General features: G+C 36.5%; 9 protein-coding genes across 11 annotated transcripts; 8 read left to right on the top strand and 1 right to left on the bottom strand.

Annotated features, from left to right (window-relative positions):
* The first annotated feature begins 785 nt into the window (after positions 1-785).
* On the top strand, positions 786-12,735 carry LOC124630514 (elongation of very long chain fatty acids protein-like). Its single transcript, XM_047164453.1, has 6 exons — positions 786-919; positions 9,097-9,281; positions 9,509-9,589; positions 10,827-10,989; positions 11,378-11,514; positions 11,896-12,735. The coding sequence occupies exons 1-6, from the start codon at positions 871-873 to the stop codon at positions 12,109-12,111; spliced, it is 831 nt and encodes a 276-aa protein (XP_047020409.1). The 5' UTR covers positions 786-870; the 3' UTR covers positions 12,112-12,735.
* Positions 12,736-17,140: 4,405 nt separating this feature from the next.
* LOC124630711 (elongation of very long chain fatty acids protein AAEL008004-like) lies at positions 17,141-24,603 on the top strand. Its single transcript, XM_047164691.1, has 8 exons — positions 17,141-17,223; positions 17,304-17,436; positions 17,863-18,053; positions 21,169-21,249; positions 21,543-21,705; positions 22,192-22,328; positions 22,868-23,194; positions 24,489-24,603. The coding sequence occupies exons 2-7, from the start codon at positions 17,376-17,378 to the stop codon at positions 23,117-23,119; spliced, it is 885 nt and encodes a 294-aa protein (XP_047020647.1). The 5' UTR covers positions 17,141-17,223; positions 17,304-17,375; the 3' UTR covers positions 23,120-23,194; positions 24,489-24,603.
* A 2,949-nt stretch (positions 24,604-27,552) lies between these two features.
* Positions 27,553-32,352, top strand: LOC124630459 (elongation of very long chain fatty acids protein AAEL008004-like). Its single transcript, XM_047164371.1, has 6 exons — positions 27,553-27,716; positions 28,062-28,252; positions 29,997-30,080; positions 30,858-31,020; positions 31,546-31,682; positions 32,068-32,352. The coding sequence occupies exons 1-6, from the start codon at positions 27,656-27,658 to the stop codon at positions 32,299-32,301; spliced, it is 870 nt and encodes a 289-aa protein (XP_047020327.1). The 5' UTR covers positions 27,553-27,655; the 3' UTR covers positions 32,302-32,352.
* Positions 32,353-40,557: 8,205 nt separating this feature from the next.
* Positions 40,558-49,187, top strand: LOC124630587 (elongation of very long chain fatty acids protein AAEL008004-like). The gene is made up of 6 exons (XM_047164549.1): positions 40,558-40,768; positions 41,802-41,992; positions 42,815-42,895; positions 46,849-47,011; positions 47,290-47,426; positions 48,378-49,187. The coding sequence occupies exons 1-6, from the start codon at positions 40,711-40,713 to the stop codon at positions 48,570-48,572; spliced, it is 825 nt and encodes a 274-aa protein (XP_047020505.1). The 5' UTR covers positions 40,558-40,710; the 3' UTR covers positions 48,573-49,187.
* A 9,243-nt stretch (positions 49,188-58,430) lies between these two features.
* Positions 58,431-64,384, top strand: LOC124630585 (elongation of very long chain fatty acids protein 7-like). The gene is made up of 6 exons (XM_047164548.1): positions 58,431-58,719; positions 58,981-59,171; positions 59,866-60,003; positions 62,348-62,453; positions 63,075-63,211; positions 63,928-64,384. Exons 1-6 carry the CDS (start codon positions 58,659-58,661, stop codon positions 64,273-64,275), a joined length of 981 nt encoding a protein of 326 aa, XP_047020504.1. The 5' UTR covers positions 58,431-58,658; the 3' UTR covers positions 64,276-64,384.
* Positions 64,385-72,077: 7,693 nt separating this feature from the next.
* Positions 72,078-99,631, top strand: LOC124630584 (elongation of very long chain fatty acids protein 7-like). 2 transcript variants are annotated; one of them, XM_047164546.1, is made up of 7 exons: positions 72,078-72,175; positions 93,135-93,203; positions 93,807-93,994; positions 96,465-96,542; positions 97,398-97,487; positions 97,813-98,022; positions 98,285-99,631. In XM_047164546.1, the coding sequence occupies exons 2-7, from the start codon at positions 93,149-93,151 to the stop codon at positions 98,720-98,722; spliced, it is 1,059 nt and encodes a 352-aa protein (XP_047020502.1). In that variant the 5' UTR covers positions 72,078-72,175; positions 93,135-93,148; the 3' UTR covers positions 98,723-99,631. The 2 variants fall into 2 exon arrangements, with proteins under 2 accessions (XP_047020502.1, XP_047020501.1); XM_047164545.1 differs by lacking the exon at positions 72,078-72,175 and having other exon boundaries at positions 93,065-93,203.
* A 2,148-nt stretch (positions 99,632-101,779) lies between these two features.
* LOC124630520 lies at positions 101,780-105,670 on the bottom strand. The gene is made up of 3 exons (XM_047164465.1): positions 105,154-105,670; positions 104,287-104,511; positions 101,780-103,864 (listed from the first exon to the last, which is right to left on the bottom strand). The coding sequence occupies exons 1-3, from the start codon at positions 105,268-105,270 to the stop codon at positions 101,804-101,806; spliced, it is 2,403 nt and encodes an 800-aa protein (XP_047020421.1). The 5' UTR covers positions 105,271-105,670; the 3' UTR covers positions 101,780-101,803.
* A 1,354-nt stretch (positions 105,671-107,024) lies between these two features.
* On the top strand, positions 107,025-128,655 carry LOC124630567 (elongation of very long chain fatty acids protein 7-like). Of its 2 annotated transcripts, none has more exons than XM_047164524.1 (5): positions 107,025-107,169; positions 126,245-126,435; positions 126,784-126,858; positions 127,528-127,824; positions 128,214-128,655. In XM_047164524.1, the coding sequence occupies exons 1-5, from the start codon at positions 107,091-107,093 to the stop codon at positions 128,547-128,549; spliced, it is 978 nt and encodes a 325-aa protein (XP_047020480.1). In that variant the 5' UTR covers positions 107,025-107,090; the 3' UTR covers positions 128,550-128,655. The 2 variants fall into 2 exon arrangements, with proteins under 2 accessions (XP_047020480.1, XP_047020481.1); XM_047164525.1 differs by lacking the exon at positions 107,025-107,169 and adding an exon at positions 124,987-125,114.
* Positions 118,162-121,872, top strand: LOC124630566. The gene is made up of 2 exons (XM_047164523.1): positions 118,162-118,750; positions 119,200-121,872. Exon 2 carries the CDS (start codon positions 119,209-119,211, stop codon positions 121,519-121,521), a length of 2,313 nt encoding a protein of 770 aa, XP_047020479.1. The 5' UTR covers positions 118,162-118,750; positions 119,200-119,208; the 3' UTR covers positions 121,522-121,872.
* Positions 128,656-143,093: the final 14,438 nt, after the last annotated feature.

Genomic DNA, 143,093 nt, shown 5'->3' with positions numbered 1-143,093 from the left:
ATTTTCTGGATTGAGACCTACTCCAAATCTAATATTGCCGTATACATGGTAGTCGAAGCATGGATCAAATCAAATAGATACTGTAAAAGCTTGCTAGACGAACTAACTCACTGATATAGTCATTTATTAGCAAGCAAGTTGAGAGAGTGGCAATGGGCTGGCCATATTGCTCGCAGAGCGGATGGCCGATGGGGTCGAAAAGTGCTGGAGTGGAGACCACGGACTAGCAAGCGCAGCGTAGGACGTCCACCGACAAGGTGGACAGACGATCTCATAAAGGTCGCCGGAAGACGCTGGATGCAGGTCGCCTCCAACAGGTATCTGTGGAGATCTAAGGGGGAGGCCTATGTTCAGCAGTGGACATCCTATGGCTGAGATGGTGATGATGATGATGATAAACTTGCTTGCTTATAAACCTAGAAGATTGGTCTTAACGATTTCATCTAATGGTCGTGATTAGATAATTATGTTTATAAAGTGCTTTTTAAATGACAAGTATTTTTTTTGTGTAAGTATTTATAAGTTTGGGAATCTGGTAAAAATAAGTCCAGATTTAGGCAAAACAAAACGAAATACCTATATTTTTAGACACTCAATACATAATGAAACATTAATGACGTTTTTCAATACATATTATGTAACTTATTAGCGCCTTACTTACACGCTTTAGCAAGTCATGGCAATATTTAATTAGATACAAAGAATCCATTTAATAAATTTTACTTGGTAATAAAATGATTGTACATTGTGCTGTTACTTTAGTTTTAGTATAGTAGTTAAACGTAAGGTTTGGTTCCCTAAAGACGGTCAATGAATAATTATTAATTAAATAGTGTGAAATTTTAAGTTTGAAGAAATTTTCTTTTCAATATGGCGGCCATAGTTGACGGTTTCAATTATGTTTTCTATGATTTGTGTGGTAAGTTATAACTTTATTATTATTAACAAAATAATGAGCTGATTTAGTGATAAGTGAAATAGTTCGAAGTGATGGTAATCAAATGTGATAGTGACTTTTTAAATAAAGTGATGCTTTTGGGCGGACAAGACTCAATATTAATTAAAAAAGCCTACAATTTATGTAGGAGTGGTCAGATTGAACCAATTAACTGCGACGATTAAGAAACCAAAACTATATCGATGTAGTCATATGGTGCTACCCACTCTACATTAAGTGTAAACTATGGGTTTAGCATATGAAATATAGCACGTTTTGAAAATAAAACATAATATGACAGCCCTCAGTAACTAAACATATTGAATGGACATAATTATAAACAATTATAAATTCGAGGTATTTTGTACTTTATGAAATAAGAAAGGATATGATCTTCAATGATTTGACTTCAGGCAGCAGATATGAAATATTTGCTTCATACTGATTTTTGAACCCATACAAACTATCGGCCGACTAAAAGCCGACTTCAATTTGGTCATTCCTTAGTTGTCCTACTCATGTCTTTTATTATTTTTAATTGATTAATGCACCTACCATATTATCTCTGCATCGCCCTAAGGTTGACTAGAGAGAATGCGTGTAGCATTAAGTCCGCCTGTGTGATTAATTTTGCATAAATCCCTTAAAGAAGGCACCTTTCCAGATTTATGGAAGATTGCACATATCATCCCCATACATAAATCTGGTACTTTGAATGACGTGACTAATTATAGACCAATATCTATTATATCACAGTTTGCGAAGATATTTGAGGGTCTCATTAATACTGCACTTTACTCCCACCTACGTCATGTGCTTAGTGATAGACAACATGGTTTCATGTCCAACCATTTCACTATGACTAATTTACTTATTTATACTTCTTTTATTGCCGACACTTTTGAGGCCAGGGGTCGTGTGGATGTTATTTATACAGATTTTGCAAAGGCATTTGATCGCGTAGATCATTCAATTCTTAGTTTAAAATTGGAACATGCTGGTATTCATGGTTCTTTGTTGCGATGGTTCGATAGCTATTTAGTTAATCGTTCTCAGCTTGTAGCATTAGCGGGTTATGACTCTGTACCATTTATTCCTAGTTCTGGTGTGCCTCAGGGTTCAAAACTGGGCCCCCTACTCTTTTTAGTATTTATAAATGACCTATTAGATAAAATGAAATGGTGTTTGAACAATAGAATGACGCTAAATGTTAACAAATGTCAGACAATAACGTTCACTAATAAGTCAAGTTATGATAAATTTGATTACCATATAGAGGGAACTATACTTAACAGAGTATCTGTCATACGTGACCTAGGAGTACTTTTCGATACTGCATTAACTTTCCGTCATCATATAGACAATCTAGTGACCAAGACTAAGAAGATGCTTGGATTTATTTCCGAATATTTTCCGAACCATTCCGTAAAAGCACCAGTATTATTTTACTTTTTAATGCACTAGTAAGAAGCTCACTGGAATACTGTTCCACAATCTGATCTCCATATTACTCTACTTATGCTGACAAGGTTGAATCTATTCAGGCTCGTTTTGTTAGGTATTTGTGTTCAAAGAAAGGCATTCAAAGATCTATTCCTGATTATGGTGACAGAATAAGACACTTTGGGTTGTTAAGCTTAAAAGAAAGGCGAATTCATTCTGATTTACTGACTCTTTACAAAATTATAAATGGCCTTCTTGATGCCCAGTTGATAGAAGGTTTAAAGTTCCGTTTTGACCGACGTAGTAAGTGACATCATCGAGTCTTTGAAATTCCTATATCTACTTTGAATACCACATTTAATAGCCCTCTTACACGTATGGCAAGATTATATAATGAGAGGACCATTGTGACAGATTATCCCATCGATATATTCTTTATGAAGTTCGCATCATACAAACGCTCCCTACTTAAATAGTGTGAATAGTGCCCATTCGTTATTACTTTAATGTGTATTTTAATTTTAATTTTATCAGCTTAGTTATTTTTGTGTAAGTCTCAAATGAGTTTCATGTTTATATAATGTCATGCACTCCTGTAATTTGTACAATTGCTTGTGCTTTCAATTGTTTGATTCTTGAGGTTTTTATATAACATTGGGTGATTGTATTGTTGGTGTGCTTATTTTTAATAAATAAATAAATAAATAAAGTTAAATAAATAAATAAAAGTTTGCTGTGTGCAGGAGCTCTCAAAGTTCTCAACATGGAATTCATACACATATTAGCTTTGCGATCCTTCATCACCATCATCCTCCGAGCCTTTTTCCCAATCATGTTGGGGTCGGCTTCTAGTCTAACCGGATTCAGCTGAGTACCAGTGCTTTACAAGAAGCGACTGCCTATCTGACCTCCGCAACCCAGTTACCCGGGCAACCCGATACCCCTTGGTTAGACTGGTGTTAGACTTACTGGCTTCTGACTACCCGTAACGACTGCCAAGGATGTTCAATGACAGCCGGGACCTACAGTTTAACGTGCCATCCGAAACACAGTCAATGGTGTCTAAGATATACTTAGAAAGTACATACAAACTTAGAAAAGTTGCATTGGTACTTGCCTGACCTTTGCGATCCTTCATAATGATGTATTTGTTGCTTTGGATTTCAGTGCTTTCTGAAAAATTGTTTTCTTTTGATTTTCATTCACATTTACTTCAGAAAGGTTGCGTAATTTCTTTTCTACTTTATAAACATGAAGACTGATTATTTATGGATACAGTTAATTAAATTCCCGAGCATTTTGACTTATAATGTGTAAAGTCACTCGATGACCGCGTGTAACTTGTTATTAGTTCAAAGTCATGGTACATGTTATTTTTTATTTAAGTTATCCCTAATATTGATATTTTTAAAGTCAGCGATTTCAATTCAAAGCTAAATAATTCTACTTAAATGGCTGAAAATCTTGAATGAATACATACAAAATCTTTTCTTGGGGCACACGCTTTACTTCAAACACCACATATCCCACCAAAATATTTTTCCGAACGAATAATTAGCTTGGCGCTACACGAGACCTCGAGGAAAATCTGTTCGCGCACAAAGGTGGCAATTTCTTGGATGTGGTGAATTTGTGACGGTTTTCCAAAGGGATTAAACCAGATGAAACATTTCTATAGCATACTAAGCGCGCAGTGCTGCATTGGTGATCTCAGCTGTCAATTTGTACATCCTTGTGGGGCGTTACAGGCCATCAGAAGCCAGTATAGTTTTGCCAAAGTATCTGAGTTGAAGAGGATTTCATGTAGCTATGTTCCATGTAAAAATTGGTACCTATTTAGCTGTATCCAGTTAGACTGGAGACCGACCCCAATGAAGTTGAAAAGCAATATTTATTTTGATGCGCTAATTACTTGTTTACACATTAAATAAAAAAACCGGCCAAGTGCGAGTCGGGCTCGCGCACCGAGGGTTCCGTACTAATCCTGTATAGATAAAAAGTGACTCTCGCGCAAACCGGTCAGTTTAGAACAATCATAATTATGGTAATTTCGTGAGAGTCAAAATAGTTAATATTTTTTATTTTATAATGTAAACAAAATAGTAGGCCAGTACCTTGTAAAAGTTCTTTTATTAAAGTTATTTATTTACAACATTAGAGATTAGATTAGAGAGAAGCTGCTGCCTTTACGTTTCTAGAGCCTTGACAAAAATGTAATCCTGTCCCTTTCTTTTTTTTATAAAGTCGGCTTTATTTTATTTTGTAAATAGTTCTCATTTAGTTTGTATATCTCAATACCCTCATTAACAGTCGTAATGGTCATAATGGTTTTTATCAAAATGAATTTAAAAAGCATTTTACAAACAAATCCAACTTCAAACATATAAAAAAGCAACAAGAAAACAAAAACAAGAAAGAAAGGAAGATGTTAAGTGCATCGGTCTAGAAGTCGGTGTCTAGATGATGCATCTACATTTATTTAACCACCGAGATCTAGACCGATGCATATAAACAGTTTTCTTGTTGTTTTTAGAACTTGTTATTTTTTTTTTTGTAAAAAGTCTTTATTTTTAACTTTTGTGAAAAGTTCTCGTCAATACGAATAATATAAGCCCAAACACGACGTAACTAAAACATACCGAGTTCTCTCGACTTTCTCACGTCTCCATCATCAGATAAGCTCTAAACCTTCACTGTTTGATAGTATCATCAGACATACATCTGAGAATCAAGTTTTAGCCCTATGCATGCCTACAATTTCTGATAGTTGCCCTCGATTTCTCAGGATTTCCATCATCGGATCCTGACCTGCTAACAATGGAAATAAACGGCGAGTACCTATACTCTTTCACCACAAAGAAATGATTTGTTTAGCTGTAAGTTCTCCATAGTGTACTAAATAAATAAATAAATAAATTCTCAAATCCGTCAAACTTGGTCGTTTAAATTCCCCATTGAAATGAGGAAAATATTTGATGTTTAAACCCGAATTTTCTCTAGATTCTCATGGTTCACATTGATGCGACTAATGCCATAGTAAATCAGAGCCTTATATCATTATATTGTGCTATACTTCGTTCGTGTCCGCCGTGGGTATGGTTTCCATACTAAGGTGCCCAATGACCTTTGAATAATTTAGAATTTTTCACAGTTTAGAGGCAATTAGATTTAAAAAGTGTTTGATATGAATTTCAACTTTAATATCTCTACGCGTTCATGTGAAAAATGGTAGGTAGTAAGTTTATAAATATTAAAAAAATATTTTATGTCATGTAAGCAAAAATAATATTTTATGTAACTTCAAATTTATCATTTTCGCAATTTTTCCTTTATCTGTACTATATAACGTTGCTTCGTGCCGAATTTCAAGATTCTGAGTTCACGGGAAGTACCTTGTAGGTTTTGATTCCCTAGCGTGTGACGGAAATTCGTCTAAGGTGTCGGTATAACGCATGGGAGGGGCACCGCCGGGTCCTCGTCGAGGCTTTGGGCGGCGGCGACCTCTCGCGTCCGGCCCTGGTTCAGGCCATGGTCCGGGGCGAGAGGGAATGGGATGCCGTCGCCTCCTTCTGCGAAGCGGTCATGCTCGAGAAGGAGGAGGCGGAACGCCAGAGAGTTCGCACCTCTCATCCCGGCCGCCGCGCTGGACCAGGTAGGCACCATGGGCGCCGGGTGTCGCGAGATGACTCCCGGCCACCGTAGGCGTGGGTCTGTGGGCGGTGAGTTCGGGTGGCTCATCGACCCTCTGTCTTTCTAGACGACAGACCCGTGTCGACGGCGCGCGTTGTTCCACGCGCTCCTCAAAGAGATGTCAGCAACCCCAGCGGGGCCCAGCAGGGCCAAGGCCTGCCGGGGCTGCGGGTTGTTCGAAAGAGATACCGCGGCCCTGGTACATAAAAGGCCCATGACGGAACACGACGGTTTTTAGTCAGTAAGAGTCTGACACTCCCTCTCCGCTGCTAACCCACAGCGGAAGGGGTCATTTGATGATTTTTGACGTCGTTAAAAAAAAAAAAAAAGGTATCGGTATAAACTGCTGTATCTTTTGATCGCGTTAACTTAGAAGTTTGATTATTTCACTGCTTAAAGGGACAATAAACCTAGGTATTTGGTATAAATTTCAATTTGATACCTTCATTCGTTCGTGAGAAATAAGGTAGTAAGTTTCATTTTATTAAAATATTTTTATTATATTACACTAGCTGGTGCCCGCGACTTCGTCTGCGCAGGTTTAGTATTTCGAACAATCATCATCAGCCTATCGCAGTCCACTGCTGGACATAGGCCTCTCCAAGTGCACGCCACTGAGATCTATTTTCGGCTTCTCGCATCCAGCTCCTGCCAGCCGTCTTGCGCAAGTCATCACTCCACCGTGCCTGAGGACGTCCTACACTACGTTTGCCGAGGCGTGGTCTCCACTCTAGAACTCGTTTACCCCAACGGTTATCGGTTCTTCGGCTAATATGGCCAGCCCACTGCCACTTCAGCTTGCTGATTCGGTAGGCTATGTCGATGACCTTGGTTCTCTGACGGATTACCTCATTTCTGATGCGATCCCTCAGAGAAACGCCGAGCATAGCTCTTTCCATAGCCCGCTGAGCGACTTTGAACTTGTGGACCAGCCGTACCGTCAGTGTCCACGTTTCGGCTCCGTAAGTCATGACAGGTAGGACGCACTGATTGAAGACTTTTGTCTTTAGGCACTGTGGGATCGACGATGTTAGGACTCGACGTAGCTTCCCAAATGCAGCCCAACCCAACTGAATTCTCCTATTCACCTCGTCCTCAAAGTTGTTTCTACCTAACTGCAATGTCTGCCCGAGGTATACATATTTCCGAACAACTTCGAGAACGGCACCGTGTATCGCAATCGGTTCCGGTAGAACATGTTCATTGAACATGACCTTGGTTTTGTCCAAGTTCATCCGTAGGCCGATGCGTAGAGAAGATTCAGCCAGGTCGTTCAGCATCTGTTGTAGGTCCTGCAGCGTTTCCGCCATGATGACGATATCGTCAGCAAATCTCAAGTGAGAGATGTGTTCGCCATTGATGTTGATGCCGCGTCCTTTCCAGTTCAGCGTCTTGAACATATCCTCCATTGCATTAGTGAACAGTTTCGGGGAAATAACATCCCCTTGTCTCACTCCTCGATGCAACGGTATGGGCCTTGTTTGCTGATTCTGTACTTGGACGGACATTGTAGCGGCTTCGTAAAGACATCTCATCACTTGGATGTATCGCCAATCTACTTGACAACGCTGCAGGGACTCCAGAACAGACCAGATTTCAACCGAGTCAAAGGCCTTCTCATAGTCCACAAATGCTAGACACAGGGGCTGATTATACTCTTCGGTCTTCTGTTGTGCATTTCGAACAATATGTTTACAAATTGTAGCCTATGTGTTATTCTGATGTATAAGCTATATTATTGTAAAGTTTCATTAAAATCCATTCAGTAGTTTTTGCGTGAAAGAGTAACAAACATCCATACATCCATACATACAAACTTTCGCGTTTATAATATTAGTAGGATATTAGTAGGATAACTAAAAAAATGTAATTTTCACAATTTTTATATGAATTGTGATTTGTGATTATATGAATGAGATAAATTTCAAGATTCTGAGTTTACGGGAAGTATCCTATCCGGGAAGTATTTGATTCCTTGCGAGTGTCGAAATTTTTTTGAAAATAGCGACATAATCGGCTGTATCTTTTGATTGGCATGGCTTAGAAGTTTGATATTTTCACAGCTTAAAGGGACAATAGACCTGAGAACTTCATTCAGCTTGATACGTCCACGCATTCTTGAGATAAAGGGTCTTGACAGACAGACAGACAGACAGACGGGCAACAAAGTGATCCTATAAGGGTTCCGTTTTTTCCTTTTGAGGTACGGAACCCTAAAAACATCATACATTAAAAGAAATCCTAATGTTACTATGTAAATATTCCTTCACGTAAACTGTAGCCTGTTTATTGGCATTCGATTGAAATAGCGTAAGGAATAAATAATCATATACAGTTCATATGCAGATTATATGCGTGTTAAGGTTAATAGTGGAAGGGATAGCGACATTAAATACTTTCTTCGAAGTTTATTTTAAAATAAAATATTGATTACAAAAAGGAAACATTTACATTGTTTGTTTGTATCTCAAAGGCTTCGAAACTACTGAACCTATTCGAAAAAATCTTCCAAAAGTGAAAAGTTACACTATCCCTTAATTTTATTACATAGACTATATTTTATCCAGATACAGAAAAAAGTTTCCCGGGGAAACTAAGGCAAAGCTATTCTTAATATTCTTATTCAAAAATACCCATTATTAGACATAAATTCTGCTCCGCACAGAATTACAAAAATATTATTGGGTCCAAGGGTTAGAAAATAAGATAAACAGTAGCTTTATATTTAGCCATATACATGGCTGAGATGAAATGATGTTGAGACTAGGAGCCGATCTTTCCTAACATAATTAGGAAAAGGCATAGTATATGGTATATGACGTCCACCAACAAGGTGACAGGCGACCTTGTAAAGTTCGCCGGAAGACGCTGGATGCAGGTCGGTCTCAACAGGTATCTGTGGAGATCAAAGGGGGAGGGCTATGTTCAGCAGTGGACGTCCTATGGCTGAGATGATGATGATGTTATATGGTGATGACGATATCTTATGGTGATGATACTAACAATACTTTTTTCTTTCTTTCCAGATACCAGGACACGCGACTGGTTTCCTTCACCAATTGTGTTGCTCACCATCTTCCCAACATATATATATTTCTCCAACACCTTGGGACCTGCGCTCATGAAAGACAGAAAACCCTTCAAATTGAAAAGAGTTATATTCTACTACAATATCTTCCAAGTTCTTATTAGCGCTTATATATTTTATGAGGTAAGCTTTTTGGTAGTTTGTTTAATAAATTTTGCTGTCAAAGATACCAAAAATACAGAATATTACATATTTTACATGATTAGCTGCACATAACAGTGTATTAGCTACATCTGGTTAGACTGAACGCCTATACGACCCCAACATAGTATGGAAAATGGCTTGGAAGAAGAAGATAATTAGTATAAATGCGAGAAGTCCTGCTAACATAAAAAAATATTTTCTTTCAGGGATTACTTTCCGGTTGGCTAAACGGATACGATTTGACTTGTCAACCTATTGATATGACTGAAAACCCTCTATCGACCAGAGTAAGTATAATGCTTAAGTTTCACTATCCATAATTTAACTCGTCTAAAACACAATTTCAAAATCATCTATCTATACTTATAATAAATCTGTAGAGAGGTCAATTCTGTACATTGAATATATTTCCAAAATAACTATTAGGGGGTGATTAGTTATCGATACTGATGCCAAAAATGCAATCAGTAAAATTTTTGTCTCTCTGTCTGTCTGTCTGTCTGTATGTTCGTTATGGAAACAAAAACTACTTGACGGATTTCAACGAAACTTGGTACAGTAATTCTTCATACTCCTGGGCAGGTTACAGGATACTTTTCATCACGCTACGATCAATAGGGGCAGAGCAGTGAAGGAAAATGTTGGGAAAACGGCAGAAGTTACTCCATTTTTTATGCTTCCGTCGCGTGTGCAGCCTTAATGGTTAAAGCTACACAGAAACCATGTATGACGGAAATATACTCCTTAAAATTATGTAAAAAATATACTATGACAGTATATGGCTATCTTTTATGGTTGGCTCAGAATAACACGTTTAACTCTCGATAGCTTAGACGTTCGGAGCTCTCTGATTACATTTGTCTACTATTACGAAGTCCTAATCTAACGCGGACGAAGTCGCTGGCAGAAGCTAGTTCATAAATAAAATAGTACTTTATGAACGTCAAAATTTACACTTCCTACATGAGGGTTGTTGCTGGGAAGAAGAAGAGGCACAATAAATTCCTTAATAATCTAGAGTTTGAAAAGGGACATGGGTTACTTTTTATCCCAGTTCCCGGATGCGAATTGAACATTAGGGAACAACTTGCAATATTGTCAAAACTTTGCAATATTGTTTTAAACGAATTCACAATCAAATATATACATTAATTGAAAAAAAAAAAACTTATAGACTTCTATATATACAACTTAAAACTAATACAGTGCATCAAAAAATTGCTCCTCATCGCTGTCACTGGGTAATGTACCCAAAAGGCTGGCAGCATTGCCACGTTGGATGGCAATGCTCAACCTCTGTGCGAAATAAAAGCCAGCTTTTGGATCCCGCGAAGTGTCAACAAGGCGCTGGGAAATATCCCTGGCAAGAAGGCGGGCGCTCGGACCCACAGTCAAATTCATCAATTATACCTTAAATACTCGTTACAACTAAATGTATAAATACAAAGGTGGATTTAAGATATTGGACTTCTTGAGTAACATCTCAATCATTTTTATTCTAATTTCTGATTCTAACTTTTACAGATGGCGAATGCAGTATGGTGGTACACCGTAGTCAAACTAATAGATATGCTTGATACAGTATTCTTCGTTTTGAGAAAGAAAGACAGACAAATCTCTTTCTTGCACGTTTTCCATCATTCTATGATGCCCATAGCGTCTTATATTGCTCTTAAATATTTCCCGAGTAAGTATTTTTTTTATTTAAGGGTAAAAGTTAAAAGGGTTCAAAGGTACTGATTAAGTAGCGCCTTAAAATTATTTTTGAGCAAAGATCTGAGTTCGTTGTTTGCTCCAAATATTTTACACATTGGCAACAAGTTTGCATTTTTCACATGTTTATTGTTTAAAACCATTTTATACTCTCTATATACTCAGAAGAATGGTTAAAAATGGTGTAAAAAAAGTTTTGGGTTGGTAAAAAACTGCCAACCGGATCATTGTTGTTATTTTTCGATTATTTTTTTTATACTATGCGAAAACTTACAAATATTAACTTAAAAATTCCAACTATACCAGGCCTAAAGTTTTGTCCAACCTTTCTCATCACTAATAAGTATATTAAAATGTTCTAGATGGTCATGCAACTCTTCTTGGAGTCATCAACAGTCTCGTCCACGTTGTGATGTACACTTACTATCTGATATCAGGTCTTGGACCTAAATACCAGAAGTACTTGTGGTGGAAGAAGCATCTCACTACTATGCAATTGGTAAGTGTAGAAAGTTATACTATGGACTATTCTGCAAGCTAACTATCGGCCAACAGTAGCATGAAAGTATAGTTTGAAAGTAATCGGGAACCCCATCCTATCAAAGATTCCATTTGACCAAAACTTTAGTAGTAGTCTTTGTTTACAAGCGAACAACTTTCTGAGACTAAACTCATATCCATCAAGTTACATCCAAATGGGCTTAGCTAAGTTTAACTGTCTTAAGAGAAATAAAATTGTCTCCAGATTGAATTTTTGTTAGCTAACGAATAGAGACTCCTTAAAGGTTGCTTTTAACCAAACTACATGTTACAAAGCTTGATTAAGAGATGACACTAATCCAAAGAACGATTTACAATAAAAAAATATTTCTTATTCTAGGTCCAGTTCGGCATAATCTTCATTCACAACTTGTCAGCCATTTACCAAAACTGTGGCTACCCAAGATGGATCTCCTGGCTTCTCTGCATCCACTCGCTCCAATTCTTATACATGTTTGGAAACTTCTACTACGTCAGCTATATCAAGCCAAGTCCAAAACCAGAGACCCAGAATGGTGGTGTCAACCATTCTGCAGGCAAGAGTAAACTGAACTGATCATTTCTGGCTGAACTGATCAGTGCTTCCAATGATGAAGAGGAGATTTTGAGGAAGCTTTGTACTAGTCGTAGCTGTTTGAAGATGGTATTTGGCTGCGTCTGTATTAGATTTATAGGTAGTAGCACAAAGTAAAGATGTACAGTTGTGAAGGTATATAGGTATAATGACATTTACACACGCATGTGCATCAACGAGCTTTTACCGGCGCTGTCAGAACTGAGTGTCGTGCATCGAGCACATGCGTTTGTGAGTGACATTGTTACGAACGTTAGTGCGTAGCTTCATAACAGTTTACAAGAGAATATATTTAAACTGTGGTAGTAATGTGCATTTAGAACAAATGAACTAGAGCTAGAAGTAACAAAGTATTTCTATGTAAATACATGCAGAGCATTGTTTTCTTAATTAAATTTTTAAAGAATTTAGGCTCGTTTGGTTTAAATGCATTCGTAATGATCGATTCAACTGGTGTGTCCATTCATTAGGAAAGCATATGAGACTTGCAAAATGTTTGATGGAATGCTCTGTCGTTAGTCCATTAGGTTCCTTTAGTTGGAAGTCATTTATGTTATTGTGATCCAAGTGTGGCATGATTGCTTCGTATATTTCAGGTTTAGTTATTAAAAACTAGAAAATAAAAAAATAATTACTTACTTGTCAACCTACGTAGGTGGTCCCGGTCATATTAGACTAAAATAAAAACGTGGGGCCCATTAACTATTGCTGTAGTACTTTCTTCTAGAGGTATAATAGGTGTGGATTGGATCGACTTACTATAATAATCGTAACTGGAGATTTTTACAATCAATAATCAGCCGTAGTGGCTTCACCAGCGAACGCCGAGCTCATGTAAAAAGTATAAAGATATGCTTTTCCATAGGTAGGAGGAGTTTCAGAGGGGCCCCACGTTTTTATTTTAGTCTAATATGACCGGGACCACCTACGTAGGTTGACAAGTAAGTAATTATTTTTTTATTTTCTAGTTTTCAGTGCACATAAAATAAAACCGTTTAACTTAAAAGTTTTTTTTACCGATTTTTTATTTTCTAGTTTTTAGTAGTGACCCCTCCCTGGGTCAGCAGCAGTAAGGGAGTGCCAGACTCTTACTGACTAAAAACAGTTATGTTTCGTCGTAGGCCTTGTATGTAAATACCAGGGGCCACGGTAACTCTTTCGAACAATCCCGCGGCCCAGGCAGGCCTTGGCCCTGTTGGGCCCCGCTGGGGTTGCTGACAGTATTCTGCTTGTGTAGCCCTTTCATTTGATACCCATATTGAGGGGGTTGTGGAAAAATATGTAATCCGCCATTTTGTGCCGGCGGCCATATTGGATTTACAATGTTATTGATATTACTATATTGTATTGTCATCGGAATTAAAGGTGTATACAAAATTTCAGATTAATCGGTTGAAAGGAAGAGGGTGAAAGGAGATTGGGCAAGAATGTATGAAGTTTGGTCCAAATGTCCACCACGAACGAGACCTATATAATTAAATAGTCCACTTAATTTAGAGTAACTTTTACTAAGAAAGTAAAAAAAAAACAATGCCAAAAAAAAGTTATAGCCAAAAATGTATTCTTAATTTTCGGTAGTTTTTGTATGTTGTCATTATTATTTTTTATTTTATTCCACTTCCATTTCCGCACTTTATCTAAAACTAAGATGAGTAAAAAATATAGGCTGTTTATGGCATATAAACAGCCCATATTTTTTTGCCCGATGGATGTACGAATCACTAACCTATTGAGGCGCCAGAAGTGCTTGAATACTCAGCGGTGCCTGGATCTAAGAAAGTTCGATGTAACTGGTGGTGTCTTCTCTCTAATAATGAACAATTCTATTTTGTTAGAAGTTACAGAAAGTGCGAAAATCACGAAAAGTAATTGAAAAAATCTATAAAATGTTTTATTTGATTTCGCTATAACTTTTTTCTGGCATTATATTTTTTTTTACTTCTATAACAAAAAATGTTCTATATTTAACGGGCTATCCAGCCATATAGGTCTCGTTCGTGGTGGACATTTGGACCGGAATCGCCCATTGTCCTTTGAATTACTAAATTTGACCCAAGAATAAATAATAAAACAAACGGGGTGAGCTAAATAAAACCGTTTAAAAATATGTATCCGATGCTAAAGGAAAGGTACATTCCTCAATCATTGTATCACGTATACTAATATTGTTAAATCCTTCCTTTGAGTTCTGTAAGGTCGTGAACGAACAGTAATTGTAGCTTTTAGTGTAGATTTATGAAATTATTAGTTAAGTAGGAACTTGCTATAACCCAATGTTATAATATTAAGTGTTACCAGATCTGCAACTAGTTTCAATTATTGTTTTAATAATGTATGTATGTATAATCAAAAACAAAAACGCTGCAAAGAAGAGAATAAATTATTTGGGTAATGTGTTGAATTTATTTTCTAATTTTATTCATAAAAAAAATATCCCTGACGGCACTTTAACCACATCACTACAATTTCATCATCGTCATCATTGTCTCAGTTATAGGCTGTCCACTGCTGAACATAGGCCTCCCCCTTAGATCTCCACAGATACCGGTTGGAAGCGACCTGCATCCAGCGTCTTCCGGCAACCTTTATAAGGTCGTCTGTCCATCTTGTTGGTGGACATCTTACGCTGCGCTTGCTAGTCCGTGGCTCTACTCTAGCACTTTTTCCACTACATATGGCAGATTAACTCCCTTATTCGTTACAACCATGTTAGTCATTTCATCGAAATGTGAGCTTGTAGCTAACACGCTGTTACCTTTTATTTTAAATCATAAAGGACATCTAGCAGATGTATCATCTGAAAGAATGCGAATATCAACAGCAGAGAAAGTTCTATTTCTTCAAGGTTTGAAGGCATGTCTTTGAAAATAGGTTGGGTTTTATGGATAGGTGACTATTGTCTTAATATACTACAGCCCGTCCAGTCTTTGCCTTTAGAGAGCTGGTGAAAATGTCATTACATTGGACTTGATTGGGAGTTCATAATGACTTGATGGGATTGAAAGTGCATGATCTCCTCCGAGAAGTGAACATGTTGTCTTGTGACCATACCTGGTGGTCAAAATATTTTTTGTAAAACAAAAATAGGTAATAACTAGATACCATATGAAGCAAAAGTTTCTATTTCAAGTTGGTCTTTGCAGGCTCTTATGAAAAGTCAGATACTACACGTAGTTGCATGGCTCGAAAAATTGAATCCCATGGAGAACAGCCGGCAAGAAACTCTATGAAAAAATTTAAAAACTATTTCTTTAACAAATGCTCGGTTATAATGATGAGGCAGAAGAGTAAGAATAAGATAGGATCTTTAAAATATTCATATTCACAAATGTACCCACCCGGAACCTATATGTTATGAGATAATATTTTCGTTGTTTTGATTTTTAAAAATCATTCATAGAGCCAAAAGTCAATTAGACGTAAAAGACAAACGAGCAATGAAAGATTTGCTTTTCAAGATTCTTAAACTCCAGAAATTAAGGAAACCGCAAAATGAGAAATGTGGGTTTGGATGTTTGTTACTTATTCATGCTTTAATTGCTGAACGTGTTTTACTGAATTAGGCTCCTTTTTCTCGCGGGTCAGACGCGGGTGAAACCATCGAAAAGCAGTGCAGAGCTCTTCGCGGGTGTAAGGTAGACAATATAATATAACACGGTTAAAAACAAGCATTTTGTTATGTATACCTTTAGTGTGTATTTTGTTATGTATGTATTTCAAGAGGTATGGTAAACGACACTTCATTATTAGAAATAACATTTATTTTCATAATTGAAATTCAAGGTTTACAAATAATTATGCAAAAGAATATTCATCGCGGATGAACTGCTTTCATGACTATCATAGTGCGATTGTTTTTATAGGTAGGAGAAAAATTATGAGAAATGATCCACCAAACCAAAATGAACCACAGCGGGAAAGCCGCTATGGTCGTAGCGATAAAATGTCAGACTCTAACACGCACCCATTTTCTCGGAGCCTTTTGTGTTCTAAGACTGCAGTAGCTCTTTCGAACAATACTGAATCTCGAGCTTTGATTCTAAGGACTTCACTTTGATTCAATACTCTTATATGTTAGATGGATATACCTTAGATGGGGCAGAAGGCATCCACACATCTTAAGACTTTAAGGAGCCGCTACAAATTACGCTAACATCTCTTTGATGCTCGCTTGGAACACACACGAACCCTAGTTGACCCAGACTTATTTTTGTTAGACTTACGGTGAGGGTTAGGGAACCTAAATAAGTTTAAGTATACATTATCATTCCTTAACCTAGCTACAGCTACAGTATTAGTATTCAAACTACAATTACTCACTAAACAGTTATAAAATTAAACTAACAAAATTACGGAATCGGACAATGACACTTAGTTAAAATTTAGATTAAGTTAAATATTAGGTTCTAATGGACATACTAACGATGAATCAGCAGTAAAAGCTATCAAAAATTATATCAGTAGAAAAAATTTCTAAAATACTTTTTATAGAATAATATATTGTCGAGACTGGTGGGCTCGGTCGAAAGATCGAGAAGTGTGGAAGCAAGATGGGGAGGCCTTTGCCCAGCAGTTGGACAGTATGGGCTAAAAATAATAATAATAATATATTTATTAAACCAACACTTAAAAGTAATGTTGAAATAGGTGAACCCAGTCCATCTTTGATGTCATTACGATATGTTTTTTTCCTAGATTCTAGAACAAAGTGCATTCAGTGTTCTAAAAACAATGACTAAACATATTGCTTAAAATCATTCCTGGGTTCAAAACCAGGACTCAAGCGCATGTATAAAAAACCAAGTCCGATACACACTGGGCCATCATTCTTTTAGTCTCCCCCAAGTAGAAAGAATTCATTTACCTATATAATTTTAATGTAAAGTCAATTATTTTAATTATCCCCATTAACAAATTAGATAAAGGTATTTAGTCATACCAGTTACTTAATATACAGTTATAATACAATTAACAGAACATAAATTGCAACCGCCAAAATAATTTGGATATTTTAAAATTTTGATTTGCACTGTCTGACTTTGGTGACCTTATCGGGAATATTTTTGCAAATCACTGTTGAGTTACCCTCTAACGGTACGCGGAAACGGTTTTTTTTTTCGTAACATTAGTATGTGGTAGAAATAAACTGATTTCATTTGTTTCTTTTTAATTAGTTGTGATTGCGCGGGCGCAGAAAGCAGAGGTGTAAGAAGACAGGCGTGGTCACGCTTCATTTGTTTTTCAAAATGGCGGGATTAATTGATAGTATAGTCGACAAATATAATTATGTGATCCATGATTTGGCTGGTGAGTTTGTTTGTTTACTTTTTATTATTAATATTATATGGAAAATTAAAATTTTAATATTCATAAATTTAATAGCGTTGCAAAAGTTTCGTGCCTATGTATTCGAATTGTTCATGTATTGGAATTCAAATTAAACTTTACTTAACTTTTTTAGTTTTGGTAGATCCTCAAAAGGACTTGAACATCTTATTTAAAGATAACATTCTTTTTTCTGAAAGTTTACTGATGAGCGAAGTTTTATGTTCAAGAATTTCGAAGTTTTCGCAACCAAACTTATTATTTTTTATTCATTTATATTTATTTGATTTTACTACTGGAATGTTTACTTGGGAAGTCTTATTTTACGTAATTATATTTGTTTATAATAAAAAAGGAACTTATCTTTTATTTTTTTAACTATAAAAAAGTATTTTTTGACTTTTTCAGATCCCAGAACGGCGGACTGGTGGGGTGTATCAAACCCCTTCGTAGTGCTATCAATTACATCTTCATACCTGTTCTTCTGCAAATACCTTGGGCCAAAGCTTATGGAAAACAGGCCACCTTTCGTCTTGAAGACGCCTCTGCTGCTGTATAATATCTTTCAAGTCCTGTTTAGCATATTTTTGGTATATGAGGTAAGGATTTTTTTGTTTATTCTTATCTAAGTAGTTTATTCACATCATAACTGTAAAAATTTCCATCATGACAACCTCGACGGTGCAATGGTCACCATGCCGGACTGCCGAACCTGAGGTCTCGGGTTCGATTCCCGGTTCGGTCGACATATGTGTGATGAGCATGCTTGTTGGCTGTGGTCTGGGTTGTGTTAGCACCCATAGCACAAGTTAATTAATAACTTACTTTACTTTACTTACCATGGGGCTAACCGACCGTGTGTGAAAAGTGCCCCGTCATTATTTATTATTTATTTATAACTCTATCGGGTCTATCTGTAAGACAGACTGAATGGACTTTCATGCCAATATATAAATTATGACCATTTAGGATCCCGGTTGCATCTGTCAGTCAAGTGGTTGCTATTTCGGTTTTAAGTAACTTTCACAAACAGCCAAGGAATAGAATGTTGGCCAGTTTTTTTTTATTGTTTTTCATTGATTTGCTTGCTTTGAGTTTTTACTGGGCAGAAGAAGTAAACAACAAATATTGACCCTTTATATCATACATAAACAGTATGGAAACCAACCTTCTGAATAACATAAGACATTCAAATATCTATGACGGAATAGATTTAGCACACGACTTGTTCCGCGATCCAACGAAACTACTACTGGCTCCTGGAAAGCCTCTCTTAGTCCCCGGCATCTGGTACCCTGGACCTCCCAGCTCAATGCAAATTACATTTCAATTAGTTTTAGTAACTTTTTACTAAGGTTATTTTGACTAAAGTAAAGATTCGTTTCTGCTCCAAACTTTGATTAAATACACTCGCATACAAACTAAAAACTGTATTCTTCACAGTCAGAGATCGGTTCAGCAGTTCAAGAGCTTATTGCATAAACACACAAACCCACATTTACGTCATTATCATAAATTCAAGTTATAGATAGTGTAAACTGATAAGATATCGATCAATGATCACGCTGCATCCATTGCCGTTGATAGATGGCGTCCGTTCGAGATCGCCTTACGATGGCACGTACGATAGATAGTGGAATTCCGAGAGATAAATTATTATGATTTGTTTGGAGACTGACGAATTTTCATCATCAGGCTTTCTTGGTACAGTGGTGTAGGAACAAACAGTTTAGTAAATCAAGCTACTCCCTTCTACTACTTTGGTCGCATCGGTACTAAGATTTGGCATCATATTTTGGGGAAATTGTAGCCTGAGAGAGCAGGTGTTCAAATCTCAGAAACGCTGTTTAAGGGCAATGTGTAATTTAAAAGTAACAGACAGCTGCGTACCTATGTTTAAGTCCCTAAAGATACTAACATTTCCATCATTATTTATCTTTGAAACTGCAGTTTTTGTAAAATCTAATATGCACCTATTTATTAAAGTATCTGATAACAGCACTAGGCCAATAAGGAAACAATATAAAAACAAGTTACATGTTATTAGATATGATACTGCCTTATTAAGGAAAAGTCTTTTATGTATGGGCCCAACAATATTTAACAAAATACCGGATAGGTTAAAAACAGAAACTATTGTACTGTTTAAAAAGAAATTGTTAGACTTATTAATTAATAAATGTTATTATTCAATTTGCGATTTTTTGACTGACAAGAACCTCAGCTAATTTGAAATAATAATGTATTCTTTAAATTTATAATAATTGTAAATGTAACAGTTAATTAATCTTGACATTAACTCTGTATCTGTTTTTTATTTTGACATATATTTTTTATTTTTTTTCATTTAATTTTATATTGACATTTTTAAACGCATGCAATCTGTAGACGAATGTATTAATACTATCATGATTATTGCCTAAATGTATGTTGATTACCTACTTAAACTGTTTGCATGCCTATTAAAGGTAGAAAATATAAGGAGCACTAAATCACTATGTAGAACAACTGTATCATGTACCTATTTTCTATGCAAATAAAGATCTATTCTATTCTATTCTATTCTCCAATCGGTACTTTTTTGTCAATCAACTTTGAACTTTATACTAAAGAGATTAAGTTGAAAATCGATTAATGTTTGACGGATTGTGGTAGTGTGATATGCTGGCGTCCGTGTCCATAGGTTAGAGAAGTCATAACTAGATGTAGATAAATTAATTACATACTGGGTTACCATTGGGCTATAGGGTTACCCGGGTACCTGGGTGGAAGAAGCCAGACAAGCGTCACTGTATACAAAATATTGCTACTCAGCTGCATCTGGTTGGACTGCAAGCCAACCGCAACATAGTTGGGAAAAAGCTAGGCAGATGAAAAATGAGATCATAAAGCTCAGAATCAGAAAATAAATTTTGTCGATTTGTATAAAATTTTGCCTTTTTGTTATATATTCAAATTCATTATTTTTTTGTAAATACATAATCTGAATATTCAAACTAATTCACTGTAAACATTCCAGTACAATCGGGAATATAACAGTATTACGTCTAATATAAATAAAAAAAAAGACAATGACTTACAATATTTAAAATGACACGTATTCTAGGTTCTTTTAGGGTCCAAAGTTTCACTTTTAATGTTGTTTTAATTAAACAAGTAATTCAGCAATTTTGAACTTGACCTTACCTATAGCCGTATCATTAATATGTATTAATGAATAAAATGGACAATAGATTATTGCGCTGGCGACCTCTAGACCAATGAGGCAGAAAAAGGTAGATCAGATAGAATTAAATTTATGAATGTATGGCCGTACCTACCAACTAAATCATTGATTCGGCTGAAAATGTGAACGGGCTGAAATCGCTTTGTGAGTTTTAGCATCTTTCACAAAGTAGCCCGGAGCATGGAAATTGGTGATAAATACACCCGTGCATCGGAGAGCACGTAAATGTCAGTCCTGCACCTGATCTCTCCACAGTCATGTCGGATTGCCGTCCCATGAGGCTATGAGAATGAAGGAATAATGAGTGCACCTGTGTCTACGCAAATGCTTGTGCCCTATAATATGCCCGCGCAACTGGCTGATCTCCTTATATGAGAATAGCCGCCGTGGCGAATAATCGGCTAGTAGGAAATCATCATAGGCTACAGCCTGAAACGCCTTTGGAGATTTCCCTCCGGTTATATTAATTATATTCTCTTTGTTTTCAGGGTAGCGTCATTATATTAGATGGGAAATATAGCGTAGCGTGTGAAGAGATTGATTACACTGTCAATCCCAGATCAATGAGGGTAAGTTTTATTTTTATTATTTTACTTTAAATCAATCTTACTCATAAGTATTAAAATCAGATAGGATACGAATAAAATGAATCTATTGCATTTTCCATGATGCTATCCCCATTAATTGCTTTTAGGTGTATTTTTTACAGAAATATAAAAAAAGCTCTAAACATAGTTTAAGATAATGTTGAAATTATATCTTTTAGGCCTACTTTTAGATAGATAGATACTTTTTGCCTAGATTCTAAATATCTTTTTTTTTTTTTTTCAAAAAGATTAATACAAAATATTTGTATTTCCAGCTGGCTGGTGCAATATGGTACTACTTCTTCGCGAAAATCACAGAACTTATGGACACAATATTCTTCGTACTAAGGAAGAAATACAACCAAGTGACATTCCTTCATGTCTACCATCACACCATTATGTCCTTGGTCGTATGGATGGGAGTCAAATATTTCCCAGGTAAAGTACACTTAATTAATAAAAGAAATGGTAATTAAGCACCTAAAAGTCTACGAAATTGCACTTAAATGTTAAACTTATGCATCCATTGTAGTCCATAATAACAAATGTCTAGCCTTTTCGCAACCATGTTGGGGTCGGCTTCCAGTCTAACCAAATGTACCAGCTGAGTACCAGTGTTTTACATTAAGCGACTGCCTGTCTGCCCTCCTCAGCCCAGTTACCTGTGTTATTCGATACCCTTTCATAAAACAGGTTGTCAAACTCTCTGACCTCTGAGTACCCATAACTACTACCAAAGTTGTCCAAACAACAGTCGGGATCCACCAATTTATCGTGCTCAAAAACAAAGGAACTAATCATCATCTGCTCAACCTTTTCCCAACTACATATGTTGGGGTCGGCATCCAGCCTAGTACCGGTGTTTTACAAGTAGTGACTTGGAGTAACTAAATATAATAAATATATGTTCGTTCTTCGTTCCAGGTGGTCACACAGCCATAATGGGTTACCTGAACTCCATAGTCCATGTTATCATGTACTCATACTACCTAATCTCAAGCCTTGGACCTGAGTACCAGAAGTATGTGTGGTGGAAGAAACATGTCACTATGATACAGTTGGTGAGTTGGATCTACTTTTTTGTTATTATCCCTTCCAGAAATTTGTCAAATTATTAGCATTGCCATTCAACGTGGCATTGCAGCCAGTCTTCTGGGCACGTTTCCGGAGGACAGTGATGCGGAGGAATACTTCGACGCCTAATCGATGTTCTTTTATATACATATGTTTTATGTTTTGTATATAGTATTTTATTTTTAGTTTTGTATAAAGATAAGTAGTTTAAGTTTGTATATATATATATAGTGTGTACATATTGAACACAAAATAAAAATATATAAAAGCCTTCCAGAATGACTGAGCAAGTTGAGATTTTCAATTTAGAGTTTTATAAGATAGATGTTCCAGATAGAAATTTTAATGGCATTTCAAGCTTTGATTTGCTTTATTAATAGTTTATTGGTCGTACTTTTAAATTACATTGTGCAGAATTATTTAGTTTTTTTTGTATATGTATTTTTTTAGGTTTGATTTATCACCTTTTTGTTTATAATCTCTATCGTGGCCTTGTAATCTGTATCATCCTAATTCTTCTTTCCAGATCCAATTCTCCATCATCTTCGTTCACAACGCTGCCGTCTTCTTCTACGAATGCAACTTCCCTAAAGTCCTCAACATTCTTTGCATCACAAACTCCGTGGCCTTCATGTACATGTTCGGTAACTTCTACATCCAAAGCTACAACAAGAACAAAAGGGACAAAAAGGAATTAGAAGCCAAGAAAGTCACGCCCATTTCGAGCAAAGTCAACCGAGAAAGTTCGAGAAGGAAAGTTGTTGAGAAATCACGATAACGACCGTTTTTTTTGTCGACTGCTAATAAATAATGCGCCCTACAATGTAGTGTAATTTGTTCCTAAGTTTTGATATACGTAAGGCTGCCTTTTAAGTTCTGTCGTTTGGTAACCTCCCGCGATTTTTAAAAATATATATATATGCTATTTGAATCTTTTTGAATTTAGAATTCGAAAACAAAAGAATGTTTTTAAATAGGTCGAATAGTTTTATTGTATCGTCCATTCAAAGGTGACAGGTCGGTTGCAAAAATGGAAATGTGTAAGGAAAATTTGAGTGCGATAATTTTCTACAACTTTAAAAGGGGATTGTCGCGACTTCAGTACTAGAAAGAGATTAATTCTGTATTTAGTGATGTAGCACCATTCCTTAGGACCGCAGAACGCTGATATTTAGAATTTCAACCTGGGCACTCTAGCTTCAGTGACAAGCCTCGTGAAGGTCGTCCAAAAACCGCCATGATGCAAGTTTATATCGAGGCTGTGCGGCAGCTAATCCTCGCAGACGGACATGTAGCATATGGTGAAATAGAGGCATCCGTGGGCATTTCAGGGACCACAGTCAAAAATATCCTACACGAAGAACTTGGCGTAAGATAGATGATCTCTCCATGGATACCACATTTTCTTAGCGACGACCAAGAAACAGCCCTAGTAAGTTGGTGACGTCAAACTCTGCAGCGATTCGACCGAGGAGAGTCAAAGCAGGTCTATGATATAGTTAGTGATAACAAGTCCTGGATATACGCTTATGATCCGGATTCTAAGCAGCAGTCAGCTGTCTAGGTCTTCCAAGACTAGCCAAAACCGACAAAAGTCGTACGCTCGAAAAGCACTTAAAAAAAAAATTGTTGTCTCGTTTTTGGCAAAGGGTGATCGTGTCGCACTATTGTACTAAAATATCGCGACATGGTTACCGCTGACTCGTATACCATTGTTTGTTTGCCAAAAGTCATCACCGAATTCAGAAAAAACTATCCAAGACTTCGAATGATACTGCACCATGACAATGCAAGTTCGCGCACCGCCCGCCAAACACCGATGTTTTTGAGTTCCCAAAATGTTGTAATATTGGATCATCCACCTTACAGCTGTAACTTAAGCACTAATGATTTTAATACATTAACCAAAATTAAGAAAATTCTTCGTGGACTACCTTTCAGCACACCTGAAGAAGCTGTTGACGTATACAAATCGGCCGTTTTGACTACCCCCACTTTGGAATGGACAAAATATTTAAAAACTGATTTGAATGCATGCAAAAGTGCATTAAATATCGCTAAGTATTCTTAAAAAAATAATAAACGGTAATAACCTATTGGATTATCTATACTTATTTCAAACGACACAACTTAAAAGGCAGCCCTCGTATATGATATCTTTTGTTTTTCAATGATGATAATATTGGACCTGTTTGTGAAAATGAAGTTATCTCTACGCAAAGAAAATTTTGTGGATTGAATAAATGAAACTTTTACTGTTTTTTTGTTATGTTTTACTTATTCTAATATACAAAGATTTGAAAATAACATCTTTTTTTTCATAGATGATACGTTACCTTTTTTTTTTCCGACGTCAAAAATCATCAAATGACCCCTCCCGCTGTGGGTTAGCAGCGGTGAGGGAGTGTCAGACTCTTACTGACTAAAAACCGTCGTGTTCCGTCATAGGCCTTTTATGTACCAGGGCCGCGGTATCTCTTTCGAACAACCCGCAGCCCCGGATGATACGTTACCTTACGCTTGAAACATCAGCCTTTTTATTGTAACACAGAGAACAAAATGAGGATCTCTGCTGATTTTCACAAGATGTTTTCTTTTACTTTTACTCAGTCATGGCTGTCCAAGCTTAAGCCAATAGGTCACCATCACCGTGATGTTTTATAACGATGTGCAATTTTCTGAGAATTACCGAAATACTGAGACTTTTGTCACTGATTTGAAGAAGCATATCATAATTTTCTTGTTTATGAACTTTGCATGAGAGACTAGTTACGATTTCCTTCTCTATGAAAATTGATAGAAACTATACTCTAGCCCTGAATTTTGAACTACTTTGAACAATAGTTTCTCTGATTTTTTTTATTACAATTAAAATTGAAGAAGGTATAAAGCCGTATTTTGCAGTAGCACACGCATCCTGGGGAAAATACTAAGGCATTCAAATACATAGCCTGATACATAAATCAATTAGGTACCTATTCAACAATAATTTTCAAACCCTGCCTAAGAGTTCGCGGTTATTTTACAAGGACATCGCGAAAAGGCTTGTCGACGCTTCGCGTGACCAGAGGGCTGGCTTATTCTTTGGACAAAGAATTAGCATTGCCATTCAACGTGGCAATGCAGCCAGTCTTCTGGGCACGTTTCCGGAGGACAGTGATGCGGAGGAATACTTTGACGCCTGATCGATGCCCTTTTATTATGTTAAGAATAAGTGTAAGGTAAGTAGTTTAAGTTTGTATATACAAGCTGTTGATTTGCATCCGTGCCATATTCAAGGAGGTAATTATGCTAATGATTCTCGACCCAAATCAATAAAAAAATTGGTACGTATTTTTTTTTCTTATTTTTTTTTTCGGAATTCCGTAAATGTCATCTAGCCTTATTTAAACTTGGCGCGTATGTTACTGGCGTTAAAACCGTGCTGCACCCTCACACAAACACAAACACAAAGCATACGCAACGATCACTCATAAATTTCATTCATAAAATTGGATTACTTCGGAAATACCACGACATTACAATGACAAAAAAAGCAGTACATATTAGTTATTTCCCGTCTACTGTAATTCCAATCGATTATTTACGTATTGTATGTCCTCCTCCTGAGCTACGGCACAAATGCAAATCAACACCTTGTATGTATAGTGTGTACATTGTATAAAATAAAAACTATACTGCCTAAGATAAGTGCATTAAAAAACAACTGACTAACTAACTTTGACGCTTTTAAAATCAGTAGACACCTTTATTCTTTTTCAGACCTTCGGACTTGCAAAATTGTTTGTTCTTTTAAATTACTTTGTAAATAATTATGCATGTACTGCGTGAATTTCACGAGGTTATCACGAAGTTATCACGTTTATTCAACTGTATTTTATTCTAAAACAAAATTAATAATTTATTAATTAAAGCTACAATCAAAATGCCACAATTAGCAACTCTGTATTTTGCGATGATACTAGCACAAAAGGCTTCGTTAAAATTATGCCTGATTTAATGGTAAGAATTATTTTTCAAGTCCAGATGACTTGAAAAATAGTTAGGTTCACCCAATAAGATTGGGGTCGGCTTCCCATCTAACTAGGTTCATTCGAGTAGAAGTACAGTGACTATCCATCTGACCTGCTGCACAACTCTGCAAAAGTTACTCCGGCCATGGTACACAAAGAGCTCCAAGAAGGAACAAGGTGGGCTTTAGTCAGTGTAAGTTCCGATGTAACCTGCGATTTTATCTATACTAATATTATAAAGCTGAAGAGTTTGTTTGTTTGTTTGACGCGCTAATCTCAGGAACTACTGGCCCGATTTGAAAATTTTTTTCAGTGTTAGATAGCCCATTTATCGAGAAGGCTATAGGCTACTTTTTTATTCCGGTACGGGAAGTAGTTCCCACGGATGCGGGTGAAACCGCTGGCAAAAGCTAGTACCTAAATTAGAAACTCTGAGTCCAGTGTTCTTTAATCCTATTTTGTTTACTGAAAAATCGGATCATCTACTCGCATTCACGTCACAATTAAAAGTTCCATTTTATTATGACGTTTATGTGATTTTCGGGTTCACTCAGTCCAAAACCCACAATGTTGAATCGGGCAAATTAAACACAAAATTGCATTCACGTATAGGTTCAAATAGGTCAGTTAATTAAATCAATTAGGGATGTATGCACTTTTATTTTTAGGTGTCAAAAAGGTAGGGTTTGTGTACCTACACATTATATTGATATGTATGAATGTTTCGTGATGGTTTGAATGGGTTACATAGCAAGGAGGGTTTATGTGAGGAAAAGTATGATGATCCGGGTCCATAGATCATTCGAGCGACTCTGCTCCTCTCCAGAAAAAATAATATAATTCAGATGTGGTCTTTAAGTATGAAACTTATAAAATACGCTTTACAAGGGCAGCATAAGTTAGTTATAATTATATAACTACATTTTAACTAGGATTCCATAGTTTTACATGTTTTCTTAAATTCTCTGCCCATAGTGTTTTCAGATAGATGTAAATGTGATACCATGGCCTGATAGACCAACAGATGAAGAATATAAAATATTACAATGTACGGAATACTCCGCAAATTATGTGAACGTAATAAATAAATACCTAATAATACAAATTAATTAATTTTAAGTAAATCACGTAACAAGGAATTAGAATAACAATTATACTTTTAAAATTTTACTTTTAATTTGGTTTTTGCGTCCTTTGTTCGGCGTATTTAGTTAAAGTAGGTGGTTAAACCTACTGTAGTGGATAGATTTTTTCTTTAAGTTTTATTTTTAATTTTAATCAAAGTTAAGGGGATCTTAACAATGAGGGAGATTGTGAATAGTGTTTTGGGTGCATATAATTATGTGTTCGATGAATTGGCAGGTAAGTGTTTACATAATCATATTCATCGTATTACTTAGAATTTCACGTAATTTTTTTATAGTATGGTAGCTACCTACTAATAAATTCTTCGAACATGATCATGATTACATTAGTGCATTTTAAACGAAAAATTGGCAAGATTAAGTTTTGAGATTTAGTTGTAAATTGCACTCTGTGGAAAACAGCTGAAATTACACAAAAATGGCATCACGGCTTATTTGAATAAACATTATTTACGTAACGCAGGTCATCTAATTTAATCACTATTTTGCTTCGTTATTCTTTTTAAAATATACTATTATTTATATTTCATTTGTTTTTTTTTTTTTTTATCTTTATCCTCAGATCCCAGAACAAAACATCTCCCATTAATAGCAAGTCCTATACCAGTTATCGTCACAGTGATTGCATACCTTAAGTTCTGCACGAACTATGGACCACGTTTCATGAAGGATCGAAAACCCTTTGAGCTGAAAACCCCGATAATGTTATACAATCTATTTCAAGTATTCTTGAGTATATATTTATTTCAGTCGGTCAGTATCTATTATTTGCTTTATGACTGCTAATATTACTATTAACCAGCTGCTCCCTGCAGTTTCACCCTCGTTCCGGGAATCCCGTACCCGGATAAAACGTTACAAGGCAATAGTTTCGCTTTCCAACAGTGAAATAATTTTTGAAAGTATAGATATACATGTTAGTAAGTATTTATGCTAGACACATCTTAGGTTCTCAGTCTATTAAAATAAAAAGAAGAGGTAGGTATATGAAGAAACTATAATGTCAATCATAAAATATCGCCAGTAAACCAGAATTACTTCATGACATTAGTGGAATACACAATGCAAACTAGGTGGTTATACTATATGCAAACAATATATAAAACGTCTAGTCACGTGTTTCTGTACTAGCAATACCGAAACTATAAGCCGTAGGTCATGGATCAAACGTGGCATTAATTTGAAACTAGCTGAACCCCGCGGTTTTACCCACATTGTGGAACCACTTCACGTTAACGTAGTTGTCTTCTCACAATTATATAATATGGACCTTCTCCCAAAATAAGACGATCATATATTATAAAAAGTTAAAAGTAGTCTCTCTGTCCTTTTTCAGGCTCTAGTTTATGTATGTACCTAAAAAATTTCATTTATTTTATTTTATTGGGAAGAGACAACAAACAGCTACATTGTAAATAGTGAACACAGGCATTATAAACTAAAATAGATGTAACAATGCAACCCACAACGTTATCCACAAATTAATAAAAATATATAGAGACATAAAAGTTAAGCTAAAGTTAGAAGACTAAAAAAAAAATACAAAGACAGACAAAAATACATACTCAAACAATACTGGGAATAAACTTTATTTAAATAGGTTTACTGATTTTGGCGTGAAAACGTGACAAGCAGACATACCTAATTAGTTTTGCATTTACATTTATTGTAATGTACCTTTGTATGTACTAAGTACTTTGGCTATTTTATATTTTGAAATCAATGCTGTGTGCATTTACACACGAACAATGATACCCCGGGATTCACATAGATTTATGCCTATAGGTACGTTAAATTCATTATTACCTACATTAACAACCAAAGAAATATTTATTTATTTATTAAAGGGTTTACCAACAGCTTCTGTGTAGATAAAGCTTAGAGTACAATTTTTGTTATTACTAGGACTAACACAGTCGCCAATTCTAGGTTAACCAACATAAAATAAATAATGATAAAATTTAAACTAGAAAATTATACAAAACAAAAAAACACTTCTTATTAAAATTAAAGTAAAACTAAAATTGTTGCAATAAATAAAACATAATCTTATGATAAACAAAAACAACTGTCTTAGAAATACTTACAACTTATAAAACTATTTTTTGTGAGAACATCATGAGATCAAAACTCACTCATGTTCGTATACAACCGAATTTCAGAATAGTTAACTTGAAATGCCTGCTGCTATATTTAAATTATTGACACGTATATTGACACGCTCGTGTAAATAAATATGTTCAATCATATATTTAGTAGGCGCTATTTATTTATCCCGCAATGTAAAAAAGAGTTTTTTGTTATTTAGCTCAGCTAAAGAAACAGGGATGTAGGTAGGGTCTCGTTAGCAAGCTGATCTCTTGATAAAAATTCTGAGTGCTACAGGCATTATATTTCAATCTGAACCTATGGTTTCTTTTTGGTAATATTTTTGTAAACCTTTGTAAAATATTTCATGACCTTGATATTATGCATGACCTTGATTTATGTGTTTCAGGGTATCTTCTTTCTACTTTCGAAGCACAGCAATTTAGTTTGTGAACCACTTGTGGAAACCGTTGAAATTCCTAGACGGACAACTGTAAGTATCATAATTTTACCTACATAATAATCATTGTTATCGACCCAGGTAAATACCGTAAAATAGTTATTCTTGCCTTAGTAAGCACATGAACCCTTGAATTTCTCCTTTGTATCTAACCGGACGTAGCTGAGTAACAGTGCTTTAAAAGAAGCGACTATTTTCATAATTCGGATAATACGGATTCCATAATTATTTACTTCCATCCTATGGAAAAATGTTCCAGAAAAGATGACCGTATATTTATAGATGTATATATGTTTTTGAAGACTTTTTAATATTTTTTTTTTAGGTGTTTATTTAATTACATCACTCGCGTTAATCAAATTTATATACATATTTACAACACAAAAAAAAAACTTTCCTAGTAGAACAAAAAAAAAATATATATATATATATACACTATATCTAAAAGGCGTCAAAAAATTCATCCCCATCGCTGTCAACTGGGAGCGTACCCAAGAGGCTGGCAGCATTACCTCGTTGGATGGCCATGCTGATCCTTTGTCCGAGGTAATAGCCAGCCTTTTGGTCACGAGAAGCGTCAACCAGCCGCCTAGACAGGTCTTTAAATAGGGTGTGCGCATTCGGACCCCACGACCCGAGGGTTTCAACCCCAAACGGTTCGAAAATATAGTTGCCGACAAGGCCACTATATTTCCGCCGCTTGAGGTTCTCCGCAGCCGCAGCGGCAGCAGCAGCACAGCACACTTTTTGAAGACTTATTTTGATGATTACTCCAATCTTATCATTAAGTGTAATATTTTAAATTTTCAGGCGGCAATTGCAACCTGGTGGTATTTCTTCGCCAAAATGACAGAACTTCTGGACACAGTATTCTTCGTGTTGAGAAAGAAAAGCAAGCAAATTTCGACACTACACTTGTATCACCATACCATGGTGGTAATCAGCTCTTGGGGAGCTACTAAATACTTTCCACGTAAGTTATAGTTTATGTGCTGCGGGTTGTTCGAAAGAGATACCGCGGCCCTGGTACATAAAAGGCCTATGACGGAACACGACGGTTTTTAGTCAGTAAGAGTCTGACACTCCCTCACCGCTGCTAACCCACAGCGGGAGGGGTCATTTGATGATTTTTGACGTCGGAAAAAAAAAAAAAGAAAAAAGTTATAGTTTATGTTACAGTATATTATTCAGATTATGAACTTGTTTTGATTAAGGATAGAAAACATGTAAGGGTCAAAAGGTTGCAGTATATCTACGTCGTACTGTCTACTAAAAGAATGAATATCAAAATACATGCTGATAGGAAAGATCCTTTGTCCCTACAACATAATATTTAGTTATTTAAAACAGCTAAATCGACGTTGACGCTAAGAAGATGCGCATGAAACTTAACAAGAAACTTTTGGCTATCGGGTCCTGAAATCATCCTGAAAAGGAATGCACTTTTCTTAAAACATACATAAATAAATAGTAATAATAATATTCTTTCTCATTGCAGTTGGGCCTCTAATTCTAGTCGGAACCTTGAACTCCTTCGTCCATATACTGATGTACACATACTACTTCCTCGCTGGATTGGGACCCCAGTACCAAAAGTATTTGTGGTGGAAGAAGCACGTCACTATTGTTCAGTTGGTAAGGTTTTATTTTTAACAGTATTTATTTTGAATTCTGAAATATACCAAGAAAGAGGACTTTAAGAAGCAGTTTTACCAAATAAAGCCATGGTTAAATTGTTGGTCTTTGGTTAAGGCTGCCATCAACTTTGCTATTGAGAAGGTATTATTTACTGGATTCCATAGTTTTTAATCATCTCAAATAACTGTACTTCTTTTTCAAGGCTAGAAATCTTGTGTCTACTTTGGTTGTCATCAATGAAAGTACTTTGCCATCAGAAGATAGTATGTCAGCTCGTTTATCCTCTGTAACATAAACTGCCTTTTTAGGGTCGTTATTAATAGATTCATAAGCGTATTTTGTATCGTTCTAGCTATTATAAATGTTTTCTTCTCTTTTACAGGTACAATTCCTTATAGTAATAGCGCACAATGTCATAGGACTCTGCCACACGTGCGAGTACCCTAAATTCGTCCACTACTTCCTAATATTCAACACAAGTTTGCTCTTCTATATGTTCAGTAAATTCTATTACAACTCTTATATAAAAGTACGCCCAAAGAAGACTGAAGAAACTAGTGTTAAGATCAAAGAAAATTATGCTAAGAAGGGTAAAAGACTTAGCTTTGGTCAGTAAAACCGAAAATATAATTTAAAAAACTGGATTAAATATAGTATGATAGAGTTATTGGCGTGTTTGTTGTTTTATTTGTTACTAGCTACGATTTTTTTGGGACTTTACCCACCACTAGCCGTTTTCCCATGGTTTACCCGCGTCAAGTGGGAACTACTGCCCGTAACGGGATGAAATATAGTCTATGTTACTCGGGAAGAATTTAGCTTTTCAGTTTCGGGAAGAGTTCGGCTTAGTAGTGAAATACTTTTTCAAAACGCTTCAGTGCCGATACGCAGGAAGCCTTCGAAAGAGTTACCGGTCTTGATACACAAATTTCTCTAGAATAAATATGACAGGTTCTAGCCAGTAAAAGGTCTAGCTATCAAAATATTGAAATAGTAAGGTAAGGCAACCAAAGTTCCAAAAATGTACAAGTTAATTATGAAAGAGATTTCACGGTCAGGATTAGGACATTATGCTAAATGCATCATTTTAATTGAATACATTTAGAAATACCAGTGAACTTGGATTGTTATTTGACAATAACCTAATTACAAGCTGATGCAATATTAATTGTAATTTACATTGAAATCTACTTCGACTTTGATCTGGGTTCAATCACCGGCTTACAATTTTTCGTTTCAATTTCTTTTATGAACATCTGTATAGTATTTTTCTATGTTTTGAAGAGTTTTCAGAATAACAGAATGCAGCCGAGTAACAGTCTGTTAAATGGAGTGACTGCCTATTTGACTTCCTCAACTCAATTACCTTAAGCTGTGTTTAGTTTAGCCATTAAAAACACAAAAATGCTAGTCTTATAAAATATGACTATATTTCCCAAAATAATATTTTTTAAAACAGATTACATATAATGTACTCTTACGTCAAAATCCGGATAAAACTTTCGCTGTTTGTTTTGACCTTGAAATCCAAAACCACAGTATTAAATGTGATTGTTCTAAATGTTTCAAGGTTTTCATGTATTCAGTTTTTGCTTAGCAAGCTTATACATAATATTAATCACGTGTCAATTTATTTGTTTGCTTTCTTATACATGTCTTGTATGCACTTTGCAAATCAATAATTACCTACTTGTATGTGCATTACAAACATTAAACAAATGTTATGTCAATGTTTTTGTTTAATAAATAAAAGTATCTATTTCCTTTTATTTACAACAATATTACACAGAGATTTAATTTTTATAAGATTATGGAGAGTTGTTGGTTTGCTTGATCTATCAGTCATTTTATTGCTCAAAAATTAAACAAATCAGAGAAATATCCAACTGTGGCTGAACGTCTGACTGTTAAGTAGAAAATGAACTACAGTACTCCGTCAATGTACAACATTGTTTTGATAGTTTATTTCTAGAGGAAAGCTATATGCTGCTTTGCTCTGTCCTCAAACCTTGCTTCACGATACATTAGAATCAGTAGAAACAGTAAAATTATGCTCTAAAACTCCTAACACTTCTAAAAATAGCAACCAGCTGGTACAGACTCTGAGTCATTAAAAGGCTGAAATGGAGCTACCAAGATATTAACGACTTATGGTACTTGGCTGTCACTTCAATTAAGTACCTACCAAAGAGAAGGTGAAGTACAGGCTTATAAGAGCTATCTATGAGTCACTTGGCGCTATGGCTGATAAAATTTATGATTATGAAGAAATGTGAAAAACTTTTTCTGGAGTAGTTCGATATGCCTACTTAAGTAAGTCTGACAACCAGTCTTAACTTAAGAGTATTGGGTTGCCCGGGTTAACTAGGTCAGAAGGGTAGTCGATCCTTTTACACTGGTCTGCAAAACTAGTGCACTTTAGGCAAATTCTTAATCCATATATGTTTAGTTTACTAATAATAACGAAGAGACTAATTTACTTAAAAATAATGGACATTATATAAAAGCTGCTATTTACTGAAAATAATACAATGTGCGTCAATTATTGAAAATCCGCTTAGTATACCTACGTTAGGAATTACATATGCATAAAAGCATATAACTTATTGCAATGAAGTACAAATACTACATTAATATACTATACTATATTAATCCTACTAATATTATAAACGCGAAAGTTTGTATGTATGGATGTTTGTTACTCTTTCACGCAAAAACTACTGAATGGATTTTAATGAAACTTTACAATAATATAGCTTATACATCAGAATAACACATAGGCTACAATTTGTAAACATATTGTTCGAAATACTAAACATGCGCAGACGAAGTCGCGGGCACCAGCTAGTATAATAATAAAGAGGAAACATATTGTTTGTTTGTTTGTAGCGAAGGCTTGTAAAGCTCCGAAGCTACTGAACAGATTTCAAAAATTCTTTCATTTTTGGAAAGCCACACTCTTCCCGAGCAACATAGGCTATGTAATCCCAGTACGTTCATTAGTTCCTACGGGACGCGGGAAAAATCGCGAGAATCGGCTAGTCTATCATAAAACAAGTCTGTCTGCGATAAATTCGAAAACTACTAAACGATTTATAAAGGTGTGGGCCACGCTATTATATACCTATACTTAAACACTACTACATTTTATATAATATAAAAATTGTATGGAACAGATACCTACACGTGCACAAAAGCGCGGGATAATTGCTGGATATGTACGTTCAAGATCGTAGATAATTTTCTCAATTGTCATTGTCTCATTTTAGTACATAAGCATCATTATTAAATGCTAAAAAACACACATTATAGATGACAAAGAAGATCTAAGATTTTTTTCAAATTACATTTTATTTATTGCTTAACTTCAGTTTTTTGCTAAGAATCCTATCTTGATAGCAATATTGCAGTATCATAATTTATAATATACCAAAACGTTTTTGAGTTATGATGAAAACAATATTTATGTCAAATGACATGTAAACCATAGTGCACTAGACATTACACGCGTGCACCCTCATCAATGGGATGGCAATTCGACATGACCTCTTAACTTGACATAACTCTCTGAGGCACGGGGGTGTATCCTGCATCACGACAGGGTGTGAGCTCTCACTAGCAAGCGTGAGAAATTACCACCATAATTAACGTTAGCGTTAGTCAATTATCTTAATCCGTGGGACCTATATCTAAACTATTAGTAAAATATATTTATTGGTTACATTACAAAAAAATTCTGCCTTGAAAAAAATATGAGTATTTAAAAAAAAAACTTTGTTTTTACGGCGGCTTCTTAAAACAACTTTTAGTAATAATAAAGTAACTAACTCTTTAATCACAATGCTTAAAACAATGCAAACTTCACACTATTGTTTATTTTTTTTAGCTAATACACTGTCGATACTTATTTGATAATATGCATAATTGCGTGGAAATCTATTATGCTGTACCTATCCATTTACGACTGTAAAACATAGGTAAATTAAAATAAAAAGTACATAATTACATAATAATTATTATACATTTTATGTACGCAGCATTTTATATACACGTAAAGTATATGTATAAATTGGCAGACCACCTGGAAATACCTACTACAATAAATAATATTTTAAAACTACCAATTTTCTAACAGACACCAAAAATATTAATTCCTTTTATTCTTACAATAGCTTCCGACCGCGACCCTTGCCAAAGAAACTACTTCCCGCGTATAGAAAATAGGTAATTTCCATGTAATATCTGTCTTTCCCCATATGTATTCCATATGGTGGTGGGGTCAAACTTCCTATTTTTGTCTTCTCCACTTCACTCTACCCATGACATTGCTCTCGGACACCTGGCAATCCTTCATATCTTTCGCCACTACCTACATCCACCATATTATATCCCAACTATGTTGGGGTCGGCTTCCAGTCTAACCGGATGCAGCTGAGTACCAGTGTGCCACAAGGAGCGACTGCCTATCTGACCTCCTCAACCCAGTTACCCGGGCAACCCAATACCCCTTGGTTAGACTGGTGTCCGACTCTGACTATCCATAACGACTGCCAAGGATTTTCAATGACAGCCGGGATCTACTATTTAACGTGCCTCTAGATCTTCGACCGGGAGTAGAAAATAGCTATTATGTCAAGTTTTTTTTCAAATATTTAGATGAAAGAGTAACAAACATACATACATTTCCAAAAACTTTCACGTTTATAAAGTAATAGGATTAACGTCATAAGTTACATTTAGAATTTCTAATTGTTTCATTAAATTCGGCTTTTACCTATTAGTCTACTTGGAATGACGTTATAGAATTATGATTATTTAAACACGTGTAAAAGGAAAAACAATGACCATTGTAAAACTAATAGAAATAGTGCGAAAAAAAGCTTACTTAATATTCGTTTTGGGGTGAAATTCAACAGGTCCAATAAAATCTTCATTTGGATTTTTTATTCTTCAACTTCAGAACAAGAAAAAATAGTGTTTACTCAAGTTTTTGATAAGATATGTATTCTTACTTGATATCTAGTAGATAGCTTAAAAAACTAATGAGATATACAAGATTAAAATTTTCATGCCACGGTGATGAAACATGCATGCACGGCAATGAAACATGTGTCCATGGCAATGAAAGAACTTTTCACGTCCTTTTTTTTTAGACAATCTTCTTCTTTCCTTTCTCTCCTCTTCCGATTGATTCATTAATCAATCCATTAATGTAATATGTATGTATGTATGTATATATTTTATGTTTATGTATTATTGTCCATATATTTGACGACCTCGATGGCGCAATGGTCACCATGCCGGACTGCCAAACCTGACGTCCCGGGTTCGATTCCCGGCTCGGTCGACATTTGTGTGATGAGCATGCTTGTCAGCCGTGGTCTGGGTGTTACAATATGTATTTATAAATATGTATATATGTAGTTTATCAGTTGTGTTAGCACCCATAACACAAGTTAATTAATAACTTACCATGGGGCTAACCGACCGTGTGTGAAAAGGTGTCCCGACATTATTGTCCCGACATTATATTCTATATATATATATTTTTTCTTTGCATGTAGATTATATTAAAAACTGCACCTACCACTGCTATTTCCCCACCACCCAAAGGTAGACTGGGAGAAAACGCCTAAGGCGTTAAGTCCGCCATTGTACTATTTGTGCAAAAAGTATTATAATTAAATAAATATTATGTTTATAATTAGACTGTAGTATATGTGAGTGAGTGAGTAAGTGAGTGTGTGTGCGTGTGTATGTGGAGGTGCGTTCGTGTGTGTGTTGTGTGAGTCCGTGTGCATGTGTGAGATGGTGTGTGTTTGAATGTCTATCGTGTGATGGAGTGTCAAATGACAGTGAGAGTGAAGTGGTGTGTGTGTAAGTTTATCATTTTGTGAGGTGAACGTGGAAATATCTTTTTGTAGTTGACTGTATTGTAAATTTTTTTTTTCTTAATCATGCCGTGGCGATGAAAACATAAGTCACGGTAATGAAACATGTGGCCACGGCAATGAAACGAAATTGTTTTACAAGGCATGGCAATGAAAATTTTTTCATTGCCGTGTATTTTTTTTTCATTGCCATAGCAAATTTTGACCACGGAAACCACGGAAATGAGAGCGCGGCGATGAATATCAAGGCAAAAATATTAAAAAACAAAAAATCTGTTAATAATTCACAGTAATTAACACGTCACAAATAAACATAAGATGAATGGCATTGTACTGAATGATCAATTAAGAGGACAAACTTATTCAAACAGAAGTTAGACCTATCCACGGCGATGAAAGAAAAATGTCCAGTAATAAAAAAAATGAATACTTACATTTATGGCGCGAAAACGCAGGCACACGTCATTCCACGTCAAACACTTGACGTCCACTAATATGCAACATTTAGTGCACAGAGGGAGGGGCGCAAACCGTTAGAAAAAGCAATATTTTCAAATATGTTTAAGACATGGCGATAAATGGTAGTTCTGGGACAAACTATATTTTCTTTACCATTTGTTGTATTGTTTAAATATTTGAACAAATGTATTCCGTAACAATACTTTAACTATTCACGAATCAAATAAAAGTATGTTTTAATATAAATAACTAATAATTTTGAAGTGTGGACAAACACGGCGATGAAAGATTTTGAGGTTTAATTTTTTTTTTTTGGATAACCAATTAATCCTATTAACAAAATATTTTGTGCTACACATAGATTACTATTTCACCTACTTAGAAAAAAATATTAGAATATTATAACAATAATTTTTAGTACCGATTTCATCGATGCCACGCAATTTTTGGTCCCGGGAAATTCACCCTTCGGTGATAGGACAAAAAGTGCATTTTCAGAGAGTCATATTATTCCAGGGGTTAACGTTTCCATGATGTTCTAAAGTAAAGAAGTCCTATTACTGTAGGAGATGATCTGGGTTGTCCATAATAATAGTAAGTTTTCACACAAGAGGTTTGCTAATTTAAAAAAAAAATATATTGTTGACAATAATGTCAACATGACGTTGATTCTTGATTTCTATTGATGTAGTTGATAATTTGTGTGTTAAAGTGAAAACATAATAATCAGGCCCGGTTTGTAATCAAATTGCTTCGCAAATAATTGCAAAGCATTTCGACATTGTTAAATAAAACTTGTAATTTATAGAAATATTGTATCAAGGGAATGATTATAAAACCATTCATATAAAACTTACTCAATTCATAATTTATTCAAAATTTCAAAAAAACATTATCTGGTAGTACTGGTAGTATCCAGCTACAAAAAAAGTTCATACATTAGTACAGCTTAATTGATCAAAACCTAATTACGACTTATTTTTTAAGACATAAGAACCGATTGTACATTGTGTAAGTACTAATTATAAATTGTCATCCAATGTTATTGGAATGACATGTCGTTCAAATTGGGATACATTATGCAAATAAAACCTAATTCACTTCACAAAAATGTAACTATAAATGCAAAGTTGGTGTTAAAAATAAACTGCAACCTTTGTGCATCCAAGTGTGCCTAATGTACTTCTATGTAATTTCGACTGGGTCACATTAACACAAATCAACGATTCTGGGAATAAAATAAAGTAAATACCTCGATAAGTAAAGTTACTACTGACTAAACTACTAACTAAAGTGACTAAAGTGACTAAGTCGTGGTGGCCTAGTGGGTAAAGGACCAACCTCTCAAGTATGAGGGCGCGGGTTCGATCCCAGGTCAGGCAAGTACCAATGCAACTTTTCTAAGTTTGTATGTACTTTCTAAGTATATGTTGGACACCATTGACTGTGTTTCGGATGGCACGTTAAAACTGTAGGTCCCGGCTGTCATTGAACATCCTTGCCAGTCGTTACGAGTAGTCAGAAGCCAGTAAGTCTGACACCAGTCTAACCAAGGGGTATTGGGTTGCCCGGGTAATTGGGTTGAGGAGGTCAGATAGGCAGTCGTTTCTTGTAAAGCACTGGTACCCAGCTGAATTTAGTTGGACTGGAAGCCGACCCCAACATAATTGGGAAAAAGGCTCGGAGGATGATGACCTCGATAAGTAAAGTTCTAATTCAAGCATTTGTCTCCTGCCTTACTGTCAAAAGTCGGAATAAGATTTTGAATAACTACAACATCTGCTCATTTTGCAGTCGGATCACAAATAAGATTGGATTATTCATCGTTTATAAATTTCTTATGTGAAGTTTTTAAGTCTACTTTGGTGTAGTTTTTCAGAAAGAATACTAAGATTTTTTCCATAAAATATAATAAGGTTTTTGAAGTCATCGTTTCTCATCTAGTCCTTATACAATAATTATGTATCTGAAGTAATTGAGTTTATAAACTAACCCAGACATATTATGATTAAATGTTTTCAATTTCAACGATTCCAGTCATACAAATATTGATAGTGTCTTGAGTATACACTCACTCGAGTATTTTATATTGTCAAAGTATTCATTGGATTAGAAACCCTTCATTTATTATTCGATATTATTACACTATAGTTCATCTCATCTGCCTAGCCTTTACCCAACTATGTTGGGTCGGCTTTTAGTCTAACCACATGCAGCTTTAACAGGAACGACTGCCTATCTGACTTCCTCAACCCAGTTAACCCTGGTAATCCAATACTCCCTTAATAAGACAGGTACCATTATAGCTATAGGTGTAAAAATTTTTATCAAAAACCTTTTCTATAAAAATAATAAAAAAAAAGATTTTCTCCCGAAATGAAGTACCTACCTAGTTTGTACAATATAATTCTGAAATAAAAGTTTTTACCATTTATAAAAAATCTTCGTCAACAGTATGACCCGTGCGATCATCGAAAAACCTGGTGAAATATAAAACTTAAATTACGTTAATGATTGTTAGTCCGTAAGAGTCGCTTGCGCAGATCGCTGGTCAAGTGAAAAATATTTACTTGCAATATAGATTAGTTAATGAGATTTAGGTGAATAAACTAGTTGTCAAATTGTGGTGGTTATTTTAGTTCTTATTTTAAATTATTAAAATAAATTAAAAAAAAATGGCGGTGGTACAGCATGCGATGAATGGATACAAATATGTATTCGAAGAATTGTCGGGTAAGATACTTATTTTTTAATATTTTACAATTTATATTTGAAATATAAAATTAATAATGAATTTTGTTTTCTTTTAATGTTTAATAGGAAATGAATGACCGTAAAGTGTGTATAATATTGTTTATATTCCCAAATATATATGTACTTATTAAAATCTATTAAAAAGTCTTGAGGTGATAGCGAAACGAAAAATAGTATAGGTTTTTCGTTTCGAACGCATTTCGTTTCCCAAAATAAATTAAACTAAATAATGATTATGTAGTGCCTTTCTATTTTCTGTATTCGTACTAACCGAAAAGATTTTTTTTTCAATTACACAATGAAAATGGCAAATTTCGATTGTCCTTCTAATGATATTTGCTTGCACTGTTGTACAACACGTTTTGAATATTTTATATAACTAATGGATGGGTTCAACTCCCAGTTCCCCCAGAGTAATTTCTGTGATTTTCAACCTCATTGTTCTTGATTTATTTTGAATGCCATATTATTATTTTTTTAAATTATGTAATTTAAATAATGAGAACTCTTGTCTGCATTGGTAACTATTTTAAGTTAATAAGTTCACCTGGTTGGAAATCTTATAAAATTAAACAATTTCTTTGGTAGAAAGCGCTATTAAAAAGAATTAAGAACATTTCAGTGGGTTTATCCAAGTAAATCTACTGAATGCTATAGACTACTTTACCTCGGTGCACTAAATAATTCCCACGATACAGGGGCGTAAACGCTGATGGAAGATAGTACTACATATTTACAGGAGGATTAAAATAAAGTAGTAAAAAAAACTCGCTGTTAGCACGCTCATTTTTTTTTTTGGATTAATTGGATTTGTAATGACGTTTGTTTGCTAGTTATGTATTGTCATCAAAACTCAGAGCGGGTGCAAAATTGGATCCTAATCGAAGACCGGGAAGTGGGACACATTAAGATTCCAAGATTTTCTTACATACACTTACATACAAGTGAAGCTAATATAAGCGGGTTAAAAATACCTCTCAAATCCTAACCATATACCATGTCTCTTTTCCAGATCCTCGCACAAAAGACTGGTGGCTAGTATCAGGCCCCGGGCCCCTGCTCACAATACTGGCCACATACCTCTACTTCTGCACGAAAGCTGGCCCAAGATACATGAAGGATAAGAAGCCATATAACTTGAAACTGTTAGTCATGGTCTACAATGTCTTCCAGATAGCATTGAGTCTGTTTATGACTATCATTGTGAGTATGAGTTTAATTTGGTTTTGTTAACTGACTGTGTAAGAAGGGGGGTTATGTATTTTCTCCGGCAGTAGAGCCTTAAAGATGTGGTTCTTACTTAATAATAATGGCGTCCACGGCCAATTTCGGCCACGGCGGCTGTTCTCATTTAAGAAGATCAGCCAGCTGCGCAGGACATATTATAGTGCACAAGCATTTGCGCAGACACGGGTGCACTCCCTATTCCTTCACTCTCATAACCCGATGGGACGGCATTCCGACACGACCGGAAAGAGATCAGGCGCAGGACCGACATTTACGTGCTCTCCGATGCACGGGTGAATCAATCACCAACTTCCAGACTACGCGCTGTTTTGTGAAAGTTTAAGAAAACCCACAAAGCGATTTCGGCCCGACCCGGGAATCGAACACGAGACCTCGAGCACTGCAACCGCGCTTGCGACCACTAGACCAACGAGGCAGTCAAAAGCTACTAGTAACCGCTTACTTAATACTAGTATTATAAAAAAAAAGTCTGTGTGTATGGATGTTTGTTCTTCTTTCGTGCAGAAACTACTGCATACATTTTGATGAAACATGCCAGGAATATTATAGCTTTTGACAGGAATATTATATTATATTATTTCCTGTTTTTGTATTTTATACATAATTCTCATCTAACTCTCACAAAAACGTGTACATTTTTGTAAAATAGTGTTGTATTATTTATTAAAACAATGAGATATGTTTAGTCATATATTTTAATTGTATACTAGTCTCTGGTTATTTGACTATAAACTTACGTAAGTTATTTAATACTTATTATTATTTATGTTCTTTCAGGGTCTGAGCTACTTCTTCACAGAAAGCTATGACAACAAATGCTATTCAGTAGATTACTCGGACAGCCCGAGGGCTATGAAAGTAAGTCATAATATATTTTCATTTACAATTATAAACATTAGATACGTGAATCACAATTACAGTTAATAGGAGTCATATAATAAGGTTGTGTCTATTATACTGTAAAATACTTCCATCTGCCTAGCTTTTTCATAACCATACGGGGGTCGGCTTCCGGTCTGGTTGCAGCTGAGAACAAGTGTTATACAAGGAGCTACTGCCTCTCTGTCCTCCTCAATCCAGGTACCTGGGGAGCTCGACAAAAACAATGGCAATGACCTATAATCATCGTCATAATCAAGAATCTGTAACGTTTATAAAATAATTATTTTCAAATGACAGCTGGAACCTACGGATGCACTACTTTAACGTGCTACCCGAAACATGCATGATTCCTTCCCACCATAAAATCCCTTGTAGTGAAAAAAGACTAGTACGAGTGTAGCCATGGAACTTAAAAACAAACAACGTAGAAGGTTATAGAAGAAGGTTTGACGGCTAAAAGATGATGATATTGAATAGAAGGAAAATTTTTATGACTGTAAATTGGCGGTTTCAGTTCAACATAATGCTTGAACTTCTCACCTAAGTGTTATGTTCTTACTTTTTGTAAATAACGTTTGCCTGTGTTTTAATGTAAAACCTTTAAATATTAACAAAACAAGTCCTTACTGAGAGTACATCATTATATCCTCATTTTATACATTGCAAATATTTAATCTTTACAGAGTAACTTGTTATAGAAATCTAACAAAAACTTACACCTTCAGAAACAATGCATAGTTTTCAAAGGATTTTTTTATTGTTTTACGACAAACTATTTTTTTTTCTCGAATTAATTTATACTTTAAAATCTTCCTAGTTGATTTTAACGCTCTCATAGAAAATCCAAATCTTGGTTTCTATTATAATTGGAGGTGCCTGATTTATAGTTCTAACTACAGTTTGGATTCTTTAATCCAGAGTCAAGAAAAAAATATAAAAGTCAAAACAAACAATTGGTGAGCTCTTAATATTATTCTCAATGTCAATCTTTCATCATTTGATATTGTCTTCAAATACCTTCTAATTATTTTAATCAATGAATCTTTTGACAATGAAAAAAGTTGAGTAATTTTCTGTTGTATCTTTAGGCAATCCATTGAAAATGTAAATTAATGTGTACGATTCGTGTAGGCAATACTTAATGAATATCACAAAGGTACTTACATATTTATATTAAAGGATTTTGGAAGTGTTAAAGTATTTTGATACTGTTACAGGGTTTTTTTTATCGTCCCACTGCTGGGCACAGTCCTACTCTCACACGGAGAAGGATTGAGCATTAATCACCACGCTTGCTCAATGCGGGTTGGTGATTTCAGACTTTATAGTCCAGGTTTCCTCAAGATGTTTTCCTTCACTTCTTTATCAGCCGTTGGTGTCCAAGTAATACTTAAAAAGTACATACAAACTTAGAAAAGTTGCATTGGTACTTGCCTGGAATCGAACCCACACCCACTTCTTTACTTACTAGGCCACCACGACTTATTTTGATACGACTAGGGATATATTAGGCAGAGTCACTATGTTTACTATCCAAGGTACTGCAGAGATTTTATAATAAAAAAATATTTAATATGTAATTATAATAAATATTCTTCCACTCATTTTGGGTTGGCTGCTACATCTTAACCTTAACGACCCGTGCAATGTTTTAAGACTTGAAAGCACTGTTTTGTTTTTTTCCTGAATATTTTAACTGAATCATTTATTATATAAACAAAGGAATTAACGATGAAATATTTATCAGTATCGAAGATAGTTGTTCTCCTTAATGTAATCTAAATATACAAGTTATTTATTTTTTTATAAAATCCCATTCTCTTTTCGGTGGTTCCGCTACCGTGATTTTATTTTTAGTACATTTCGTGTGTAAGGGCTATTGTTTGAAACCATAAGCAAAATAATGACTGTCATTTGTTACTTCTTTGACAGTCGTTATCTCAGAATCCAAAAAGTCACCAAGGTGTAATGTGTTGCTCGGGTAACTGTGTTGAAGGGGTCAGTCAGGCTCCATGTAAAACACTTGTACTCAGCCGCATCTGATTAAACTTGAAGTCAACCCCAATATAGTTGGGAAAAAGCTAGGCAGATGATAATTTGTCCCGACATCTTAGACAGTCATCACCACAAAATCCAAAAAGTCTGACCACCAAGGTGTATCGCATTGCTCGGGTAACTAGGTTGAAGGGATCAAACTGGCAGTCACTGCTTGTAAAGCATGCCACGAGAAATGGCTAAACATGATATTTGGCAGTGCCTATACCTAAAGTTTGACTCGTGACGGAATTTTAAGTATGTGCCAATAATTGAATTTTAATTATTATTTAAGCTGTCGGGCAACTTTTATTAATTAGGCTACCTACGTGATTTTTGTGATAATGTTGATAATTAAGTTGATGATTATGAAGGTGAAAGTTTGGATTTTTTTCGTTTCACTGATCTATAATATTCACTTTTTTACGAGGGCACATCGAGAAGATGAAAGTCGTACTCAATAACTCGCATGGTCTTCCTTCGAAGTTAAGCGAAGTTATGTTAATAGATTCTCATGTGCTAAAGATTAACTTTTCATCAATGTAACATGGGCATAATAAAGACCCCAAATGCATAATACCGCAAAGTTCCTTGTATGCACATTGTACAAAAAAGACAAATATAAAGTACGTAAGCAAAAAGCTATAAGCATACGCTGTGTATCACGAATAAATGATGGAAAAAAGCAGCAAAAAAATTGAGGATATTCCACTATCACTTAGCAACACTCTAATTTTTGATTGATATACAAATAACTACTATAATAATAATTATACAGAAACATCACGTAGAAAAAATATTGATTATGTCAACATTTATTTTCGCTGATCCGTCGGAATCTCATGATGCGTCACTTTGACCTTAATAAGTAATACGGATTACAAGAACATTGTGACACTGTTTTTTTATGTTAGTCAGAAATTGTTTAATAATATGGGTTTTTGGTGGCAAAAGTCTGAGAAATTGTTCTCACTTACCTGTGGTTTAACTGACATTGAGGTTGGGAATAACTCAAGGGCGATAAATATAAAAACCGGCCAAGTGCGAGTCGGACTCGTGCACGAAGGGTTCCGTAAATTACAGTTAAATCAACCTATCTCAAAAACTATAAGAGATACTTTGATCAAACCAAAAATCGTTGAAAGAGTTAATTAGCATGCATCACCTCTATTTTTTTTAGAATTTTATACCCCGTAGTTATAAAAATAGAGGGGGGGGGACATACTTTTTACGACTTTGAGAGCTGATATCTCAAAAACCGTTCACTTTAAGAAAAATGTTTTTTAGAAAACTTTATATCATTTTAAAAGACCTTTCCATTGATACCCCACACGGGTATGTACATCGAAAAAAAAAATTTCATCCCTCAGTTACATGTATGGGGGGCCCCACCCCCAATTCTTTTTTTTACTATTTAGTGTCATATTTTTGTAGCGGTTCATACAACACATATTCCCATCAAATTTCATCACTGTAGTACTTATAGTTTCCGAGTAAATCGGCTGTGACAGACGGACAGACGGACAGACGGACAGACGGACATGACGAAACTATAAGGGTTCCGTTTTTGCCATTTTGGCTACGGAACCCTAAAAAGAGAAAATGAAAGTCTTGGAGATTTGGCAAACTCAATGTGGAATTAGTATTTTTATTCTTCAGATGCCTTAATTTGAAAGAAAAAAATGCGTACGTATGTTGCTGTTCCAAGCTGCTTACTTTCCATAGTCTCTGTCAGATTAAATAACATATTCCTTTACAAATATGCCATTTAGTGTGCGAAATAGTTACCACGGGACGCGGGAAACCGTCGGCGAAAACTAGTTTCCAAATCAAAATAAGCATAATTTGTGGTGAAAATAATACCCCTTCTAACTTATTATGCTTTTATTTTCCAGTGGGCATCAGGAGTGTGGTGGTTTTTCTTCGCGAAGATCACGGAACTGCTTGATACGGTCTTCTTCGTGTTAAGAAAGAAGGAGAGACAGATTTCCTTCCTACATTTGTACCATCACACGATCATGCCGGTTATTGGGTGGATTGGAGTTAAATATGCTGCAGGTTGGTGGCAAAAAGTACCTATTTGTACAAAGGCTGAAAATCATCACTTTTTGAAAATCTAGTTTACAAAAGACAGACCCAAAGCCTTTCTCCACTTCCTATGTGTATTTGCTGCGGAGAAGAAATCGTAGAACAAACTCCTCAGCAACACATTTCTATCTGTATGATTTGAAGAAACAGTTCTATATAAAATTGTAAACACTATTAAATGCTAAACTTTATCCTCCTGATACTTTTGCTAGCTTTGGCTAATAAATTTTTTATCTCATTCTTTTCAGGAGGGCAAGCAGTACCTGAGGGTTCCATCAACGCGTTTATCCACGTAGTCATGTACACTTACTACCTGATCTCGGGTCTCGGACCTCAGTACCAGAAGTACCTGTGGTGGAAGAAACACCTTACCACCATGCAGCTGGTAAGGAAACTGACACTTTGATCTTAGGCTTTTATCTGTCTACCTTTTGACTGCTATCAAAAATATATAAGGTGCTTTATTATTACCTGCCAGGACTTGAATGGGGGGTAGTATTGCGTTTATTGATTACAATAGTGAAGAAATTTCGTTCCCCGGAACCGTCAATTCAATTTGAGACAGTAAACAAGTTAAATTAACATTGGCTGTACTCTGCATAACGTGGTTCACAAATTACGCGCGTATTGTCGCTTCGTCAATGGAAACAACTGCTATCTCTTTCTATCTGTTCTGCAAGAGTGGCAACGCGCAACTCTGCTGGATGGTTTTAAACTAATCAATTAAGTCAAATTTATTCGTATTTTTTTTTATAAAAAAAATATGAAAAATAATCAATAAATTATATTTACTATTGTAATCTATAAACGCAATACTACCCTCCATTCAAGTCCTGGCAGGTAATAATAAAGCACCTTATATAGTTTTAATGAAGATAGATGTTTACGGCCCCATCGTCTCCAACTTTTAATATGACCCCAAACCGAATCGCAATCAACTATGTATTAGGTCTAACAGTTTTAAAAAGTATCTTTAAAGTGGTTTTAGTGCTAGGTTTAAATCATTAACTTTCTTCAATATTATGGTACAAAGCTAGCAATTAAATCGGTCATTTTTGCAGTGCACGTTTTATAATAAGCCGGCCAGTGTTTAAAATTGAAAACGAGATCGATTGTAAGGGCCTTACTACAAAAACTTTAAACCCTGTTTTACACTTGTCTAATAAAATTTTGGCTGCAAAATGAACCATATGTCAACGTCATAATTTGACATTTTTTTAGACAAGGCATAAACTGACGTTTAAAAGTTTTTGTGGTAAGACGGAATAGGTTTTCTGTTCAGATCAGACTTTTTCAATCCAAATCTGTTTTCACTTTAATTTACATTTTCTTCCAGATCCAGTTCTGCCTCGTGGTCTACTTAAACGTCAACAGCCTATCTTCGAGCAGTTGCAACTACCCCAAGTACCTGAGCTGGCTCGTCATGTTTAACTGCATGGCTTTCTTCTATATGTTCGGCAAATTCTACTACAATAGCTACGTCCAAGGGAGCAAGAAACGGTTCGTCACCGTCTGCGAAAAAGAACTTTGAAGTAATAAGAATAAGAGCGAGATTTGAGTGTCAGTTAACTGCTGTAATTTTCTGCTTTTGTGGAGTACCTAGGTGGAATTGAAACTTATATGACATTTTAAGTTGTTGTGTAAGCAATGTTATAATAAGATTGTTTGTGATTTTAATTTAGAGCTTAAATTAGTTACTTAAATATGTATGTCGAAACTGTGAAAATCTTAATTCATCCCATTTTTATATGGCTTCATTCATTTTTATATTGATCCAATCCTGTTATTTATCTAAGATACCTTGTTATTATTTTATTTTATACGTTTTCGTGCTGTTATTGAAAAATGCGAGAAAAAGTAAGATTGTGCAACTTGCTATAACAATTTTAGTAGGTGTTACTGAATGCGATGAAATTGTGGCACAAAAACCTTATTTTTAAGTACTACCTTAGTTACTAGGAGTGAAACTTTAGTTCTTCAAGAGGATTCTTACTTAAATAACTTTGTTACTTAGGATAAAATATAATGGCTAGCTGGTTATGTAGCAGTATTTTTTAATTTTTAACTGTAAATAAAGTGCCTACGTAGTAACAAAAGTTACGATTCTGTTTAGTGATATAATTTTGAAATAAAATATGTTAATTAAGTATGTGTTTTTATTTACTGCCTAAACGTAGATTATAGAAAGACTAAAGGTTATGGCACATTATAGCGGCACCGCAACAGCACGGCTCCACACCTCCACACCAGCATTTAAGTTGTCATTCAATTTAGAGCGTTAAATCGTGTATATTATAATATATTTCGTAATGTCAATATGAAAAAGCCAACGGCGAGCAGTCAGCGTGCTTGCCGCTTCCACACAACTCGACTCGCCGCCCGCGTGCTGCAAGCGAGCGGACCTCATGCGTACAGCGCGCCGACGGCGTGCTAATTGCGCGCCGACTCCGAGCCAATCATAATCATAACATCAATCATAATCGTCTTAAAATAATATTGAGTTTGCGGTGACAGCAAGCTTACACCTCGCGGCCGGCGCGCGGCCCGGCGCGCCGACGGCGAGCGGACAGCGCGTGGTTAGCACGCTGGCAGCTAGCCGTAGTCTTAATTCGAGGCGACGCCGTGCTGCAGTCGTGCTGTTGCGGTGCTGCTATAGGGTCTCAGCACACTTATGGGATCGGAAAGGGATCGTCACCGTATCGCCTCGAGCCGTTCAGAATGGTTTGTATTAAACTCCCTACTGCAACGCACACTAATCGGAATAATAACGTAATCGCCTCGCCTCGGAACAGGCTCCGAACTTGAATTCCCGCGCTTACGGCTCATCATCCCCGCGCTTACGTTTCTCCGTCCCCGCGCTTACGTCTCTCCGTACCCGAGCTCACATCTCTTCGTCCACCCTTTCCCCTTTCCCCTCCCGCGACTTGCCTGCTAAAGACGCCGCCATTCGCAAGGAGTATTTCATTCGTGTTGCGCGTCAGCCAGGGGGCGGCGAGGCGTAAGCGCGGTGTCGCCTAGCCGAGTTGACGTACAGTTGCGCTGCTGATACGCTTTCGTTACGTGCATACGGTAGGTTGACGCCTGGTTGACAGCGAGGCGAAAGGCGTTACGGTTACGATCCCTTTCCGATCCCATATGTGTGCTGAGACCTATAATGTGCCACAAGATTTATCCCCCAAAAAATATCAAATGTAAACAAAACCAAGTCTTAATACGCAATCTTCTACCGTAAAAAGTTTTGAGATCGCGTAGAAGCCAACTCCTCAACTTAATTTGTAATAATAAATCAATATTTTGTGACAATAGTTTTGTTCACATTATAATAATATTGACTTGGCCACGAGCATGAGTGCCGTGCCCCCAGATGATGAGATCAGGTTCAGGCCGTATTTTAAGAACCGTAATAGACAGTTGAAGTTTTCATAGATGAAGATTATTGTTGGCGCTTTAACAACAAATACTGCACCCACCGTAACCCGATGGATGTAGCCTTCGCACTCAGCGAGATATACTCAGGTATATACTCCTCCAAAACGTCGCTGTCTCATGTTCATTCCCTGAGCTTGAAGGGTTTTACGGGAGCGCAAATACCGAACACCGCCCAAAACACCCTATTCCTGGTTCATACGCAAGAAGAGAAATCTTATCTTATTAGCCAGGGATACGGGTCCGGTGAAGGGTCGCGTACCTTAACCATTCATGAGGCTCAGGGACTGACATACGACAGCGTCGTCATCATAAACACTAAGTCCAGGAGGCTCCAAATTCATGACAGCGTCTCCCACGCGGTAGTGGCAGTGTCGAGACATACGGCTAGCTGCGTCTACTACACAGATGACGCCGACAATGCCACTGGCCGTTTCATTAAGCGAGCGATGAACGCGCCAATAAAAACGGTCGTCGAATACAACCTCAAGACGGCCATGCAACATCGAGACTCCACTGTCATGTTAGCCCTACTAGCACTCGCAAAGTCCCTAGTCGCTAGCGGGAAATGAGACCAATCCCCAATCCGTTCCTGTCCCATAATCGTGTCAAACTAAGTTGCCTAAGTCCATGTGTAGTGTTAAGTATAGTGTAATATATAAAAAAATGTATATCTGTATATATTTAAACTAAGTACATAAATCCGCGGTGGACTCACATAGTCTTAAGACAGTAGACATAAGTTTGTGAAGTGATAAGCGATAAGTTTGTGGCCAAGACGACTCAAATTATAATTAAGTTAAAAAAAATGTAATTAAAACCGCGGACCCCAAGTCTGTGGTAAGGTATAAAAAAAAAACAACAACAAATACTGAAAACCAGAATAAAATAAAATATTTTAAGGGGCTCAAATGCCATTAAATCCTCATAGGTATTTAAAAACTATTATGAAAGATCGTATTAATAGGCAAGTTTGATTAATTTTACCTACGATATTTTTGTCCCATAAAACAATTAAATTCGATAAGTAGGTATGTTTTTTATCAAAACAATTTTCAATAATATGTTTTTTTTTTTAATAGATACAATGCTCTCAACTTCATAAACTTATTAACAAACTTAAAAAAGCGAAATCAACAAACAAAAGGTCAATTCCTCTTTATATGTATATACTTCCCTGCCGATTTCGGCTATGGTGACTGCTTTCAGTTATCATTGAGAGAAGAGCTAGGATGATCAGCTCTTCTATGCGCCCTTTGATGGCTGCAGTACCCTATTTTATGTGTAAATGTGCGCGAGCATTGGCTGCACGTTAGGATACGTCCACGTAGTTATAACGAATGGCTACTGGTGTTTTAGCCTTAAGAGCATCACGCTTCGCATCCAGTGCGGATTTCCTTTGCTCTTCGAAATCTTTGATCGCATTTTTTAGTAGGCCTCTCCATTCAGGGCGGCAAATGGCTTTTGTCTCCCAGTTCTGAGGATCAATGTTGCACCTTTTCATGTGTCTTTTCTGAACATCCTTGAAGCGTAAGAACTGGCCACCTTGTTTCCGTCTGCCGTTCTGGAGTTCAGAAAAGAAGATGCGTTTGGCCACCCTATCATCATCCGTGCGTAGAACATGACCGCACCATCTGAGCTGTCGCCGCATCAGGTACGCTTCTATGCCGCAGACATTCGCGCGTCGTAGCACTTCGGTATTTCTAATCCGATCCGACCATTTGATTTTCAGAATGTCTCTTATGCACTTTAGATGAAATCGGTCCAGCGCCCGTATATGTTTCCGATAGAGGACCCATGTTTCAGCCGAGTATAAAAGATTTGGGAGGACTATGGCCTTGTAAACGGAGATTTTTGTCGAAAGCTTCAAATCATGTGTGTGTAAGACCTTGGCTCGTAATTTACCGAAAGCAGCTGATGCAGCGCCAATGCGATGGTTTATTTCGGTATCAAGGTCACACTTGGATTTAATTGTGCTGCCCAGATATTTGAAGGTATTCACTTGCTTCAGCTCAGTATCGCCAATGTTTACCTTGATAGGTTCTGTAGCTCCTTGAGAGTCGATTGCCATTACCTCAGTTTTCTTAACACTGATTTTTAGACCGAAACGACAACAGACTTCCTGAAGGTTAGTCATCAGGTTCTGGAGCTCTTGTGCAGAGTTGGTAACAAAACACAGATCATCAGCGTACATGATCTCCGTTATAAGAGCATGAGATACTTTAGTATATGCTTTTAATCTGGCCAGGTTGAAAAGTCCCCCATCAGTCCTGAAACGTATTTTGATTCCAGCAGAAGTTTGTTTGAGTGCTTCACTGACAACGACAGAAAAGTAGAGAGCAAACAGTGTTGGCGCAAGCACACAACCTTGTTTGACCCCACAGGTGACAGGAAAGAACTCTGACTGGTCACCATTATAGGTAACACAGCAGGTCATCTCGTCGTGCAGAAGGCGAATCATTCTCACAAACTTCTCAGGACAACCTAATTTTGCCAGTAAAGTCCAGAGGGCTTCCCTCGGCACGCAGTCAAAAGCTTTTTCTAAGTCCACGAAGCACATACACAAAGGTTGGCCTTGTTCTCGGCTTTTTTCCTGGAGTTGCCTGATGGAAAAGATGGCTTCGCCGGTGCCCCTGTTAGGTCGAAACCCAAACTGAGTTTCTGGCAATATGGCTTCGGAGACTGGTAAAAGCCGGTTGAGAAGAACTCTGGCAAATATCTTCCCAGAGACAGAGAGGAGCGATATACCCCGGTAGGAGTTGCAGTCGGAACGGTCTCCTTTGTTTTTATACAGTGTCTGTATACGGGATATTTTAAATTCAGGTGGTATTGTTTCCTCGTTCCAAATGCGATCAAAAATTTGCCAGATGTAAGTATGAAGTTGCTCCCCTCCGTATTTCAGCAGTTCTCCGGCGATGTTATCAACGCCAACTGCTTTTTTATTTTTCTGCTCTTTGATGGCTTGAACGACTTCAGCAAAAGTTAGTGGTTCAGCAAGCGACTCATTCAGCGGCAGAGGATGGATACGCCTTATATGCTCAAGATCTGCTGATCGATCTACATTGAGCAGGTGGTTAAAGGGCTCTGCCCAACGATCAAGTATATCCTGCTTAGCAGTGAGCTTTTGGGAATCATCTAGGGATCTTAACGGAGTGCAGTTTTTTATGGAAACGCCAATCAACTTACGCATTTCTTCATAGAAAGCGCCTAGTTGATGGGTATCTGCAAGCCACTGTATCCTTTTTGCCTTTTCAAGCCACCATCCATCTTTCATCTTCCTCGTTAATTTCCTTAAGGAATCACCACTACTTCGGACTTCTTGACTGGATTTATGATTTCCTTCATTACGCTTTATGAGTACACGATGCTGTTTGAATGCTTCAGTTTCAGACCCTATCATTCTGGTCAAACCAGTCCTCGTTGTTTCGTTTTTTGTATCCTATGGTTTCCGTAGCCACAGTCAGTACGGTGGATGAGATCTGTTTCCATTTTGATATTAAGTCACCTTGCTGGGCATCAAACACATCTAGCGCATCTGTTAGGCCTTTCTGGTATTTTTCTTGAAGATCTTTACAATCCAGTCGATCTAAGTTGAGAGATATTGATTTAGCCCTGCAGGGTCTTCGTGGTTCACGAAGGCGGAGTCTCAACTTAGTTACCAAAAGCCTGTGGTCTGTCCAGCAGTGCGCGCCGCGCATAACGCGTGTGATATGCACCTGGGAGATGTCCCTTCGTCGCGTTATCGCGTAATCGAGGAGGTGCCAGTGTTTAGAACGCGGGTGCATCCAGGTGGTTTTGAATTTGTCGCGAAGCCTAAACAGAGTGTTTGTGATGGTGAGGTCGAATTGGGCACAGAGTGTGAGTAGTAATTGTCCGTTACTATTCATATTGCCCACACCATTATTTCCCATCACGCCCGGCCACGACTCAGAATCTCTGCCAACCCTCGCGTTGAAATCGCCTAGCAGCAGTATTTGTTCGTTTGAACGTATGCTGGTAAGGCATTGGCAAAGTTCTTCATAAAACTGATCTTTGACACTGTCCTCGTTACTCATTGTTGGTGCGTATACGCTTATCACATTCAGGTAGTTGTCGTTTGGTAGGTGAAGGCGTAATGTGATAATGCGGTCCGAGATGTATTGTGGACATTCTGGCAGTTTTTTTACGATGGTGGATTTGATGGCAAACCCTACGCCAGCTAACCTTCGTTCACTTTGGGGTCTTCCTTTCCAGAAGAATGTAAAACCACCGCCGATTTCCTCGAGTTCGCCTTGGTCAGCTAAGCGTGTTTCGCTTAAAGCTGCCACGTCTACATTGTATCGAGCATGTTCACGTGCTACGACAGCAGTTTTACGCTCCGGGCAAAGGTTTCCGTCATTATCGATTAATGTACGCACGTTCCATGCGCCAAATGTCATAAATGATGTTTTTATCTTATTTTTCTTGTTACGTCGACCGCGAGTAATGGGGTGCCTAAGCAGCCGCGGTTGCTACTCCCCCAATTTGACGGGACAAGCATTTTTTCAGGACACCTTTTCTAGCCCCCTCCCCGGCTGAGCGGGGGAAGCAGTGCCTCCCTAAATAGGGTTGCTTCATCACCTAAGGTGCTGCCCAATCCACACTGTTGTCCCAAGTGCAGTGCAGAAACGACCACTCTCCTTAGGCTGCCGTACGTGCAGGCTTCAGACAAAGCCGGGTGTGCACCACAACCCAATCTCTCTACTTCAGCCCATCGCCGCAGGTCTTTTATCAGGATCCAGTAACCAGAAGCAGTCAGTTGCGCGTGAAATATTTAAGTGCGTAAGTGTTTGCGCAGACACAGACGCACTCTCTCGCCCTCCACCCTCTATTCCCAGTGGAATGGAGAGCCGCCACGACTGGAGAAGGTTTTGGATGCAGTGAATGGCTGACGAGCACTTTTGACCTCTGTCGTCGCCCTAAGCCTATCACAAGACTTCACTGCCCCGCCGAATCCGCCACTACCGGTTGCCTATCAGCGTTGGTGTCATCTTCGCCGGGGCAGATTCTACGCATAAAGCGGGAGGTATCCGCAGCACTACTACTACTAATGGCTACTAGAGCCTGCTCTCGCACAACGTCCGGCGCCGGAGATGACCGCCGCGCTACTGACGGCGCTCGCCGCCGTGCTCGACACTGTGCACGACACTGTGGCGCCCTCCAGCGGACACGCCAGGTACTGTGGAGAGCCTGCTCTCGCACACTCTTATATGTATACTACTACTAAGCATATCCTGAAAATTACCTACACTGATGCGATATCTCTGATATTTTTTGATTGATTTTTCCTCGAACACAGTGAAGGATTGTTAGGATTTGCTAAAACTAGCCACATTATTTTTAATCTGAAAAAAAAAAGTTTCTGAAGTCAAAAACTTCTTGAAATGATCCTGTCTCATACCCCTGTTTGACTTATACTTACAGGGACATAAAAATGTTATAAAAATTAATGCCACTTTTCGTTAGTAATTTTATAACTCAAGAACGGTCTCACCTATCCAAACCAAATGTTTAGGCTTTGTTTGGACTATTTAGTTGATAAGTTTATGTAAATTTTGCACAAAATCGTTCAAGCGGTTCTTCATTTATCACAGTTTTTGTAACAAAATTGTGGACTTTGTACGTAGCGTAGCGACCTACCGCGACCAATAGTCCTGTATAATAATGCACATTGTTATACCTGTGCCATTTTGCTTTTATAAACTGACAGGCGCTAGCCGCTAATGTGCCTATATTGTATACTAGCTTCCGCCAGCGGCTTCGCCCGCGTGGTGTGTTAATAAAAAGTAACCTATGTGTTAATCCAGGGTATCACCTATCTACATACCGAATTTAAATCAAATCGGTACAGCCGTTTTTGCGTGATTGAATAACAAACATACATCCATACATTCTCACAAACTTTCACATTTATAATATAAGTAAGAAGTAAAATAAAATAATAATTATGTGGTACAACTTCCACCACTGTCTCCATTTGTGGCTTTATTCAATAAATCTAATCTCATAGGTATTAAACTTGCTTTCCTTTTTTAATGAACTTCCAAAACAAGGAGCGATCCTCCCTTCGGTTATTCCAGTTTTACATTATTGTTACGCAATTGCGCATCTTTTTTTGAAAGGCAAAACTTGCCATTTATTAATAAACGTACCTAAGGAAGCATGTTCCAATATTTTTTCTCAGAAAAAAATACATAGGACTGGTAAAGGACGGACATTTTGGGGTCTATCTTGTCTTAGTTTTTCATTTCCAAAGTGGCCCAAGCAATTCTATCTTAGTTGGTAGATTCAAGAGCTGGTATCGAGGTCGTCATGTAGTATAGCTATTGATTACCCATATTTGGAATATATTATTTTGAGTCAAGAAAACTCCTCAACGATTATTAGGATCTGCCTCTTCTTAAGGAATATTTTTTATGATCATCTCTCACATAATACACACACACGTTTGTCTACACATGTACCTACCTATGTTTTGTTATTTCACAATTGATTACATCAGATTTCACAATAGCTCTAATAGTCGATATTTAATTGTAATGAAAATCGATCCTCGGATTAAATTTTTTATAGTCAATAATTCAAATTTTATTTAAATAAGCAAAACATGCTGTATATTTATTTGCTGCGTTTACTGTATATTTATTTAAAAGTTATTCGTGTGTTTTTTTTATTCTAACCATTTCCTACCAGATATATAATTCAAATTCTTATATGCTTCAGTAGGAAGCAACGTGACAGGCAATCCAACCAAAAGTTAACGCACATGTTCAAAACGTGACACCTTTTTCGACAACAATGAGGAATTGGTATAATTTTACTACGTAACAGCGAAAACGTATGCAAATTAAGTACATAAATCACTGAGTTTTCCCTTCTTTCTCCAAGGCTAAACAACTAACTCCTAATTTTTAGCCACTTCAACTACACAGAGAAAAACTGAATATAAAGCGTAGTCCAAAAAGCCCTATAGTTAGTAGTACGTATGTAGTACGATTTTCAACTTTATGCCTCTGGAATAAGGTACGTTTATCAATATCTGCGCAACAATGTCAATGACTTGAACTAATTGAATTCCAAAATACGATGACTTTTTTTATGTAAATGAATTTTTTATGCAAATCTCACTGTCTTGTCTATTTAAGAATTTACTTAATTGGCATTTGATTTGAAAAGTTTTTTTTTCTTGATGAAATAATGTGTTAGCTATGTCAATCTATAAGAAAATGACAGAAAAGCTATATGTTGTCGGTAAACTTGAGCTAATGTGATTTTAACGATATTTAGATATGGATCAAATTAGATTTAGATGTAGATATTTAGCAACATATTTAGTTAGTTTTTAAGTAAAGCCTTCGATACGGTGGGTGGGTTATAATATTTACTGTGATAAGTAGGATCATCGCACTAAAGACTGATGCATTTTATAATTAATTGCATTAGTACTGGACACGAACATAAAATATAAACATAATTAATAAAGAAGGCAATTCATGCTATGGTAAGTCGGAGTCCCACAAGGAGCAGTTTTGTCTCCTTTGTGATTTAATACCATTTTAAAATCCTACAACATAAGTAAAATTAGGTTGCGTAACATAATAATATTTTAACTGTGTTTGCATGAAAGTATTACTTCATCTTTCCATAAAAATAATTTGATATGAGCAGGGAATAAATTGTCACCTTAATATTTATATTATGAAATCAGGTGATACTCTGCGGAAATCCATTACATCAAATGTGAGCAAAGATGTGTAGCGATAATCTTATTATTGACAAAAATATGTACAGAGTTATATACAAGTTTGTACAAAAAAAATTGATTGTAAATGTATTTCAAAGTTGGACTATTGTTATATCCTCAACTATTACTAGTAAAATAGTGATCAAAATGCTAATGTATTGATACCCCTTAACACTGAATCAATTAACGTATGAATGAACAAGTGTTGTGTTAGTTGAACAATGGTTATCAATGTAGTAGGTCTGTAAAAAAATGGAAACGCTAAAACAGCAATAAATAAAAATAAAGCAAATATTGAAAACAGCGAGGAAGAAGAAGGAGTAAAATTAAGGAAACAAGAAGATTTTGCTATAAATAAGATTATAGAAGTTAATTTAGAAGTTGTTTTAGAAGAAGCAAATCATTCTGACGTAGTGAATATTGAAAAACATGGCGGCAATTATAGGAAGTGCGTGGCGAGGATATCAAATTTTATTTGATGAATTAGCTGGTAAGCAACTCTTCTTATTTAATTAGATTTAGATAATAATTTTCTTTATGAGAAATCCCTGAAGTACCACATGTACAAGTTGATTTACACCTTGATCATCTCAAGGTTAAACGAATGTCATCCTTATGCCGACTAGTGTTAAATGCAATTTATATTCATAGTTTAGTAGTAGACACTGTTTTATATTGAAGTGTTGTATAATTTAATGCAGATTAGTATTATAAAAAAATATACTTATTTCTTTATTCTTTGTGATTTCAGATCCCAGGACAAAAGACTGGCTATTTGTAGGAAAACCGTACCAAGTCTTAACATTACTTGCTCTGTACCTGACATTTATACTGAAATGGGGACCAAATTACATGAAGAACCGTCAACCTTTCAATTTAGATAAAATTCTTATAGTGTATAACACATTTCAAGTGATAGCTTGTGCGTATATATTTGTGGAAGTAAGTATTTCGTAATAAGTAGTACAAATTTTAATCAAGCAATGAATTGTATGATAATTGTATTCATCATTATCATCATCCTCCTAGCCTTTTTCCCAACTATATTGGAGTCAGCTTCCAGTCTAACCGGATGCAGCTGAGCACCAGTGACTTACAAGGAACAACTGCCCTATCTGACCTCTTTAACCCTAACCCAGTCCCAGTAACCCTTGGTCAGACTGGTGTCAGACTTACTGGCTTCTGACTATCCGTAACGACTGCCAAGGAAGCCTGCAGTTTAACGTGCCATCCGAAACACAATCTATGTCTAAGATATACATAGAAACAATATGTGTCTAAGATATACATAGAAGGTACATACAAATATATAAAAGTTGCATCGGTACTTGTGACCTGGAATCGAACCCACGCACTCATACTTCAGAGGTTGGTTCTTTACCCACTAGGCCACCACGACTGTTTGGTAACTTGGGCTAATAATCGGGCACCAGTGCAGGGCTCTTTGTATGACCGTATCGTGCATGTGATCTTGTTTCATGAATATTCTTGATCCTCTTCCTCACCAACCATATACATTCATACCTATCACACTCATTCCCCACGATTGCAAAATTTGATGATCTGCTTCTATATTCTGATATCTATAATTTTAATTGTTGTTTTTCATACTCTGTGTTTTTATTATTATTTCCAGGCTATTGTCGTTGCGTGGGGATGGGATTACAAATGGTTTTGTGAACCAGTTGACTACTCTGATAACCCAAAAGCTCTGGCAATCGCAAAACTGTGCTATTTGTACTTCACACTCAAAGTCATTGATCTTCTCGATACCGTGAGTATTTTTCTTTTATATTTTGTTTCTATATTTCATCAATGGCCCTTTAACATCTATAAAAGATGATTTAAGCTGCAACCGTGTCAAGTTGTTTGGTTTTGACACCTTGGCACTTTAGCACTGATGTCTTACAATGGGCCTTGAAACATTATGTGCAAAAAACAACTAGCTTGCCACTTACTTCATCCGTGTCCCTTGGAAATAGTTTCACGCTCCCAAATAAAAATATAATGTATAACTAGTTACAATTTTTCGATTTTGAGATTCGGACATTCATATAAACAGACACAAATGAACTCTTCACCTTTATAATACACTAGCCGTTTTCCTGCGGTTTCACCCGCGTCCCGTGGGAGCTACTGCCCGCACCGGGATAAAATATAGCCTATGTTACTCGCAGATAATGTAGTTTTCTAATGGTGCAAGAAAATTTAAATCGGTCCAGTAGTTTTTGAGTTTATCCATTACAACCAAACAAACAAAGTTTTCCTCTTTATAATTTTATTTATTTATTTATTTAGGCACACCAACAACTTATTTACAAATACTTTCACAAATATAAGTTTACAATTCTAATAAGTCCTGCGTAAATATGTTAATTACAGGTGCGCACAACGTTCAAATTAAAAATAACTTAAATTAAACTAAACCAATAATATTAGTATAGATATAAATATTGATTATGTTAGTATCGATACCCACCCGAAACAGTCGTATTCATACTAGAACACCTCTTGCATTCTGAATTCGTTATTTTGGTAGCATCTCACCATTAGGTACGAAAAATATATTTTTGATGTACAAACACTTTCATTTCCTTCAGGATACATATTCAGCTATACATATGTATATTTACGCCAATAGGTATTTAAATTAATTCCGTTGTAATTCTTTTGAACCTACGTGATTTGGAATTCTGCTATATTGTTTTTAAACTTTAGTAGTACCAGTGTTCAATTTCTAATTTATTTATTATTCTTAAATACTGTCGCGTCTATTTTCGCACGTAAAGCAGTTACTTCACGTAAAGGGCATTTGTGTCAACCTTTTACTGTTGAAAAAAAATTTGCTTATGTTCTCAGGGTCTTTTTACTCAGTTACATTAGTAGGTTCAATATGAATTGAAATTACAGACTTTAGAGACTTATTCAACGTTATAAATTGATACCAGTGGGGCCCACCAAGGCCTAAGCATGCCGGGTCTGCGGGATTGTTCGAAAGAGTTACCGAGGCCCTAGTACCTAAAGAGCTTAAGAAAGAACATAGGGTTTTAGTCAGAAAAAGTCTGACACTCGTTTGATAATTTCCCTTAAAAAAAAGAGAGTGCTGTTTGACATTTTATTATTCACTTTGTTTTTCGGTTATGTAACACTTTGTATGCGTGAACGTTTATTGTAAAAAAATAACTCGAGTAATATATTAGGGCCTTGAAAAATTTACGCAAAAGGTTAATTTGAAATAGGTAATTATCAAACAATGGCTGTTCATTAATCTATTACCTATCTGTTTCCTTGTAATCAGAAACATATGATTTAGATACTCAGTTCTAAACACCTATAACATGTTTTAGCTGTACAAAAGTCGACTTTTGAACAAGAACTTTTTGATCACATATGCTGAGTTTAGCTATAAGTAATTGTTATCCTGTTACCTTAATCTTAAACTGTTGTGTTATATAAATATAAATGTTATAAGTATAAACAATTGTTGGTGAAATAAATCATCATCCTCCGAGCCTTTTTCCCAATCATGTTGGGGTCGGCTTCCAGTCTATCCGGATTCAGCTGAGTACCAGTGCTTTACAAGAAGCGACTGCCTATCTGACCTCCTCAACCCAGTTACCCGGGCAACCCGATACCTCTTGGTTAGACTGGTGTCAGACTTACTGGCTTCTGACTACCCGTAACGACTGCCAAGGATGTTCAATGACAGCCGGGACCTACAGTTTAACGTGCCATCCGAAACACAGTCAATGGTGTCTAAGATATACTTAGAAAGTACATACAAACTTAGAAAAGTTGCATTGGTACTTGCCTGACCTGGGATCGAACCCGCGCCCTCATACTTGAGAGGTTGGTCCTTTACCCACTAGGCCCTGTTGGTGAAATAAATAAATAAAATAAATTAAGTGATTAGATTTTACGACCATGCTTTTGACTATAAGAAACGTCTTATTAATATTATGTGAAGTTCAAGATGTCATGTTGGAGAAGTAGTTTTCTCGGGAGGCGGGTGAAACTGGGGCATGAGCTAGCAGTAATTATTTAATTCTTGAAAGCAAAACATGCATTTTAAACATGTATTTTTTATTTGTGTTCATCATAGTTTTCTTAAATTTCAGGTTTTCTTCGTGCTACGAAAGAAGTTTAACCAAGTATCGTTCTTACACATCTACCATCACTCAGGAATGGTTATGTTGATATGGGGTGCGGTCACTTATTTACCAGGTTCGTGTTATTGACCTGACTATTCTCTAACTAATGTGATCCTCATACTAATTAACTAGCCGTTTTACACTAGCATCCCGTGGGAGCGACAGCCCTTACCAGTTTAAAATATAGTCTGTTTTACTCGGCAAGAGTGGAGCTTTTCAACAGTTCAAGAATTTTTCTAATCGGTATTGTAGTTTCAGAGCCTTTAGATTACAAACAAACAATCAGAAAAAGGTTACCTCTTTATTATATGACATGGTATGAATTACAAATTGAATAAAAAACAAACCATTTTCCGGTCAACAACCCCAATCGGATATTTTGTTCGTCCAGCGCCACCTACATAAAATTTGTTAAACTATTTACAGTAACTAGCGCGCTCTTCAATTTGCGCCATCTGCAGATAATTTTCTTAACCTACAAAGCTGATAGTAAACGTTCAAAAAAAATTGGGATAATATTTTTTTTGATTACCTACCTATTTGTTTGTATTTTTATCACTTTCGTAAGTCTTTGTCGTAACCTTTGCAAGTAGGTATGATAGTTCCTCACTCTGAACATGGCATATTCTTCATTCGTCTTACTACACCTACTTCTTCATTGCATTTTAATCTTCATTCCAATTTCAATTTTCAGGTGGTCACGGAACTCTGATAGGAGTGATCAACTCATTTGTTCACGTTGTGATGTATACCTACTATCTGCTGTCCGTAGCGGTCCCCAGTGTCAAGAATGCCTTATGGATCAAGAAACACGTTACTCAGTTGCAAATTGTAAGTAAAAAACTTGAAGTAATTGAAGTAGAATTAAAATTTTACCTCATTTTTTTTATAATTTTATTTCGTAATAGTTCCATTTAATGAGATATTTAATCGTATAATTCTTTCATTTTAAAAGAAAAGTCTGGAATACGAAATACATACTATGGCGATAGCTCTCTTATGCTTTGGTTGCGTATAAAGATAAAATGCATGAAAATTGTTGAAAAGTTTATGGCTAAGTGATAGCCAAGGCAAGGGACTTTGTTGTATGATGATTTATAGTGCTGCGTTTGAGATAAACAACCATTGCTAGCACGATTCGAGATAAACTTGAAAAGTGGATAATTTGCAAATTGTTGATAACAATATGTCACAAGTAATTTTGTTAACTTATCCACTTATCGGTTATCTTGAGATGAAATGCATCTTCAGTAATTTCGACCATTGAATCGGTGCAAAACATACTGAAGCCGACATTATTTAGTTCAAAGAAAAAATACGAAAAATTAGAATACAGCAAAAACAAGCATAAAAGTTCTGGAAATGTGTTAGGTTTCGAATGATCAGTCCCATCAGCTGGCTCACGTTTTGTATCTTACGAAAGTTTGTTATTTTCCTAGGATGCGGGCCTTATTATTTTTTGGTGACATTTATGTATAGTTTACTAGTACTGAATATGCAAGGATAATAATATGACAGCATCCTAATCTAAAATAACTTTTTTTCAGCTACAATTTTTCTGGTGCGTAGTACACATGGCAGTAATAGTTTTCAAGACAGATTGCGAATTCCCTCGTTGGACCAGCGCCCTATTTTTACCACAAAACTTGTTCATGTTAGTCCTTTTTACCGATTTCTACATTAAAACTTATATTAAGAAGCCCAAACAACAGTTGAAGGAACAAACAAATAGCAATGGCAATTCGAAAAATGGAGGTGCCAAAACGAAGATTGAAAATGGTGTTAAAGAATTAAATGGTAGCAAAATGTATGTAAAAAATAATTTAAGTAACGGTAATGGTGTTTCACATACAAACAATGATAATAAGTATAAACAGTATGGCAAAGGCGAGTAATAAGATGTATATACATTTATTAATGACATAGATTACCTATTTTACATTAAAGTAGATTAAGAAATAAACAAGTACCATACTCCTTATGTTAATATACAGCTGTTTTAGTTGTTGCTCGTTTTATTTTATCCCGTTGTATGTTGGAGCGCAGATATAGGTACGCGAGACTCGTTTATACGAGCAGTTTAAACTTTGAGATTGTCTACCTCAGATTAAAATATGACGTTAAATGATTACCGAGAAAAACTTTTTGTTTTCTATAAACGATTATAAAAAAATATTTCCTAGGGGTTGGCGTTTGCATAGCAAAATGGAAGAAGAGGAAAATTATGTGCGCTACGTGCTATGTGCGTTTGCTCTCTAAAGTCATCCCAAAACCTATACCATATTTTTTCATTCCTATATAACTAGTAGACCACTGTCCAAGTCGAAGTCAAAGTGAACATTTTTCAATTATTTTCTTTATCTTAAAAGCCGTTTTCCCGCGGTTTCAACCGCGTTCCGTGGGAGCTACTGCCCGCACCGGGATTAAATAGCCTATGTTACTCGCAGATAAAATAAAGCTTTCTAATGGTGAAAGAATATTTAAAATCGGTCCAGTAGTTTTTGAGTTTATCCATTACAACCAACCAAACAAACAAAGTTTTCCTCTTTCTAATATTAGTATAGATAGGCTAATAACAACTCTTTCGAAACGTCAGTCTCATTGAGAAGAACCGCCAGGAAACTCCATAGACATTATTTTCTAATGTGTTCACTGCCGATAGCAAAATACAATATGATGTACACCTTTTTCATAATTAAATTATTTTATATCTATTCACATAATAATTGCAATAGCGTGCACTCTAGACAATACTAATTCTACTTGCATAACAGGTCTTAAAAACGTCGTACTAACAGATTACTTAATAGTATTGAAATTGTGTGAGTCACGCAATGTCAGTGCAATGGGGTGTGAGGGTGCAATGTCCGAACGATGAAAAATAGGAGACGAACTGGGTATTTCCAAGTTGGGCTGTCTGGTTTGGTATGTGAATCATTTGAGGGTGTTCATGAGATTTTATTTTTGAGTAACTTCTGCCAGCGGTGTCACCCGAAACTATTCCTCGCATGGCGGATAGAAGTAGCATAGCTTTATATTATTCTGGTATACTGCCTGGTTTTGTTGAGGAGTTTACATGAGAAGAGTAAAAATATACACTTAGGTACACTCGGAAACATGCGCTTTTATAATATTAGTATGATTCTTTATAATTTCTGTTTATGAGGTGCCATTTTATAAGTACAACGTTAGATGCATTAAAATACACGTAAACGGCGAATAATCTTTAAAAGCTAGTTTACAACATTGAAGACAAATAAATAAGTTGTGACCGAAGAAGCTTGGGCAATAACAAAAAAAAAAAAAACAAGCAAAGGGAAGCAAGTTGAAACAAATCTAAAGAGAGTCCTCATTTTATACTATGATAAGGGAAAATGATTTATTCATTCACAAAGTTCTAATTACCAACAAATTGACATGATGTGTTCCGCCGCCTTAGAAACAGAAATTTTCAGAGCACAAAACAAAGTTCGAACAAGGCCAATTACGACTAATTTCTTACAGTTTCAGACCAAAATAAAACCAGAACTTCAAATGGGACAGATGCCTACATAATTTAGCGACGAAAATTATTTCTTGACGTCAAACTGAATATTATAAATGGCGCGTCTATTGTTGAACTTATCAAATATTACGTTAATTGATATTGAATAATCTTTTAAGTATAACTGTTGACGGAAATGTCAGGGGTAGATAGACCTTCAGTTATTGAAGTAGATTTTGACGAGGGTATTGCTTCGATGCTGAAATCTTGTAAGCAATTAAGGTGTCAAATGTAATTAAAGGTTATGAAATCTTAATTAATTCTACTAATATAATCAAGGCAACATTTTTTTAAGTATGGATGTTTGTGCCTCTTTCACGCAAAAGCTACTGAATGTCTTTCGATGAAAGTTGGCAGCAATATGTGTCTAATAGCTTCATCAAACACATTTAAATAATATATAGGCTACTTTTGATCCAGATGGGAGAAGAAGTTCCCTGAGGAAGCGGGTGAAACCTAGTTTTATTGTACGCGTTAATGATGCTGCAAAAGTGTGCCAATAAGACTGAGCTAATCAAGAAAATTTTTTATTTATAATTACGATTTGATATAAATAGCTGAATTTTTCAATTATCTTTAGTAGCTAAACTGTTAATTACCGTACAGAATTAACCTTTCAGATACAACATATTTATTCAATTCAAAATATACCAGACAGAAAAAAAAATCAATGTCCAATGATCCAATCAAACAAATATAAATTATGTATGGAGTTTTGTACCTGGCTAGGTATTCCTAGTTCCTAGGTTCTGTTACTTGAACTTGATACATAACTGTAATTTTTTTTTGTTCAATATGCAGTTTCTCTATGCGAAACCACGGTTGTTTATTATTTTATTTCATGTTTTATATGTGAGTTTGATCTGTCCTAGCTTTTTAGAATCAAATAAAACAATCGTTTTATTTATTTATTTATATCTTTACTTCAGGTAACTAGGGCTCATAAAAATGTAAATACACATACATATATCATGCATAAGAATACCTATAAACTAATATATACAATTATCCATATGAATATGTATCTATAAAAAAACTTTAACATTATGTTTTATTGAGGCTTTCATTTTTATTCATAAATGATGTTATCATTCTGATTTAAGTTATTCTAAAGAAAATGTTTAAGCCAAAAGACTATTAATTCCGTTATAAATGTAGACGCCAAAATTATACCATTTGAGTGCCAATGGTTCTTCCCATTTGAGGAGGTCAGATAAGCAGTCGCTCCATGCAAAACACTGATACTCAGTCACATACGCTTAGAAAAGAATAGGAACCAAACATAGTTGGAAAACTGGCCAAGTGCGAGTCGGACTCGCGTATGGGATTCCCCCCAAAATATTTATTTTATTCTAGTTTTCAGTATTTGTTATTACAGCGGCAATAGAAATACATCATCTGTGAAAATTTCAACTCTCTAAATATCACGGTTCGTGAGACACAGCCTGGTGACAGACGGACGGACAGAAGAGCGAAAACAATAGGGTCCCGTTTTACCCTTTGGGTATGGAACCTTAAAAAAGCTAAGTTAAACATAGTTATATGAATGCAACCTGCGTATGAGTTGACGTACTCAGAAGGCCTAGCTTAAACCTACAACAATTGTCATTAGTGCAAAAAATCACGTGTTCTATATTCAAATCAAGGGTCAAAAATCGCAATGACTGTAATAGTGACGTTCTATTGTTGACTAATAACTTTGTTTATTTACATACGTAGAAAAACAATACCTACGTCATGTTTGTGCTAAAAATTAAGTATAATATTCGCATACGACAATGTATACGGTCAATTGCAGTTTTGTGCACCAAATCGTTGATAAAGGACAGTGGGCATAGTTGTTTGCAGTTTGGCCCAACCCATGTGATAACTCTCACACGGAGAAGGATTGAGCGTTAATCACCACGCTTGCTCAATGCGGGTTGGTAATTTCAGACTATATAGTCCAGGTGATCTCAAGAGGTTTTCCTTCACCTTTTTATCACCCATTGGTTTTCAAGATATACTCAGAGAGTACATACAAACTTAGAAAAGTTGGTACTTGCCTGACCTGAAATCGGACCCACGCACTCATACTTGAGAGGTTGGTTCTTTACCCACCAGGCCACCACAACCTTTTCTTTTTTTGTAATAACATGTTACATACATTTTATTTTATTTCACACCATAAGAGAGCCTAAAGAGGCTCTCATTAGACGGTTGGTTCAAGCGTTAGTCAGGAGGTTTCTGTCTATGGAGCCCTGACCACCGGTACCTTGGAAACCATTTTCCCGATATCGGTGGGATACTATTTTTTTATGTTTATTTTTAGGGATCCGTACCTCGAAAGGAAAAAACGGAACCCTTATAGGATCACTTTGTTGTCCGTCTGTCTGTCTGTCTGTCTGTCTGTCTGTCTGTCTGTCTGTCAGTCTGTCAAGACCCTTTGTCTTAAGAACGCGTGGACGTACCAAGCTGAAATTCACATGAAATACTCGGGTTTTTTGTCCCTTTAGGCTGTGAAAATATCAAGCTTCTAAGCCAAGCCAATCAAAAGATACAACCGATTATGTCGATATTTTCAACAAATTCTCGACACTCGCAAAGGAATCAAAACCTACAGGGTACTTCCCGTAAACTCAGAATCTTGAAATTTGGCATAAAGCATTGTTATATAATGCAAATATAGGAAAAATTGCGAAAATCTCATTTTTTTTGTTATATAATATAATAAAAATATTTTAATAAAATGAAACTTACTACCTTATTTCTCACGAACGAATAAAGGTACCAAATTGAAATTTATACCAAATACCTAGGTCTATTGTCCCTTAAAGCAATGAAAAAATCAAACTTCTAAGTTAACGCGATCAAAAGATACAGCAGTTTTACCGACACCTTAGACGAATTTCCGTCACACGCTAGGGAATCAAAACCTACAAGGTACTTCCCGTGAACTCAGAATCTTAAAATTCGGCACGAAGCAACGTTATATAGTACAGATAAAGGAAAAATTGCGAAAATGATAAATTTGAAGTTACATAAAATATTAAAATATTATTTTTGCTTACATGACATAAAATATTTTTTTAATAATTATAAACTTACTACCTACCCTTTTTCACATGAACGCGTAGAGATATTAAAGTTTTGAATAAAAAGTGAAATTCATATCAAACACTTCTTAAATATAATGGCCTCTAAACTGTGAAAAATTTTAAATCATTCAAAGGTCATTGGGCACCTTAGTATGAAAACCATACCCACGGCGGATACGAACGAAATATAGCACAGTATAATGATAAAGGCTCTGATTTACTATGGCATTAGTCGCATCAATGTGAACCCTGGGAATCTAGAGAAAATCAGGTGTAAACATCAAATATTTTCCTCATTTCAATGGGGAATTTAAACGACCAAGTTTGACGGATTTGAGAAATCATTTCTTTGTAGTGAAAGAGTATACTCGCCGTTTATTTCCATTGTCATCAGGTCAGGATCTGATGATGGAAATCCTGAGAAATCGAGGGCAACTATCAGAAATTGTAGGCATGCATAGGATTAAAACGTGATTCTCAGATGTATGTCTGGTGATACTATCAAACAGTGAAGGTTTAGAGCTTATCTGATGATGGAGACGTGAGAAAGTCGAGAGAACTCGGTATGTTTTAGTTACGTCGTGTTTGGGCTTATATTATTCGTATTGACGAGAACTTTTCACAAAAGTTAAAAATAAAAACTTTTTACAAAAAAAAAAAACAACTTCCAAAACAACAAGAAAACTGTTTATATGCATCGGTCTAGATCTCGGTGGTTAAATAAATATAGATGCATCCTCTAGACACCGACTTCTAGACCGATGCACCTAACATCTTTTTAATTTCTTTCTTGCTTTTGTTTTCTTGTTGCTTTTTTATATGTTTGAAGTTGGATTTGTTTGTAAAATGCTACAAAATAAAATAATGCCGACTTTATAAAACAAAGAAAGGGACAGAATTACACTTTTGTCAAGGCTGTAGAAACGTAAAGCCAGCAGCCCCGAATCCTACTCTCTAGAAGTCGTTGTTACAATTCGACAGCTACAAGTCGTCAGGCGGTTTCGAAAAAAACCTGAAACTGGAGCTCTTTAGGTGATTAATCCCTCAAAAATAAAAGATCCCATTGCTGCAATGGCTGCTTTAACCCAAGTTAGTAGTGAATTCTCATCACCTAAAATAAAATAAATTCCAACACAAGGTTACGTTATAAATTGTAAAGGAGTTCCCATAACTATATCTGATCTTAGCTGTCGATCCCACAATGGCAGTCAAACCTATCTTTGTGGAAAGTCTTCGCCAATACGAATAAAATAAACCCAAACACGTGGTAGTTGCAACATACCGTTCGGGAGTTCCCTTGACTCTCTGTAGTCTCCATAATCAAATCAGCTCCAAACCTTCACTGTTTACCAGTACCCTCAAAAATACACTCACATGTCTGGTTATGACTCGATGCGTGCCTACAATATTCAAGAGTTGCCCTCGATTTCTCAGGGTTTCCAGATCCTCATCAGATCCTGGTCATCCGGATTGGCACCTTCCTTCTTTATGAAATGTCTTTAACAATAAAAACTAGCATTGCAACCTGTACAATCCTCTGCAACTGCTTGTCTTTTATATTTTTCAAACGATCCTGGACATTCGTCTCCATGGAATTTTAATAAAATATTTATATTCAAAGAAACGTCATATCATTCTCCACGATTTAAAACTACTTTGATTCATGTCCGCCACTTTTTACAAAGCGGGTCAGATATGCCCCATGACCTTTAAGACATAATTAGTTATTTTCAATCAGATTTCTGAATGATGACTATAAAATGTTGTATATAAATAACTTCAATAAAATAACTTTTACGAGGTACTGGCCTACTATTTTAGTTATATTATAAAATAAAAAATATTAACTATTTTGACTCTCACGAAATTACCATAACTATGATTGTTCTAAACTGAACGGTTGGCGCGAAACTCACTTTTTATCTATACAGCATTTGTACGGAACCCTCGGTGCGCGAGTCCGACTCGCACTTGGCCGGTTTTTATAATAAATATTTAAAAATATAAATGAATAAAATGTTACATGATATGGTCAAATGCTCTACTCGCTACGAAAATACAAACTACACTTTTTCTTCTTTATTTTGAATAGGCAATGACTAAGTACATTTGACACAATTTTCAGTCAAAAACTTATTGCTGTATGTTATGATTTATCTGCGTTATGAAGTTATGACAATGTAATATATTACGATGTTAAAAAGTCATGTTTTATAAAAGCAATTGACCATTTAGATCAACGTAACTATGCACTTTGGAATCCTCAAAACGCAAACATATGTAAGTATGTTTTCATAATGTAATGAGATGAATATAGAAACTCCTCACTTTGAAGTCGGGTAAAAGTAGAGTTGAGTTTCATAACTATTTATTTAGTTAACTTTGAATGTTCTTACGTAGTCTTATAATATTCCTTTTTCTATTAAAAAAATTCAAAAGAAAAAGTTACAGGAACTTTTCCATTTTTTTGACATAGATTTCAGTTTCGTGACCATTTAACAATATTTGGTTCCTCTATATCTATCTAATGTTAAAGCAAAAGTATATTTATCACAATCTTCCAGACTACCCTGAAAAGAGAAACAAAAAATTAAAAGTTTTAAATCGTTTTAAGCGATCCGATGTTATTTTGCTATTTATATCTAATCCAACAAAAGCTCAAAAGTTCCACACCAAAGTTTGACTTTCATCTTTAATTTTCATGAAAATTAATTTAAAAAAGTGTCATCTGACACTGAAAACCTCGTGTGTCTCAGCACTTATTCGGTCTTAGTCAGACCAATTTGTATCAATAAAGTCTAAACGATCACTATATCTTGTTAAGCATCAATAAAAGAACTTCAAATGGCCAGTTAGTTTTTGTCGGCATTTCAACCAAACTGTCTGGAGTGTGTACTCAAAATTTTATAAATTCTCATTGTTCTACTAGTAAAATATATTTAATTAGCCCAGGTAACAATGTAAGTTTAAGTGAAGTAGGACGACACAATATCTTAGGGACTGGTAAGTACTCATGTCTGTTACATCGCGTGCTATGCGCTTATTTTATGAGTTGCTTCGGTCGATACGCCGCAGTGCTGAGTTAAACGCCGACCTAAACGGACGGATTGGGCTAACGTTCAGTTTAGTTGACGAGAGTTCGTGTCGTCCGCTGTTGCGCTCGGAACAATTTTGGTGAGTTCTTTTTTTGAAATTTTAAATTTAGAACTATTTCTTTTTTTTTTGTCATACAAATAAGTTTGGTAAAAAAAAGTTCGGATACTTTTTTTCGTGAAAATGGGAAATTCGAGAAATGGGATTAAAAGTCTGTTACTAATTTAATTTTCTTTCGTGATCTAATGTGTGAGAAGTGAGTTTTAGCTGGTTTTAAATGTTAGCGTTTGAGCTACGCAACAGATTACAGTTTCAGTGATAGTTTTTCATTTAATTTTCCTTTGTTCGTTAGAAGAGCTAAGTGGAAAATGATTACGTTAACAAAGTTTTGTAAGCTCATTTAAGGGTGTTTAACTTGTTTTGTGTAATATTCCGGTTAAAAGGGGTTTTCCTTTTCCGAATTAACTTCATAGTTGTTGTTAATATTTTCCTGAAAGTTTTCAGTCGTTAGTATGAGAAAAATATATACGTAAAGAAAAGACGAAAAACAATTTTGAACTTTCAAATTATATATTGGTGATTTTCTTGAACCCGATTTTCCTGAAATACAACATAGTTTGTTTATCATGAAAATCGTGATTTTCATTGACTACGATATTAAATGAATTCTAATTTAGGTCCAAATGCATTTCTAATAGTTTAGCATACGTACACAATAGCTTATGCATATGAAGTGCAATTGCGGTAAAACTAAAATGTATTCACCTAGTTTCCTTCCTTCCAGTTACTTTTATTTTCATTAAAATTTATTTTGTAATGTTTTTAAGTATGTATCGACGTCTTAGAATGAAAATATCCTATTTGTAAGAGACGCAACTTTTCACGGGATAATTTCAAGATGTTAGGATGTACATGGTAACATCATTATGATGGATACTCAATAAAAAAGATACAAAAAAAGCTTTTCCGAGTGTTTTTTGAGAAAACAAAATAATACAAATTAGTTTGTCTGTTTATCAGTCTTTCTATTTTATGATATGTCTATTTTTTATATTGATGTGCTCTTATCATAATAACGTGCCATTGTATTGCCATCCAACGTGGCAATGCTGCCAGTCTTTTGGGTACATTACCCAGTGACAGCGATGAGGAGCAATTTTTTGATGCACTGTATTAGTTTTAAGTTGTATATATATATATAAGTTTATTTTATTTTATTTTCAATAAATGTGAATATATTGTGAATAAATAAAAGCGGATTGATTACAATAAGACATATCTGTATAATTGAGAATACAGGTACTTTAAGCCTTGTTATAACAAACTGGCTGTTTCTTGCGGTTTCATCTGTGTCCCTAAGGAACGTCTTTCAGAAACCAAGTAAAAAGTGACCTATATGTTCCTTTTTCAGGCACTATATGTGTAGCGTACTTTTCATTCAAAGTTCAGTAGTTTTGCCGTGAAAGCTCAGCAGACAGACGCATTTAAATAACTTTTTTTAGGTTTTTTTTTTTTTAAATATTAGTAAGGATAGGGAAAAATAGAACCCGTGCTATTGTTTTTTTCATTAGAATTTTACTCCAGAAGAATATATCACCTATAAGCTGATAAAAAAACGGCTCGAGTTCAAAATAATATGAAAATTACTAAAGACTAAAAATAAACATTCTTGAAGCTAATAATATATTTAAACTCGTAAACGTGAAGGGTAACTTCAAGCTAAGTCTTGTCAAATTATTTACGTCTAGTGCAGTAATCGAAAATCAATACAACAATTTCAATATAAACATTAACAATTTGACGAACAAACCAACATACACCATTCATTTTCACCCCACTTTAAATAATTACATTGAAATGGTAAAACGCCTACAGAACGAAACACAAATCAATGTAATGATACATTCGGAATTCCGTCAATATGGTCTAATATAGGCACCGATTACACCGTGTAAAATTACGATTCAAAAATCGATTCACATAAAAAGTGAAAAGTTGTGTAATTTTGGTTAAAATTAGGACCACAGCGGAAGTCGGTTCATAAAGTTTAACTTTACAAAAGGAGTGAAGTAATAAGTTCAAGGTGATAATTTTAAGGTACTCCTTACACATGCCAGTTTATGTGTAAAAATAGTATCTTAAATCCCTCTTGTGAACAAAATAAATCTCATGTTTACTACCTATGCTTCGACTTAGTTAAGCATTCATTACCAATGCCTAGCGTAGCCTTTTCCCAACTATGTGGGGTCGGCTTCCAGTCTTAGTGTTTTACACAGAGCCACTGTCTACCCGTAACGACGTTTAAGTGACATTCAGGATTTACCGATTTAGCGTGCTTTCGGAAACATTGAGAAACTCTTCATGGCAAGATGGTCACCCATCCACAGATCAACCGCGCCAAGCGTTGCTTAACCTTATAATCGATCGATCTGTTGCTAGCCTTCGTTCCTATACCTAAAGAAATCAAAGATATAAACATTGCGGTACATACCTACACCAAGTTACTTGCGGTATTTGACCTATGACCTACAATACCTACCCCTTCCTACCTCCTTGTAATTCCTATACAAAGTAGGTTTATACGGTAATAAGGTTCATTAAGGTACCACTGTAAACTCTTGACGTTGAGACGTCTGGTTAGTTAAAACTTCTCTGAAAATAGAATTGCTTTGTGTAATTTTGAATGCTTTGTGATGTGGTCTCTGTTTTGTTTTTCTTTTGTAAAGTTATCGCATTTTGATTGATAAGAAAACAAAAGATTTTGGGGCTAAGGATGTGTTCAAACCAAAGTGACCGTCAGCCGCCGAATGTCAGCGAACGTTTATTCTATTTCCATACATATTCACTTTTTCGTTTACATCTAACCGACCATACGTTATGCTTAATACGCATAGACACTCACATTCGGAAGCTGATAGTCGATTTGGGTTGAAAGCAGCCTTGGCGTTAAGTCCGCCGCGCCGTCACACAAAAAGTATATATAATAAATATAAATAAATAAATTTTGAAAACACTGATAAACCACTGAGATATGTAGAAGAGATGAGAAATTATATGAACATGTGTAGATATAATTTTATTATTAAGTTTTTTACGAGTCTAAATAAGAATGTTAACTTAAAACTCTCACTTCTTCAGTAGAGAGTTTTCGCGCAATATAAAATTATTGTTTTCTTCGAATTTATCTAAGCGTTTAACTATTAGCAATATTACAGAAAAGTGGTTAACTACTAAATAGCCAATAAAATTGAAGTTAGATTTTAATCGTTTAGCTTTCAATAGGTTTTAAAATAATTGGATTTATGACGGTAATGCTAATGCGGTTTCGATTAATTAAATAGCACCTTTCTCTTGAAATGCTGCATTCCATTTTAAAGCAATTAGTTTTCTCGCGGTTTCGCCTGCATCCCGTGGGAACTACTGCTTTTACGTGTATGTCCGTTACTAGGGAACAGTGCAGCTATTCAGCAGTGAAAGGATTTTCTCATCGGTTTAGTAGTTTCGGAGCCTTTATTTTAGTTAGTATTGACTTAGATCGGCTTATGTTTTCATCTACCATATTTTCACCTCCACTGTTTCTATATGTTGTTGTATTTATCTCATTTGTTTGTATCCTAAAGGCTCCGAAACTACTGAAGCGCTTTGAATAACTGACTTATCTTGCCAAGTAACATAGGCTGTCTTTATCCCAGTTAGGGCAGTCGTTCCCACAGGACGCGGGTGGGCCCACTGGCGGAATCTAGTGAATCTATTTAAATAAGAAATATTTTAATATTTCACAATTCAACACCAAATTGACTCCATACTATTCACTCACGATTTCACCGACCTGTCCGATTTTTTGGGACTGGAGATTGAATTTTTGCATTAGCTGCATATAAATTGAAATCCACACTTAGACAAATTCTCCACACCTCACAACTACTTTAGACCAAAAATACTACGAAAAACTAATAATTTTATACCCCACAATGTTCCAAACGTTATAAATATGTAATACAAGTCACAAACCCTGGGTCCGCTTCAAGTCAGCCATAAACCGATATAATTTACGATAGCAACTCGAGGGAAAACGCTACGTTTTACGCAAAGCGATACTCCTTACTTACTCACTTACAGTAAACTGGTTGGTTTTCTTTTATTTTTTGCTGTTCGATTTACTTTTGATACAAATGGGTTTATCTTATTTTTTTATCTGTACGCAAGTGAGTGAATGTTTAGCAGTATGAGTGAGCTTTTGGTCTTGTGTAGATGTATAAACATTATCGTTCCTCTGTCGGTATATAGGTGTTTAATTTATTATTTGGATTCGAAACATCGTGCATACTTTCATCTTTCATACCCCCTTTATTAAGATAGCCTTTCACAAAATCTATGCATCGTTTATTTGATCGTCCTTTTCCTCTACCTTTTACCTTTTTATCTACGTAAATACTGAAATCCTGATGTTGAGGGAAACGCGGAATAGACTATATTTTGTCCGGGTAACTTGGTTGAGAAGGTTAGATAGACAGTGCTCCACGTAAAAAACTGATACTCACCTGCATTCGAGAAGACTAGAAACTGACCCCAAAATATGTAGTTGAGAAAAGGCTAGGCACATGATGATGTAAAGACATTCCTCGGGACGCGAGTAAAACCGAGAGAAACAACTTGTCTCATATAACTTGACGAAGCCGTATTTCCATATTGCACATGAAATAACAACCATCTGACGCCTATTACAAGTTTGTAACTGTCTCCAGATGTTCAAAATTGGGATTAACTTTAATTAATTCAATTGTATTTATAATGTAAAATCTTGGGAAAACTTATACAATGAATCCTAAACTAATTAGTTTTCTAATAATTTAGAGGTTTGTTAGCACCAAAAACCATTTTAAAAAATTGTCTTTATTTATCAGTTTGATATAGATTTCATTGGATTCATGTTACACATTACACCAATTCAAGAAAATCTATACAAAATTAAAACCAACCAAAACTTTCAAAATAATAAAATATTTTTTAATGCATAATAGAAATAATTATTAAATAACATAAACATTTTGCTGCAGTGGAAGGGACTTAATAGCAAGGCACACATCTTGTAATCGTCCATGACGATTCTTTTAAAAGGAAAAGTCCAAACTCATATTTGAATTTAGGATGAACATGAACTTGAAACATGAAGATATCAAGTATACATAGTATTTCATTTTAACATGAGTCAGACTAAATGAAACCTTACTGAAACACTGCGATGACACAAATGGACGAAAAGTATTGAATGCGTTGTATGGATTCGCCTGTCTTTTTGTGAGAATTATACTTTTGCGGTACATTTTGAGTATTGGCTGCTGACTGCTACTGCCGACCGTACATGCCACCACTGTATTAAATCAGCCGCAACTGAACTACTGGTTTGTATGTGTTTATATGAAACCGTTTTGGATGGAAGCGGCAGCAGCACGTGCTCTCAGATATCGTACAATTTCATGCAGTCGCTGCAAGTGCGGTCGGCAGTTGAATTCGGCAGCTAGCTTTTAAAACGCACCTTAGGAATTCGATTATGTTGGAGACAAAGAGTTGACTGTCAAAAATAACTTTTATTGTATATTACAGTAATTTTAGAAGAAAGTTTGTGTGTCTGTTTGTTATGTTATAGTTTTAGTGAACTTTTGGATAGAACCTATCCAAAAGTTTGTTGAAATCGTCAGGAGTAATAAAACCCCAGAATTGATGTTAGGGTCGCAAACGAAAACCTCAACTGTGTAAGTATACTGCGGACCAAAGAGGTAATCAAAACGTAAAATATCCAAGACTGGATAACCCCACAAAATTGCCTGAAAATATTCAGAATAATTTTATCTTTATGAAACTCTCGAAAATTACCGCAATCTCGCCTTTAGTTAAATCTACATTTCAAATAAGTCTGCCTGCATCCACTGTATTTATAATCTTATAAAATGTTGACCTTGACTGAATAATATAGCAATTACGTAAAATGTTGTCGTTAACAAGGTAATATGACAGATTTGATTACCTATCTTCTTATTGTATCGAGTCAAACGTCTGTTCAAATTGTTATTATAACTGTATTTTTTTAATCATAGGCCACGTAATGGTAATCTAAACTAATACAATAAAGGGGATGTTTAATATTTCCCTATAATAAGATCATTTTGTAAAACTATTGAATAAATAAATTCAGAAAAAAAAATAAAAAAAAATAAAGGGGAAACATTTTCTGTGTACCTTAAAGGATACGAAACAACTGAACCAATGAAAAAAATCTTTCACTTTCGGAAAGTTACATTCTTCCCGAGAAACATAGCTTTTAGTATGTACGGGCAGTAGATCATTAATTAATATCAGAAATAATGCGTCAGACTCAATGTATCATTCTCTGACCCATCTGATATCAGCTTAGAATAGCTTGTTTTTTGACTTATGATGACAGCCGCTATTGGGTTGCCCTTGTACCTGGTTCAAAGGGGTCAGATAGGCAGTCATTTCTTGGCAGACACTGGTACTTAGCTGCATCCAGTGAGACTGGAAGCCGACCCCAAGATGATGATACCCGCTATCCTGACAGATAGTTGCGAGCAAAGGCGTTATAAGCCTGTAATTATACCGACACTTTAACCTGCTATAAGGCTCAGCAATGCTTCTTGTGTGAAAAGAGAAGGCGACAGGATTTCCTTTGCCTTTACTGTACTTTCTGCGTTGGTAGTGCCATGATTTTGATATCTACTATTTAGCATACCATACATACCTAATACCTAGCAGTTCTTTGCCAACATTCAAAGTCATTTCCAATTGTAAGTTCTATCAACCTATTGTAAACTTGGTCTAACTTATCTCTAAGCTAATCCCATCATGAATCCAAAGAAATGCAAATTAAATTATTATTCTTGAATTGACCAGAGAATAACATTATCCTCCGAGCCTTTTTCCCAACTACATATGTTGGGGTCAGCTTCCAGTCTAACCGGACGTAGCTACATGTACCAGAGCTTTACAAGGAGCCACTGCCCTATCTGACCCCCTCAACCCAGAGAAAAACGAACAGAAAAAATATTCTTAGGGATAAAAATATTGTAGTTTTAACTACGTTTTTCCGCACTTACATATAAACAAAGACATGTGTCCGTCCCTTCGTTTGTTTAAGTAAACAATAGATTTGTGTTATCAGGTCATTTACCTACTTGATTGAATTGATTCAATGCAGATTTGATTATGAAATGTTTATATAATTCTATTGTGGGTTACCAACATTGTTTAGAATTCGTTTCAACGTTGTTTCGATGTAAGAATTTTAATGAAGTTTTTCAGCTGTTTTTACGTTAAAGGCAGATAGATAATAGCACAAGATAACTGGAAGGATTTAAAACCACAAAAAAGCAATAGGTGACGAAAATCAAAAACAATCGACGAAGTTAGATAGGATAAGTCAAAGATGTGTATATAGGTATAGGATTATGGTGAAGAAGCAAAATAAAACGTTAGCAAGAAGATAGAACGATTTACTTAGGTATGCCAAACATCTCGCCACTGCTGGGCCTCTAGTTCAATTATTATTCTAACCTCCAATCTTTTCGCTATACTTTGCTATTAAGTATCGCGTTTTAAAAAAGCAATAAGTGAATCGACACAAAGAAAACATTTTGTGAATTGATCACGTTATTGCTAAATTACTAAACCTTAAAACGAGGTTATTATAGAATGCCCATTTTTTTTTGAATATATCTTTGTAAATTAATAATTCCAAAACATCAATTAAAAACTCAATATGCAACTCTGCTTCAAAACTTATATCGTTAAAAGTTTAGCCCTAATGTTGAAATAGAGGCCCGAATAAAAATTACATAATCGAGCCTAAATTAAAGCAAAAATAGGGTCAAACTCGATAAAATATACGACTGAATTATTTAGTAATGTTAAGTAAGTTTCAATTGCTTAATTGTCCAAGCGTTTAGGTACCTAATTTTATTCGCACATACCTACAGAGGGAAATATCAAACGAAAGTGGAGTACCTTTGTCAAAAAGTAAGATAAATGAAAGGGATATTTTCTACGCTTTTGTTAGCTGGATAGTCTCTTACTAAATTCATTGTTTCAAATTCATTTTAAAAATACTCAGCATACTTTCAATGCCATAAATAATTACTATTTGTACTTACGCTGGAAAATAATTCTCGTAAAATATTTAATTTGTAGGTTTTAATTAAAGATAAATAATAATGGATACATAAATAAACCACTTATTCAATAATTCAATCCTCTCATAATTGGTAGAATTAATTGGCTGAACTATTTAAATACCAATTTTTCAAGAAAGTTAATAATTTTGTGACGTACAAAAATTGCAGAATTATTGCAGCTAGGAAAATGTATTTAATACATTATAATACATTATTGTAATGACTTATTTAGCTGCTATAGGGTCATTTGGATTCCGTAGGTTGACGATAAATAGGCGCGGTGAGTTTTGAACCCGGTATCATAATGGTCTGTATTATGTTATTCAAATAAATACAGATTGCAACCGAGTGAAAAAGAGCCATGTGTATGGCCTTTCTCAGGCTGTAGGCTTTCTGTGTACAAAATTTGTAAATTGTAAATTGGTTTTTGGCATTACTGTAGGACTGAAAGAAAGACTGCTATAGTTTTCGCATTTGCCATATTTGTAAGGATGGTTTGCCTTTTGTTGCCTGTAGCATTTCAGAATGAAATATAATTTATTCACGTAAATGGTTTTCGGTTCCCATTTCTCATTTTAAACGCCAAGAGTCTTCAAATAAGCATGGAACCACTCAGTGCAAAAAAAAAAACATTCAGAAGTTCTTTGCAAAACTGAAATGCGTCCTAATTAAAGGCCTTTTTTTTACTAAAACGGGAGCTTAATAAATTTAAAAAATTCGCACATTCTACCGAGCTATCTGAACATAGCCTAACTCTATTGAATTAAACAAGTGGCGCAATGCGGCATCGCTCGGACTTGCAGAATACCGGCTGATATTTTATTTAGACATAATTGCATTGAAGTTTGAACTTAGTGGAGGTTCGTTCGGGGGGATTGGCTTTTGTTGGCAGTAAATGCTGTATGGATGGTGTAGGATGAACTGAACAATATTTTTTTAATCGTAAAAGAGTAGTTTGTGTATGGTGTGAGTTTGTATGGGTAATTTTTGCTTTTAAGATTACTGCCAGTAACAAAGGTTTTCTAATTCAGAAGGAAGGACATCCAGCTTATTAGTGCTTTAATCAATCTACTAAGACTTTCCTTCTTCGTTCTGCGAATATTATAAACGCGAAAGTTAATAAGGGAATGTATGCTTGTCACTCTTTCAGGGAAAAAAAAATCTAAATGGACTTTGATGGTACTTTATTTATACCAATATCAGAATAACATATGCCTAAGTTACTTTTTATCCATGCTGGATCGCCATAGCAAGGTCTCTATAATCAACTTCTAAAGCTTGGTACTCACTTAGCAGTGTAGCACGTAACGTATCAGATACGGTATCAAGTGAGTACGTAGGCACGAGCCCGCTGCGAGCCGCTCGCGCGTGGAGCGCTGTAAGCTCGCAGTGACCCGCCGAGTGGCGGTTTCACTGCGAACACAAAGGCGGCTCGCAGTGTTCTCGTGAGGACCGTGGACGAGCCGTACTCACTTGCAGGTTGATACCGTATCTGATACGTTACGTGCTACACTTCTAAGTGAGTACCCAGCTGTAAGTACATTAAAAATCGCATAATACACACATAACAATTATTTATACCCAGTTAATTTTACCCACTTTCAGCTATCGTAGTTTATAAGTGTAATACGTTTATTTATACCTATATTTTACCTGAACAGCTGACGTAGGTACGTAAGCACGCAATGTCGCGATGTCGCCAGGCCGTTGAAAGGAGAAAATACCTTATTTTAAGTAACTAACTAAAGTTCAAGTTGTATTAGATTTGTAGCACTTTTTCTGGGGTAATTAATTATTGAGCTAATCTTTGATTTTGTATCAAAAGGGTTTTTTGGGAAGAAGTTACTACGGTAGTTTTTCTATGAGATGATTGACAAAATACGTTACAAACTTTAGAGGTACCATAAGCTATTCCTTTGTAACCTTGTCCCTTAAACTATGAATCCACATTTTTCTTAGTGTCAAGCGCACCACCTGAGTTTCCTTAAAAATGCTTAAGTTGAAATATGAGACCAAAGGAAATAAGTATTTATTTTTCTGGCCTCCTTCGCTCCTCTGTCCGTCCGTCTGTCTGTCACCAGGCTGTATCTCATGAACTGTTATAGTTAGAGAGCTGAAATTTTCACAGACGATTCGTGCGCGAGTCCGACTCGCACTTGGCCGGTATTTTTTGTCCATAATGAAAATACAATATTTTCTGTTCATACGTGAAACAATAATTTTTCGATATATTAAAACCTTAAAAATTAAATAAGCTCCAATATAAACAGAAAGCGCCTACCAATAAATTCAGAGCAAACAACCTTACCTGTCACAAAATATTGATAATCCGAATTTATTGTTTTCAGGAATTCAATGTAAAATGAGATATTGTTTTACAATTAAAATGGTAAATTGCAAGGTTTTTCAGGAAATACTTGATTTTACCCGATATGCTTTTGCTGATATTTTTTTCGCATACCGAGAGATCTTCTTTTCCCATCTGGTAGCCATGATACTCTGATTAAAATAAACCTTACATTAGGCAACTTACTAAGTTACCAAATGTAAGTTCAATTGCTCCTTGTAATATACTACAGACTGGAAGCCGAACCCAAACAAAGTTCGGAAAAGGCTAGACAAATGATACTACCCATAAGCTGTACTAGTGCTTACGTGTAAAGCATAATAAACATATAGTATACTAGCTGGTGCCCGCGACTTCGTCTGCGCAGGTTTAGTATTTCGAACAATATGTTTACAAATTGTAGCCTATGTGTTATTCTGATGTATAAGCTATATTATTGTAAAGTTTCATTAAAATCCATTCAGTAGTTTTTGCGTGAAAGAGTAACAAACATCCATACATCCATACATACAAACTTTCGCGTTTATAATATTAGTAGGATTATAAACCTTTAAGTTCATAACATTAGTGTGATATGATATACTTTTCTATACATTTTCAGCATGTTTTGTTGTCAGTTCATTGATCTGAAAACTGTCAAGCTAAAGGTGCGGCGACTTGGCGAGACATCTCGTCGCCTATCTTATGTAGCTACCTAGTTCAGTATTGTACATGAAATGTTAGTTACGATATAAAACTTTGTTGTTGTGGTTTAGTTTTAACAGATATGTGTCTGGTCTATGAAACTGCTTTTTGAAATTAATTTTAATTTTTATACGATTGCATTGACACATACCAACTTTGTTTATGATAAGGTTCAAGATTTTATGAAAAATGTCAGAAAACCAACATTTTATAACATCAGCCATCTTACTGGCAACAGACATCTTGAGCTTCCATTAGATCAGGAATGGAACGGAATTGAAATCGCGAAAACATTACTAGAGCCGAATTTTGTAGGGTGTATGTTATTTATATCGAAGACATCAGCATATGATCTTGGAGTACTTATCAAAGTGCCTAGAAGCCACGAAATATAATCTATTCTATTGTTTACCAAGTTAAGTTTTACCAAGTTCGTATAGAACCGTTCCCAGTAGAATCGCATGGTTCTAGCCACTTTCCTCTATTTTTGCAAGAGTATTCTTATGGTAGGTAAACACGCGAATTTGAAGTAAGTAAACATGTTATAAGATCAAACATTATTGAGACTATACCTATCTTATGTTTAAACTAAAGTAACATTAGAAAATTAAGTATCTAACTTAAACGTCCGCTAATATTTCTATGTTCGTCTGTGTATATTAAAAATATATAATATCATATATTATATTTTTTCTCCCACTCTATCTAGTCACGTCCTCTTAAGTGTAAATAAATCACCGTTTTCCTAATTTTTCAGTCATCAATAAACACAGAATTTATACAATGTCTTTTGTAACGAAAAAACACATTAACAGAATCTTTTCAAAACAGCATTCCGCAATAAAATAAAATAATTAAAAAACTTACATAAAATCAAATACAAATAGCCATCAAGTTAATTGATAACCGACATGAAATACGACATAATGACGAAGTAATTTGTACCTATTGACTATTCGTGACCAATCGTATCTGTTTGTACTGATGTTAATACTTGTACTAGGGGAGTTCTCGATAATGGGGGAAGTTTCGATTTAAAATCGATAAAGGGTAAAACCGCTTGACACTTACATCCCTAGTGTCCGATATTCGTCTTTTCTTAGCTAGCACACGAGACTAGCTAACTAGCTAAGCACTTGCAGCCTGTGGGCTCGTTATACGCAACGTTCGTTGAGCGCACTACGAGTTCAGTACAATAACGCGTTCAGGGCGTTGTTGGGGCTGCCGCGCTGGTGCAGTGCGTCGGGCATGTTCGCGGACGCGCACGTGGACGGCTTCCACGCCGTGCTCCGCAAGCGGTATGCCGCGGCGCTCTGCAGGCTGCGCGCCAGCACCAACACCATCCTGGCCGTTATAGCGGATAGGCTGGACTCTTGTTACGTCCAACACTGGGTCAGAGCCCATGCCATAAAATAGATTTAAGTTTTTTGTTTTATTTTAAAGTATGTTTTTATTGTATTTACTAACACTAGTTTTAAGTTTTTTCAAGTTACTAACATTCTATGGACTTGCGGGTCTGCAATAAAAAGTTTTTATTTTATTTTATTTTTATTTATTTTTTTATTAAAGAGCTAGAACTGAAAAAATATAGAGGTAATAATGAGGATTTTTTTATTTGTTTGTGTGACTGAACCGATTTAAAAAGTTCTTTCACTGTTGGAAAGCAACATCCTCTTCCAAAGTTACTGTATTTTGTCGTGGTACGGGCAGTAGTTCTCACGGGATGTGGGTGAAACCGCGGGTAAATGGCTAGTAGGCGGGTAATTAAACAGGCTTACAGGAAGTTTTTTATGCTTAATATGAAAATACGTCCCAGCAATGAATGTAGTTCATTTAACTTAAAACCGCAATTGGCAACCGAATTAATAAAACCTCGTGGTTTCCTTTAATCAAAAGAGGCTTTCTGGTCAATATTGGTACTGATTAAAGTTGATGATATCGAGAAAGTCTGATTGCATTTCAATCAATCATGAAAGAATTGAAGCAAGGGTCAATTATAGGGGAATTCCAGTGTAGGGTGTTTGACATTAGACAGTGTAGGGGTACTTAGCAACACGATTTAGCTTTGAATTTTTTACAAAAGATAATACTAAACCAAGACAAAGTATAATGGACTTGTATGCAAAAATAATTGATCACCTAGCCAATTACAAATTACTTTAGAACGACTTAAGCTAGCTCCTTTAATAACCTTTATTTATTTATTAAACCATTTATGAACAAAGTCTGTGCACAGTAAATACATGAAAAATAAGCAATAACATAAAATAATACACAGGTACTGCTTATTTCTAATCAAACATCTTCCAGCTGACCCGTAGCAGGGAAGTTAGAATACAGACAATTTTCTTGGCAGTCCTATCATAATGCATAACATAGACTCCTTTCAATTGATTGAAACCAAACAAACCCTCATGCAATTTCTTTACAAAATAAAACTACAAATTACATAATATCCTTTCTAACAAGCGTTATTACCAAAGCAAACAGTATGACGTTTACAATTATTTATAGCCAGTTAATGGTTTAGCCATGGAATCGATATAGCCATGTTTCTATTTTTAAGCCATAAAGACAATGGTGGTGGTCAGGGTGTTTCGCGTAGGTCGTGGGGGTTAAGTGCTATTAATTATAGGGTGGTTCCAACTTTGAACTTTTGTTTGATACTTGAAATTGAACCCTATTATCTTGTTGATAGAGTTGAAAATGTAAAATGGTAAGTAAGGGATATAGAAGGAAGAAGACCTAGACTGGTCATTATTTTCTATTTACAGTGATTCTTTGGACTGTTATATTTTTGTTAAGAATCATTAATAGAACTCTGTCTTTCTACAATTCAGTTGAACTGATTACGATTTTAATCGATATTTTATTCAATGCTTTAATTTAGCGAATCGAATTCAGTATCCTATAATCAAAGTTAATTTTATTAAATCAGTTACCAGGAAAACTTGAAGACTCACAAACTTCCCTCTTTACAATTTAATATAGGTATTGTACCTAAGGCTTAGATTTTATATTATAAGGTTTCTTATATAAATCATATCTAATATAGAAAGACATGAAAGAAAGTCTTTCTGTGAATCTTGATTTTCGCATCAAACGGTGCTCGTTACCTTTCATGTCACTTCAACGTCAACATGCAATCATTTTGTTGGCTGCTAGTTCTTGATCGAAGATTTCTGAATAAAGTATGTTAGGTTGTATTTATTGGTGTTATTCCGATAAAGGGCTGAATAATGATAACTTTCTTAACTTTGATAAAGTTAAAACCTGATGCGAGTAAAAATGGAAATCAAGATTGAATGGTCATGGTCTGGTATATGAAATACCTTGATATTATTGTATAGGTTTCCACAATTTTGAAACTATCCACTAGCACTAGCAATTGCTTTGTGACAAAATTTTGCATTCTGTGTATGGATTAGGTACCTACATCAAATAGGAAGCAGGTTCTGAAAAAGCAATGATATGACTCGAAAACAAAAGAATAGTAAACCAAACCAAAGCCACTCCACTTATATGGAATTCCACTCAGACCAAAGCAATTTGAAAAACAAATGACAGTCAACCCCCAAACAAAAGGTGCCAAGCCTTTTCAGCCATTTCTCTCAAGTACTAAAAAGAAGAATATTATCCGAGTGTCTGGATTACTTAAATCCAGACATCTGGTTGTGCATACTTTATAAATTTTATTTCTTTAACATGGCGGTGTGCCAAGTTCGCGAAGAAATGGCCAGTCTTATATTTACTTTGCAGGCTTTGTTTGCAGGTTGGTTTTCTCATTTTAGTTGACTTAATCCTGTGTAATATATTTTGCAGATTAGTACGTTTGTCGGTTAAGTAATGGTTTCTTCGGCAATGCGTTTTAGTGTTTCTATAATTATCTAATGGAATATAAGAATTTTCGTAGTGCGATTCTTATGTAACAATTATTTGAATCTTTTGGTATTTCATAAAATGCTACCTATCTTTAAGTTATCCCTGACGATGAAAGTAGAAATGTGATTTTACTCGGAGGGAGAGTTTTGATAGTTAATGATATAATAATTTCATGTCCTTTCATAACAAAGTGCTGGTCATAATATTAAGAATCTACAGCTAAGCTTGAAATGAATTATGCTTATATCTAGAAAACATTCACTTTTATTTTGATTACTTGGACATTTATTCATATAATAATGACCGAGTTGTTTTCACTTGTATCTGTCAACTTTGATATTTTTGACAGATTTGGATTCTACTGTGAGCTTTGGTCGAGTGTAGACGCGTACTGTGTTGTGACCCTATCTCTCCTGTGATTGGTTAATTAGTGCAAAATATTTTAAATCCCTAACTTTCAACCATCTACATAGGTTAAACAAATAAATTGCAAGCCTTTATTATATCACCACCTCCATACACACTAAAAGCTACAAATATAAACAAACATCGCTACACTTAACGAGTACATACTTACCTCAGTTGATGAGTCTGACCCTTTCTCTAAGCACAGTTCTCGTGCATCATTCAAACGTAATTCAGACCCACACAATGACATTCGCTATTTTATAGCGAAGTTCTAAAGCAACTTGATTCGTCACCTGTCTCGAGGAACATTGTGGTGGTTCTCACACAGCCATGTATTAAAATGATGAGACATAATATGAGGAATACATGAAACCCTATAATACATAGAACAGGTCCTCGTCATTATGGATAACTTTTATTAAGAGGCCGATTTCCAAATCTCGAAAATCGCATGTTCTACGGATACATAGAGACATTTTCTTACTTTCCTCTGATTTACATGTTTTTCTAAAATGATTGATGTAAAACTTGCCTGGTGCAAACTGACAACCGTGCAACTAGTGTGACGTTTCATAGAAGCCTGAAAGGCATATTTGATATTAGGGTGCGTCCACATCTGGCGAATGCGCCGCGAATGCGCAGCACGCGAGCCGATCGCGAGCTGTCCGTGAGCTGCGCGCGTGCAGTCACTGCAATAGTTCGGTGCGCCTCTTTAGCGCAACTCACGCAAGGCTCGTATAGAGCGCGCGAGCGGCGCGCGATCTGCGCGCAATCAGTTCTCGCCCTTACAGGGCCCCGATTCTCCTAAGTTAATAATGTCAAAATCTAATAGAAATCGAATCGCAATATGATCGCAATAGCAGTTTTAACCATATCGGGCATTCTGCTACTAATAAAAGATCAATCGTATTCGATTGACATTTGATTGGTGTGCGATTGGTCTGCTGTTTTGGTGATTTTGGTCTATACGGTAGTTTGCTCTACAATCATATTGCAATCGTAAATCATTTGCAGACAAAATGATTCATTATTGAATGACAGAAAAGGATAAAAACGTTTATTTCAAAGAAAAAATAGCGGAATGCCACATACGCTTCAATCGTAATCGAGTCGGGATTGGATCTCAGTCGAATCGAGTCGAACGTGAATCGTATGCCGCTTAAGTAAAATTAGGAGAATCGGGCCCCAGTTCCGTATATTGGCTCAGTACTATCGAAGATGGCAGACGTCGCGCGCCGCCTGCGCGCCGCTCGCGTGCGGCGCTTAGGTCGCGCGCGAGCTGCGCGCGGGCGGCGCAGAAGCGGCGCACGAACAAAAATGCACGCGCGCAGCTCGCGGACAGCTCGCGATCGGCTCGCGTGCTGCGCATTCGCGGCGCATTCGCCAGATGTGGACGCACCCTTAAAAACATTTGACTTTGAGTTAATGCGTGTCATTGTGAGATCCGCCTATCACAGGTGTAGAATACTTGAATACACGAACTAACGAGAACATTGACACAGATATAAATGTAGGACGATAAGAGAGACCTAAGGGAATTGACCTACAATAGATCACATCAAACACTTCAGAATTACTTTATACCAACAATACGCACAAAACAAATAACGACTTTATCTCTTTGGGAGAAAGTTGAAAATGCATTGGTGACGTTTATTTATGCATCAAAGGAAATTGATGTCACGGAAGCACCGTGTCTTGATGTGTCAGCGATCATGAACGACTTAAAGCATCTGTGCGAAACTGTGTCAGTAGTTGGAAAACGAATTCTGTGAAATTGCAAATGGGTTCAAAATGTTTTGGATTTGGTTTTTGTGTGTATTCTTGACAATGATTGACTGCTTCGAGTGAGTAGCTACTGGTAGCCTAGCAGATTTTCAGAACTGAGATTCTTGGAAAAAGAAACCTGCTGCTAGCTTTGGTGGGCGGTCGTTATTTCGCCTACACATTTTTTACCTCTTTATACCGTGAAATAAAATATGGGAAAACTAAGTTTCTCAATTATTTATTCTGAGTAAGAACATTCTTTTAGAGTATGCAATATTCTATGTATGGATAGAAAAGATACTTAAACATTACGCTTACAATTACGTTTTAGTTAAACTAATCACTACGGAAGACGGCTAATTGCCCACTTAATTTGTGTTGTGTTCTATAGTGAAAGATTTTATTCAACGGTCTTCGTGACTTTGTAGATATGCTGAATAGGTTGGTCGGGTTGAGTATTTTTCGTTTCTTTGTTTCTTCTCATAAAAGTATTGAGTGGAGAAAGCTTTCATGATTAATGTGTCACCACATATATGGAGCAGTCGTGAAATAAATTCTTTAGTTTGTTTGTCTAGTATTTTTGGTAGTGTCTTTGTTAAGTCTTTGAAATATTGGTTTAGTTTTTCTGTGGCTACAATATTGTCGTGACCGTTATAGTTTCATACAAAAATCCCCGGTGTAGCTAGGTGCCAGTGTTTATAGAGTGACTGTCCATTTGACCTCCTCAACTCAGTTACCCAGGCTACCCAATGCCTCTTGGAAAAACCGGTAGTGAAATTTATTGGTTTCCGAATTCCCGTAACTACTGCTGAAGATGTTCAAATGACAGCCAGGTATTTAATGTAGGACTACTTTCAGAAATACGTAGAAACTTATCATGAGAAAATATTCACCCATCCACGTAACGGCCGCGCCACATTGACCTTATGATCTATGTACCGTGTAGCTGTCCTCTACACACTTGGAAAACTCATAAACCAAAAAGATAATAAAATGAGATAGTAGGTACAGCCTAGACACCTACCTTTTTGACGCATTATGACAAAAAACAAGATACAATCTAGAAAAATCCATTACTCTATTCGATCAAGGATAGCTAAAGGTAATTTAGGTCAAACGGTATGATGTAACTAGGCTGGCTAGGCTGACTAGGATGGCTAGACTGAAGCCTTTCAAGTCTAGCTCAGGTGACCTAACACGGCTGAACGTGTGAATGACATCGTATATTAGCTTAAACTTTAATATGGCGTGTATTTGGAAGGCCTCGTGGATATATAAAATGGATCTGTTGGGTATAAAATTGAATTTAGAGTCTTTAGAGTGATATATGAAAGTTGGAAGCCTTTGCTTGTCATGTTGTCTTGGTAGAGGATTTTTTGATGAAAGGGTAGAATGTTCCTTAATATTGTGAGTTCTAAATTCGGAAGTAAATGAAAACTCTATTAAAGGCAAGTAAATGCTTTGTTTTTAGTAGCCAATTCAGGTATAACATAATGTTTACATCCACTTCAGATTAGAATATTATTTTTCAGAAAAAATAAACAGTTTTTCAATTAGATTTCTCATTATTAACTAGAATTCCGAAAGTCTAATTAGTAACTTGATAATCTAATACAAAGTTGTAGGTAGGTCAAATTGCAGTCATTCCATGTAAAATTTTAATATTCAGCCGCATCTAATTAGGCTGGAAACTGACCTTGGTCTAGTTAGACATAGTCTAGGCGGAAGTTTTATACCTATTTATATTATTACAAAGTAACAGAGTTGTAAGTTCATAATGAGTAAATAAATAATAATATTAATTAAGTGTAACATTGTCCTATTCATCATCCCCCGAGCCTTTTCCCAACTATGTTGGGGTCGGCTTCCAGTCTTACCGAATTCAGCTGAGTATCAGCGCTTTACAAGGAGCGACTGCCTATCTGACCTCCTCAACCCAGCTACCCGGGCAACCCGATACCCCTTGGTTAGACTGGCGTCAGACTTACTGGCTTCTGACTACCTGTAACGTCTGCCAAGGATGTAACCGTACATCAAGGTGCCGTAAAATTGTCCTATTATTGAAAGGTTTATAAAATCTGAAATTTTGGTAAGGGTGGAGTTGGTTGTGGTACATCCCCATGCCTGGGAGGACACGTGAAGGCAGCGTGCCCTGAATGCTGCTTAGTAGCAGTCGTTGTTAGGAACGGATTTGTAAAAATCTCTAGGGCTTATTAAGGCTTAACCTGCAGCTGACTCGACTGCAATATTGGCTATTAATTTAATCTACGTATGAAATCTTTACCAATTATTTTCTATACTAGCTTCCGCCCGCGGCTTTGCCCAGAGTTCGGTTATATCGCGTTTCCAAGAGAACTCGTCAAAAGTCTGAGATAAAAAGCATCCTATGTTCTTTATCAAGGTCAACTCTATCTTTGTATCAAATTTTATCAAAATCAGTTCAGTGGTTTGGGCGTGAAAGCGTAACAGACAGACAGAGTTACCTTCGCATTTATAATATCAGTAGGGATATTAACATAACAATATACATATAAATAGTAACAGTAGCAAAGATTCAAATTAAGATAGCAATTCCTGAGATTTTTCTTACGATCTCACATAAACTAAAAATTGAATGTGACATAATCTTCCAGAGTTATCCGTGGGGAAATAACTTCACACAAACTCGAAACGCGTTTTCGCGAACGGAATATAAAATAAAATCACAAACCTTTGGGAATTGTTACGTCTAGATGTTTTAGATGTTTTAGATGTCTTTTATCTATTTACTGACTGATGCTGGTGCCTTTCAGAAGCAGATACAGGTACCTAAATTCAGCAGATCATTGATAAATGAATTACACTTTTCACACTAAGATAAGTCAGTGTTCCATATAACAACGTTTCTTTAAACTTGCTTCTGTCTTTTATTTAGGGATGCTAATATGCTTTTCATATATTTCTATACAATAAGTCCATATATCCGGTTGGGGGAAGTAGTTCTATCAGGATATGCGCGAAACCGCTGGCAACAGCTACAACCTACTTATATGGCTATAAATTCACTCACACAAAAACCTTACCTTTCCTACCGCACAGTCGGGTGAAAATATGACTTACCTACAGCCTACAGCCTAAACTTACAACCTTTACCTATAGATTTCTGCTAACCCAAGTTTTGGGCTGTGAATTAAGTAAAAATCAATAGTTTTGTCGGCTGAATATCATGCGAAGGCCACACTAACTGATTTAGGGAAGTACGCTGTAGCGTTTAGTACAGACAGACTGGTTTATTTCAGTTATTTTGTGTTATGTAATCAAGCAAAATGTAATTTTGTATATCATGCTTTTTATCTGCGTAATTATTTAACTACCACTTATTAAAAGTAGGTAAACGTATCTGTATCTTATTCTAACTTAAAGTGCTTGAGACGCTTTAGAAATGTATTTTACCTTATTTAGAATTCTCCATTGCGGTATAAATGGTGTGGCTTCAAATATTTTTAACAATAATTTGTTAAAATATTTGTTTCATATTTCCCTTCGCACACTTTTCATCCAAAAATGTGAACTAAACAGCGAAAATATAAAAAAGAGGTCGCATGGTCGCAAAACAGGACATAAAACCTTTTTCACAAATTAAATTACTCTGACATGTGACAGTTTAAAAAAAATACTGGCACAATAACAAAACAAAATCAGACATAAACGTCAAAAATGGCTGTCGCGAGAGAAATTTTCACATGGATATTATTTTTAACAGCTTATTTGTATTATTTTATTGTAGAAATCGGCACCAAAATGAGCTACCTGGAGAAAGTCGACCGATACCTGGACTCCCTCAAAGTTGGGAAGAGTAAGTAAACATTTTTTTTATTTGCGAGTAAGTGTACGCAGAGCAGATGGCAGATGGGGCCGAAAAGTGCTGAAGTGGAGACCACGGACTAGCAAGCGCAGCGTAGGACGTCCACCAACGAGGTGGACAGACGACCTTATAAAGGTCGCCGGAAGACGCTGGATGCAGGTCGCCTCCAACAGGTATCTGTGGCGATCAAAGGGGAGGCCTTTGTTCAGCAGTGGACGTCCTATGGCTGAGATGATGATGATGATATCCGGAGCTAGATTGTAGAACTAAAAAAATATGGTAGGTACTTATTGAAGTATTTTTGGTAGAATGGAAGGGAAATACAATGCCTCCAACTCTTAAAATAAATGTTTTGATCTATGTCACAGAGCAATAACCTGAGTTTTAGATGGAAGATGTTTTTCTATAGATTGATTCTCTTAGGTACCTATTTTCCCATATTTTTCTACTCCGTGTTCGTACATATATTCTAAGCCCAAAAAATAAGCAAGTCCTGCAATTTATGCTTTTTATTACATACAAAATTATACTCAATATTCCATAGTTTACATAACCTTATACAAAAGTTATAACATCATTCCTAACAAATTTCAGGTGCCCTGGTAGATTCCTGGTTCATGATGTCGAGTCCTATGCCCATACTGTCTGTGGTGGTAGCCTACCTGATACTTATCCGTATCGGGCCCAGGATTATGAAGAATCGGCAGCCACTACAGATGAACAGGCTCATCGCTTATTACAATGCTTCTCAAGTATTCCTGGCTACTATGATTTGTTTTAAGGTAAGAGTCTCATCATCTGCCTAGCTTTTTCCCAACTATGTTGGGGTCGGCTTCCAGTCTAACTCGATGAGGCTGAGTACTAGTGTTTTACAAGGAGCGTCTGTATCTGACCTCTTCAAACTAGTTACCCGGGCATCCACGGCAAGGTAAGGGTTTTTCAATTGTTCTCTTAATTTACTATCGGTAACTATTTTTTAATTACTTCGCCGGTATGCAATTGGTTACTTCTAATAGTGCATTTCAGTGCACTACACAGTACCTATGGTTAAAATTTTCAATGCCATTCTATTACGCCAATCACGTCGCACCATGAATAAATACATTAGGATATATTAATGAATTATGGATTTGTTCATTCTCAAAATTACTACACTATCTGAGGGCACGGCAGTGCCCCAGCCAAGACTCGAGCAAAGCGGGCACGGCCGTACCATCTTTTCTCGAAGCGTTTCGCGGCTATTTCAGTCCCCTGTATCTTCCATGTGAACAAAGCTAGGAGTTTAGGTTTTCGATGACCAAGAGTAAGTATTAGAACAAGCTCAGTCTCAAAATTACAAGACATTTGAATAAATAGTTTACCAGTTATGAGCGATCAAAGTTACACCATTTTGTCACTGACTCACTGACCGATCATCAAAAGTCTAAGGTACTTCTAGCAAACTTAGAACCTTCAAATTTGGCACCAAGGTAGGTTATTAGCTACATATAAAGGGAAAATTATAAAAACCTTAAAACTTAATAAAAAAATAGGAAACAAATTTATATTTGCGGTTTTTCAAGAACATTGTGTATGTGTTTTGACTGCATTGATAACTTTGTTATTTATTTATGTACAAAATGTTACTATTTGTTTTATTGTTACGTAGTGGTATATTGTTATTATGTATTAAATATACAACATATGAATAAAAAAGCTAGGTTTAAATGAAATGAATAATGATAAAATCTTTCATATTAATGCAGTGCGATAAACACTGCATGCTCGCTCGATAGATGGCGTTGTCCTGGTCTAAATCGCGCTATGGTTTCGTTACATAGCTTAGTATAAATAGTACTTAAAAAAAATCAAATAATTTCATGTGATAGCGTCATCTACCTCTGAAATAAATCTCTTTTATTCTAAAAGCTATTCGATTAAAAAATTCGACAATTTCGAATTTTTTTAGGTTAAAAAAAATATTGTTTACGTGCTACTTTAGGTGTACATATTTAGTTTGTTATATATTTAGTTAGTTGCATGTAAGTTAATTTAATTTGTTATATACTTAGAGAAGAAAGAGACCTACAAAAAATAAATTAGATCCCACCAAAAACATTACATGTAAAAAAAAGCCAATCCTCTACGCAATTCCTCCACCGTAAAAAGTTTTGAGATCGCATAGAAGCCAAGTCCTGTTCTACTTTATTTGTAATAATAAATCAATATTTTGTGACTATATCAATAGTTTCGTTCACTTTACAATAATATTGACTTGGCCATGAGCAGAAGTCGGTTGCAAAATTAACTAAGTAACATCCATTAGACACCGACTTCTAGGCCGATGCACCAAAAAATTGTTTTTTTTTTTTTACTTTTTAGTGTTTTTGGAAGGCGGTTTAATTTTTTTGTAAAAAAGTTTTTTTTATGAAAAGGTTGTAAAATAACAAGCTGGACTAGCGACACTAAAATTATCAAGCTGAGGTGTTTCCATGCCAGTGAAAAGGACAGGTACTGGTCCGTTTTGAAAAAAATATTCAATTGTTATATAGTTTTTTTTTTTTTTATTATTTTTTATTAGCCTATGTTGGTCCATTGCTGGGCAAAGTTACATAGACACTACTATTCTTTCACTGTGCTCTATATTTCTATAGAAATAGTTGAAGCATAAGTTATAGCTTTGTCCTTGAACTATAGAGTATTGCATTTCAAGCAGTTTGTAAAACAATTAATGCTGCCAGTCTTTTGGGTACATTACCCAGTGACAGCGATGAGGAGCAATTTTTTGATGCACTGTATTAGTTTTAAGTTGTATATATATATAAGTTTATTTTATTTTATTTTCAATTAATGTAAATATATTGTGAATAAATAAAAAAAAAAAAAAAAAATTAATGTTTAATTAAACGATTTGTAAGTGCACGTCGAACTTTTTACTATTGTTACTTTTTCCGTGTTTGTAGTAGAATTATGTGTATAATTTGTAGTATTGTGATTAATTTATTACAATATTATAGTATTTCAATGTAATAGGTTACGTTTTGTCATGGTTAAAATATGCAGCGTTTATATTAATTCCTTATATTTCTAATGAATCATAATTAAAACGCAATAATAATATTTTTTTTATTGACTGATATAAATGGTTAATGTTGATTAACTTTTGTAAAACACCGGTATTATTCTTTACCTATATTATAAAAAAGTGATATTTCTTAGCTAAATCTTTATTAGTTTGCATTTTTAATAACATAATATTTTTACACGTTTCAGGTTTTCAAGTTGAATCTCTTCAGAGATGGAATTATTTACGCAGGGTGTCGCTATCCGTCCAACACGCAAAACGCAAACGTAAGCATTCATTAACTAGTTTTCAATAATCTATCTAAGTATCTGTCGATTTTATAGGCTGGGAATTGAAACATTAGCCTCTTGCAACTAAATAAGTGTCAAATTGCTATCTCTAGTAATTTAATCAAAAGATAGACAAACTATTGAATACCATCTTACTTAAGTCGTTGAGTTTTTTTTTTAATTTTAATACAAGCATTGGTAACTTGAATTTCAAGCATGTTATTGTTTTGGAAGCCGCGGTAATCTAAACATTCAACACTTAAACCATATTTTCAAGAGATATTATTTACCATATACAAGGTGTGTCATACCTAATCATAATAAATTAAATACCTACATTACCTACGTCAATATACTGGTTAAGATATGTAGATTAACACGAATAAAAAAGTAAATGGAATAAAAATGTGCGAGAATGGGGGTTTTCTTTTTGAGAATTAATAAAAAAGTAAGTTTCAGATGGCGTTGTTTTTACCTACTACGCCTACCTATTTACTTCTTTTCTTTTCGCTCATGACGTGAACGTATGACTATGGATCATATTGTTATTAGAACAAGTTTAATTTTGCTTTGTCAAATATTCTATCTTGTTTTATTTAAAGGTTTTGCTTAGAACGGCTGCCTTTATTTTGATTGCTAGCCGGGGTCGTTGACACTTAAGTAATTTATCTCTGCTTTACACATGATTTTATCAATTATGAAAACGAAAAATAATTCCTGTGCTGTGGCTAAACCACTGAATGGATTTAGTTAAAATTGTTGGAATTCGTTATAGAATACCTGAAAGTATATGTGATTTGGTATGACACAGAAGCAATTGATTTTGATTGATATAATTATTTGTATTTTCAGCTCCTGGATTTGGGTTGGTGGTATTTCTTTGCAAAATTTACTGAACTTCTTGACACTGTATTCTTCGTTCTGCGAAAGAAGGATAAACAGGTTAGTACACAGGTCAATGTTGTTGTAATCCCCGAATTTATCAACTCTAAGAAGTTTACGATGCGTTGGTTATTTTGAAATCTGTATAGAACGAATATCAAGATACTTAAACATTATACTTTTGAATTTTTTGAGGTATATTTTTGGAAAGTCCGATTTTTTCCCCCCCATAGGGAGGAAAGTGTCAGATACTTAGCAAACCCCACCTATGTATGTTCCTTCTATAGCTTTACGTGTTCCAAAGTCGCGGTAGCTCTTTCCGACAATTCCGCAGTCCCGTATTACTTATTAAAAATTTTACTCTGACCATAACTCCTCATTCCAGGTAACCTTCCTCCATGTCTACCACCACGTGATAATGGCTCTCTACTCCTGGAGCTACCTGAAGTTCGCAGCCGGTGGCGAGGGCGCAGTTCTAGCGCTTCTCAACTCTGTGGTGCATGTGGTCATGTACTCGTACTATCTGCTGTCAGGGTTGGGGCCCAGGTTCCAGAAGTATCTGTGGTGGAAGAAGTATGTTACCAAGCTGCAATTGGTAAGTTGGATATTTTTGAAGGTTGATTGTTCAAGAAAAAAGACTAAATGATGTAAGCGTTGACCAAAGCCCAAAAATATTATACATAAATAAAATTGCTTCTTTAAGCGATAAAAGATTAGAGAGATATAAATGAGCCCTATTTGTATTATTCCAAGAACTTTTCTTTTTGGGACAAAAATCAAGATCAAGACAACCGACATAATCTGTACGTTAAAATATTGTTTTACATCAGTTAATCTATTTACCCGCTTCGTTTCAGATTCAGTTCATCCTGATGCTCACGTATTGCGCATGGACTCACTTCTCTCCTCGCTGCCAGTACGCCTCCGGCTTCACCTACTTCATCTGCTCCAACATCACCATCTTCCTCCTCCTATTCGTCAACTTCTACACCAAAAGCTACAGGAAAAGAAACCTCGAAAAGAAAAACATTGAAAAAGAAATCAAAGAAGAATACGACAAAGCTCACAATGGAGTCAAAACTAATGGAGTCTGCAAAAATGGAGTCAATAAAAAAGAAAATGGAGTACATGGGAATGATTGTACTGCAGTTCCTACTATAGAAGAAATGATTCCATGTGATATTAACGCTTGCGGAGATTACGTCAGAGATGGCAATTTACTACTCTCGAGGCGGACAGCAAAATCAACACACAACGGCGCCGAGTATGACTTCGATAGTATAATAAAGAAATGATTCGTCATGGTCAAAGACTACAGCTAGCGGTTCTATTGAGACTGATGTATGTGATGACATTGGTATTGTTAAAGCCTAAGATTTTTGTGGAGTTTGGAACTTAGATAAGTACGCTTAAGTATTCGCTTCACTAGGACTCTCTCAAATTGAAGAAAGGACCATGTTTGGTGCTATCATTTATTGGAGCCGTTAATTTTCAAGTGGGGTCTAAAATTACAGCATATCGTAGATCGTATTGCAAAATTAATGAATTTAAATTATCGTAACAGTGAGAAGACGCTTTAAATTTACAATAAATTGCCAACCGCACAATTGTTAATGTAGATTTTAAGGTTAAGCATTTGCTGTAAATATAATACGTGAAGTATAATCGTGCACTTATTCGATGCAGGCAGATTTTAGAATTGAGACCTTTCATACATGGAGATACAAGGATAAATTCTGATGATGAATGGATTATTTGTAAAATAATGGAAATTTTAACAGTACTTTTTAAGGACACCGCTCTAAGCAATGCAAGTTATTGTGTGCACAGCACTTCAAAATCAGCGATTTTCTTGCCAAACGTTAAATACTTAAGTATCCTACATTCTCTAAGTTGAATTGCAATAAGCCGTCCACTTGGATAATAAGTTTCCAGTGAGTACTTACATTTCGATGTTATTTCAAATGAATCATCTTTTTTGTTCGTAGCGTCTTTTAATGCTAGTTTTTGTTTGCGTTTTCTAACTATTGTTTTATTAATTTGTAGCTTGTTGTCATTTTTTCCATCTTTAGAAGTAATTTGACTTAAAGTGGGTACATTAACTTTTAAGTAATTAATATTTAAATTTTAGCTCCTGCAAATTGTTATTTTTTATGTTTTGCTCTCCGTTTAGAGTAAATGGTCTTAATATTTTTTTGGAATCATTACTTCAGGCTGGCTATTTGGCTAAATTGTTTTACTTGTACCATTGAGCAGAATATTCAATGAACCAGATTTTTGAAAATGATATTCAATTGCGTTACTACACAGCTCTGCATGTCTTTTTTACTTTTATTTTCAATGGTACAGCTTCAATGCAGAATTAACACATAGAAGCACATAATGATTCAAAATACATACATACATACTGCATACTGAATTTGAGATCTTTTATTATTTCTCAATGGTACAAAAGCAAGCTCATACCCAGCTTCGAGTAGCGCGGGACCACTCACTTAATTTACTACTAAAACGTTAGAATTGAAAGTATAGCATAATGTATGAAAAGCCTCATAAAATTATCAATTTAAGTATAATAAGTTTTAAGAAAAGAGTGCCAGAATATGTCTCATATTCGAGGAACCCGTAATTTTGTTAAGTACCTACGATTAGTTAATTTAATAATTAATTTTTCAATTAGCATAGTTTTGATTTTGTACTTTTAATGCAATTAACAATAGTACAAAATAATGTTAATTTTAAGAAACTAATAAAGTTTAAATAATATTTCTGTTGTTTTATTAAGTGGCCCGATTTTATTCCATGTCACTAGTTGCCAGCTCACTTAATATAATATATTCCAGTTATCACACTATTATTTTTACTCGTGAAACTCATATACCTACATATAATTCATACAATTGAACACTATATTTACTTGCCTACTTACAAAATTAAACGCCTGGCGTATAAATTATAATAATCTTGTCGTCACATTGCTCGTAAGATATAGCAGGCGTATATTATTTTTTAATCGTCAGTTAACTTTTATCTGAGGAATAAATTTAATATAGCCGTTTGACATATTTCTATACCATATTAAACACTATCCAATTAAAAATGGATCCATACCTGCGTTGTTATTTACTTTATTGTTAAATCAAGTTACAAAAACGTTTTTAATATTTTACACGGATACTAATAAGTTCTCAGATTAAGCTATGTTTGCGGAATTTAGTTTATTACGTCATACTGCTACCGTCGACACCGCATTTACATATTTTGCAGTTAACAATTCATAAAACAATTTACCGAATTAGTTTTTACTCAAAAAAACATACTATATAATGCCCGATTTCACCAACAATCTCTTAACGTTTCCCTAACTAAGTGTCACTTAGTATAAGAGCTCCCCCAATAATAAAGGTTATAAGGGTTAAACTTTGGTGAAAACGAAATTCGATCGATTTCGAATCTTAAGGGATCCCTAAAGGAGAAGGGAATGGCTCCATAGGTTCCTGGGCCCAGGTGTTAACTGAATCAAAGTAGCCTTATTTGTAAGAGGATATAATAACAAGGCTTCACTAAAAATTTGGTGAATTTTGGCTACCCAGAAACCAAGTTATCTGAATTATAGTAAAAGTTAGGTTATATTATAACATTGTATTTTTTATGTAATTTGCGAAATACTTCTGAATCACTTCGGTTGTGTAATGGTTTTATGCATGAAGCATGTGAAAGCCTAACCTGTTAGATCTTCGAGACATCACCCTACGCAGCGGCAACCGGCGCGTGCCCTGGACTTTGGCCGCGTTTCCACTGACGCGGAGCTGGGCGGAGAGGAGCGGAGAAGAGCGGTGAAAAGTGGTCAGTGTTTCCACTGAAGCGGAGCTGGGCGGAGAGGAGCGCAGCTGAGCGGAGAGGAGCGATGAAGAGCGGTGAGTGGTCAGTGAGCGGAGCAGAGCGGAGTGGAGCATGCTTTTGGAATCGCGCATTTTTACAGACACACTGCACGCGAGTCACGCACCGCCCCGCTCCGCACCGCTCCGTACCGCCCCGCTGTCCTCCGCTCTGCACCCCAATGCTCGCTGTCCTCCGCTCTGCACCGCCTCGATGTATGAATATTCGCTCAGCTCTGCTCCACCCCGCTCGTACTGTTTCCATTGAAGCGGAGCGGAGATTTCAAGCATAATCATTGGTCAATTTGTGCACCGCTAAGCTCCTCTCCGCCCAGCTCCGCGTCAGTGGAAACGCGGCCTTTCGCTATAGTCGAAGACAAGTTTCTACTTGCAATTTCCTGTAACCTATAAGCAGCAGGAACCAACCTTTTAAAAACTAAAAAAGGGAGAAGGAAGTAAAATAAAACACCAATATACTTAATAATTAAACATGTATTATCATTCATCTTCAATTATTATTAGAATGTCATCTAAAAATTGTGCAGGGGGTACGATATTTTCTTGGAATCTTGCCCAACTGAGATACCATATAATGCACATTACATGGGCACAGCAGCCTACAGTTCTTCTACCTACAATACAATTACAATAATATGATAATATTGAATCTCGTCCTCTTCGACAGCTATCAACTAAAATATAAACAAAATATGTTTTGCGACTTATATGGCGGGATTGTATTCGGCCTCGCAATAACCAAGAAGTATTTGAAGCTGACAGCTGTCGAAGAAGGCTGCTGCTTACCTCCCTGCACACTTCTATTATAAACCCATCATTTCCCCGCAAATGTTCACCAAAATAGGACCGTGCCTGCTTTAATTGATATGTACCTAAGCATACAAGAATTAATTCATCATATGACAACTGGGGAAAATCATTTAAATTATCATTATGAATAGTTATTGTTTCAAAATCAGCCCTACGTCTATTATATTGGTTGTTAACAATAAAATCACCTAATATGTTATGTCTATTCATATTTAAATTAATCTGATTAATGATAGCCCCACAGTCTATTCTATCGGTTATGGGAGGGTGAAACCTATTTATGAGAGCAGCAGCCACCTTAAAATCTCTTATTAAACTTCTTGAGGCTGTATTAAAATAACATTGCCTGAATAATTTGAAATCTCTTTTAAACCTACCGTTCACAATCTCAACGACCCAACGGCAAATGGTGACTGCCCTCGATTTGTTTGCGTCAAGTGTTGACAGCTGTGTTTCACCCTGCGCCAAAGTAGCAGGCACGTATGTCCTATATCCACATTGGTTTAACAAAGGTAATGAATCTCGGAAACCCCTATCCAGTATAAATACATCACCATTTTGGAAAAAATCCTGGAGTGGGTTTCCACTTAAAAATTCATGTCTCATTATATCTGAGTCTGACGTGGTAGCTGGATAGGGGCCCAAAACATCAATGATGTAACCATCTGTGCACACCATTAAAAAAGGTTTGGTTAAGTTCCTATATTTATGCAAACTGTATGTTTTTTTTTGATATAAATAATTAGAGCTTTTTTCAATATAACAGTAAGTTCCATCAAATATAGCGATGGGCCTAGAATCTCCTTCAAATAAAGCACTAGGAATGGCTAAGTTCCTTTCTTTTATTTGTTCTCTAGTGATGTGTTCTAAACCTAAGTGCCGAGGCACAAAATGTTCAGTTAATATGTCACGGGCTTGACACAGCCACTTGGCTAAAGTTTTCTTAGATGTTTTAAATAATGTTGCTAATCTTTCATTTGAGTCCCCACTTCTTAATTTGATAAGATAGGCTGCTAAAACTGAAGAACTATTACGAATTTCTATCAATTGTGGAACCTCATCAAATAATTGACGGAACTGAACTTTAGTAAACCCGATCCAGGTATGCACAACATGGTCGTCCATATTATCAATATTTTCAAAATTCAAAAACCTTTCTTTTGGGGTTTCTTTTAGTGTAAACATATCTTGGATATGTCTTGCAGTAAATGTTTGTAAATAATTACTCCTTAAACTATCAAGGAAGTCCCATGCCTCAATTACTAAATGTATATCACAAAGTCGATTATTTTGTGGTACATAATATTTATGCTCATTAAGCAACATTTTTCTCGTTGCTAGAGGAACTCTATATCGTTCAGTTCTCTGGCAACCTTCTATGAAGCACCGTCGCTCTGTTTCAACTGCCCGCATATAATCTGGCAATACAATTGTTGGTTCAGGGTGCTGTTGTACTGGTTCCACAATTGGGGCACTTGGTGAATGTAGTTCCACTGAGGGTTCATGCACATCATCATTACCTTGGTTTTGTTCTGGTTGAATGGAAACATTCTCAGGTTCGTGTAGAATGTTGTCATGATTTTCATCCAATTGTCCAACAGAAACACCAACTGATGATTGGGCTGGCGGTGGGTTACTTTGTGAGGAAGTCGAAGGACCTGTACTCATATGAACAGCAGCTCTGTCTGCTAATATCCAACAGGAATGGCATATACGACTTGCCTCGTCCACCTTCAAAAAAATAAAAATTCACTATTATACTATAATACAGTAGTCCAGATAGTAATAAAAAAAAATAACCCTAACCTAACCTGTGTCGGGTGCCCTTGTCTTTCAGTTAAGTGTTTTATTTTTATGATTTAGTGCTAGTTTTAAATCATGTTAGCTTTACAAATAAATGTTTTATTATTTTAACTAGCTGAACCTCACGGTTTCACTAGCATCTTTGTTTACTGCTCCGCTGCTATTGGATGTAGCGTAATGTTATGTAACCATTCTCAATAAATAGGCTATCTAACAGACAAGATTTTTTAAAGTCGGACTAGTAGATTCTGAGATTAGTGCGTTGAACGCACCAAACAAACTCTTTCACTTTATAATATTAGTATAGATATAGTTTAAATAATTTAAAATATAATACTAAACTATCTTACCGTTTGTGGTAGAATCCACTCTCTAATCACATTATATATCGCAGATTCACGAGCAGAATCATTACGAAGAAGGTGGTTGAACCGCCGGGCTAAGAGTGAACGACCACAGCGGAGACATACGCTTGAATGGCCAACTTGGGTTGGTGCATCAATCGCACGTCTTCCAAGAACCACATCTTGGGCCAAGTCCCAACATGCTTGGCATACAACGTTCTCACTGGTTACCTGAAATAACATAACCATTTAAATCTTGTTCAACCCCTAGTGCATGTTCAATAATGTCGATGTCACAACCGAGACCGAAATTGATTTATCGGGACTCGAGGGTGACCTTCACTTTTTTTATAAGAGAAATGATCAAACTCCACATTCCACAGATTAAAATATATGTCTATTTAAAGGCACACAGCGGGCGCGGCGCGGCGGGACGGGACGGCGACGCGACGCTGAGCAGTTGTAATGTACTAGATACTATGGACGACTTCACACAGAGCGATAGTTACCGTCGCGACGAGCGGGACGGCTCTGTGTGAAGTCGTAGTCGTCTAGATACTATGGACGACTTCACACAGAGCCGCCCCGCTCGACGCGACGGTAACTGTCGCTCTAGTACATTACAACTGCTCAGCGTCGCGTCGCCGTCCCGTCCCGCCGCGCCACGCCCGCTGTGTGAATAGACCATTACAACTGCTCAGCGTCGCGTCGCCGTCCCGTCCCGCCGCGCCGCGCCCGCTGTGTGCAGAGACCTTAAGCTAACTAATTGACTATTGATCTAATATAATACTGTCCAATAAACCGATAGATATGAAGTTAAAATGGCTTGCTAAAAGCACGATTTGAATATGTAAAAAATGGGTAAAAACTTACAGGCTGAGATGCACGCCACTGACGAATAACTGTTAAAATCGCCTCATCCTCCAAGACTTTTCTTCCAATAGAATTACTGCGACCAAGCGCAATCGTACAATTCATACAGCGATCCATGTCGTCGATATCCAATCGATAGGCGTAACAGTTGTCCAAAATCGAGAGCCAGGTAATTCAGAGTAGCAAGATCCGTCGAAAAGCCAAGGTCGTGGGTTTAAATAGTAAAACCAGGAAAATATGTGCGCACTCAGAATGAAAGAAAACAAACGAGTGCATCTGTCAGTCAGTGACAGACGCATGCCACCAACAAGTGTTGCCGGAATAAAAATACAGTAGATTACTAGTAATTCAGGCATTTCAGGCATTATTTAATCGATTATTTAGTCTTATTATCTTAATTTAAGTTTTCTCTCTTCCTGGGTAGAATCCTGGTACCATATTTTGTGATTTTATTTAAAAAAATGTAACGGTTTTTTTAATACATATTTCAGGTAGTTAACTGCTGGGCCCAGAAGTCCCCTTCTCCTTTAGGTATTTGTTGGTGAAAACGGGCATAAGTTCCTTATCAGATTTAAAGGTACAGGCATAAATCACATACCTCTTCTTTATTCTCTGAGAGAGCATCTTCTTTACTATCGGTTTTGGGCATGAAAACTTGTTCGGCTTATAAGGTAAATTGTAATTTGGTAAGTTAATTAATTTGCAATTTGTAATGATCTTGATCTTCAAGGAGGGAACGGATGCTTCATCGTAATTTATACCATCTACTAATTAACAAGGGCTATACTATCTTGACATAACCTTCCATTGATTTACCGGCCCATTGTCACTTCAGCATGTACCTTTTTGATAGGAGACAATATAATGTAACTCACTGGGCTCGCTTACCTACCACAAAATGGCTAAAAATCACGATGGTTTGTACCCACAAACCTCTTAAAATATTTATTTTCAGTTTTTTAACATAAACTATCTAGCTATCTATCATGGTTCTTGAGTTACAGCCTGCTAATTGAATGGAAAGCGATGTCTTGGTAATAGGGGCCTGTTTTATCCAGATCCGGCACTCATTTTTTATTGTAATTTTGTTTATTTTCAATAATGTGAAATAATAAGGCAATGAACGTAAGGGGCTATGACCCAGGAACTCTGCCAAACAATTGCATGTCAATGCACGGATGAAGATTTCTTTTTTTCGGTTATTATCGTAAACGATGTAATACTTATGTCCCTCATACTATTTACTTCGCATGAAAGCCTATATCAAAATTGGTTGTTGTATTTGTAGCCTTCCTGTCCCGTTTGGAATACTTCACTTAAAAGAATCTGTTTGTTGACCCGAAATCCAAATTCGGAATTTTCTGCCTTATCGGATGGTTTTGCCCACAGGCTTTTATAAGGGCTGGATCCGCTTCTGGCTACTGTAGTTACCTATCGATACAATACTTCTGTAGCATTTTACTTTTATTTAAATTTCAGTTCTATGCACATAAACTCCGGTCTTCTTCTTGGCCTATATATCATAAAAAGTAATTTTAATATTCTGAGTGTCAGTCTTTAATCAAGTTTTAAAAACAATAAAGGTGAATGGTTGTTCATTACGAAAATGTATCTCCTGAAAATTATCCAACCCTTTGTTTTAATTTTTTATGTAGGTTAAAATTTTTGTATTCGAGGTTTACAGTACTAAGTATTTAACGTAATAAAACATTAAAACTGAAACAAAACAAATTATAAAATATTTTTAAATTCTCCTATAGAAAAAGATACTTACTGCACCTTTATTTTAAAGAACCGCTTTCACTGGCACCTTGTACAACCTTATACTCCTAATTGATGCACGGTACAACCAGGTACTGTTTTTTGTCAATTGTACTTCAATAATCGATCTGATAAGACGTGTTCTGTTCAACAAGTACACAACTACCTAAAGTGCCATGGAAATGTATAATGGATTTGATATTTTTGGAAAAAATGGAACCAAAATATCACCGGCGCAGTTGATTTACGAAAAAAGTGAGTATTTTTCCTTTGTTTTTTTTTTTAGTTCCTGCATTCCTAAATTATGACATCACACTAATTTCGTTTTCGGAGTTTATTTTTAATTACTTTTCAACCTTATTCAAGTTATAGTGCTTGTTTTTGACCTCATGGAAGGCTATTGACTGTTCGTATTTTGCTCTGCCGAATCCTTTCAGATTAAGTTAGATAAACCAGCATCCCAAAATATAATTTAGGAGGTTTGTGCTAGCAGGAGCGTTAAAAAGTAGGTAGTCCTTCGACTGGGACTATATGTACTTTACCTTGTGATAACAGCTAACCTGATAGCCAAGCTATTTTTATTGTTTTCCTGAAAACAACTTAAGTATTAAGTATGTTGTGACTTTTTTATCAATAACATTAGACTATTTTTAGCTTTTAGCAAACATTTGAAAAAACTCAATAAAGTGACTTTCCTAAAAAAAAGTGGGTACTCTTTGTATGGGAGTAGTTTTGGGATATTAACTGCTGGATAAGAAAAGTTTCTGCGAGACCGAATCAAGCATAATATTTATAAATTAGCATATTTATGTAGATCTAAGGTTTGTTTGCATTGTTTTAGCAAATATTACATAAACTTCACCTAATATACTAGGGCCTCTTGTACGTGACTAAATTAATGAATAATATATAAATATGAGTCATTGACCTTTCATTGTCATAATTACACAAGATAAATTAAAATTATACTCTAGCTTTTAAGAATCGCTCTATAGATAAACTTGATATCCTATAAAACATTGAAGTATAGTCTACATTCAGAAGCTAGGATATGTCATCTCGTTTGTACGCTCTCCAAAAGGTAGCCATACACGTACTGGTTCCGTCTGACCTACCAGAAAGACATATTATGTACAAATAGTCATCAAACACATGACAGGTAAATCCGTGTTCGTCGTCATTACAACGCACGGGCGAAACCACCGGGTAGATCCGTGTTTGGCTTGCTTAACCTATCGCGGCTATCTACCAAGTATATTACTTGAGCTGATCCGACTGGCATATCCGTATGATATGTTCGTCTTATAAATGGCGTAAACCGCCTTTGACCGCCTTCATTAAATCCTCTTTCCTCTTGCATACATGCCAATGTAGCGAGACATTTGTAAGAACTTATCGACGACTCATTCTATGGGAGAATCGTCTCATGTTGCAATGATCTCTCTATGAAATCCGCTTTGCCACTTTGCCGCTTTGCCACTCCTGCCATCCGCAGCAGTCTGCAGTTTTGTATGGCAATCGTCTTTATGGTGAATACCTTTGCAATATATAACTTATCTTACAGTACCTTAACAACTACCAACCCAAAAGAAATGTTGGAAGCTCCCAAAAAGTGGTAAAACAGGTTTACTTAAAAAGTTGTTCTGGATCCAGATTCTCATTATCGTTCATTTGAACTTAAGGTTCAAGTGCAGCTACTCCAACTGTTGACCCCAATAATGTATTTCCAATTTGTTAATGTAACTAAGCACTGGTCTAGATTTCTTGCACAAATATGGGTGAGATTTCAAAGAAACTTCATCAAGAATGCTTGCAATTCATCCACATAAGTATGTCTGTTGGTACCAAAATTTTGCGGAAACAAGCCTGAAAAGACGCATTTTTTCTTCGTCCATAAAAATAGATACCTACGTGTTCTTCTTGAATTCCGGTTCAGAGAACAAACTACTTTCAAAAAAGTGAGCGATTTTTTGAGTTCAATGACAGCTTTTGAAAAATTTTAACATACTTAACATACCATTACAAGTCCATTAAAGTTTTCCATTTATTAATTTAATTAAGTAATTTGACTCCTCTTTAATTTAGATACCATATGACCTATTTACATACTATAATGTACTATGTTTGTGTGTATAGCAATACAATAAATCAAATACCACTTTTGACCTTACACATATTACCCTTCAGACTACAATAGATTAGCCAAAGGGTTAAAAGTCAAAATCTTGGAAGAAACCAGTTCAATCCAGAATGTTCAGGGTTAAGTTTACTTATTCAATAACACAAGATTTAGGCAACGTTTAATAGTTAATTTATACACAGATCTTCTTATCCTTGATTTAGTTACTCGCTCGATGTGTTTAGTGAAAGGTCATTATCATCTGCCTAGCCTTTTCCTAACCACGTTATTGCCTGATTCTAATCTGATCAGTTAAGGTTGATTTACATTGAGTCAGTAACTGACGTCAGTGTAGGCGCCGAAAACTGACGCGTGCTATTTACACGAAGTCAGTGTAGTGTCAGTGTTTCGTCAGTAGTACTGTACTGACTTCAAATCAATTTACACGATGGCAGTGCCGGGTCAGCACTGACTTGTCAGTGGACTGACGTCAGTTACTGACTCAATGTAAATCAGCCATTACAACTGATTACTGTGTTTTAGTGGTAAATGGAACTTGGCTGTCGTATAGTAACATAATATGCTCTTCAATAGGTTTCATCACTGTTAAATAATGTTATGAAGAGGGTAACAAAATGATGCACCGTTTCTTTTCTTTGTTGTTTCCTTTCTTTTCTTTGGAATTTGGTAAAATAATCAAAGAGTATTTTTAATTACATTGCCATAAACAAACCTACATACTATTTTTATGTTTTAACCCACATAAAAAATACCTACACACTAAATATTGTAATTAAAACAAGTATTGTTCGGACGCATGAGACCGTTATGTAAAACAAATTAAAAACAACTGCGAGCGTATAAATTGTAATGAAATGTGCGATCTTAAACATTTTAGGGTACAGTTAATTAAAAAATAAGATGCTGTCCAGACTTCTTGGTCATTTCCTCATTTCTTTCTTTCTTATTTTTCCCGTCATGACGGGTTTCGCTTTTGTTTTACTTCACTTTGGGAAAGTCAAATATTAGTATCGCCCGTGGTTCGTCGCGCGATAAAAATCAATTAAAAACCCATTAAAAACCTTGCTAGAGGTGCTGACTGTTAGTGCCTGTATCACCCGGACTCGGCAACTTCTTCAGCGAGTTCAAATTCAAATTCAAAATCGTTTATTCAAATTAGGCTGATAAATCAGCACTTTTCGAACGTCAAAAACAAAAGACAACCCCCAAAACGCCCGCCCTTCACCACTTCCTATGTGTTTTTGCTGGGAAGAAGAAGTGGCGCAACAAACTCCCCAGCAACACATGTCTGTCTGTAAGGTTTGAAGAACCAGAATGTATACAAAACAAGTCAAATAAAAATATCATTATCACATGATAACCATTATATAAAATTAGGAAAGAAAAAACAATACAAACTTAACACAAGTAGGCTAGCACACAGATTTACACCCATAAATACTAAGCACTCAAGCATTACTTATAGTCTATTAACTGTATCTAAAGCCTCCTGTTACTGAAATAAAAATGTATTTTTAACATAAGCATAAAATCGGCGTGCCCACCCACATGCGCAGATGGTTATGTTGTAGCTGTACAACACAAACAAGGTGTACCTGCTAGGACTACAGTATTATTATTTTCTCCAAAAAAGCTAATAGAAAATCATACTATTATTAATAGTGTCAACAGCTACCAACACGACCTGGTACCGCCAGCAGCACCCGTTCACGAGTATAACGCGAGGATCAGCCATCGCCCCCTTCGCACATTTTTGAGGGAAGGGGACAACCCGACCCCCAACGCTACCGCTGGCCATACCGTCTAAGGGAGCATGACGTGCTTGCAGCTATTCAACAAAAGTAGAACATGTAAGAAGTACTGCAGTACTAGCAAGCCATAAAGCAACAACGCTAAGTAAAATTTAACAGAAGTTCCCAAAGTAATTAAAAAAAGAAAAAATCAGAATTAATGTCTGAAGTAATGTCAATCAATGTAAAAAATAATCATAATAAGTTTAAAATTTAGTTATAGCGATAACAAGAATGAGCTGCCTTGCGTTCAACTTAGCGACCAACTATTCCTATCATTTAAATAATCATTAATGCTATAATAAGCCTTCTTTGAAAGAATTGACTTTACTTGTAATTTAAATGCATGAAACGGTAATTGTAGTAAAGTTAGAGGTAGTTTATTGTAAAAGCGGATACCGAGCCCCAAAAATGATCCATGAACCTTATGAAGTCTGTGAGTGGGTACACACAGTTTGTGCTTGTTTCTAGTGTTAATACTGTGAACATCGCTTTTTTTGGTGTACAAATGAATATTTTGCCTAATGTAAAGTATATTGGCATAGATAAATTGTGATGCCACAGTAAGAATGCCTATTTCTTTAAAGAGCTCTCTTAGCGAATGTCTACTACCTAACCGGTATATCGCACGAACAGCTCGTTTTTGTAAAACAAATATGTTTTGAATATCAGCAGCTTTGCCCCACAGAAGAATACCGTAGGACATAACGCTGTGAAAGTAGCTAAAATAGACTACTCGAGCTGTTTCTACGTCAGTGAATTGTCTTACTTTTCTGACGGCGTACGCAGCTGAGCTAAGCCTTCCCGCGAGGCTAGCTATGTGCGAGCCCCACTGAAGTCTGCTATCGACTGATATACCAAGAAATACTGTGGATTCGACAGTTTCTAGAACCTCGTTACTTAATATAATATTCGGGCCTAGGTTTTTCACGTTCGGTAGAGTAAAGGAGATCATCCATTTCGTACCCAAAACTGAAAGTGCCGGCCAGAGTAAAAAAATAATATATTCTTGTAGAGAATAATGCCCTGAACATTTTTTACTATTGCAAGAATCGTCTACAATTAACCCCCCGGCTGCTATTTGACTTTGAAAATCCCAAAAAAAATACCACAATGTTTGGAACATTGCATTACGGCCCCAAACTGGAGAAGGCAGCCGCTGCCTCTCCTACCTAACCTGTGGGGAAGTCAGACTCCTACTGACTAAAACCCATCATGGGGTAGCCAGAGCCGCGGTAATTCTTTCGACTCATTCGATTCTTTAGACTGCCTCGTTGGTCTAGTGGTTGCAAGCGCGGCTGCTGTGCTCGAGGTCTCGGGTTCGATTCCTGGGTCGGGCCGAAATCGCTTTGTGGGTTTTCTTAAACTTTCACAAAGCAGCCCCAGCCAGTCTGGAAGTTGGTGATTGATTCACCCGTGCATCGGAGAGCACGTAAATGTCGATCCTGCGCCTGATCTCTCTCCGGTCGTGTCGGATTGCCGTCCCATCGGGTTATGAGAGGGAAGGAATAGGGAGTGCACCTGTGTCTGCGCAAATGCTCATGCACTATAATATGTCCTGCGCAGCTGGCTGAACTCCTTAAAATGAGAACAGCGCCGTGGCCGAATTTGGCCGTGGACGCCATTATTTATTATTAATTCTTTCGAACAATCCCGCAGCCCCGATAGGCCTTGTCCCCGCAAAAATATCGAACGATTCTTGTCGAGGATACCCTGAAGATTTTTTACTATTATAAGGAACGTCTTCGGTTAACCCCCAGGCTGCTGTTAGAGTTTAAAGGTAGAACCGTGAATAAAAAATCTATACTTGAATGTTACGGCAACTAACGTCCACAGTTTTTTTTAACTAATCAAACGTCTACGATATACCCCCCCCCCCTCCCTCCTGCTACACCGAGGAGCCTGTTACTGATTGTTGTGTTCCTTCTGACCATGCTGCAGGGCCGCGGTAACTCTTTCGAACCCCGAAGCCCCGCCAGGTTTTGGGGGTCGCCTGGGGTTTACTGATTCTCTGAGGGGTGTGAACAATGCACGCCACCGACACCTGCTGTTTCCAAGGAGACAGAGGCACTATGAGCCAAAGGAAAATCTATTGGGGCGAGGAGGAATGGGATGCCTTCGTCTCCTTCTGCGCAGCATGCCAGAGAAGGAGGCAGTGCAATAACTGAGAGTTCGCGCCTCTCATCCCATCCGCTGAGGTAGACGTGGAAGTCACCACGCGCGTTGGGTGTCGAGAAGACTCCCGGCACCGTAGACGTCGGTTTGTGGGCGGTGAGTTTAGGGAGGCTTATCGTCCCTTCGTTTCCTTGGAGACAACAGGCCCGTTTCGGCGGCGAGCGTTGACAAGTCAAGCCCTCCTCAGACAGTCAGCAAACCCCAGTGGGGCCCACTAGGGTCAGAACCTGCCAGGGCTGCGGGATTGTTCGAAAGAGTTACCGCGGCCCTGGTACATTATCAGAAGGAAAATGATGGGTTTAAATCAGTAAGTCTACTCGGTGTAGCAGGAGGGGGGGTATATCGTAGACGTTCGATTAGTTAAAAAAATACTGTGGACTTTATTTTCCGTAACATTCAATAACATTCAAGAATAGGTTTTTTATTCACGGTTCTCACACTTTAAACTCAAATAGCAGTCTGGGGGTTAACCGAAGATGTTTCTTATATTAGTAAAATATCTTCAGGACATCCTCGACAAGAAGCGTACGATATTTTTAGCGGGGACAAAGCCTATTGAGGCTGCGGGATTTTTCGCAAGAATTACCGCGACCCTGGTTTCTCCATGATGGGTTTTAATCAATAAGTGTCTGACTTCCCCACAGCCCAAGTCATTTGATTCCCAGGTTGGGCAGGAGTCCTTTGAAGGCAGCGGCTGCCTTCTCCAGTTTGGGGCCGTTATGTAATGCTCCAAACATTGTGAGATTTTTTGGTATTTTCAAAGTCAAATAGCAGCCGGGGGGTTAATTGTAGACGATTCTTGTAATAGTAAAAAATCTTCAGGGCATTATTCTCTACAAGAATCTACTATTTTTTTCTTTTGGCCGGCACTTTCATTTTTGGGTACAAATTGTTCGAGACTTGAATGATCTCCTTTAAGGCATTTTGTTTTCTTTGCATTTAAGACCAAGTTATTAGTACTAAACCAGTGTGTAACCAACGAAAGTGCACTGTTTACGTCGTTAAATTGATCCCTATTTCTGTCGACTTTAAAAATAAGTGAAGTGTCATCTGCAAACAGTACAACGTCACAGATATTCTTCAGATGGAATGGTAGATCATTAATATATACCAGGAATAAGAACGGACCTAATATTGAGCCCTGTGGCACACCTAATTGGACAGATAAACCTGATGATTTGACGCCATTGACATCTACGCATTGCACTCTGTTATTTAAATATGATTCTATTACGCTAAGAGCTTCATTTTGGACTCCGTAATAACGTAATTTACGTAGAAGCGTATCGTGGTGCACGCAATCGAATGCTTTGGAGAGATCACAGAATACTCCAATGGCATTCTGAGAGTTTTCCCACGCATTAAAAATGTGTTTTAAAAGAGCTACACCAGCATCTGTTGTTGAACGACCTTTTGTAAAGCCATATTGTTCACTATGAAGGAGGCTATTAACATTGAAATATCTTTGTAACTGCTTGAGTACTAATTTTTCGAATATTTTACTAAAAGCGGGTAAGATGGATATGGGTCTAAAATTATTTACATCCTTCTTATCGCCTGATTTAAATAAGGGAATGACTTTACTTAGTTTCATGAGGTCAGGAAAAACTCCGGTTTCAATACATTTATTAAATGTGATAGCAAGATAGGGGGCAACAATGTCGATTATATTCTTTAATAGTTTAATGGAAATGCCCCAATAGTCACCACTGTTTTTTAAGTTCAGTGAATTAAAAACGTTAATAACATCAGTTGGCGTTATTTGCTCAAAACTAAAAATAGCGTCACACTTAGGGACACTATTATGCAGGAGACTCTCAGCGTCCGTAGCAGAAGAACTCAAGGAGCGAGTCGTAGTTAAAGGTATGCTAGCAAAGAACTCATTAAATGCCATGGCTACGTCAGCCGCATTACTAATACGTTTATTATCAGCGAATATTTCTAATTTATTCTCAATATTTGTCGATTTTCCAGTTTCCTGATTAATAATTTTCCAAGTAGTCTTTACTTTATTAGAAGAATTTTTTATTGTATTACTTAAATATTTTGATTTAGCAACATTACAAATTTGTTTAAATAATTTTGAATATTTTCTAACATAATCTAAGAACGGAGTATCAAACCTGTACATTTTCATACCGTATAACTCGTAAAGCCTCGCTCGACTTTTGTAAATACCTTCAGTAGCCCATTTATTAAAGTTGGCAGAGGTAGCATTGACAGTCATGGTTTTAGTCTTAAACGTGGAATTGAATTCCTTTTCTACAACATCAAAGAGTGATCCATACATGACATTAGGATCTTCATTTGCAAGAATGGAAGGTTTAAGATTTTTATTTATATTACTTTTAAATCTACTGCATCGACTAGTTGTAACAGGCCTGCATTCAATTTTAAATGGCTTCTTGCGGATTACCATGGGAAAACAAGCACTTTGTCCGCAATGGTCAGATGTCAGGTTATTAAGAACCATACAACTTGAGGCTTTACAATCACAAAAAATATTATCAAGGCAAGTTGAAGAAGTGGCCGTGATTCTTGTAGGTTCAAAAAACAAATTGACTAAGTTATAAGATTTAAATAGGTTTACGAGTCTAATACTTAATGGAGAAACCTCTAATATATTTATGTTAAAATCTCCGCATATTATTTTACTTTTATTATTAGATTTCAATTTATTAAACAAGTCTTCTATAACTGACTCGAATATGTTGAAATCACCTGTGGGGGGGCGGTATACGCAAATTATAACATATCGCTCAAGTTCTACACAAGACAACTCGATAGTGCGCTCGACTGAAAGTTTAACCAGATCCTGTCGTTGTTTACATTTTAACTCGTTAGAAACTAATATCAAAGATCCACCTCGTATGGCATTCTTTCTTACAAACGCACTTTGTACAGTATATTTGCTATCGTTTAAAAACAATATTTCGGGTTCTTTTAACCAATGTTCAGTCAAACATAAGACATGAACATTAAAACCTTCCAAAAACAAACTTAACTCTAACTCCTTGCCAGATAAGCCCTGTATGTTTTGATGTACAAGATTCAAAACATTTGACTCACCTGTTGTCGTGCCTAATAGTTTAAACTACTAGGCATATCAATAAGAATGTTAGTAGTATTACTATAATAACAATATCCGGAGGTACATGACAAGTACCTGTGTCAATGTGTATATTATATGCTAAAAGATTAGCAATGTGTCGTCTACAGCTAGGTGGCAAATACATAGAATGTTCAGTTAGTTTAAATCTATTATCAAATTGATTAACATCAAAAACTGAAATAGATTCAAGACGGTTAATCCTATTGTACATTAACATATTTAGGTCAAAAATGTGCCTATTTTGTTCCTCAGTCAAACTGTAAGAGTAAGGTAAGGCACCTATTATGAATTTACATTTATTTATTTTACTTAAATGTATAACAAGACTAATGCATTCTATAATATCTTTTTTTGTAACGTTAAAGCTATCTCCATAAAGTAATATTATAGTAGAATAGGGGATTAGCTTTGTCAATTTAATAGTATTTATTAAGTGGCTAAAACTGGCACCAGGTAAACAATTGTTAATTACATATTGTTGCGAACACTGATTAAATATACTACCTAAACCTTGACCAAATTTGTCTGAAAAGATGTATGTAATACTTTTATTTAAAACTGTAACAGAATCAGAATTATGGGTAACAGCCACTTGAGTCGCCTGTGGTGCCGGGGTAACAGACTGGGGCTCAGGTGTCGGGGAGCAAGTACAACTGCAGGAAAGGTTATTTGTCAATGACTCATACCTCTCTGCATTGCACCTCACTATGTCTGCCAACTCACAGGCCTCCTGCATGCGCACACTCAAGTCCTGTTGTGAAGCTTCATATTTCTGGAAAATATCCCTAAGACACAATTCTTTAACATGAAGCTCCTCCTCTAAGCGCTGTATTTCAGTGTCATGAAATGACCTACATACGTCCAATTCTGATTGACATAGTCCTAAATCACTAATTAAAGTAATGTTCTTTTTCCTAAGGAAATTATTTGATTTGTACACTTTCTGTTTCTTTAAAGATTTTCTAATTTTACCTATTATTCTATTTAATTTTAAATATTTTTTTATCTTATTATGAGATGTAAATGTTCTACTTTTAATTAAAGTGTCATTGGTCAAGTCTATTGTTACAACTGGCTCATTACAAGAGGGTCCGGACAAACTACCAACTAACTCATTGAAAAGACTGCAGGTGTTCGCAGACTGTTCACTGGATTTAACAGCTTCCAACTGTGTGATGGTGTTGTGGGCCTTGCTTAGCTCAATTTCCAGTTCTGAGATCCGCCTTAATGCCAGTTCATGTGTGTCATTACATTCTTGAAAATTTGACACAAGTTGACGGAGGTGACTATGTTGATCAAGTATGTCCATATGTTGGATGTGTAATTCTGCCAGTTGGTTCTTAAGGTCAGTGTTCTTGTCTACTATACGTTTGACTTCTACCTCACTATCATCCCTCTCCTGCAACAGCTGATTGCACAGGTTTGTTTTGGATTCAAGTTCCTTAAGTTCAGTTCTGTCCAGATGCTATTTCTAAAGGCTGTATAAACATACCTATATCAAAAAATTTTATATGATGACGACGTAGAACGTCACCACTGACGTATTTGATCTTGCTTACCTGCCTTATGGCATCTCCGCTCATCTTTGATACGTCATCGTGTACGTCACTCGTTCGTAAATTCGACCGCTTTTTGAGAAACCCGCTCTAAGTTCAGAAAAATTGTTCCGAAGTCCATTTCTCGAGTAACTATTACTTTTCGGAATAATAGACTAGGTACTTTTTATCGGCATGTGTAAGTAGTTTCCACGAAACGAACGTCAAGATGGGTTTTAAAATAATCTTATTTTTAACATTTAATTCAATAAGTTTTCATGTTATAATTAACCTAGAAACTTTGTTGTTTACGTATCAATTAGAGCTATACCTATTTTTAAGTGTTTATGACGTAAATAACTTGATTGTCAATGTTAGTCGCAATCTGCAGAATGCAAGATTAAATGTCCTGTTCGTCTAATTTAATATTAAAAATACTGTATTTTTTCCTTTAATTCGGTGAAGATCAAGTTATACTGGGGTCATAAACAGAACATTAAAATTATGTGTGCGTTGACTCAAACTTAACTAAAACAATGTAAATCAACCATATTTATACTTACAGTTATTTAATATGAGTGTACACCATTAATTTACCAGGTAATTTTTACATTTTAATTATTAGTTTTAAAAATATTAAAATATAAACATCCTTTTTGTACCCCTCCGTGGACCGTTTCCAAACGCGGTTTCAAACTTCATGATCAAAATTAAAATGTAATAATTTACAAATACTAATACATCACCTCTTTTAACCGTTATTAATATAATCAAAATCCATTTTTCCACTGTTATACAATATTTAAATAAAATTTCTTCAAATTATGATACATGAACAATTTGTTATTAGGTCCGCGACTCTTTCCGTGGTCATAATATATACAATGTTTGAATTCTCAATATTTGGAACGCAGCCTAAATTGTTTATTTGAACTGGTAACATTTCAATCGCTGTCAGTTTAAGATACCTTGGTTTCGGTCTGCATGCGCTCCGTCAATTAAAAAACAAAAATTGCTTAAATCAAAGATTATTTCAGTATAATATAAAAGATCATTGCGACTTTTCTGTGACTTCGATACCACGGTAAGTGTTTTATCAAATATTATGGAAATCTATTAACATCAATTGTTATGGGACGCCATTTTTACAAGCATTGCTTTTTAAATTCTAACCTAAAATTTTGACGTGTTTTTACGCTTGATTTGATTGATTTTCTCATCCGTGGACAAACTTTTCCGTAGACAGTCACTTCTGTGGACGTAGACTTTTCTGTGGACATTGACACGGAAAAGACTGTGTCCACAGAAGTGACATCTATTAAGACTAAAACTTGCTTTTTGCAAACAAATTATGTGTTGAACAGCTAGAGCATTTGTTTTTGTTACTTTGCATAGGATATTATGCCATGTATAATATATTTATTGTCATGTTTATTATGGGACTTTTTTACCAATATTGTGTTGCATTTACGTGTTATGTCTTTTTTAATGCTTGGCTTGGTGTGGGTACATGGTTCATTGTCATTGTTTCAGTAAATTAAAATGCCTAGAAAAAATACACTAAAGAATCTTACTGATGAAGAAAAAAAGATGAGACGGCGTGAACAAAAAAAATTAAGTATGCGTCGAGCTCGGGCTAAGTTAACTGAAGCTGCTGTTGAAGAGATACGCAAACAAGATAGAGAAAGATACCATAAGAAAAAGGATAGAGGAGATATTAAAACAATTGATCAGTTTACACCGAGGCAACAGCGGCAAATAAGAAAAATGTGGCGCGAAAAATCGAAGAAACGGCGACAATTATTAAAGATGCGAAAAGCTACTGAATCACTTATACAAGAAAATACTCCACCGGCAAGTCCGTCTTCCTCACTCTCGCGAGTTGAATCTGGACGTGCAGTAGCTGCCCGAAATAAAAGAGCAAGAAAAGCTGAAAATGAGGCTTTAAAGAAAAAGGTGTTTCAGATGGGGAAGGTAATTAAAAAGTATAGAATGAGAATACGAAGACTAGAAGAAAGAAAACAGAAAGCATCGAAGTCGAGTTCTAGAAATAAAGTCTTGAAAACGGATATAAGAAAAGCTGTGCATGATTTTTTAATAAATGACGAATATAGTAGATTAACTGCAGGTAAAAATGAAACAATAACTAGGAAAAAAAGCAAAAGGCAAATTCGTTTACTAAATGACACACTTTTAAACTTACACATAATATTTAAACTCAAAACAGGATTTAATATTTCATATCAGACTTTTAGGAGATATAGACCTTTTTGGGTTCTGTTTCCAAAAGCAGCTTCAAGAAACACGTGTCTCTGTACGTTACACGAAAATAATGATCACATAATTCGATCACTTCAAAAATCGAAAGTTGTTTCTTACGGATCTGCATCCGATGCCGCTAAGGCATTGTGTTGTAATAATACACTGACTCCTAAATGTTTAGAGAGAGAGTGTCAGAGCTGTCTTTATAAGAAAATTGATTTTAATAACTTTGCCGAAAACGATTATATAACTTATGATAGATGGGTTACAAAAGACGTGGATGTAGTTATCAAAGGTGTACAGAAAAAGTGCAAGAAATGTGTTAAAGAAACTGTTAAAACTACGATAGGTGCGCTAGTGAAGTTATTACATTTAAATTTACCAGTATTCATGCAACATGTAGCTAATATGATTCATCAAATGAGATCAATACAAACATTTAAACAACAATTAACGTCTACCAAAGGCTTGTTGCATGTAGACTTTTCCGAAAACTATAATTGTAAGTATAGTGCTGAGGTTCAGTCGGCTCATTTTGGTGGCTCGAAGCCTCAATTGTCTCTTCATACTTGCGTTTATTATAGCGCGGCAGAATTTCCGAATAATGGTTTCCAAACTACATCCATGTGTTCTATTTCAAAAAATTTACGCCATGATCCTGTTATGATCTGTGCCCACCTTAAACCAATTCTACAGCGAATTAAAGAACTCAGTCCAAATTTAACAGAACTACATATTTTGAGTGACGGCCCAACGACCCAATACCGAAACAAAACTATGTTTCTTTTAATTGTTAAATTCATTAGTCGAGAATTAAATGACGTGACCGATATTGTTTGGCACTATAGCGAAAAGGGGCATGGCAAAGGTGCTCCAGACGGAGTAGGTGGCTGCATAAAAAGGCTGTGCGACAGTTCGGTTGCGATGGGCAAAGATGTGTCTGACTATGACTCACTTATGTTATGTCTAAAAGAGAACTGTAAAGGAATTGAGATCTACGGAATTGGGGATCCAAATATTGAAGACATTCAAGAAATAGTAGATAAAAATGCGATGAAAGCTTATAAAGGGACATTTAAGATACATCAACTTTCTTGGAATCAAAATGATCCAAATATTTTACATGCCCGAAGGCTTAGTTGTCTGTCTTGTGCATCTAATGCTGTTTGCCCGCATTTTGAAATTGGCCAGATAAAGGTTCCGTCCAATAATACACAAACGCATAGTCCCTTGAGTATGGCTGACGCAAGGAACGTTTCTCCGAGAAGTGAAGACACGGCTAATGCTTCTACAATAACTTATAGGTCAGATCAGATTACACCTGATGGAGGTACTTCTCATAATGTCCCATCACGTCCCTGTAAAAGATTTGGTTTCCTGCCAGACTCTGATGATTCAGACGTGTCTTTACCTCTGCAGGATGAGAGATCCAAGTTCCTTTCAGACTCTGATGACTCTGATGTTATTTTTACACCTCGCTATCGTCATCCATTGCCCACAGACAGCAGCAGCGAAGGCGACTTCATTGTACGACCTAAGCAGTCTCAAAAACCTTTTGTCGATCCCTACACTGATAGTGGCGATGACGAATAAAACAATATGATATGTCTCATTATGTTTATTTCTATATTATTTTACGTTCAGTTTGGTTGACATTATGTTTGATTTAAGTCAACCGAAAATAAATCCCTTCTGTGGACATAAATTCATTATTTTTTCAAAACGAGAGGATTGTTTATTTTATGACATTTTTTATGTGAAGATGATTAATACAGCCAGATTGTTGTAATTTTAATAAAACTCTTTTATTTAGTTTAGAATTATTTAGACAAATTACAACTTTTGTCTTTTCTGTTGATTGTGAAGTCTTTTCTGTGGACAGTTATAAATTAAAATATTGAAAAACTAATTAAAATCAAAGCTTTGATCTCTGAGAATATTTTTATTATAATTATTTTATGTTTCTCAAAATAAATGCTGATTCGAACCAAACAAAATACGACTTTGATTTTATTTTTATTTTTGAAACCCAAGTTTGTTTATGACCCACTGACGACATTTCGATATGATTCACATTTCTTACGCAAATAAATAGTATTCTGATATCCTTAACGTCGTTCTAATTTAGCTTAAGATTTTCCCAATTTTGATATCAAATTTTAAGGTTCCGTGAAAGAGAAAATCCTCTTAGTTACAGAATAAAAAATACTTATAATGTTAAATTAGTAGGTTCAGAGGTCTAGTCTTTTTTGAAAGAGTTCTTCCTCATTTTTTATATCTCGCCACAAAACAAATTCATTAAAATAATTATCATTAACATAAAATTATATTTTTAAGAGACAAAAAATCACACGTAATACATATTAGCGGATTCTTGACCCACCATAGGCTTATTTTTTATTGACTCTCAGAGACAATAAGGTTTAAATTCGTATAAATATACACTCCCATGGCAATAATCTTGCGATTTGTAATTTAATTACAATGGAATTTTTTTTTTCACATCTTTGTTTGAGATTAGAGCAATTTCAGACTAGCGTATTATATGCTAGACAAGCCTCGTTTTTTTAAGCGTTTAAACCTGCTTTTTTGAAAATCGTCTAATCGTAATAATCGTCAGTCTGTATTTTCAAATTCCGTCATCGATTTAAGCAAATATTGCAATGAAATACGCTTTAGATGCACGTTAAGATTTTTGAAGCCTGAAATATGCGTCAGACGTTTTCATACCAAAACTGCAAGTCTGAAATTGCCTTATACCATATTATAGACGTATTACTTAATTTTATAATTATTTTTGGCTTATGATATCTATAATAGGACGAGTTTGAAACATAGATAAACAAAAACCATTAGTTGTGAGTTCTATTAAAACATATAAGTATTAGTGCTACATCTAAAAATACAAGCTGTTGATTTGCATCCGTGCCATAGTCAAGGACGTAAATATGCTAATGATTCTCGACCCAAATCAACGAAAAAATGGGTAGGTAATTTTTTCATGTTTTTTTCTTATTTACGTATATCCGTCAGTGTAACCCAGCCGTACTTTAATTCGGCGCGTGTGTTACTAGCCTTACTACCGCGCTGCGCACTCACACAAACGCAAACGATACATGCACAAAGCATACGCAACGATCGTTCAATAAAAATCGTAGATCATCCAGCCTACCCAAATTCACCCAATCACAGTGCGAGTACTCCCACACACTCGCCTCGCCGCTCCCCGCGTGCCCTTGAAGCCGGAACAAACAAGCGCCGACGGCAAGCAGTGTGTTTGATGTCGCCGCCGCTGCTGCGTACGTGCGCTTTGAATTCCGCGACGTGTAGGTACAAAGTGCGAGATGACGGAAAACTACACGAACACGAGTTGGTGGCGATGGTCCGCCTGTATGCCATCAGTGACAACAGTGTACTAACAGCCATCCATCCTCCGAGCCTTTTCCCAATCATGTTGGGGTCGGCTTCCAGTCTAACCGGATTCAGCTGAGTACCAGTGCTTTACAAGAAGCGACTGCCTATCTGACCTCCTCAACCCAGTTACCCGGGCAACCCGATACCCCTTGGTTAGACTGGTGTCAGACTTACTGGCTTCTGACTACCCGTTACGACTGCCAAGGATGTGCAATGACAGCCGTACATACCTATGTTCCGGGAAATGTTTACCGACCGGGAACCCTCATCACGGAGGGTCATGCTGGTCATGTGACAGACTTATGTGCTAGGACCGTTAACTTAGTGCTTTCGACACTTTAAAAACGAATGTGATAGTGTTATGTTAGCTGAAGGACAACCAGCTACTTCGTCGTGCTCGATTGTGCCAAGAGTGTGAAGGTGACAGCTTTGAACAGTACCTCCGGGTAACTAAACTAGGTAATTTATTTATTTGTACATTTTGCAAATACGTAGTCAGCTTAATCAATTTTATTAGTGTAAATAAGTTGATTTCTTAACCACGCCAATAATACCTACGAGCCGAAAGAATCACCTCGTGCCTACACTTAACTAACACATCTTTCACCAATTTAATCGAAAAGTAAAAACAAAATTACTACGAAATCTTTACGCTGAATGTTAAAGCAAACCGAAAATGTTATCAATCAGCTGTTAACAGGTCAGTGAACTTTCCTTTAGCGCACTAGTATTACGTCATTAATAAGATTTCCGTGTTCCAAGGTCCTAAGACCGTTAAGAAGGAAGCAAAATTTCTAATTATTAACCAATTTAATTCAAAAATAAAAACTAAATCACTGCGAAAACTTTATGCTGAAAGCAAAACGAACATTTTATCAATCAGCTGTTAACATGTTAGTGAACTTTCTTTCGCGCACTAGTATTGCTTATTACTGTAGTTAATAAGATATCTGTGTTAAATTTATGCTCAAAAATTAGTAAGTAAAGTAAAACGAAGTTAATGACAATAATGAAGGTGATTTTCGAAACTTTAGGTAAAATGATTGCTATCGCGTATCACTCGGTCTCGCTCGCTCGCGCGCTCGCGCTGTCATGTCGTAGATAAGACACTCACACATCGACACTCACGCACACACGTAGACATTAGTTTTCTCTGTCTACGCACACATAGCTGCTATCACGCACACACTGTGGCCGCGGGGGAATTCTGTTATGATTTGTGTTTAACCGTGGGCTAAATTCTGAAATACCATGAAATTACAACATCAAAAAAAGCAGCGCATATTAGCTTTTTCCCACCTACCGTAATTCAAATCGATTATTTACGTATTTAATTTTAACCTCCTTGACTATGGCACGGATGCAAATCAACAGCTTGTATAATTTGCTGTTTTGATGAAAATGGTTAAACTGCAGATATCTATGACCCCTTGACGTTGACCCCTTGATTTGCGTAATATTTAAAAGTTCTTAGGGTTAAGAAATCTCTAAAAATAAATTATTCAGCTGTGCAGATGGGATATAAAAAAAATAAAGTTTAAGACAAAAAAAAAATATGTACGGAACCCAGTGTCAAGTAACTTTGCGCTCTTAACAATTTTTCCATAATATATAGCACACTGACTGCTTTTTATCATTAGTTCGCGTCCTTGCAAAGTGTCAGGAACATCTATTATTTGTATTTTAAATTATTAAGTTTTCCTTGTACTTAGTGATTGATAAAACAGTGTAGTGAACGGAACTTTATAGTAACACAATGGAGAGAATAAACAGTTAGATGACATTTTTTTATTACGTTTTTTGATAGTGACTTTTAATGTTTATTATTTTGTGTGTAGTGTTTTATTGTGTTTTGAAAAATGGATTTAATCCTACTATCCATAGTAACCCGGAAGCTGCGGAAACTAGTAACTTGATTTAAGAATTAACGTTGTTTACAATTCTAAGTGTATTTTTTTTATAAATTAAGTGGTTGTGTTTATTTGTAGAGTAACTTCTTTATAATCTCGAGAATTCGTAAATTTCTTGTGGAGTTTTGTGAATTCCCATTCGTTGAACTAGGAGTGTAAAGAATGAAGTGAATCTTATGTGACGTGCGAGAGGTTTCACTCGCGTCCCGTAAGAGCTTATCTGCTCACCCAGATAAATTGCTAATTTAGCCTACAGCTTTTCTCAATAAATGGGTTAATCTAACTAAATGTTTTTTTTTTTTCATAATATTAGTCTAGTAGTTCTCGACTTGGAAATCGTAAATATATTTTATATTTGGCGCAAACTGTACTAATGAACTCGTTATAACATAAATAGACACCCATCCTTGGAATGCCCGGGTCAAAAGCTAGTAAATCCGACAACACGTGCGAATTTCTATACCTACCTATACAAACTTAAAGGGCCTTTATATAAAGTGTACTGTCATATGTACTTTCAAAGTTGTTTATGTAGGTATAGGAAACTAATTTGTTACTTGCAATTTTTTTATGACACGGTATACCTAAAGTTATTTTTAGGAATACAATTTCTAATTTTTGGAATACATTTTACAATTTTTAGGAATACAATTTCTAAAAATAATTACGTTCAAGCATCATCATTTTGACCAAGTACAACATCCTTTTTATCTCTCGCTAGGCGTTTTCTCGCGGTTTCACCCACGTACCGTGTCGGCATAAAATCCTATGTTACTCGGCAATAGTATAGGTACCCGACATTGAAAGATTTTTCTTTTTGGTTCAGTAGTTTCTGAATGTCTCTTTATTATAGTTGTATAGATAAGCATTGCAATCCAATTTTTGGTACCCAAGATACAAGCTTGCCTAGTTTGGGGCCAAATGTTTTTTTAAGAATCAGCGTGATTTAAACGCAATAAAAAAAAAAAAATTTTTTTCCTTTTTTTTTACAGCGGACTTCGTAAACTCCTGGCTCTTCATGAGTTCACCAGTTCCAGTAGTCAGCATACTGGTGGTATATTTACTCTTCGTGCTGAAGTTAGGACCTTCGTTCATGAAGGATAGACAAGCATACAAGTTGCAGACTCTTATACCAATTTATAATGCCGTGCAAGTCGGGATTTCGGCGTTTTTGTTATATTTGGTAAGCTTTTTCATATATTTTTTTAATTACGTTATAGTTCCTGAAACTATTACCTATTACTATGAAACTTATACTATTGAATTATTTGAAAAAAGTATTAAGAAAATAAAATCGACTAATGTACATAGTTCTCTCCTAAGTCTGACAAATATCTATCAGGCTAAAAATCACATCAAATTCGGTTCCGCCAAACCCGAGACAATTGCGCGCAAACATACATACATACTTACGGCTCAAACTAAGAACCTCCACTTTTTAAAGTCGGTTTAAAAATAACTACCAGTCAGCGTATATTTTTTGTCATTTTATACGAATTTGAGGTAAACAATAAATTGTTTTTACTTTCAGTGTGCAGCCATGATGTCAGCTAATGGTTTAGTGCCGAAAACTTGTGTGATGGAGACTGAATACAATAGAAGACATGTAAGACTCAGTTGCAATATTTAACTATAATGATAAACAAAACATAATTTATATCTATGTATTTATATAAAAATTAATGCCACTTTTCGTTGTAATTTTATAACTCAAGAACAGTCTCACTTATCCAAACCAAATGTTTGGGCTTTGTTCGGAATATTTAGTAGATGCTTTAAGTGAAGTTTACACAAAATCGGTCGAGCGGTTCTTCGTTCATCACACTTTTTGTAACAATATTGTGGACTTTATACTTAGCGAGCACGTACCGCGGGCCACTAGTTGTCTAGATATGTTTATATGGGATATATTTTTTAATTAATATTTCTCAATCCTTCTCCGTGTGAGGGGAGGCCTGTACTCAGTAGTGGAACGGTGGTGTCCCACTGGGAAGGATTGAGCATTAATCACCACGTTTGCTCAATGCGGATTAATGATTTCAGACTATATAGTCCAGGTTTCCTCAAGACGTTTTCCTTCACCTTTTTATCAGCCATTGGCGTCCAAAATATATTTAGAAAGTACATACAAACTTAGAATAGTTGCATTGGTACTTGCCTGACCTGGAATCGAACCCACACCCTCATACTTGAGAGGTTTGTTCTTTGCCCACTAGGCCATCACGACAGAAACTGTAAAACTGTATTTAAAATAAATATTTTTTGATCATTTCAGATAACAGCAGTAATGCACTACTACTTCCTAGCCAAAATATCAGAACTCCTAGACACAATATTCTTCGTTCTCCGAAAGAAGAGCAACCAAGTCACTTTTCTTCACGTATATCACCATACATTGATGGTAGCTGTTACTTGGATAGCGTTGAAATATGAACCAACTTATACAGTACTGTTCTTAGGACTTTTGAACTCGACTGTACATGTCGTTATGTATACTTATTATGGGTTGTCTTCTGTGCCGAGTTTGACGAAGTATTTGTGGTGGAAGAAGTATATTACTAGTATGCAGTTGGTAATTATTTTTTTTTTGTATTTGTTGTTTTTTTGACAACGTTTTAATGAATCTTACTGTAGCAATTCGAAGTCAAATACGTTTACTGAAATTAGGCTAAATAAATTAGCACTTTTCTCTCAAGTATTTTTGACACACCTAAAACTTAATCAGATATAAAATACTAGACTGTTATACTTGATTAAGTAGTTATTTTTTAACAAAAAATCATCATCTAGACTGCGCGGCATACAGAAATAAAAATGGCACAGAAATCTCAAAGTCCTCGAAATTGTTACCTATGTACGCAAACACATTTTTTTTTCGAAAATTATTTTGGTTGAATCTTACCATACGAATCAGTCAGACTCTCTTTTAGCACCACATTAATGTCAAACATTTATTTTCAGATCCAGTTCGCCCTCATCCTAATCCATTTCGGCATCGCCTTCATGGTATCTGAATGTTCACCATCCTACACGATGACAATCGCTATGGCTATCAACGGCACTCTCTTTCTCTATTTATTCGGAAACTTCTACGTGAACACATACAACAAGAAAACAAATAAAGACACACAATTCAAAAATGGAACAAACAAAACTGATATTAAAAATAAAACATTTGAAAATGGAATGAAATATGGAAAAGGAAAAACAAATGCAGACAGTCAATATACTAGTGCTTCAATAACCGTCAATGATACCTATAGAATACGGTTCAATTTAGGAAAGAAGGCGACGTAGTTCTAATTTTAACTATTAGGTTTAATTTTAGGTTTTAATTTAGAATATAAATGATTTTGCGTGTGAATAAGCTTTAAGTTAATAAAAAAATACATTTAATAATAAATACTTTTTATTGGTTTTATTGCTAAACATATCATACAAAAATAGAAAGAGCTGAATACTGAGTGTACTATGGGAGTGACCTATACCCAGCACTACACAGAAAATAACTTTGGCAACTACTTCTGCTATCATGATTGAATTCGACCCACATAAAATCTCGATTCATCAACCATTGGATACTGAAATATTTTTTTCAAATCGGACCAGTAGTTCCTGAGATCAGCAACATAAATGCAGTTATTCAATATAAGCCAGAATGGTTGTAAATATCGAAACAATCTTAGATACAAAATACACCGAAAGCTCGCTTAAACATGACCTAAGAAAAACATCATCATCTGCTTAGCTTTTGAGATAGGCTCGCTCGCTAGATTAACTCCTTGTTATACACTGACAATCAGATGCATCCCATTAGACTGGAAGGCGATCCTAAAATACTTGGGAAAAGACTAGACTGATACGAGAGAGTGTTTTAAGATGTTCTTATCGAGTGAAATGGTGGTTTAATCACCTAACAGGCCTCGATGTCAGAGTTTTTTCTCAAATCCGCCTGACTGCCTCTGTCGTGGAAATGAAAAAACGACAAACTGAGTAGCTTTCGAAGACGCTCTGCATGTCCCTACAGTCAGGTATAACTCCGCCATTTTCTAGACTCCGGGCAGCTTTGTGTAAGTTTAAAAACCCACAAAGCGTTTTCGGCCCGTCCAGGGAATCGAATCCGAGACCTCGTGCATACCAATCGCGTGCCGATCAAGTGTGCAATGACATTTAGGCTACAATTTGAAGGTCTTATTGTATATAAACATATAGGTATATTGTATATCTATATGTATTGTATATCTTATTTCTTATAAACAATATGGAATTCAAAAAACATGAACAAGAGCGATCAATTTCATAATACAACTTTTACTACCGCTTCTAAAAATACAAAAACACTAAACTGCAGTGAAATACAATACAACAACAATATTAAAATTGAAAATATTCAACATCATTGGTTTGTTTTTTAATTAAAAATTGGTTTAACCTTGCCTTAACTTGTTTTGGGTTCTGTATATCCTGGAATAACTAGGAAGTGATAGTTATGCTACTGATCACATTATTTAAAAATTACAGTAGATTTAAATACCTACAACAATTCGTAATATCTCTATTTTGGTAAGCAAGTTTAATATTTGTCCAGTTATTCGAAGCTGACAAATTAATTATGAACATATTTATTAAAACGCTATATCTTTATGACATTTCATTATAAAACGAAGAGTTTGTTTGTATGTACGTACTAATCTCAGGTTCGTCAAGATCGTCGAATTTGAAAAAATCTTTGATTAGTAGATATCTTACGTATTGAGGAAGGCATTAGGCATTTTTTTTAGCGCGATGTCGTTTCCACTGGACGCAAGTGAAACCGCAGGTGGAAAGTGGTCCCCGAGGTGACTGGGGTGGACCTGAGAGTGGCGGTGGCTAGGCTGAAAGCCAAAAACACCGCCCCAGGGCCTGATGGCCTGCCTGGCAAGGCCTGGGTCCTGGCCCTTGAGGCTCTCGGGCCTCGACTTAGGGGGCTTCTCAGCGCATGCTTGGAGAGGGGCCAGTTCCCACTTCGTTGGAAGACAGGGAAACTGGTCCTCATACGGAAGCCGGGGCGCCCTGCGGACTCTCCGTCCGCATACCGGCCTATCGTGTTGCTCGACGAGGTGGGCAAGCTCTTTGAGCGAGTTGTCGCACACCGCCTCGTCGCGCACCTTGGGGGGATAGGGCCGGACCTTGCGGACCACCAGTTCGGTTTCCGCAAGGGGCGCTCAACGGTGGACGCCATCATGCGCGTGAGAGCTCTCACGACGGGGGATGCTGTGTCCCGGGGGTGGGGTCGTCTTGGCGGTGTCTCTTGACATCGCCAACGCCTTCAACACCCTTCCCTGGAGTTGCATTAGGGAGGCACTCCGGTATCACCGGGTGCCGACCTACCTTCGTCGCGTGGTCGAGGCCTATCTGTCGGATAGGTCCATCATTTACCCTGGTCACAACGGGGAATGGAACCGGCGAGAGATGTCGTGCGGTGTTCCGCAGGGGTCGGTACTGGGGCCGCTCTTGTGGAACATCGGCTACGACTGGGTGCTGCGCGCCGACCTCCCTAGCGGCGTCAGCGTGGTCTGCTACGCTGACGACACGCTGGTTCTGGCACAAGGGAGGTCGCACCAGGAGGCGGCCGACATAATGACGCGCGGGGTTGCGACAGTCATCGAGAGGATCCAGCTGCTGGGCCTGGAGGTGGCCTTGCACAAATCCGAGGCCATGTGCTTTCATGGGCTTCGGAACGCGCCACCTTCAGGCTCCCAGGTCACGGTGGGGGGGGTTACCATCGGCGTCGAGAGGGCGATGAAATACCTGGGACTCGTCCTCGACGGCCGGTGGAACTTCGTCGAGCATTTCCGACGTTTGGGCCCCAAACTGGAGAAGGCAGGTGCTGCATTCAAGCGGCTCCTGCCCAACCTGGGCGGCCCAAACGCCCCCTGCCGCAGACTCTACGCGGGGGTCATGCGGTCCATGGCCCTTTACGGGGCCCCGGTATGGGCACGTTCGGTACGGCCGCGGGCTGTACACTACCTGAACGTGCCCCAAAGGGTGATAGCCATTAGGCTAATCCGGGGGTACCGCACGATTTCCCGCGAAGCAGCTGGCCTACTTGCTGGACTGCCACCGTGGGATCTGGAGGCGAGGGTCTTCTTGCGCCTGTACGACTGGCGCGAGGAGGCTCAGCGCCGGGGAGAAACCCCGTTGTCGCGGCAAGTTGTCGCGCAGCGGGCGGAGCTCCGGCGCGATCTCATGGTGGCCTGGAGGGAGCGACTGTCGCAACCCAGTGCAGGGCACGCCACCATCGTGGCGGTAAGTCCCCTCTTTGAGGAGTGGCTCGGGAGGAGTCACGGCGCCCTCACGTACCGCATGACGCAGGTCCTCACCGGACACGGTTGTTTCGGGAGGTACCTGCACCGCATCGGTCGTGAGGAGGCGCCCGGGTGTCACCATTGTGCGGACAGCCCCGAGGACACGGTGGACCACACAGTCCAGGTGTGCCCCGCATGGGAGGGGCACCGCCGGGTCCTCGTCGAGGCTTTGGGCGGCGGCGACCTCTCGCGTCCGGCCCTGGTTCAGGCCATGGTCCGGGGCGAGAGGGAATGGGATGCCGTCGCCTCCTTCTGCGAAGCGGTCATGCTCGAGAAGGAGGAGGCGGAACGCCAGAGAGTTCGCACCTCTCATCCCGGCCGCCGCGCTGGACCAGGTAGACACCATGGGCGCCGGGTGTCGCGAGATGACTCCCGGCCACCGTAGGCGTGGGTCTGTGGGCGGTGAGTTCGGGTGGCTCATCGTCCCTCTGTCTTTCTAGACGACAGACCCGTGTCGACGGCGCGCGTTGTTCCACGCGCTCCTCAAAGAGATGTCAGCAACCCCAGCGGGGCCCAGCAGGGCCAAGGCCTGCCGGGGCTGTGGGTTGTTCGAAAGAGATACCGCGGCCCTGGTACATAAAAGGCCTATGACGGAACACGACGATTTTAGTCAGTAAGAGTCTGACACTCCCTCACCGCTGCTAACCCACAGCGGGAGGGATCATTTGATGATTTTACGTCGCTAAAAAAAAAAAAAAAAAGGTGGAAAGTGGTTAACTGTTGGTGATATGGTTCAGGTTAGCAAGTAGTGGCAACAATATGAGTTTCGCCGTAGGACACGACAAAAAATAAATAGGTAGGCAATTACAAAAAGGGCTGCTTAGCTACGTTACTCATGTTATTGACCTATATGTTTTAGTTTAGACCAGAGAATTTAAAAAAGTATGAATGTTTATGACATCTTTGACTGCTTTCTGAAGTAGCTACTTTCCGCACACGGTTGAAAATAACCTATATGACATAGTGACATGTATATTTTATTTGAAGTAATAAACCTACACACACTCACAAACCTTTGCTTTTATAATATTAAGGTGTGATGTTTTCTGTTTCTGTTCATCATATTATTGCTTTTATTTATTTATTTATTTTATTTATTTATTTTATTTATTTATTTATTATACTTTTTGCACACATTTTACAAAAAAAACAATGTACAAAGGCGGACTTAACGCCTTAGGCGTTCTCTACCAGTCAACCTTTAGGTGGAGGAGAAATTTCATGGCAGGTGCACTAAATATGTATATAAGACAAATCGAAAATATATAAACGTACATAGACTTATTATACATACACATATATATATATATATACATAATATTAAATAAACTTTAATACATATATAAATAACACAAAATCAAATGCATAGTTGTGTCAATTCTGCAAACTCTGGTGAAGATACTCACGAAGCTTCAATTTGAAAGTCAATCGGCTATCTACCATCCTAATTTCCGAGGGCAACTTGTTCCATAAAAGAATAGATTGGACAAAAAAGGAGGAATGAAGGAAATCTGTGCGATGTGAGGGACATTGGAGTAGACGGTTGTTGGAGGAACGCAAATTTCTGTCATGTTGAGAACACAAAAACTGGAAGTGGCATGATAAATATGGACTTACTTACTACTATACTTTTCTTTTTTTAAACTTTACATACCTATGTAAATGCAGATGTAGATTAATTGTTTTAGTATATACATATGACAGAAGATAATAGAAAAAAGTAAAATATATAAAAATTACTTTTGCAGTTCTTTATTCAAACGGTTTCAATATCAAAGTATAACTTATTAACATAACTGGAATTTAACAGTAAGTAATTAAGTCAAATTGCTTAGTTATTATTTTATCAAAACAAAATGACAAAGTTTAATAATAATTGCGTTTGGAATGTTGTTTGTTTGGGGTCCGAGTGCTCACGCGCTTGCGAAGGAAACTAAGCGCCTTGTTGACACTTCTCTTGAACCAAGGGCTGGCTTTTATTTCGCACAGAGGTTGAGCATTGCCATCCAACGTGGCAATGCTGCCAGCCTTCTGGGTACATTACCCAGTGACAGCGATGAGGAGCAATTTTTTGATGCAATGTATAAGTTTTAAGTTGTATATATAAGTTTATTTTTAATTTTTAAGATTAATGTAAATATTATGTAAATACTTCAAATTTGAAATCAAATATAATAAATAAATAATTAAATTCGAAAGTTTGGAATGTCATATTTTAGTTAGCGTCAGGACCGCCGTCACAATTCTCCGATCCTCTCGAAATACATATAGAGAGTTGCTACCTAATTGCTACCAGCTACCATTAGTTGCTACCAATTGCTACCCTCGTGGTTTTGAAGATATTCAGCATCCAAAGGTGACAGCCATTCTGATATCAGGATGGCTGTCACTTTTCCCAGTGTGAAGAAACGGCGCAAAAGTATTGAGTTTTTTTTTCACCCAGAGTTGCTACCTAATTGGTACCCTCCGGAATTAAATTTTGGGCCACAACGATTCCCTGGATAAAAAGATATTTAAAAAATGAGTTTTTACGCCCTGCCAAATTAAATTAGCAAGCAGTTAGTTAATACAAATGAGTACTTTTGACGTAGGCGCTATCTATTATAATCCGACAGCTGATATAAATGCGGCCGAAAAGTGAACTAAAGCAAGCCGCCATCTTTGAACATCATTTTTGATTAGGTGTATTTATAAATGTTACCTGTTGAATGAAATTTCCCGAAATGCATGAAAAAGTATTTATTATAATTACCTCAGCCTTCGATTGTTAACACGAAATAATTCAAAAGAAGATGGATCACAATCCATACAAAATTGCCCCACGTCCTATAACAATGTGACGTATCTCAAAAAAAAGATAAAAATATTAAAAAAAATATGGCATACTCTCTAATTTATTTTTTTTACACCTTCATATGAAAAAAATGCTTTAAAAATTGTTCAGGCGCTGTTATGAAAACATCGTTCATAGGACTATTTATGGACTATTTTACTAAATTATTTTTTTTGTTTGATAGGGTATACCTCACAGGTGGTCCCATAATCGTCAGGTCAGGATCTGATGATGGGAACCCTGAGAAATCCAGGGCAACTTTTGAAAGTTGTAGCCATGCGCAGGATAAAAACTTGACTATAAGGTGTATGTCTTATAACACTATGCAACAGTGAAGATTTGGAGCTGACCTGATGATGGAGACGAAAGAAGGTCGAGGGAACTCGACAACCGAATATGTAAACTACTTCGTGTTAGGGCTTATATTGTTTGTATTGAATAGACCTTTGCAACAGTGAAGGTTTGGAGCTGACCCGATGATGGAGACCAGAGAAGGTCGAGGGAACTCGACAATAAAATATGTGAACTACCTCAGAAGTCGGTGTCTAATGGACGTACCTAAGTTTATTTTCCCACCGACTTCTAGGCCAATGCTCCTAAGAATAGTTTTTTTTTTACTTTTCAGTGATTTTGGGAGTCGGTTTTATTTTATTGTAAAAAGTTTTTTTTTGGATTTTCAGTGACAAGCACAATTGTCACTATCCGCATAAGTGGAAAGTTCTCATCAATACGAATAATATAAGCGCAAACACGAGGTAGTTCACATATTCAGCTGTCAAGTTCCCTCGCCCTTATCTGGTCTCCATCATCAAATCAGCTTCAAACCTTCACTGTTGCAAAGGTCTATTCAATACAAACAATATAAGCACAAACAGGAGGTAGTTTACATATTCGGTTGTCGAGTTCCCTCGACCTTCTTTCGTCTCCATCATCAGGTCAGCTCCAAATCTATACTGTTGCATAGTGTTATAAGACATACACCTTATAGTCAAGTTTTTATCCTGCGCATGGCTACAACTTTCAAAAGTTGCCCTGGATTTCTCAGGGTTTCCATCATCAGATCCTGACCTGACGATTATGGGACCACCTGTGAGGTATACCCTATCAAACAAAAAAATAATTTAGTAAAATAGTCCATAAATAGTCCTATGAACGATGTTTTCATAACGGCGCCTGAATAATTTTTAAAGCATTTTTTTCATATGAAGGTGTAAAAAAAATAAATTAGAGAGTATGCCATATTTTTTTAAAGATTTTTATCTTTTTTTTGAGATACGTCACATTGTTATAGGACGTGGGGCAATTTTGATCCATCTTCTTTATTAAATCATGTCAGGGTATGATATACACTCTTTTGCAAAAAAAGCGGGCACCTATGCGCTTTCTTAGTTTTAAGGACTTTATGTGTGTTTCAAAGGGTTTTAATGATTGTAGTATGTTTCTAGCATCAAAAAGGTTAGCCAAGCATGCGTGAGAGTGTATTCTAAATTTGAATATTTTAAAATTGCTAAAAAAATGGTAAACCTTGTTTTGGACTAATCGCTGGCAGAATGTTCGTCGGTGTTTTGAAAATTTTTTAGTCCTTAAAACTAAGATTTCGCATAGGTGCCCGCTTTTTTTGCAAAAGAGTCTATTTTAAGTCAGTGACTGAAATAAAAATATTTTTTAATAAAATCAATATTGTTTTACTGTGACCAAATCAGTTCATGTTTTACGTAGAGTTGGGTATGATTTTTACACGACTGGCCTTACTGGATGTTTTCGTGTTAACAATCGAAGGCTGAGGTAATTATAATAAATACTTTTTTCATGCATTTCGGGAAATTTCATTTAACAGGTAACATTTATAAATACACCTAATCAAAAATGATGTTCAAAGATGGCGGCTTGCTTTAGTTCACTTTTCGGCCGCATTTATATCAGCTGTCGGATTATAATAGATAGCGCCTACGTCAAAAGTACTCATTTGTATTAACTGACAGCTTGCTAATTTAATTTGGCAGGGCGTAAAAACTCATTTTTTTAATATCTTTTTATCCAGGAAATCTTTGTGGCCCAAAATTTTATTCTGGAGGGTAGCAATTAGGTAGCAACTCTGGGTGAAAAAAAAACTCAATACTTTTGCGCCGTTTCTTCACACTGGGAAAAGTGACAGCCATCCTGATATCAGAATGGCTGTCACCTTTGGATGCTGAATATCTTCAAAACCACGAGGGTAGCAATTGGTAGCAACTAATGGTAGCTGGTAGCAATTAGGTAGCAACTCTCTATATGTATTTCGAGAGGATCGGAGAATTGTGACGGCGCTCCTGACGCTAACCATATTTTACATGATAATATTATACTTAAAACATAACATTGTAACTTTCATAGTATATTTTGTATGCTTGAGTTTTAAAATTATTAATACTTAGCTGTTTTCCCGTGGTTTGACCCGCATCTCGTGGGAACTACTGCGAGTACCGGGATAAAATATAAACTATGTCACTGGTAGATAATATCTAAAAGATGATCTTTCTAATGGTAAAAGAATGTTTAAAATCGGTCCAGATTTTTTGAGTTTATTCAGTACAAAGAAACAAAAAAAAAATCTTCTTCATAATATTAGTATAGATGTATTTAATCCTTCTCTTCTTGAATAATCATCTCGGGACTTAAAAGATCGAAGGTACTTTGTTTAAACAAAATCGTCAGTGATGACACAATATGATTTTTATCATCATCCTTCTGCCATCTCATCCCAATTTTATTTTAGGTTGGAATATTTATGAAAGTGTGATTAAGGAAAATTATAAGTTAACACTGACAAAACCAAAATAGTATGGTCCTAATGTTATAGAACTTTAAATTGCTTGGAGCCGATTAAAAATCGAATATTTGTAAGTTATAAACGAACCCTTATAGACACTTTGTAGCTGCTAACATTTTTATAAAACAATAATATTTTTTTTGGAAGCAAGCTCAAATTAGTTAGAAGTTAAAAAAATAAAACCAAAAACCTTTTACAAGTTCATCTTCTTTCAGCTTTTACATAATAAATTACTAAATTAATATGTAAAATCTTACAATGCCCTGACATAATATTTCAATAAATATATTTTAAATATTAATATTTTTATGAATACAAAGGAAGGTTATAATTTACTGTCCAGGTCATTTTATCCTAAAGATTTGTATACTTTTATACCGATACAGTGTATTATGTTATGTATGTTACCTATTCCTACTACTGAGTTTATTATGTGTAATCCGTAAATATCATCTACCTCGCCGTGCCCAACCATGTCCCAGCTTTCAGTACCAGTGTTTTACACAGAGCGACTGCCTATCTAACCTCTTCACCCAGTTACACGGGCAATATTTGGTATGACTGGTTATAAGTCTGACTGGCTGCTAAGTACCCGTAGCGCCTGCCAAAGATATTCAAATGACAGCCGGGTTCTAATTTATCCTGCGTTCCGAAAACACGGAGTATCTTGTAAAATAAAAAATATATTATTTAATGTAATGGAAATAAAAGATTTAATTAAGTAAATAAATAAATATTAAGAGTTGTATATTTTTAATTACTTTTTAAAATAATTTATAACTAATAGTAAATAAATAGCAATAAATTACAAAAGAGACACATTGTAGTTTATTTTTAGTAACAAGCAAATTAGATTTGAAGGTAGGTACTTAATTGCATTGAAATTCAGACAAATAAAGGAGTTAAGTTCAATGACAATATCGAACCAGAATCATGTGTATTTATAGTTTTAATTGTTAAGAGTTTATTATCCTAGAATGTAATGAATATCCTATCATAAAAGCCAGATACTGCCTCGTTGGTATAGCTGTTACTTAGCGCGACAGCTGTGCACGAGACGTCTCGGGTTCGCGTCCCGGGATGGGCCGAAATTACTTTGTGGGTTTTGGAAACTTTCACAAAAGCAACCCAGAGTCTGGCAGTTGGCGTTGTTATACCCCGTGCGTAAGGGGGCGCGAAAAGCTGGCATATACGAATGCTGCTCAGTAGTAGTTGTTTTTATAATAAAATTTCACGTCACAAGCCATTAGGCGGATTTGAGAAAATTCGGACACCAGGTCTTGCTAGGTGATTAAAACCGACAGCTCACTCGATAAGAAGCAAAATAGATCAACCATTAGAGAGCTAATCTCAGGAACTACTACGCCAATTTGAAGATATTACCACTATTGCCACTTTTATTCCGTTACGCGAATTATTTTCTTTCGAGAGGTAGCTACTACTTAATATTTAAAATGTACCTACTTCAGTTTAACGCCCTTTACAGAGAAGATACCTAAATGAATTCCGATTCTTGGCAAACAATGGAACGATTCATGTATAATTTTAAAATAATTATAGGTTAACATATTGTTTCATGATCATTTCAATATTAATATTATGATAACTTCTAATCCTGCATGTATACTGTATATTGTAACCACCCAAAACAAAAATGTGAAAGGCTGCCAAGTTCGATAATATGGGAATGCTTCGCCTATAAAAGAAGTGAGATCTGAATAAGTACCAAGTTCCATACACATACCTCAGTTAAAAATAGTTACTTTTTAATGATATTACCTGGCAAGTTTTCACACACCTTGTTATAAACCTACTAAACGCAATGAATCAAGTATATAATTTTATATTAAAACTATTACACCTTCATTATTTTGAAACTGACTCTCACTTGGCCATTTTCAGATTTTCCCTTTACCTTGAAATAAAGACCTACCTCCATGTCAAATTTCAAGTCAATACGACCATTGGAAGTGGTCTAGGTTTTTGATGAGTGAGTCAGTCAGTCAGTCAGTCAGTGTATATAGTAAAAATAGCGATCTTCTGACGTCAATATCTCAAGACCTACAATAGGTATATTAATGAAATTTTGTATTTTAGATAAGTGAGGGGGTCTCAACAGATACTAGAAATTTGATATGCGTAAATAAAATAGATTTTGAGTTATAGGGGGGTCGAATTTGGCCCGAAATGGTTCATGTAATATAACCCACGGCCGGTGTGTCGCTTTTTTTTGCTCGAACTTGGCGGACACACTGCCGTGTGTCTAGATATTAATCGTTGTGTGATGAATATACCTATGTCATATAGCTTTTTTAATGAGAGGATTGCTCTTTCAAATGCTCCGGATGACTGCTTTGCTTTATCACGTACCTAAGTATCTAAACTATGGGAGATTCAAATATGAGCTGGATCGCAGGCAGTTAAATAAAACCACAGGTGACAGGCAATATTATTGTTATATAGTTGGGCAATTAGTGTTTAAAAGTTTGCAACAACGCCATCTATTGAGCATCTTTAAAATCAATATGTTCGACGCAGCTCCAAAATTACCTCTGCAATCCGTATAATAAAAGTACAAAAAAGATAAGGTTGGAGAAACCGTCTGCGTCATATTTATCTCACGTTTATGTATTTTGTCACTTTTCTCGGAAACACGTGAGTTAATTCAGTTGCAAATCGTTTTATGTGTTGCAGTTCCTAAGAGTGGCCGCATTGTTAATTGTAGTATACCGTTTTAGGCTATATTGTAATTTTTTATTGTTGCGATTCGTTCGTGTTACTATCCCTATATGATGACTAGCTTCATCAAGGATTTACATTTCTACATTCACAAAATAGATGCGAGTGCGGTGCCACACATCCACATCAAACAATGCGGCACCTTCTGTGTTGTCCAATGTTTGCTCGACCCGGTAATATCCAGGGATACCTGCACAACTAAGTACCTAGCTAACTCACCTTTTCGCAAATGCTCCTGACGATTTCTGACGTGTAATTGTAACATTGAGCAGCAAAGACTGCTATTGAGTAGAATTCGGGGACACCGGCTATACATGCCTCCCAGATACGGGCTTGTAACGTCGACACCCAGATTTACGGCTGCTTAGAACCCAAAAAGGCATGCTTCTTAGAATCCAACACGCAATTTTGGTCCAACCTAGGAATTGATAGCCTGGGCCCTATGCAGTGGCGTTTGCGAACATTGATATTCGAACAAAATACAGTTAACACTTGCAACTTCTAAACTGTAAAACTAGCCCTCGATAATGAGAAAATTGTTAAGCAGATGACGATGATGGGTTTCTACACATCCAATATTAGTAATTGTATTATGTTGTTAATGGCTATTTATTTTACACTTAATTTAATTTAATTTTCAAATGGAGAGTTTGTAAATATGCAACGTAGTACGTCATTAATTGACATTACTTATGCATACTTTGAGACAGGGAGTTTTCGCAGGCTAATTAATACAGCGAAGCCATTCTAGGCAAAAAGTTCCGTAAAGTAGACCTAGGACAAGAATTTCACTTATATATATTTTTTTAGTCAACAAATGCTCTAGAACTAACACTGCCAGTTTGGTGACATGCAAAAAAAAACCGGCCAAGTGCGAGTCGGACTCGCGCATTTTTGTTGTATGGGAGCCCCCAAAATATTTCTTTTATTCTAGTTTTCAGTATTTGTTGTTATAGTGGCAACAGAAATACATCATCTATGACAATTCTCTAACTATCACGGTGCATGAGATGCAGCCTGGTTACAGACGGACTGACGGACGGACAGAGGAGCGAAAACAATAGGGTCCCGTTTTACCCTTTGGGTACGGAACCCTAAAAAGACCTTGTCTTTCCATTACGCGAAATGTTATGTAAAGGGGTCTACACACCAAAGCCGCTGACCCGGCGGCACAGCCCGGTGGCTTAGTGCCGGCGGGTTAACCCGGCGGCTTCAGAATGTCCAAGCCGAACGACTTTGCCGGCGGCAATGCCGGCGGCACGACTGCCGCGGCATGTGGTGTTCTAGTAATTGTCAAATACTCTATGAAAGCCGGCGGGCAACTGACTGAGTGAGTGGAGAGGGATGCCGTCGGCATCGGCATGCTGCCCCGCCGGCTTGCCCGCGCGGGCGCAAGCCGGCGGCATGATTGTACAAAATACGGCCGGCGGGTTGGGCCGCCGGGCTGTGCCGCCGGCGTCAGCGGCTTTGGTGTGTAGACACCTTAATATTATTAATAGTGATTCCTACGGGAGAGCTCATTCACAAAACCCATTACAAAGCTATGACTGTTGCTATGTTACAGCGTAAATACAATTTTATTTCGAAACCGACCAAAAAACCATCAGAAAAAACGCGAACTTGCCACACCAAAAAAAATCGTCGAAGTAATTCTAGCAGTCTGTTGTACGCACGTCAAAAAAATACTCCTTTTTTTAAAGGCATTCAAAAGAAAGCATGATTATAGTTGCATAAGTAAGTGCCAACTGCCCACTATGAGGAAAACGGTTCGTGAGTCGTGGCTTGGCGTACACTCGAAAAAAAACAACAAACGAATAGTGACGTCATTTTGCTAGTGATTGTACATTGTGTCATTAAAAAGGGATCAGTCGCGTCTAAGAATGGAGGTGAAGTCTAACTAGCCTTCGGAGTTTTAACTGGTTTTAGCTAAAGGCTGGCCGGGTTCGAATGAAGTTTGGATGCGAATCCCAACTCGCACTACAATAGATGTTTATTTACATTTTTTCCTTGAGGATCTTTAAATCTAATAGATCAACCTAGTGAATGTAAGCAAGCGGCCGCCACTACTGTCCGCCACTACTGATACACAGCCGCCAGTGATTTTCATAAATCGGTTCAACATCTAGTTTCTAAGTGTTTTGTTATCCTGTAATATGAACAGAATACATGGCTTCTCCCTTTAAAGAAAGACTGCAAAAAAAAATTGAGAGTTATGACCTCAATCGATAATTACGGGTGGCATTAATTGACCAATACAATACCCTACAGGAAAATTATATTGATACTGCCTTGTTAGTCTGGTAGTCTAATAGTGGCCTCGAGGTCTCGGTTATTAGGGCACGCCACCATCGTGGCGGTAAGTCCCCTCTTTGAGGAGTGGCTCGGGAGGAGTCACGGCGCCCTCACGTACCGCATGACGCAGGTCCTCACCGGACACGGTTGTTTCGGGAGGTACCTGCACCGCATCGGTCGTGAGGAGGCGCCCGGGTGTCACCATTGTGCGGACAGCCCCGAGGACACGGTGGACCACACAGTCCAGGTGTGCCCCGCATGGGAGGGGCACCGCCGGGTCCTCGTTGAGGCTTTGGGCGGCGGCGACCTCTCGCGTCCGGCCCTGGTTCAGGCCATGGTCCGGGGCGAGAGGGAATGGGATGCCGTCGCCTCCTTCTGCGAAGCGGTCATGCTCGAGAAGGAGGAGGCGGAACGCCAGAGAGTCCGCACCTCTCATCCCGGCCGCCGCGCTGGACCAGGTAGACACCATGGGCGCCGGGTGTCGCGAGATGACTCCCGGCCACCGTAGGCGTGGGTCTGTGGGCGGTGAGTTCGGGTGGCTCATCGTCCCTCTGTCTTCCTAGACGACAGACCCGTGTCGACGGCGCGCGTTGTTCCACGCGCTCCTCAAAGAGACGTCAGCAACCCCAGCGGGGCCCAGCAGGGCCAAGGCCTGCCGGGGCTGCGGGTTGTTCGAAAGAGATACCGCGGCCCTGGTACATAAAAGGCCTATGACGGAACACGACGATTTTAGTCAGTAAGAGTCTGACACTCCCTCACCGCTGCTAACCCACAGCGGGAGGGGTCATTTGATGATTTTACGTCGATAAAAAAAAAAAAAA

The sequence above is a fragment of the Helicoverpa zea genome, chromosome 5 (genome assembly GCF_022581195.2).
Source record: "Helicoverpa zea isolate HzStark_Cry1AcR chromosome 5, ilHelZeax1.1, whole genome shotgun sequence".
Classification (NCBI taxonomy): Eukaryota; Metazoa; Arthropoda; class Insecta; order Lepidoptera; family Noctuidae; genus Helicoverpa; species Helicoverpa zea.
The sequence above is the reverse complement of the archived record's forward strand: the minus strand, read 5'-3'. Positions and strand labels throughout refer to the sequence as shown.

Excerpts from the sequence above, each read along its gene's own strand:
- LOC124630514 (XM_047164453.1), top strand. The coding sequence starts at position 871 with ATGGCGGCCATAGTTGACGGTTTCAATTATGTTTTCTATGATTTGTGT. Across the intron at positions 10,990-11,377 it reads TGCTCTTAAATATTTCCCGA|ATGGTCATGCAACTCTTCTT; the intron begins GTAAGTATTTTT and ends AAAATGTTCTAG. Across the intron at positions 11,515-11,895 it reads ATCTCACTACTATGCAATTG|GTCCAGTTCGGCATAATCTT; the intron begins GTAAGTGTAGAA and ends TTCTTATTCTAG.
- LOC124630711 (XM_047164691.1), top strand. The coding sequence starts at position 17,376 with ATGGCGGGATTAATTGATAGTATAGTCGACAAATATAATTATGTGATC. Across the intron at positions 21,706-22,191 it reads GGGAGTCAAATATTTCCCAG|GTGGTCACACAGCCATAATG; the intron begins GTAAAGTACACT and ends TCTTCGTTCCAG. Across the intron at positions 22,329-22,867 it reads ATGTCACTATGATACAGTTG|ATCCAATTCTCCATCATCTT; the intron begins GTGAGTTGGATC and ends TCTTCTTTCCAG.
- LOC124630459 (XM_047164371.1), top strand. The coding sequence starts at position 27,656 with ATGAGGGAGATTGTGAATAGTGTTTTGGGTGCATATAATTATGTGTTC. Across the intron at positions 27,717-28,061 it reads TGTGTTCGATGAATTGGCAG|ATCCCAGAACAAAACATCTC; the intron begins GTAAGTGTTTAC and ends CTTTATCCTCAG. Across the intron at positions 28,253-29,996 it reads GTATATATTTATTTCAGTCG|GGTATCTTCTTTCTACTTTC; the intron begins GTCAGTATCTAT and ends TATGTGTTTCAG.
- LOC124630587 (XM_047164549.1), top strand. The coding sequence starts at position 40,711 with ATGGCGGTGGTACAGCATGCGATGAATGGATACAAATATGTATTCGAA. Across the intron at positions 42,896-46,848 it reads ACAGCCCGAGGGCTATGAAA|TGGGCATCAGGAGTGTGGTG; the intron begins GTAAGTCATAAT and ends TTTATTTTCCAG. Across the intron at positions 47,427-48,377 it reads ACCTTACCACCATGCAGCTG|ATCCAGTTCTGCCTCGTGGT; the intron begins GTAAGGAAACTG and ends ATTTTCTTCCAG.
- LOC124630585 (XM_047164548.1), top strand. The coding sequence starts at position 58,659 with ATGGCGGCAATTATAGGAAGTGCGTGGCGAGGATATCAAATTTTATTT. Across the intron at positions 58,720-58,980 it reads TTTATTTGATGAATTAGCTG|ATCCCAGGACAAAAGACTGG; the intron begins GTAAGCAACTCT and ends TTGTGATTTCAG. Across the intron at positions 60,004-62,347 it reads TCATTGATCTTCTCGATACC|GTTTTCTTCGTGCTACGAAA; the intron begins GTGAGTATTTTT and ends CTTAAATTTCAG.
- LOC124630584 (XM_047164545.1), top strand. The coding sequence starts at position 93,065 with ATGGCTGTCGCGAGAGAAATTTTCACATGGATATTATTTTTAACAGCT. Across the intron at positions 93,995-96,464 it reads CTACTATGATTTGTTTTAAG|GTTTTCAAGTTGAATCTCTT; the intron begins GTAAGAGTCTCA and ends TACACGTTTCAG. Across the intron at positions 96,543-97,397 it reads CCAACACGCAAAACGCAAAC|CTCCTGGATTTGGGTTGGTG; the intron begins GTAAGCATTCAT and ends TTGTATTTTCAG.
- LOC124630520 (XM_047164465.1), bottom strand. The coding sequence starts at position 105,270 with ATGGATCGCTGTATGAATTGTACGATTGCGCTTGGTCGCAGTAATTCT. Across the intron at positions 104,512-105,153 it reads AGTGGCGTGCATCTCAGCCT|GTAACCAGTGAGAACGTTGT; the intron begins GTAAGTTTTTAC and ends ATGTTATTTCAG. Across the intron at positions 103,865-104,286 it reads AGTGGATTCTACCACAAACG|GTGGACGAGGCAAGTCGTAT; the intron begins GTAAGATAGTTT and ends ATTTTTTTGAAG.
- LOC124630567 (XM_047164524.1), top strand. The coding sequence starts at position 107,091 with ATGGAAATGTATAATGGATTTGATATTTTTGGAAAAAATGGAACCAAA. Across the intron at positions 107,170-126,244 it reads GCAGTTGATTTACGAAAAAA|CGGACTTCGTAAACTCCTGG; the intron begins GTGAGTATTTTT and ends TTTTTTTTACAG. Across the intron at positions 127,825-128,213 it reads ATATTACTAGTATGCAGTTG|ATCCAGTTCGCCCTCATCCT; the intron begins GTAATTATTTTT and ends ATTTATTTTCAG.
- LOC124630566 (XM_047164523.1), top strand. The coding sequence starts at position 119,209 with ATGCCTAGAAAAAATACACTAAAGAATCTTACTGATGAAGAAAAAAAG.